General features: G+C 48.1%; 8 protein-coding genes and 2 pseudogenes across 19 annotated transcripts in view; 4 read left to right on the top strand and 6 right to left on the bottom strand.

Moving 5' to 3' along the window:
- The window catches only part of SDC4 (syndecan 4), a 19,762-nt gene extending 4,165 nt beyond the window's left edge, over positions 1 to 15,597 (bottom strand). The window contains exons 1-4 of the mRNA XM_084888755.1: positions 15,459 to 15,597; positions 3,511 to 3,649; positions 2,389 to 2,435; positions 1,344 to 1,545 (exon numbers count right to left, since the gene is read on the bottom strand). Coding sequence (XP_084744881.1) covers positions 1,344 to 1,545; positions 2,389 to 2,435; positions 3,511 to 3,649; positions 15,459 to 15,527 — 457 coding nt within the window. The 5' untranslated portion in view covers positions 15,528 to 15,597. The remainder of the gene's footprint in view (positions 1 to 1,343; positions 1,546 to 2,388; positions 2,436 to 3,510; positions 3,650 to 15,458) is intronic.
- A 3,975-nt stretch (positions 15,598 to 19,572) lies between these two features.
- Positions 19,573 to 25,664, bottom strand: LOC311625132 (protein FAM118B-like; annotated as a pseudogene). Its single transcript has 3 exons — positions 25,657 to 25,664; positions 20,298 to 20,541; positions 19,573 to 20,083 (listed from the first exon to the last, which is right to left on the bottom strand). The product of its transcript is annotated as a protein FAM118B-like (transcript).
- A 4,299-nt stretch (positions 25,665 to 29,963) lies between these two features.
- Positions 29,964 to 32,358, bottom strand: LOC311625131 (pterin-4-alpha-carbinolamine dehydratase 2-like; annotated as a pseudogene). The gene is made up of 2 exons: positions 32,199 to 32,358; positions 29,964 to 30,985 (listed from the first exon to the last, which is right to left on the bottom strand). The product of its transcript is annotated as a pterin-4-alpha-carbinolamine dehydratase 2-like (transcript).
- On the top strand, positions 31,563 to 58,285 carry SYS1 (SYS1 golgi trafficking protein). Of its 5 annotated transcripts, none has more exons than XM_084888766.1 (5): positions 31,563 to 31,815; positions 31,931 to 32,446; positions 32,657 to 32,896; positions 34,617 to 34,684; positions 35,871 to 37,994. In XM_084888766.1, exons 3-5 carry the CDS (start codon positions 32,735 to 32,737, stop codon positions 36,109 to 36,111), a joined length of 471 nt encoding a protein of 156 aa, XP_084744892.1. In that variant the 5' UTR covers positions 31,563 to 31,815; positions 31,931 to 32,446; positions 32,657 to 32,734; the 3' UTR covers positions 36,112 to 37,994. The 5 variants fall into 5 exon arrangements, with proteins under 5 accessions (XP_084744892.1, XP_084744893.1, XP_084744894.1 ...); XM_084888767.1 differs by lacking the exons at positions 31,563 to 31,815; positions 35,871 to 37,994 and adding exons at positions 49,231 to 49,293; positions 58,146 to 58,271 and having other exon boundaries at positions 31,903 to 32,446; XM_084888768.1 differs by lacking the exons at positions 31,563 to 31,815; positions 35,871 to 37,994 and adding an exon at positions 47,815 to 47,860 and having other exon boundaries at positions 31,909 to 32,446.
- Positions 42,467 to 55,603, bottom strand: TP53TG5 (TP53 target 5). Its single transcript, XM_084888754.1, has 4 exons — positions 53,665 to 55,603; positions 45,337 to 45,411; positions 45,045 to 45,175; positions 42,467 to 43,439 (listed from the first exon to the last, which is right to left on the bottom strand). The coding sequence occupies exons 2-4, from the start codon at positions 45,409 to 45,411 to the stop codon at positions 42,950 to 42,952; spliced, it is 696 nt and encodes a 231-aa protein (XP_084744880.1). The 5' UTR covers positions 53,665 to 55,603; the 3' UTR covers positions 42,467 to 42,949.
- DBNDD2 (dysbindin domain containing 2) lies at positions 56,215 to 60,208 on the top strand. The gene is made up of 4 exons (XM_084888752.1): positions 56,215 to 56,483; positions 58,146 to 58,292; positions 58,473 to 58,610; positions 59,549 to 60,208. Exons 1-4 carry the CDS (start codon positions 56,219 to 56,221, stop codon positions 59,749 to 59,751), a joined length of 753 nt encoding a protein of 250 aa, XP_084744878.1. The 5' UTR covers positions 56,215 to 56,218; the 3' UTR covers positions 59,752 to 60,208.
- A 7,388-nt stretch (positions 60,209 to 67,596) lies between these two features.
- PIGT (phosphatidylinositol glycan anchor biosynthesis class T) lies at positions 67,597 to 75,829 on the top strand. Its single transcript, XM_084888717.1, has 12 exons — positions 67,597 to 67,827; positions 68,353 to 68,530; positions 70,108 to 70,235; positions 70,522 to 70,622; positions 70,779 to 70,865; positions 71,397 to 71,484; positions 71,594 to 71,691; positions 71,781 to 71,946; positions 72,537 to 72,737; positions 74,128 to 74,293; positions 74,375 to 74,458; positions 75,170 to 75,829. Exons 1-12 carry the CDS (start codon positions 67,641 to 67,643, stop codon positions 75,420 to 75,422), a joined length of 1,737 nt encoding a protein of 578 aa, XP_084744843.1. The 5' UTR covers positions 67,597 to 67,640; the 3' UTR covers positions 75,423 to 75,829.
- A 17,912-nt stretch (positions 75,830 to 93,741) lies between these two features.
- WFDC2 (WAP four-disulfide core domain 2) lies at positions 93,742 to 99,715 on the top strand. 3 transcript variants are annotated; one of them, XM_084888760.1, is made up of 4 exons: positions 93,742 to 94,074; positions 94,483 to 94,690; positions 97,076 to 97,228; positions 99,559 to 99,715. In XM_084888760.1, the coding sequence occupies exons 1-4, from the start codon at positions 94,002 to 94,004 to the stop codon at positions 99,701 to 99,703; spliced, it is 579 nt and encodes a 192-aa protein (XP_084744886.1). In that variant the 5' UTR covers positions 93,742 to 94,001; the 3' UTR covers positions 99,704 to 99,715. The 3 variants fall into 3 exon arrangements, with proteins under 3 accessions (XP_084744886.1, XP_084744887.1, XP_084744888.1); XM_084888761.1 differs by having other exon boundaries at positions 93,745 to 94,074; positions 94,544 to 94,690; XM_084888762.1 differs by having other exon boundaries at positions 93,751 to 94,074; positions 94,550 to 94,690.
- A 6,045-nt stretch (positions 99,716 to 105,760) lies between these two features.
- LOC311624997 (eppin-like) lies at positions 105,761 to 124,732 on the bottom strand (the record flags this gene model as incomplete). Of its 4 annotated transcripts, none has more annotated exons than XM_084888756.1 (4): positions 105,761 to 106,208; positions 119,208 to 119,375; positions 123,122 to 123,253; positions 124,642 to 124,732. In XM_084888756.1, 4 exons carry the CDS (start codon positions 124,730 to 124,732, stop codon positions 106,006 to 106,008), a joined length of 594 nt encoding a protein of 197 aa, XP_084744882.1. In that variant the 3' UTR covers positions 105,761 to 106,005. The 4 variants fall into 4 exon arrangements, with proteins under 4 accessions (XP_084744882.1, XP_084744883.1, XP_084744884.1 ...); XM_084888757.1 differs by lacking the exon at positions 105,761 to 106,208 and adding an exon at positions 109,229 to 109,299; XM_084888758.1 differs by lacking the exon at positions 105,761 to 106,208 and adding an exon at positions 118,412 to 118,835.
- A 6,041-nt stretch (positions 124,733 to 130,773) lies between these two features.
- Positions 130,774 to 137,741, bottom strand: WFDC8 (WAP four-disulfide core domain 8; the record flags this gene model as incomplete). The annotated part of the gene is made up of 4 exons (XM_084889068.1): positions 130,774 to 130,913; positions 131,860 to 132,000; positions 137,106 to 137,215; positions 137,734 to 137,741. The coding sequence occupies 4 exons, from the start codon at positions 137,739 to 137,741 to the stop codon at positions 130,774 to 130,776; spliced, it is 399 nt and encodes a 132-aa protein (XP_084745194.1).
- Between the last annotated feature and the right edge of the window lie 1,111 nt (positions 137,742 to 138,852).

The raw sequence follows: 138,852 nt of genomic DNA, 5'->3' as shown, positions 1-138,852 counted from the left end.
GAGGGCCCACAGTCACCTGGGGTTACATTTCCAGGAGCCTCATCTGCCAGATGCAGGCAAGATCCTTTATTTGGCCCGGCCGGTGTGGCTCAGTGGTTGAGCGTCAACCTAGGAACCAGGAGGTCACAATTTGATTCCGGGTCAGGGCCTATGCCTGGGTTGTGGGCCTGGTCCCCAGTAGGAGGTGTGCAGGAGGCAGCTGATGGGTGATTCTCTCTCTCCCTCTCTCTTTCTCTCTCTGAAATCAATTTAAAAAAATTTTTTTTTTTTTTTTTTAAATGGAGGCAGAGCTGCTACACTAGAGAAATTGCCCTGCCCACATCTGCCTGACCCTGGCCGGCGGCCCCGGGCTGTGCTCTTCCTTGAGCCCAGCTGTCAGCGTCCTTGACTGTGGCATCAGACGCGATTCAGGGAGGCAGATAGAAACCTTTGGAATGTTAACAATGGACAAAATAATCTTTGGAAGGACGGGGCCTTAAAGCAGCATTGTATTCCATACAGCTGTTTGCAAAGATAAGAGGAAAACAGGTATCATGACTAAAACTGAAAGACCTTCTTTAGAATTAGCATCACTTTGCTAGTTTATCGGTTTCTTTAGTGTATATGACACCCATAGGAACGCCTAACTTCTATTCATGCCATTATTCCCTTTCCCTTTTTCATAAATACCCCTTGCCTTCACCGTCTACTCAGAACACTACTGGAGCCTGAATCGATGCTTCCCGCCCAGCTACTCTTTTGGATCTCAAATAAAGCCCTTGTTGCCTCTCACCTTAACCTTACATTTTAAGTTACTAACAAATCAGAGTAGCCCTTTACCGTTTGCCTAGTTATCTCAGATTCCGTTTTTCATGGAGTTGTTATACCAGCCTAAGGAGGTGTCTTTGTCCCCACTTAGAGAGGAGGACCCTGGGGCCCATCTCCCCTGAGGTTCAAAGGCTTCTCCGCCGAGGCCAGAAGCCTGTCAGGTGATAGAGTCCGGAGTCAGGGGAGGAGGTAGGTAGAGGCGGGGAGTTAGCCTAATCCTAAGGAGTGTCTGGTCTTTCAAGGGAGGTTTTCAAAGAATGTTGACTTTTAATAATTAAATCCCTAAGTACCAAACCCAGGAGGTGAAAATGCTTTGAAAATAAGAGAAGGATTTAAGGCAAGTGAGTGACTCAGCTCGTCTATTCTTCAGGAGACTTTGATGTGCAATTATTCTCCCCCTCCGTCAGCGGCACAGTCACAGCCCCCCTGAGCCCCACCTTCAAGGTGGGACGCCCAGAGTGGGGCTGTAAGGTGCCCCTGCCGGAGGCACCGCCCCCCACCGAGCCCTCCCGCTTCTGTGAGGAGGGAAGCCTTACCCGCCAGGACCTCTTTTCTCTCGAAGATGTTGCTGCTCTGGGCAGTGCTGGACATGGACACCTTGTTGGACAGGTCCTCGTTCCCTTCGAGTGGTGGTGAGAGGCCCTTGGGGATGACCTCATTCTCCTCCAGCTCCTTGGGTTTGGTGGGGACCCGGCTCCCAGGCCCTGCCCTCTCAGGAATGTGGTTGTCTATGGGCACCTGGATGGGGGAGAAGAGGAAGGCTCAGTACAGTTTGGGGAGAGACCCGGACAGACTACAAGGGAATCTGGGTCTGCCTTCTCACTGGCTGAACCATGTGGCCCTGGAGCAGGAGTCGGCCACAACCTCAGCAACTTTCCCAGTAAGTCTCTCCAAATGGGAATGAACGGGACCAAGGGCACAGGGAAGCAGGTGTCCCACGCATTGCCGCTCAGTGGGTATTTTAAGGGTAATCAGTCTAAGTGGGTATTTTAAGAGTAACCACTCTGAAGGGAAGGTTAGCCAAGCTGCAGAAATTGCTTGCCCACTGAGGCAACAATTTTGCCTCTGGGACCCTGCCTTAAGATGCTAATCAGATAGCTGTATCGAATGTTTGCTGTAGTGATATAATTTCAGAATATCAAAAAGTTATAAACAATATGTACACAGGTAATAATTTAATAAAAAAAAGTTATAAACAACTTTTTCCATCAATCTGGGGAGCTGGGGGAACTATAGTTATGCAGCCTCTAGCAAGAGGAAAAATATTTAATTGTGTGGGGAAATACTCATGACCACTTTAAGTGAAAAATGTATGACACAGAACTCTCTGTCTTTGATATTCATGTTGGGAATAGCTATAAAAGCACATGAAAGGGGCTGGAAACACACCTAAATGTTGATAGTGGTTATTCTTGTAGGAAAGATGGCCTACCCCTGACCCACGCTTGTGCCTGCCCCCAAGGATCCCAAGGTCACAAATATAAGTCTTCTTGCAGAGTGAGGCCGCCCCCTCACTGATTCTGCCCCTCTCAACAGCTGCCACAGAGGAGAGGGGTTGAAGCAAGGCGCGCGGTTACTTACCAAGGGTTGGATCACTTTGGGGAAGACCTTGGGGTCCTCTGAGTCATCTGTAAGTTCAGAAAGACTGTGTGAGTGTGAGGCCAGTTACCCCCGGATCATGACCCTCTTACAGCCATGGGTTCTGGGAGTGCACACTTTATCAGCAGCTCCCAAATGCCCTATGTCCAGCAAGGGACCAGTTTCCACTCCAGCCTCAGTCATCTCATCTGTAAAATGGGGGTCCTAACACCTGCCTCCCCGGCTCTTTCCTGGAATAGTGAGCTGGTAGCTGGACAGGTGCTTTGTCAACTCCAACCCCTTGCTCAGTAAAGGGTGGATCCAGGTACCAACAGCACGCCTGAGGGACCCACTGAACCAGAATCTGCATTTTAACAAGATCCCCGGGGGCCTTGTTTGAAAAGGCAGGACTCCAGATACAATATTAAACATTAGAATCACTGTATTAAAACATTTCCTTAGCACTTGGTATGTGCAGAGCTTCACGTGAGTGTCCAGTGCCCAGCACAGAGATGTGACGTCATTTCTCTTCCCGTTTTACAGACTTGAAAACCGAGGCTCAGAGGCCAAAGGCTGACAGTGTGAACTCAGGACGACTATGTGACTCCAAGGCTCGAGCTTGGAATCATTCCGCCACCCTGCACACAGTAGGGATGTTTCCTCGCAGCTCTGTCTAGTCCAGAGTCCAGGGCAAGGAGGTCACCAAAGACCACACAAGGCCCTCGCCCCAGGTCCAGCCCTAAGAAGCCAGGGCGCCTTCACCCACTCCCCCTCCCTCTGAAGCCAGGGCTTATTCTTGATTTCCCACCCACCCCTCGGCCCTGACAGACCCCCAGGTCCTTTTCCTTTTCAAAGGAAGGAAAACACTCAGTTCTCCCCACCCCACCCCACTCTCACTAATCCTAGGTGGACAGGTCCAGGCCGCTGCTCAGAAAACCTAGAGCCAAAACGCCCAGCCCAGGGAGGGTCTCGGGGGTGGGAATGGCTGGTCCAGGTACTTGGCTTCCTCCTATCTGAGCAGGGAGGAGCACGCTGGGAAATCCCCACCGAAGTCACCCTCCTGGGAGGAGAGTAAACATTCCCGCCAGCCCTGGGCCCCGGGCCTGCCCACCGCACTCTCCGTACCCAGGTCTCCGGAGCCAGACAGCTCCAGGTCATCGAGTTCCCGCCCAGGGCCCCCCGCGTCCTCATCATCTGGCAGGGGTCCGGAAAAGAACCGGCCTTCTCGGAGGTCTTGGGGGTCGATGACTTCGGTCTCTCGGATCTAGGGTGAAAAAAGGAGACAGATCAGCCAATAGCCCCCAATAGCCCCAAAAGGCAGTAAAATGGGCATTCGAGAAGGTAAACTGAGCCAAAACCGGTTTGGCTCAGTGGATAGAGCGTTGGCCTGCGGACTGAAGGGTCCCGGGTTCGATTCCGGTCAAGGGCATGTACATTGGTTGCAGGCACATCCCTGGTGGAGGGTGTGCAGGAGGCAGCTGGTCAATGTTTCTCTCTCATCGATGCTTCTAGCTCTCTATCCCTCTCCCTTCCTCTCTGTAAGAAATCATTAAAATATATATATTAAAAAAAAAAAGATGGTAAACTGAGGCGCTAGAAGGGGGGCAGACCAGAGCCTAGAGTCCTGGGTCTGGACTCCTCGTGGCCTCTAACGTGCTGTGGGGCCTTAGGCAAGTCTCCTTCCCATAAATAATAAAGGTGGCAATAATCATAATGTAAATACAGCACCAGGTACCATTTAGTAAGCACTTGCGATGTGTCAGGACCTGTTCTCAAACCTTAACCCTATTTTACAAGCAAGGGAAGTGGGCATTAAGGACATAAAACCATTTTGTTTCGGTGACAGAGTTGCAGATGGAGGAGTGAGGATCCCACGCCGGGCCGCCCGGCTTCAGAGTCAGAGTTCCCACCCACATAGGCCGGCCGGAGGGTACCCTCTGCCGGAGCGCTGTGAGGCCGCTGGGCTGATTCACCCACGGACGGCGGAGAGGGCTGCTGGCTCTGGGACCCCTTTCCCAGCTGAGTCAGACTTGGCTGGGGCAGGCAGGGCTGGGCAGGCAGGGCTGGCTCTCCCACACCCCGGGACAGCCTCAGGTCAGGGCGTCGCCCAGACCCAGTGACTCAGGAGTGCATAAACATACTCCTGTGTTCAGCCTTCCAAAGAGCCCCCACCGGCCTCCTCTGCCACCAGCTCTGTGCAGGACACGGGGGAGGCACCGTTCCTGCCTCAGGGACCACCTGCTCCAGCACCCGTCAGTGTCGCTCAGCCCCTACCCATGGGGACCCATCTGGTCACAGCAGAATCTTAGGTCCACCCCGACAGAGAGAAGCTTTTAAAGGGAAAGTAACAAAGGCCTAGCCAGGGAAGCAAAGAACCTTCTCAAGGTCCTACAGTACATCAGCTATGGGCTCCCGACCTTCCTCTTAGCTCCCGGGCTAAGGTTCTGTCTGCCCACGAACAGCAGTCCTGGGCCAAGTTCATGATTGCACTAATTAATTCAAATAGTAAAGTGCCTACTACTTGGCAGAAGGGTTAGGGTTTCGATTAAGTTCAATACACACACACACACCCACACACACACACACCCCTCCAACAGTTTCTCATCTTCTTTCCCAGAACCCCTAACTGCAGGAGGTCAGGGCTCTGCTCAGAACCACAGAATACCAGCTGGAGAGAGGCCAGGGACGTCCAGTTCTCTCATTTCACAGAATTTGAGAGAATACTAGCCCCAGACAGTCAGTGACTGGTCCAAGTTCACACAGTGAATTAGCTACATAGCTCAGAGAGGACGCCCGGGCCATCCTGCACCCACCAATCTGCCAGGGGAGCCCAAGAAGGAGTACTGGTTCCTAAGACAAGGTTACCATTGCAGGAAGGGCTGGGAGCCTCCTGCACTCCCTCGGCTGGCTTCCTTCCGGGGAGAGGCAGGTGGGTGGGCGGAACCTGCCAAGCCCTCTTCCCCTCCCACGAGGGCATAAGCTGGATTCCCGGAAGGGAGCGGGCCAGGCTGGGAGGAAGGCTTGGGGAGGCACCGCACCTCCCACAGGAGAGGAGAGTCTTTGCTGACCGCTGGGCACACAGCGGGGTGGGGAGCCAGGGGGTTAGGGATGACTTCATGACTGGGGAATCGGGAGCTGCTGAGCCGCTGGCGTTGGAATTCCAGCCCCCGCGCACACTGCCCTGTGCCTGCGGCTTTGGTTTGGCAGCTCAAGGCTTCGTGGTGATTGCACAGGTGCCAGGCCTCGGGTGGGGTCCCTGTCCTCTGGGGCCCAGGACCTCCGTGGCTTATCTAGCTGAGCACTTAGCATGAAATGGTTCAGTGAATAGATGTGCTTTTTTGTTTGTTTGTTTGTTTTCACAGAAGTGGGAAGAGGATGAGGAGAGGGTAAGGTAAACTCACTTGCCCAAATTCACACAGGCAGAGAATGGCCACACTGGACCAGACCCCAAGCATGGGTCTCCTGAGCCTTTACCCCCATACACACAGACCCACATGCATAAACACACGAATACACAGAGTGCCCGCCGACCCAGGGGGCCCTGCTCCGTGGAGGGAAAGATGGTGCTGTGGCCACTTGCTGGCCCGGCCTGGAGACCAGACTGGCTTGGGAGCCAGAGCTCCAGGCCCTCAAGACAGCGGCCAGGGTCTGGACAAGGACTATTTCGGGCTGAGATCCGCCCTCCCCTGGGCTTGTCCCCAGGAGCCATATAATGTTGCTTCTGAGCCTGCTTTCCAGTATGTGACAGTGTTTCAAAACAGCCAGGGTTAGCACACTGATTGGCTGATAGCAACTACCCCAGTCTTACGCTGGTAACATGAAGACTGAGGGGGTAAGCATGGCATTCCTGCAGCCAAATCTGCAAAAACGAGGCTGAACCAGATTTATTCCCAGTTCAGCCCTCTGGGATCACCTGGCCATCCCTAACCCTTCCCATGCGCACCAGGTTCCTGGGGAGGGAGAAGCACTTGTCTGAGATCACACGGGGGGCCAGGTGCAGGGTCAGGATTCGACCCCTTGGATACCTGTCCCAGCTCTAAAAGGACGGGGTCCCGAAGGGCTGCATTAGGTGGGCCTGAGCGCACTCCTGCAGCACGTCAGGTGACCTGGCAGGACTGTGAGGAGTGCTGAGAAGAGGAACCAGGAAACTACATTCGTCTTCAGCTCCAGAAGCACCCTCTCTGGCCCCCTCTCTGCCCAGGACCCTTTAAGACTAGGCCAGCATGACAGGACTGAGTTGCAGGGGCTTGTGGGTAATCATCCCTTTGAGGGCAGAGGTGGAGTGCCAACAGCCCACCCTCTTATCAGCAAGACTCATGCCGCCTGGGGTATCTTTGACGAACCAGGCCACCCAGCAGCCAAGCCCAGTCCTGATCGGAGAAGGACCCCACCCTGCTCCTGGCTGAGGATGTGGTCTGTTCACCTGAGCTCACCCCATCCCTGCCCAGGGAACATGTATCCACACGTGTGTTCAGGCCCAGGCATCCATCCTCTCTGGGCCCGCAGGTCTCCCCGCCTTTTGTCTTTCTCACAGACACACAGGAGACATCACCGGGGGAACAAGGCAGGGGCCTGGGTCTCCCGGACCTGCTGGCCCCGCAGCTGGGGTGCCCCTGGGGCTGGGGCCTGGAGGGTAACAGGGGCTGAGTGCCTCCCCACGCTGTCCACGGGAAGAGGAGAAGTAGGCGCTGCTTTGTTCTAAGGGACTTGCACCTGCCAACAGGAGGTATCTGAGGCCATTGAGCCCAAGCGTCTCGTGTTATAATCCAGCCGACAGATTAAAGGCCCAGGGGCTTTGCCAAGGTCACCCAAGCAGTTGGCGGCGGGGCTGGACTTGGAACGGAGGTCTCCTGGCGCTCGGGCTGCACTTGTCCTCCCTCCCCCTTCCCGGGTTTTGGCTGCCCCGAAGGGTCTCAACAGGTCCACAGGCAGTGGCTGTCACTGCAGATACACCCCTTTCCATGCCCAGGCATGAAGCTAGGAAAAAGTCCCCAACCCTATCCCAAATGCTACAGCTTTTGTCACAAGCCTGGCGGCCAGGGCGGCTAGCACAAGTGCCCTCTGCCTGCCGGGCCCCAGCCGGGTTCTTCTCTCTAGGAGTTTGTTTTGTTGGCACAAACTGGGAGGGCGTTCTACCCATTTGCAGGTTCGGTCGAGTCCATCCCAAGTCACAGAGCTAGAACGTGACCGAGCTGGGATTCAGTCCTAGATCTTTCTCAAGACGATGCCTTAGCCACAGCCAAGCTTCTCGCTGCCACCCACGCGTCACCTCTCCACCCTCTCCACCCCGATCCCACAGCCCACCCTGCCAGGCCAGGCCTCCAGGGCACCCCTTCCCCGGCCGGCGGGTAAACAGAGTTGAAAGTGATATTGCTTAAACAAAAGAGCAGAAAGTTGGCTGGGGCACCAGGGAGAAGTTCAGGGTCAGGGCTTGGTTAACTATGAACTGGTTCGAGGAGGGACGAGAGCCTTCCCCCACCTGCCTCTTCCCCATGGGAGGTAGGGTTGGGCTCAGGGACACACCTGACCCTTCTTTCAGGAGGTGAGAGCAGAAGAGCAATGGGTTTGGGGTGGGGGGCAGGTTAGTGAGCACCTGGGCAGAGTGATCCTGGCAGGAGATGTCCCGAAGGGGACCACTGACACAGTCACTCCTCCCCCACCTCCCTTCCGAAGGTCAGGCATCCCTCCCAGATTGAGCAAAACCTGAGGGCCACCATCAGGACTCTCTCCACCCTGGCTCCACCAGAGTAGTTACCCGAAAAGGCAGGTTTGTAAGCAAAACTATAGGAGCCTGGGGGCTTATACTTCACATCTTGAATCCTCGGTCTGCTCTTTTGGTGACTAGCGCTAGGAGCGCCTGGCAGAATGAGGGGGATTACGTGAAATGCATTGGTGTGTGCCAGGGACCCATCATGGGGCCTGGCACACAGCAGGTGCTCAATGATTAGCGGCTGTTATTAAGCCCCACCTGTCTTCCTTCCTCACCAGTCTTCCTTTTGGGTAAGGGGATTAACGGCCAAAGGTCAGAGGGACCTGGAAAAGGTTGTTGAAGCAATTCCATTGCTAGAAAGAAGGTGGTTGGAGATCATTTGCAAACTGGGGAGGGACATACGAATCCTGGGTCAGAGACTTTTCCACAACCAATCCCACCCCCTTCAGGCTGTGCCGGGGAGAGAGACCCCACGATGGGCAGGAGCACCTGTCCTAAGCAGATAGACGCAGAAGTAGGCCAGCTGTGTTTTTCCAAAAAGGATCAACGGAAATGAGGATGGATGACTGAAATTCGATGCCAGGGTATGTCCTGACCAACCTTGGGGATGAAAAAAATATATATATAAAAGGCAAAAACAGTCACACACAAATACACAATCTGGCCTGTGGTAGCTGAAGGGTTAAGCCAGGTCTGGGGGTGGGGTGGGGGTTCGAATGTCAGCTCTGCCCACTCTGAGGTCAGGTTACTGGAACACAATCACTCAGGAGAGTAGCCAGGCCTGGCACTACCAGCAGCCAGCTTTCCACCAAGCCCCTCCCCGCCTCCTACCCCCTCCCCGCCTGGGGCAGCCCATTCCCACAGCAAGGGCTCCAGGATCCTGGGGTGCCAGCTAAGAATGGGGGCAGGGGGAAGGAGCTTCTAGAGCCTCTGGATGCCCCCATGTCAGGAGCTGACGTCACAGTAGTCACTAACTCCCTTGGGAGACTGCCTCTCTGGGCCTTGGTTTCCCCACCCCTGAAAGACAGCTCTCAAAGAGACAAGCCTGCCTCTGTCTGAGGCCCGGTAACCAAGCTGGGCGCTGCTCCGATTACCGGTGGAGATAGCGGGAGGGGTTGGCTCCCGCAGGGCCCCGGAGACAGAGGTGCATTGAAGCTGGGGTTTGTAATCGAGGCAGCGGATCCTGGAGCCGAGGGCCCTGCTGGATGGCGGGGAAGATGGGAGCAAGCCTCCCCGTTCTCAAGAGCAGAGTCCACAGCCTTGTCTGGGCTGATGGGATCAGCTCTGGGCACTGGCTTCCTGCCCCTCCGAAGCCTGCCTCCCCTACCGCTTGGGAGAGCCACCGCTGCGGAACCAAGTCAGTCGGCCCCAAAGACACCTCAGCCCAGCTCTCCCTGAACTCCTGTGACTCGCCCAGCCACAGGTCACCCCTGCCCCCATGCCCCAGGCTGGAGTGGTACAGCCAGTCTCTGCAGGCCTGGCCATGTCCAGCAGGCTCCATCAAGTCACTGTTTCCACACATACCAGCCTCTCCCTGCCTCCCCTTTCCATTACCCCAGGTGTCACCTGACTAAGCAGCCGCTTCTGCTGTGCCAGGGAAAACTGGGGCAGCCCTGAAGGACTGGGGAGGGGACGTGCAGCGTGGGGGGTGGGGCTGAGCTGGAGGGCCTGGAGGGAGGGTGGGAGTGGGGAGTCACAGGGACACAGAGGTGGGTGGGAGCTTGGAGGGGTGGGTAGGGGGACTGCAGAGGGCCAAAGCCAGAAAGAACTGCTCAGGTCCGAGTGAGCTTTGGGGGGGGGAAAAGCAAGTTTTGAACCCCGAGCACTGTAGTCATCGGTTAACATTTTCAAACGCGGGTACAGGCCACCTTGCCAAAGCCAGCCTCTGGCCAGGCTGAGAACCCTTGTCTGGCTGGTAACAGTAAACTAAACGCAAGCCAGCACTTTACAAGTTTGCCAAACTCCGATTATGACCCTCGAGCGACACAGGTGTTCTGAGGAGGACACGGGCTCCCACCGGCAAAGTGACTTATTAACTAACGGCGTGTCCCTGGAGGGTGAGGAGCGGCGGGGATGGGACTCGGCTGCTCTGGCGGTGAGGCCAGGCACCCAGCCTCCAGCAGACGGGCCACAGGCCAGGCGGCACCCAAAGGTCAGCGGCGAGTTAATAACAAACCTGCCGGAGAGGCGGGTTTGCCGTGCGCCTTTCTAGGGTTAAATCACGCCCCAGCTGCTGACAAATGCCTCCTCTTCCATCCTCTCTGGGCTCCAGACAATGAAAACACAGGAAAACTGGCTTTTCAGAACACTACTCTTTCTGTCCACCGCCCCCCCCACACACACACTCACACACACAAGCACTCACACACACACACACACACACACACACACACACACAAGCACTCACACCAAAGCCCAGAGCCAGACCTTCCCTCGGCCTCTAACGTGGTCCTCCAAGTTGGGAGGGGCACCCTGAGTCCTGGGCAGTGTCCCAGTGGTCTGGCCCTTACGAACCCCCTGCCCCCTCTCCTTCCAGGCTGCAAACTGCTCAGCAAGGGGTTCCTACAGATCGGGCCAGGAGGGTGGGGCTGCCGGGAACTGGTTCTTGATTAAATATAAACCCATCTGATAATTAGCCAACAGCCCGCTTCTAAGATAAACACATCAGATTTGGGCTCCATCAGCCGCACCCTGGACTCCTCCCTCACCACCTTGTGGCTCTGGATCAGAAAGGCAGGAAGGGAAAAGCCTCCCAGAGACCAAGGAGGTGGGTTCCTCAAAGGCACCAGGTAGCGTCCAAGTGGCCTGGACAAAGAGGGCCCTGCCACTTAGCACACCTCCGCCCTCCCAGGCTGGCTGCCGGGGGGAGTGGGGGAAAGAGAGGGCTTTCTTTGCGGTCTTGTCACCTCCTACAAGCCTCACCGCAACCCAGATCTTCTTACAGACCCAGAGGCTGAGCCGGTGAGGGGCCCGGGCTGAGTCAGGTAGGACTTCACACCGTGGGAGTCCCGTCTGCCTAACGCCACACCAGTGTTCCAATGCCCTCTCGCCAGTCTCAGGGAGGGAGGAGGGGGCCGTCCAAAACACCAGAGAGTCCTGGGGCCAAATCCCATCTGGACTGGACCAGCTTTGCTCTATAAACTCAGAGCAGTTGCAGCCTTAGTTTTGCTGAGAGAGAGAGAGAGAGAGAGAGAGAGAGAGAGAGAGAGAGAGAGAGAACTACCTGCTCAGCAGAGAGGCCAACTAACCAATTTTGAGGCCAGGCTGAATTCTCTTCTTTCAAAGCCCACACACAGGGCCAGGCACTGCAAAGGACGTGCGTGTCCCCTCGAGGCCCTGGGCACTGAGATGCTGACTTTTTAACCGGCTCCCAAAGGACAAGGGGGCACTCTGGAGCCCACTGCAATGCCCACCACAGAGCCACCCTAATGCCAAGAGGCAGAAAGGAACGGGTGACTCAGGCACGCCAGGCCAGCTACCGCTTTCCTCCGGTGACTCACAGAGCCCCGTCCAGGCCCTTTCCCCAATTTTAAACGTCGTCGTTTGGAAATCACGCCCAGCAGTCCGGGAGGCCGAGGACAGCTAGGAGTCAATCCCTCCCCGAGGGAGCTGGGGCGGGCAGCCCAGCCTGGCTCTCCCGGCCCTGCATTCAGGCCGCTCAGCACTCCGAGTCCTCGGAAAAGCCCTCTGTTTCCAGGAGCTGGGGATGGCAGGAGCTGAATGTCCCTCCCCACCCCCAGCTTCTCTTGTTCAGGCTCTTTCCCAGGAAGGCCAAGAGCCCGCTCCTCCCCCTGGCAGCAGGCTCTCAGGACAGGAAGGACCCTGAAGGGTGCTGGTCCAACCTCTTTGTTTGAGAGGTGGGGACCCTGAGACCCAGAGAGAGGGCAGATTGCCCAAGGTCGCCCGGTGATTCCGAAGTAGGACCTAAGGTGTATCTACCTTCAACCCGGCCAGTTTCCTGATCTGGAATGTTGTCTGAGGACGGTCAAGGCAAACATCTAAATATCTAACGTTGTCAGACAGACCTTGTTCTGACCTTGGCAAAGCACTCCGTTCCTCTGAGCATCGGTTTCTCGTAAAAATGGAGATAAGCATGCCTACCTCACAGTATCCCAGGAGGCATTCATATCAGTGTTAAGTGATCTCAGAGCACCCTTTAGAATGAAGTTACATGCCTGCATATTTCGTGTTCATTCACACAGACATTTCCTGAGGACTCCCTGCGGACAGGTGGCTCACTGGAAGGCACAGAGCAGAGTTCCGGCCTCGGTGTGTGTGGGTGGAAGTGGTGCGTCCGTGTGTGTGGGCGGGAGGGTGGGGGGAACAACTCAGAATCTGGTGAAGCATAGCATTCCCTCACCAAACATAACTTCTTTAAGACGTCTTCAATCGCTCTATAGTTTCCAACACCCTTTCAGAGTGTGGGTACTTAACCATCCATAAAACACCCGAGCCGCAAAGCGCTCTGGAGGCCATTTGGTTCGAATCCTGTTTTACAGATGGGGGAAGTCAACCCGGAGAGGGAGGGGGACTCAGCCTCATGGAACTCCCCAGGCCCCATGCCGCGGCCCAAACAGTCTCCTGGGTGCTTGGTAGCTCTCACTGGTCACTCGAGGGTCTCAGACCCCTGGGCTCCCTCCCCAGCTCCACTTCTATGCAATCAAGGAGAGACTTCTCAAGGAAACCAGAAATATCTCTAAGCTAAAGTCCACTGGTAGGTGGGGGGACAATTCCCCAGAACCAACTGGGCCTGGACAGCCCCCCCTGGGGGGGGGGCTCAGACTCCCTACACAAGGCCGCCTTTAATGGGCCCGGGAGGGAGTGGCAGGAAGGCCGCTCAGGGGAATGCTCCCAGCTGGACAGGAAGAACAGGTTTAGGAGAGCAAGCCCCACCACATGGAGAAGAGGCAGGGTGCTCAGCCCGGTTCACTTCCCAAAACTTGTGGCACCTGGGGGGGGTGGGGGGAGGGAGAAACCACCCAGAGGAGAGGGCAGACCTTTGGCCTGAACCTAAAATTTGGAGAGTGATCCCAGTAGCACTATTGGAGGGGCTACTGGGCAGATTCTGATGGTCTAGAATCTAGACCCCAGATGCTCTCTGCTACCTTGAAGTGGTACCCATTTTACCCCGTTCAGTCCCCACGGGCTCTCTGTGGAGCGCTCTCCATACACCCAGCCTGGCAGCGGGAAAGCACCGAGCAGATCACCACTGCTCCTAGCGAACCCTTCTCCCCCGCCCGCTTCCTGCACCTTCCACACAAGGGCTGCCTGGTCACACCCCACTGGGGTGAGGTCTGGCTTTTCTGGCCACAACCCTGGCAGGAAAGGGGTGGTGGGGTCCACAGGGGAAGCCCTCTGACCCGGTGACAGGCGGAAGGTCTGTGGCATCAGCCAGGAAGCGGAGCCCTCGGGTCGGGACGAAGCAGAAGAACACCTCTGTCAGGAAGCAGCGGCTCAGGCCCGACTTCTCCCCGAGCTGACGGGTCATCCCTCGCAGAGCTGACAGCCCTCCCCAAACCACATCCTTCGGAGACACGGGTGTCTGCTCCTCACTCGAGGACTTGCAGGCTCAGCAGCCCCTGAGCTGAGACTGGCAGGTGATCGCCCAGGCACCGGCCTCACCACCTCCAGGATCTTTCCTCGCCTGTCGCCCAGGCCCACGGGACCCAACGTGGCATTGCTTCAGCTGCCGGACTCCAACACAGCCTTCAGGGCCCATAAGGACCTCTGCTCCAGGGAGCAGCAGGCTTGGGATGCATCCAGGCCCAGCCACTAACTCTCTGGCAAAAGGTTGCCCTGAGGTTGGGGGCGTTATCAGCTTCCACCTCAGCATTCCTTGAGGCTTGTCAACCTGAGATCTTGAGACTGTAAATTAGTCTCCAGTTACCCGAGGATGGGACACAGCAGCAGCCACTCAGAGTAGCGTCAGACTGCAAGTGAGGATGAGCGCTGGGAGGTTCTGCTCAGCCCCTAATTAGCTGTGTGACCCTGCACACGTTCGTTGGCCTCTCTAGCCTCGAGGCCAGCTAAGTGTGCAGGGTCACACAGCTAATTAAGAACAGCAAACAGGGTTGTCAGAACTAAGGTCGTTGCTGGAGCCATTAGAACAGCCATTAGACGGCGATTAGGATGCTGCAGGCACACCTGCAGCTCTAAACTGTGCTGGAGGGCCATTGCTCGGGGTCTTCTTCATTCCTCACCCGAAGCCTGCAGGGCAGGGACGCCTCTCCCCTAAAGACCGGGGAATGGGAAGTCCGTGCAGGAACTGGCAGCAGGGACAGGAAGGGGGCACAAAGCCCAGGCCCTTGGAAGGCAGTGGAAGGCTGATCACTTCTTCCAGCTACTCATTTGCCCTTAACTCCCCAGAGATCGCCCCCCTCCCCTCGCCCCCAGCTGGCTGCTGGGCTGGAGCTTCAGGTGGCCCTGGGCTCTGTAAACGAGGACAGGGACCAGTGGGCTTCTCCCTGCCCATGGAGGCCCCCTCTCACCAACTCCCTCACTCTCACTCAGGGTGGGTGCTTCAATTTCCCAGTCTGCATTGAGCAAAACTAAACACTCTTTTTGCATAAAGCCCAGGAGAGGCCGGGGACGTGGAGGGCTTGGGGGGGGGGGGGGCGCGGAGAAGTGCTGAGCCCCAACCATCCCTGCCGTCCCCTTTGAAAGATCAGTCTCAACTTTGTAAAGACCGACCCTGAAGACGCACTGTCACCTCCTGCCCGACTCCCCCAAGCCCTCGGTGCGGATGGGGACACTGAGACACAGCGGGGGCACGGCCTTGCCCCCAGTCACACGCCAGGGGCAGCTCCGCGGCCCGAAGTGAGGCCAGGGCTCCGTCCTCCACTCCCCGGGGAGTGTGTGCAACCGGGCGCCGCGGAACCCCAACTCCCCCCTCGCCCGGGGATCGCAGCCCCCTGACCCCAGGCGTCCCGGGTTCTGGAGCTGCCCGCTCCCGGCGCCCGGCGCCCGCCGAGGGGGCGAGGAGGAGGAGGGCTCGGCCTCCGGGCTTGTCCCGGGACCTCCAGGGAAGGCGCGGGGAGGAGGGTCCTGGAAGGAGGGCGGGGAGGGGGGGAAGGTGACACGGGCTTAGTCACGTCCGAGCTGAGAGCCTGCCTGCAGCGGGGCGGAGGCCTAGGGGAGGCGGGAAGAGCAACAGGGTTGGTGCGCACGGCGAGCGGAGGAGCCCCCCCTTTCCACCGGAGCCTCCCCGGGGCCTCGGTCGGAGCCAAGTTTCCAGCAAAGTTTCTCCGGCCCTCGACATCATCTCCTTGGGGATGGCGCAGCCTTCCCGATCCGCCCCGGATCCCGGGCTCCCGGGAACAAAGGGGACCCCGGCCCGCCCCCTCGGGGATCCCCGAGCTCCTACCGACTCGGCGGCGGCGGCGCGGGCGCCCGCGAGGAGCAGCAGCAGCGCGAGCAGGCGGGCGGGGGCCATGGCGTCGCGGGCGGAGAGGCGTGCGGCGAGTGGCCGCGGTGCGCAGCCGGCCCTCCTTATAGGCGGCGGCCGGCCCCGCCCCGCACCCCACACCCCGCCCCCGGCCCGCACCCCGGCCCGCCCCGCCCCCAGGAATTCCCCAGGAAAGCGGGGCCTCCGGGGCGCCGCGCTCCGCGGACATGGAAACCCCAAGGGACCCACCCTGTGCGCATCAGCCGGGTCCCCACCGACCCGAGCCACGGCCCTCCGGGAGCCCCAGCCCCGTGGATTGCCTCGATCCCCTGCCAGACAGGCCCCCGAAGGTCATTGCGTCTGACCTTCTCATTTTACAGGGGGGACACTGAGGCCCGCGGACAGGCAGGACTTGCCCAGGGGCGTCCGTTTGGACCGGCGCTCTTCAAACCGGGTACGCTCAGAAGGCATCCCAAACCATCCCAAACGGGGCGCGAACACCGGCAGTGAAAGGGTCGGGAAACTTCAGGGGAGAGCTAAGTCTTTGCCCGCCACAGGGCCTCTTGTCACCATCAGTTAAACTCCTGAGCTGAAGCTCAAAGAGCCAATAAATACCGCAAAGAATGAGTGTGGCCGTGTCCTACTGAAACAGTAGTTATGGACACTGAAATTAGAATTTTATAAAGCTTTTATCTGTCGATAAATAGCATTCTTCTTTTGATTCTGCCCCCAACACTCCCACACACCTACCCACACACACACACACACACACACACCAATCATTTAAAAATGCAAAAACCATTCTTATCAGTGAGCTGAACAAAAATAAGCCACCCCATAGGCAGACTTCTGGGTCTTAGGGTGGCTGAGCTCGGTTTTAAGGGATTTGTTTTTCCCAGATTTGGAACTTCCTAAGAAGTTGGATCTCTCCGAGAACTGGTCTGCAAGTTTATCTCCATTCTCAGATATAGTCAAAGTACCAATGGTGCCTAGACTCCTTAGCTCTTCTGTATTTTATATAGTATACAGATATAGCCGGGACCGGTTTGGCTCAATGCATAGAGCGTCGGCATATATACACACATATATAATATGTCTTTAAGAAAACATGTGTATCTATCTTTCTAAGGCTGGAGCCTGGATATTTTGGCCTCTGTTGGCATACTATGAATTCACACACTTTGTGAAGAGTTGGAAGTGACTTCCCCCTCTTCCGTCCCATCCCTTAATGATCAAAGGATTGGAATCTTTTGAGGCAGACAGCCTTGACAATAAGGCAAGCTTCAAATGCTGCTCAGGTGTTTTCCCCACGGATTTAAAGGTAAGCAATTTTTTTCAGCTTGGGTTTGGAAATAAACAGAAAATGAATGAATTTCCGGTCAGAATAAGAAATCCTTTTGCAAGTCAGATGGGTTTTGCAATCTTTGCTGCCCACAGAATTGAAGGTGGTTTTAATCTAGTTGTCAGTAGATATATCATTAAAAATAATTTTTGATGATGGATCACTATGCGATTTCCGTTATCTATCATCACATTGCTATAACAAAACCCCTTTCGTTCCCAACAGCTTCTATAAGTGAAAAGGGTTTCTCAGTACTTATAGCCAGGGGTGCACTGGTAAATATTTAACAAAAAGTGGGGTATGGGAGAGACAAAGGGGATAGTCAGGAAGTGCTAACTTGTACCACTTGCCAATTTCTGGGTGTAAATACTCCCACCATGGCTGATTTCAAGTTTCCAACGTGATGTCACTGAATTTGGAGTTGGTTAAGGATGAGCAGTATTTCTACCCCACAAATACAATAGGTGCAAATAATATCAAGAGCATAAATAACAGTAAAATGTAGACAAAAAATTAGGCAGTGATAAGTTTTGGGTACTTGTTTTCTTTGTTTCTTATATAGTTTGTTTAATTGTAAGTTTATATAATTTAAATTTTAGTAATGATTATGGTTAACTACCATCCAAAAAAATTCCCAAAACTTGAACCAGTACAAACTGGTTTCAGCATACCACTGCTCAACAGCTGTAAAAATTAGGAATGAAAGTATTGCTTAAATGATCTCATTCTAGCACAAACAGTATTCACCCAGGGATATGTGAACTAACTGGGGAGGAAAAACACCCAATTTTACCTTTTCAGTTTTATAATTACTTAGCAAAGTTTGGGGACTGGTTTCATAAGCATATACATATATCAAATTGTACACTTTAAATATGTGTAGTTTATTTTATGTCAGTTGTATCTCAACAAAGGTGTTAAAAGTTTTGGTGGGGCATTAAAAAATTGTAATGTATTTACATTATTTTGATCAATTGCATTCTTATCCTAATATATAAAAACCCAGGTCCTTAACGACCAAAGGCTGGACTGACCGGAAGTCAGTGCTGCAGTCAGTGCTGGGTTGCCGCTGTGGGTGCAGTGACCCATCACTGACTGCCAAGGGGGCTGCAGATCAGGCCCGGAGAGAGGCCTGGACAGAGAAACAGCCTTCATGGCAGCTGCTGATCAGCCCTTGCCTCTCTCTTTCTCTCTGGGCCTGGCCAGCAGGCCCTCTCTTTCTCTCCGGGCCTCCGGAGGCTGCTGATCAGCCCCACCTCTCTGATCAGACATGGAGAGAGGCCCAGAGACTCTGTCTAGCCTAGAAACTGACTAATCAGAACCTAATCTGGGTGAACTGTGAAGGCAGAACCTAAGGTAGGGGCTGAGGAGAGGTTTTAAGGGCAACAGCTATTTGGAGTAAGGTGTAAGAAAGCAGTTCAATTTTTTAATGACTGGTTTGGCAGTATAGTGCATATGGCTGGCTATCAGTCCAGATATAGGGATTATGTATTTTTGTCTGCCAAGAGCTTCTCCTCCTACTGAAAAAGGGTTTTCCCCCCATTTAAGAAGTCCTATCCTGTATATAATCTATCTATACTAATAAAAGGGTAATATGCTAATTAAACCAGGTCAACCGGCCATCTTCTGGACATCCAACTTCCCTGTGGACAAAGCCATGGTGGTGGGGGCCATAGCAGAGAGGGCAGTTGGGGGTGAAATCAGGTTAGCAGGGGAGGGCCATTGGGGGCAAGATCAGGCTGGCAGGGGAGAGCAGTTAGGGGCGATCAGGCAGGCAGGCAGGTGAGTGGTTAGGAGCCAGAGGTCCCGGATTGTGAGAGGGATGTCTGACGGCTGGTTTAGGTTTGATCACACAAGTATTGGGTCTAAACCGATAATCCCCCAAGGGGTCCCTGATTGGAGAGAGTGCAGGCTGAGCTGAAGGAAACAGCCCCTCCCACACCTGTGCATGAATTTTGTGCACCGGGCCACTAGTGATAATTATAATGATAGAAAAATTTAATATCTAGTCTTATGATCATAGGAAGTAAAATAATGACCCAATATTAACATATATTTTTAGACAGAGGAATATGACAGAGTTATCAATAAGCTATCCAAGCATAAAAATATATATGGTAAAATTTTGTGATGGAACATGGAGTGGACATTGGAGTTCGAGTAGAAAAGGGAATGATGTAGAGAAAAGCCTGTTTATGTACTTTTTTTTAAAAAATAAACAAGCTTTTAATACAGTGGGAAGTAAAATGCTGTACACTGTAAGAGATCCAGAAAACCAGAGCTTCACCTCTTTTTAAAAAAAAAAAAGTCATTAAGCTTCACTGAACCACAAAGTCTAGAGTACAAAACTACACTGAGGGCAAAGGTCAGGCCTTGGCATCTACCTCCCAAGCCCTTCATGCAGAGCAGCAGCCTACTCAGCAGATACCACACTGACCTGCTGAGTGGACACAAGTTGTGTGTCCATCCTAGAGGGGGGCTGGTGGGCTACATCTGGGTCCTGTTGTCCCTTGGGTATTCTCCAACTGGAACAGGACACATCAGACCAAGAACTGGGAAACAAACAAACCATACAAAATCAAAAAAGATCAAGAATCCACTGGCAAGAAGGATTAAGTTGGAACGTTCCCCGCCCCCACTCGATGTAGCCACAGCCTTCAACTTCTGGGTTTTGGTTCTTCGTGGGAGCTGTGCTGGGTTCTTGTAAGTTTACTGTTCAGCACTATCCCCGGTAGGGCCTTGCAGCTTGGTCTAATGGTGATGACTTCTGTAGGCCCCTCGTGTCCTGCGGTCTCTTATTTCGCTGTGTGCTGCAGATGAGCCATTTAGCTGACCTTCTCGTACCATCCCTGCTGACTTACCTACCCCTCCTGGTCGTCTCACAGGCCAGCTGCTTGAAATATCCTGGAAAACCAGTATGTTCATTTCCCTAAGGGATGTGTAAATCCCTGTTTCCCATGCCTTCTTAAAGCTTCTTGAACTTCTCTCTATCTCCTATCCAAACCAGTATGAAATGTATTACATCAGATTTATGCTTGACAGCCTGCAGGGAAAAGGGCTTGGAAAGTGGTGTCATCCACAATCTGGCCACACCCTGGGGAAGACATGACTTGTTTTCATCGAGTTTCTGAATCTCTCTCATAACTTCAGTGTTCCTGAGCACATGCTGAGAGCCAGCTGGATGAAAGACAGTGCTGCCAGCGTGGGTGTAGGCCCCAAGGACGTGTAACACGGCTCAGCTCCCGCTTCTCTTGGGCCCATTCTAGCACCTTCTGTTCATCAGTGAGGTCAAGGGGTTCACGTTGTTTTCCCTGATCTGCTGCGTACAGTCCCAGGAGATGGTTGAAATGTGTGGTCAGTACCAGGGCTCCACTTTTCATTGGGTGAGGCAGCTGTTTTCGAGTCTCCCATCTTTGAGTCCACGTCATTGAATACTGCATGTAAACAGTCCTTGAAACGTGTGGGTCAGTCATTACTAGCCCGAAGAGAGAGTTCCTGAATAAGCTCACGGGCAACATGAGTAAGATCCTTATCCACGTGGAGACATTTCTGAAATTTTTGCTCTCCTCATCGTCTACAAGGTCAAAATCAGTGACAGCATCCAGGAAGGCCTGAATTAACTCCTTCCAGGATTTCAGGGCTGGAACCTAAGGTGCAGCCACAGCACTCATGCCTGTTCCAATCACCAGCACAAGTTCCCAAGGCTTCTGACGTTTTAAGCTTGGAGACAGTGTCCTGGAATTTTTTTTTTTTTTTTTTTTTTTTTTTTTTTTTTTTAGGGGTGAGGGGAGTGGGATAGGGGAGAGCATCACTGAAGATTCACAAATGTTACCAGAGGCTTGGCTCCCTGTAAATGCCATGGAGTTTTGTATCTGCTCCAAAAGCTGCCACCGCTCTAACTCTGTTCATGTATTTTTTAAGTGGATGGTTGTAAGTATCAAATTGCTAGGATATTAATTAACTGGATAGATTTTAAAGAGTTATGTAACCATTTATTTTTAAGTGTATGACTTCACAATGTGTCAGAAATTACAACCTTTGTAACTATGTCAACTTTTTTTTTTTTAATTTTTATTTTTATTGATTTTAGAGAGGAAGGAAGAGGGAGAGAGAGATAGAAACATCCATGATGAGAGATCGGCTGTCTCCTGCAAGTCCCCCACTGGGGATGGAGCCCACAACCTGGGCATGTACCCTTGACCTGAATCGAACCTGGGACCCTTCAGTTCGCAGGCCAATGCTCTATCTGCTGAGCCAAGCCAACTAGGGCCTATTGTCAACTTTTGATGACAAAGGTTAGCTGTCAACTAAAAAGTGTGCCAGGAAGTACATCCGTTTTCAATAATCATTTAGAGAGCACACTAACAAAAAAGATCAAAGACTCCTAGTTGAGATAGTTACTGGAAGCTCTTCTATAAACTTTGCCAACCCCCTGAAATTAAAAGAATTAGCTTCCCCTTCTCCAAGTTCTGAGAATCCCTTTGAAGAAGTGCAGTATGTTTGAGTACAGCTAGTTGCAGCCTTGTGGGGTTTTAACCTGTGTTCCTTGGGTTTGGGGCAAAGGAAACATGGGTGGTCACTACTTTTGGAGGGTATGCCTCTATGTAAATTTTTTTTAGGGCAAGAATCTTCAAATCCACAACAAGATCATGACCTCCAAAGAGTTAAAAACAATTTGACGAGACCCTGAGGCCCTTTACAAAGTCCTAATGGGTTCTTTTTTGTCTGCCAGAAAACAAAATGCAGTAGTCAACATTTTGTAAAATTGAATTGAGGTCCCCAAGTCTCTGTCTGAGACTGAAGTAACAAACAAACAAAAAACACCAGAAAAACAAAAAGCCTTCCAACAAAACAAACACCCACCCAGGTTTTAGGGTAAGAAGTTCTTGATTAAAATCCTGGTTCCATCACCTACTTAAAGAAGAAGACGGAGACAAAGAAGGGAAAGAAAAGGAGGAGAAGAAAGAGGAGGAGGAGGAGGAGGAGGGGAAATAAATAAATTATAAGTAATAATAAGTGACGTTTAGAGGGAAGTTTGAGAGTAACTTTTCTCCTCACTAAAATGGAGTTAAATGTCCAGTTCTTGGGGGTAATTAGGAGGATGGAATAAAGTGATGGCCAGGTCGATAGTACATGCCCCCATGTTGGTTCCCCACCCCTTTCTTATTTTCTACCCCTGAGATGGAGTGAGTCTGGGGGATGTTCTTCACCCAGCTTCCTTTCAAGCAAAGAAGTAATTTAAGGAGTCAACAAGCACCCACCTCACACAGCTCAAAAAAGGAGATGAAGCCGAAACCGATTTGGCTCAGCGGTAGAGCGTCGGTCTGCGGACTGAAGGGTCCCAGGTTCGATTCCGGCTAAGGGCATGTATATTGGTTGCAGGCACAACCCCAGTAGGGGGTGTGCAAGAGGCAGCTGGTTGATGTTTCTCTCTCTTCGACGTTTCAAGCTCTCTATCTCTCTCTCTTCCTCCCTGTAAAAAATCAATAAAATAAAATAAATTAAAAAAAAAAAAAAAGGAGATGAAATCCAGCCATCAAGGGTGAAGCTGCCCCTCCCCCTTTCCCAGGCCCCTCAGGCAGAGCTAACTGAAGCTGGGTGTATAACTGGAGCATCCAGAGACACCAAAGCCAAGTGGCTACAGCTCAAATGCCTCCTCCTCTTGGAAGCCTTCTTAAATCCCTTTGTCCAGCTCTCATCTCTCTTTCCTCCTGAGACCTCTGGTGCTCCATCTGTCCCTGTCCTTGAGCAGACATTCCTTTCTCTCCAAGTCACAAAAGTTAAGGGTGTAGGCTTCAGGGTCAGAGAGACCTGGGCTGTAATCCTGGCTGCATAACCTGGGGCAGGACACCTGACCTCTCTGTGCCTCGGTTTCCTTATTTGTAACGTGGGAGTCATTGTAGTTGTTCTGTCGTGATTATGGAGAGTATGGTGTTTAGCACGTAAATGTTATCCGTTTTTATGATCACAGAGGTCTCCTCTGGGTCTGGAGTTATCTCCCCGCCCCCCCCCAACAACAACAACTCCCCACACAATGCAAATAACAGTGATCATGTCACTATTTTCAGAACAGCTGAGAGAGTGGGTGTGGGGCTCTCTCCCAGAAGGCACCAAACCTCCACAGCCTTCCTCGACATGCAAATCCTGCTCCAGCTCGGGACAATGAGCTTCCAGAGGCCATGGAATGTCCAGCCACTGCCTTGCATAACTACAGAAACTGGAAAGGACCCTCCCGACCTTTCAACATAGGAGACAGGCAAGCTGATTGTAAGATAGGCAAACCAAGGCCCACACCATGAGTCAGCATCCCTCTAAGGCATTTTAAAGAATTCTAAAAATAACCCTCACCCCCTCCAGTCACTTTATCCTTGCTTTTTCTTTTCTTTTCTTTATTTTTTGTTATAACACTTTCCTTACTTGACAGCACGTATTTATTCTTTTACTTATGTATCATCTGTTTCCCCACCAGATGTAACTCCATGAAAGCAGGGACACCATCTTGTTCACAGATGTATCCCTGGTACTTTGCTCAAGGACGCGTTGGCTCTATAGGTAACTAGATGAATGCCATTTGGGTGTTTGTCCTTAGAGGCAAGCATAGAAATGCATTCCTTTGGTCATTTATCCAATAAACTTTGGATGAGACCTTTTGAAAAATGTTGTTGAGTGAGACATCATCCTTGCTCTTAAGCAGTTTCCTCATTAGTGAACAGTTGGCCCCCATGGGCTGGCAACTTTATGCGTAACTTCTCTGTGTGAAAGCAGCTCTTGCAATTGTAAGGAGCCATGTCTCAGAACTCTTTAAGAAAAAAAAGGGGATCAGAAGGATATAGGAGGGCTAAAGACTAAAACAGAAAAGACATCGAGAACTAAGATGATTCCAAGGGCTGGCTGACTTCTCTCCATCTTTTGAAGCCTGTGTGGTCTTTATTGAAGAGTGCCTCTTTTTTCCTGGATGTGTGCCTCTGACTCTTTGGCTCTCTCTTCTCATCTGAATTTGGGGGACAGCCAGTCTGATTGTCCTTCATTGTCTCCTAGAGGGAGAGCTTTCAGGTCAGACCAGTTCTTGGATTACTAGTTGGCCCAGAGGGTGAACACCATCTAGCTTCTAACATACCCTGAGTAGAAGGTACATTCAGGTAAGAGGGAGTGTTGAACATCATCTTTCCTCTGAGCCTGTGAAGTGGGTAGTGTTTCTCTTTTACAGACGAGAAAACAGGCTCAGAGAGGAGAAATGACAGCAAACCTTGTAACAGAGCTGGCCTGCAAACCCATGATTGAGAAATACATGCTCTTGCTGTTTGCCACTGAGATTTGGGTGGGGAGTGGGGGGAGGGGGTTCTTTGTTATGCAGCAACAGCTGACTAATATAAGATTCAAATCCGGTTTCTTTCATTCTCCACACGTCCCACTCAGCTTAAGGGTCTGATTCCTGTTCTCCCCACAGAAACATTTTTGAAGTGTCCCATCCTCAAAGGAGAAGAGAGGAAGGTACTGGAAAAGAGGTTGAAAGATTTGTCCCCGAGAACCACCCACATATTAAGCTCTTGCTTTCCCCGCATCCCGCTCTGACAGCTAGAGAAAGGCATAGGTAATAACAATTCTAACCATTGACAGAGTTCTACAGAGTTCTTCAAAGAGGTTTCATCTAGGCTATTATTGCATTTGCACACCCAGATAATTCCAGAGGGTAGCCAGGGCTGGTTTTTACAACCAGTGTATAGGATAGTTGAGGAAACTAAAGCTCAGAGGGGCGAAGTGAGTTGTCCGGGTTACAAATCTTCATCTAAACTCAGATCCCTTGGTTTCCAGCCCAGGGCGCTTTCCACAAACTCCCTATTGCCTCTGAGTCTGGATAGAGACCGTCGTTCATTTGAGCACTTCTATGTGGTAGTATAGGGTCATGTGATTCAGATGCCACAGCGAGTACAGCTGGAGTGCAAAGCAGGACACTTTGAACCTCAGCTCATTATTGCATTTTTTAAAAACAATGTATATTTTATTGATTTTTTTATAGAGAGGAAGGGAGAAGGATAGAGAGTTAAAAACATCGATGAGAGAGAAACATTGATCAGCTGTCTCCCACACACACCACCACCAGGGATGTGCCCGCAACCAAGGTACATGCCCTTGACCGGAATCGAACCTGAGACCCTTCAGTCTATAGGCTGATGCTCTATCCACTGAGCAAAACCGGCTAGGGCTCATCATCACACTTTAACAATCACTCATTGAGCCTTCCCTTTCCTCCCAACTTTCTTTGCTCTTTAAAAAAAAAAAAAAAAAAAAAAAAAAAAATATATATATATATATATATATATATATATATATATATATATATTATTTCAGAGAGAAAGAAATATAGAAACATCGATGATGAGAGATAATTGTTGATCCGCTGCCTCCTGCATGCCCCACACTAGAGGATGAGCCAGAAACTTGGGAATGTACCCTGACTGGGAATTGAACCAGTTCATGGATCGATGCTAAACCACTGAGCCACACCAGCCCTGGCATTTCTTTGTTTTTTTGAGTCCTTTTCCCCAGCCTCCATCCCACGTCTGGTTAAGGTGGAGAGAGTGTATTTTCCAGATGCCACAAAACTCAGAATGTGCTCTTTGAAGACAGCAAGTGTTGTTGGTACAACAGAAAGGTAACAGGGTAGGGAAGTAAAGAACCTCGGTTGAAGCCTGGCTAGCCACTTGATTTATGACACATCTTGGCTTTATATTTTCTCCTCCTAAAAATGAGGATTACCATGTGATGACAAACGCTCTACTTCCTTTGCCTGCCACATCCTTTCCCTGGCTAACTTCACTTATCTTTCAGGTTTACCTCCTCATGGAGACCTTTCCCTGAGGTCCTGCTAAAATTCTTTTTTCTTTTTTTTTTTTTAAATCCTTACTTGGGGATACTTTTTTCCATTGATTTTTAGGGAGAGGAGAAGGGAGGGGGAGAGAGAGAGAAACATCGATGTGAGAGAGATACATTGATTGGTTGCCTCCACCAGAGCTAGGGATCAAGCCTGCAACCAAGGTACACGGCCTTGATTGAAATCAAACCCAGGACCCTTCAGTCCGCAGGCTAATGTTCTATCCACTGAGCCTGACCACCTAGGGCCCACGTTCTTTTATGTTGCTTCCTGCATAACACTCACTGCCATTTATATTTATACAGTTATTTGTTTTGTTGCTTTACTGTGTGTCTCCTCTGCTAGATCAGAAGCTGCTTGCAGGGAGGGGCTGTGTCTGTTTCTATGCTGAGACTAGCCTAGTGATGGCTACCTAGTGAGCACTCAAAACATATTTGTTGGGCCCTGGCTGGTGTGGTTCGGTTGGCTGAGCATCCTCCTGAGCACTGAGAGGTCACGGGTTCCATTACAGGTTAGACATGCCCAGGTTTCAGGCCCAATTCCCACTCCCCTTTCTCACCCCCAGGGGGTGTGGTAAGATGGTAATGAACTGTAAGCTAGAAATTCTTGGGCGAGGGTGGATGGCCGGAACCTCCATTCCTTCCTTTGTTCACCGAGTTCCTGTGACACGGGCCTCCTCGCTATCTCTCCAATATGCCAATCTCACTCCTGCCTCAGAGGATCTGCATTCCCTCTATCTGGAATGCTCTTCCCAGATAATCAGTTGGCTCCATTTTTCATTTCAATCAGATCTCTACTTAAAATGGGAAGTCTTTCCGGACTGCCATTTCTGAACTAATTCCTTATCATCTTTGTTCTCTATTCCTTCCTCCCCCATTTTCCGTCATAGCACTTTTCACTACTTGTTGTTGAATTTTATCATTTGGCTGACTTGTTTATTGTCTCCTCCCTGATAACATGAACTCTATGAAGTCAGAGTTTTTATCTTTCTTCACTTTATTTGTGTATATCTGTATCACCCAGACCAGTTCCTGGTAAATGCCAACGGATATAAAATGAATGATTGAATGAACGAATGATAGTGAAAACAAGGTGAAGAACACATCAGAGAAAGGAATAATTTCTAGTTAGGGCCAAGACCAATTACACCCCGCTGTGAACTAAGGGAGCCTCAATTTCCTCATCAATTAAGTGGAAATATTGTATCCACAATTCACAGGCTTGTTTTTGAAATTATATAAAGATTAAATGAGCAAATATAGATGTCTAGCACACAGTAGGTGCTCAGCAAATTCTCCTCAAACATGGAGCCGCCCACAGCCCTTAAAAAAAGTCTAGGTAACAAAAGCTTCTCAGTCTGGGGAGAAAACAGGCAGCCGATGAAGTCCCTCTCTCCAATTTCACTTCTAAGAGAGGAACTCGCTGGCCAGAGCCCAGGACGGTCACTGATGCAGAGGACAAGGAGCCAAACGCTGGCCTCCCACATAGTTTCCAAAAAGCGTGAGCGTGGGGTTGTATAACCTGTCCCTGCGGCACTCGGCACTCGTCTCCACAGACGTGCTTTCACCAAACATTCTTTGAAAGGGATCATGTGAGCTGGGCTGTAAGGTAGCCTAGGGGAGGGAAAAGGAAGAAAGGTAGGGAGCTGGAGAGCCTGGGGGGTGGGTGGGATTAACGAGAGGGTGCCACATTTACTGTGCTCCTACTGTGTGCCAGGCACTGGGCTTGTTCTGATAGCTACCTAGATTTTTGCCATAAATCTGAGAGATCAGGTATTGCCGCTCCCACATTCCAACAGAAGAAAAAGAATAATAATTCATATCGCTAACATTTACATAATGCTGACTGTTTATCAGGCACTGAGATAAGCTCACATTTGGCCCTCAGGGCAGCCCATGACTTGGGTACTATTCTGATCCTCATTTTATTTATTTATTTTTATTTTTTAAAAATATATTTTATTGATTTTTTACAGAGAGGAAGAGAGAGGGACAGAGAGTTAGAAACATTGATGAGAGAGAAACATCGATCAGCTGCCTCCTGCACACCCCCACTGGGGATGTGCCCGCAACCAAGGTACATGCCCTTGACAGAAATCGAACCTGGGACCTCTCAGTCCGCAGGCTGACGCTCTATCCACTGAGCCAAACTGGTTTCAGCCTGATCCTCATTTTATAGAGGAGGAAACTGAAACTCCGAGCAGTGAAGTAACTCCCTCAAGGTCACCCAGCAAGACAGAGTAGAGCCAGGATTCAAATACAAGCAGGGTATTAGACTTGTATGAGGACACTTCCCAGGGGGCTTGTGGGGGTGGATCTGGAATGTGACCCCAGCAGCAGTTGTCCTCACTTGCCCACAGGGGGGCCCAGTGTGAGAGTGACATACGTGACGTCACCAAGTGATCAGAGCCTCTCCCCGGGGACAGTTTGTCCCAGCTTGTGGCTGTTTGTCATTCTGCCTCCGACCTCAAGTTTAAAATTTCATTCATAAGTTTGGAATCACGAACTTGGCTGCTAGAGAAGGGCCCTTGGAGATCAGCTATTCTAGTCCAACCCCCTCATATTACAGATGGAAAAAAAACCAAAAAAAAAACAAACCCTGAGGTCCAAAGAGAGGCACACACATAGCAAGGTCATGGGGCAATTTTCTGTTAGAAGGAGGAGTTGGTTTGAAGTCAATTACAGATAATCTTGTTCTGTAATTAGCAAATATAGCTGAGCCTCTGAATCACTTGAGGAGCTCTTTATTTTTTTATTTTTAAAAATATATTTTATTGATTTTTTTTTACAGAGAGGGAGAGAGATAGAGAGTTAGAAACATCGACGAGAGAGAAACATTGATCAGCTGCCTCCTGCACAACCCCTACTGGGGATGTGCCTGCAACCAAGGTACATGCCCCCCCACCCACCCCCGACCCGAAATCGAACTGGGACCCTTCAGTCCACAGGCTTGTCGCTCCATCCACTGAGCCAAACCAGTTTCAGCTTGGTGAGCTCTTTAGATTTACAGATCTCTGCACTCTGCTTCTGAAGATTCAGACTTAGCTGGAATCTGCTATATGATCTGTTGAGTCCAAGGCCCCTCTTTTGTTGTGTAGTTTGGTATTCTAAGAACCAGCACAGGACTTGCCTACGGTCACATGGCAAGTCAATGTAGTCCTAGCTCAGGCTTTGTGGTCTGAACCCAAAGCTCGTTCTTCTTCTCCAGCTGCCTGGAGTCAAATTCTTAAAATGGACCACGGAGGCTGGCCAAGGGAGTTGCTGCGGTTTTCCCCAGCGCTTGTTTTCCGTGTTGCACCTTAATGAAAACACAGGACGGTGCCCATTGCGAGGGCTAGGAATGGTGAGCATTTCAGAGCTGGCATCCTTCACGGAAAAGGAAACTGCAGTGGGCTGTCCTGCTGGCCATTGGGGGTTTCCCAGAAACAAAATTCCAGGCTCTGAGGATACCAGCACCAGCTCTCCAGCCTGCCTCAACTCTGGGCATTTTCCATTTCAGAAGAGTGGGCGGGGAGAGCCTCCCTCTGTGGGAGGAGAGGGGGTGGACAGGGTCCAGCTGTGACGTCAGGCGACACACCTCAGGAAGAGCCGCACGTCCCAGCACCTGGCAGGAAGACGGAGCTGCTTTCAGGAACTAAGCTAAACCTCAAGACTTTTCCTGAGCCTCTCCTCCCATCACCCCCACTCCTTTACCCAGAGATACCGAGTGAGGGCCTCACTGGTCCTTTTCCACTCCTCACTACTCCACCACTCATTCAGTTAGCTAGCTTTCTTTCTCTCTCTCTCTCCCTCCCTCCCTCTTTCTTTCTTTCTCTCTCTCTCTCTCTCTCTCTCTCTCTCTCTCTCTCTCTCTCTCTTTCTCTCTCTCTCTTTCTCTTTCTCTCTCTCTTCCTCTCTTTCTTTCTTTCTTTCTCCCTCTCTCCCTCCCTTTCTTTTTCTTTCTTTCTTTCTTTCTTTCTTTCTTTCTTTCTTTCTTTCTTTCTTTCTTTCTTTCTTTCTTTCTTTCTTCCTCCCCCCCTCTCTCTTTCTTTCTCCCTCCCTTTCTCCCTCCCTTCCTTCTTTTCTCCCTCCCTCCCTCCCTCCCTCCCTCCCTCCCTCCCTCCCTTTCTTTCTTTCTTTCTTTCTTTCTTTCTTTCTTTCTTTCTTTCTTTCTTTCTTTCTTCCCTTTTCTTCTGGAAACATATCTTGGTGTTTGGAGTCAGATGTCATGGAGTTTGAACCCTAACTCAGCTTCCTAAGAGCTTCTAATCTAGGTAGAGTCACCCCCTTTCTGAGCCTCAGTTTTTACTTTTCTAAAGTAAGATAATATCTATCTTCTTGGATTGTGAGGATGAAACAAGATCATGTAGGTGCTTAAAAAGATGTTTTCTCAGAAACACTAGGTCCTGTAATTAGGGGCGAGAAGGATTTGACTATATGCAGGGTGTGCAAAAGTGGGTTTACAGTTGTGAGTACACTAAACACAGTTTATTCTTTGTGGTTTTATTTATTACTCTTATTAACCTAGTTTTGCCCCACCCCTTAATTTCTAGTGAAATAATTTTACTTGATGCATAAAAGTATATGTGTTTCTGTCACATAGGAGTGGGCGGCATTAGGATCCTGGTTTCTAAGATAAGATTCTTGGGAAATGAATTAGAAAGGGAGCAAGATATAGCCTGGAGAGCAGACCATTATGGTTGCTGGGAAGCTATAAAGGATGGGAGGATCTTATTCAAATGAGTGTACATTTAACAGAGGTCAAGGATGAAGAGCATGATGTAAGCAGTGACGCTGGCATCTCTTTCCACAGCGAAGACTCACCCCCAGATGGAGGCAGCCGGATGAATTTGGCAATTCTGACTGTAGCAACATACTGTGGCTCCTCTGTTCTCTCTCTCTGGATTTCCAGTTCAGTCACCCTTTTCCCTGAAGAGGAAAAGCAGGGTCTAGGTCATGGGCACTGCTCCATGTTCCATGAAGCTGGCCAGGTTTATGTCCCGTTCTGACAAGCCTGCACACTCACGGGTGTTCAGGGTGATGTGGACCTAGTTAAACCATTCCGGATGGTGGTCCAGTGTCTCGGCCTGCAGGGCCACTCCTGTTATGAAGCCAAAAGCCCTTCTGAAGGTTTTGAAATGGAACCGCTTGAAGATGACATTCGGCTTTCTGCCCTCAGGAGAGGGCAGCTGGCCCCTCTCCTCAGCCCGTGTGCTTTGCAAGCCAACAAGGTGAGCAGCAGGTGGCGATAGAGAGGGTGAGCGCAGCGACAGGTGCGCCCACCGCTGTATTTTTATTGAACTGAACTGAGGCACTTAAGAGGTTGATTGAGCTGGAAAGTCCCTCAGAAATCTCCGGGCCTTCATAACTTCCAAACTGGAGTCTAAGTGAACTGTTTACAGTAGTTCCAAACGATAAGGGAAATCACATACTTTCTCATGATAAAGTCTCAGGTTTCTTTACTTTTGTCTGGACTTGTATAACCCAAGGTGATAATATGGTTATCACATGCTGTTCAGAAGTTCTGATTGGTAGTTACATGAGTCTTTGGTACTTTTTTCTAAATGGGAAAATAATTAGCAGAGGGTAGATGTAGTGTTGGAAAACATTACTGTCTAACTCCCCATTCCATAAGCAGGGAAGCTAAGGTTAAAGAGGGAAGTGGCTTGCTAGTCCTGCAGCTCGCACCGCTGGTTGGAAAACCCAGGGTGCCTTCCTGGAACCAGTTACTGCCCTTCTTTTCACGGGGGAGGGGCTATTATCCATGAAGTTGAGGGGTTTTGTTCTGCTGGTGCAGGAATAAAGTGACTCATCAGCTTGCTGTTGCCCTTTCTCTGTTCTTGACTCATTCAGCAAATATTTACAGACTGTCCACAGTATTTGGGCTCAGAAGAGAAGCCTGAGAGAAAACAGTCATGGCGGCAAGCAGTCAGGATCGGCTCCCAGGACCTTCAGGATTTCTGAACATCTTGGTTTTTTTTTTTTGTTTTGTTTTCTTTTGTGTGTGTGTGTGTGTGTGTGTTTTCTCATTATAAATACGAATACGGATACAAGATAAAATTCCCACTATTCAGCCTTCTAATGAAGCTTTGTCTGAGGGCAGGGGCTCTCTTGCTGTATGAATCCAAACGTCACTGGAACTAAGTAGGTATCAAATCAACGCTGTGGTGCTGGCAACTCCTGAATTCGAATCCCCAGGGCCACTCGCTCACGTCCCTGACACAGACAGCAGCATGTTGTTCTCCTCACTGACCCTCAGGTCACTCATCTGTGGGATGCGAACCATGGCAAAATCGTCGGCGGGAGAGGTCGCAGATTCAGTACAAATATCCCAGACTTTAAGGGGAAGAAAATGCTGGAAATCGTTGCTAAAGAGAGTCAACATTTCCTCGCCCTTGACTACCCCTCTTTCTTCTCCCGCCTAGTTGCTCTCTTTTTCTTCAAAATCCCCCTCTAGAGGGCACGCAAGCTCCACGATTCTCTGGCCTCACTTCCGACCGCCCGCACGCTTCACTGCTTCGCTTTACGCATGCGCACGCCCTCGCTGCCCGCACCCACCGCGCCTGCGCAGCCGCAGCCCCGCCCCTCCGCCGCTGTCCCCGGAAACGCTTCCTTCCTACGCAGCCGCCGCCGCAGCCCGGGTCGCAGGAGTTTTGCCTCTCTAGGCTGGTGGGGCCTCTCCTCCATGGTCCTGTCTGTCAGGAGTGTTTCGGGGGCCGGCCGGTGAGGCACGCTGGGCCGCGCTCGGACCTTTGGATCCTCGAGTCGGTCACCGGTGAGTGAACCCCGAGGGGGCTGGAATACGGGAGGGGCCCGGGCAGCCGGACGGGCAGGGTCCCCCTCACTCTGGGAATGGGTCTGTCCGTGCCCCCCCCCCCCACTCCCGGAATGGGCTCGCCTCCTCCGTCCCAGCCCCTCCTCCCGGGCTGGGTGGCGTTGCCATGGTAACGGCCGGCTGGCTGAGGCTCGGCGTGTGTCCCGGCAGGTGCCGGGGCGTCCTGGAGCCCATGGCGAGGCCGCTCTGACTCGGACCCCCGGCGGAGGCCGGCCCCCGCGGGCAGGCATGGCAGGCCAGTTCCGCAGCTACGTGTGGGACCCGGTGCTGATCCTGTCGCAGATCGTCCTCATGCAGAACGTCTACTACGGCTCCCTGGGCCTGTGGCTGGCGCTGGTGGACTGGCTGTTGCGCGGCAGCCCCTCGCTGGACCAGATGTTCGACGCCGAGGTAGGGTCCGCAGACGAACGCGTGTGGGTGCCTCGGCCTCACGGAGTGAGCTTTGTGGTCCGACACCACCGGGCTGGAGACCTGCCTGGGCCACCTTCCAGCTTGGAGGCCCCTGGCAGGGTCTCTCCTTACTGAGCCTTTGCTGCCCCATCTGTAAAATGGAATGGCGAGTGGCTGACAGCAGAGGCTGACTTAGTACAAAGGAAAGGGACTGGGTGTTATAACAAACAGGCCAGCGTCCTAGGCAACCTGATGCACCTCCTTTCCGACACTCTTGACTTCATTTCTCTGAGCCCCAAAATTCTCAGATGCCAAACTGGGGAGTGGGGACGGGTAGCAGTATTCAAGGAGATGTAATGGAAACTGCCTGGACTTGGAAGTCAGGCCTCCGTTTAAGTTGTATTTACTAACTGTGTGACCTGGGGCAAGTATCATCGTATTTCTCAACCTCAGTTTTTCTGTTCGCAAAGTGATGAGACCAGTAGCAGAGAGGCCGTGAACTGCGGTACAAAGAGCCTGCATTTTTTATTCAAAAACTAGGTATTCAATCTCGGCCCAAACATACTAGCTCTGGGACTTTGGGGCAAGTTGTGTCACCTTTCTGAGCCTGTTTCCTTTTCTGGAAACCGGACAGAATAATTCTCAGCAAAATATTATGAGGCCCAAAGGGGCCTAGGATTGTGGAAGAACTTTATGAAGTGCAATGGGGCCCTAGGAGATATTTGCATGGGAAAGGCAGCTGTGGTGTGTCGTAATGAGCCCTGTTCTCGGAGCCCTGAGATCTGGGACAGATTTCCTACTCCTGTTGCTTATTCTCTATGTAGCCCTTGAGTAAGTTTTATTCAAAAAGAGGTAAGAATAACAACAACAAAAATAATGGCTTTGTGAGGTTGTTGTGTGGATAATATGAGATTATGGATTTCAAAGGCCTTTGTAGGCTGAAAGAGTTGTGCAGGTGTTTGGTCATCAGTAGTGTTTGACACTGTGGTGGAGGTTACACCCCTACAGGTGCCTAACTAGTCCCCTCTTAGGAGCCTCGGTCCTCCGGAGAAGGGCATGTGGGAATCGGAGGCTTTGTTGAAGACCTTCTCATGCACACACAACCTGAATTCTAGACCAGGGGTGGGCAAACCTTTTTTTAAAGGATGAACTAGTAAAGGTTTTAAGTCACTACCCAACTCTGCCATTGTCGCTCAAAAGCTGCCTTACTAACTGTGTGACCTGGGGCAAGTATCATCGTATTTCTCAACCTCAGTTTTTCTGTTCGCAAAGTGATGAGACCAGTAGCAGAGAGGCCGTGAACTACCCAAGTCTGTGAATAAGTGTGTAAGTGAATAAGTGAATAAGTGTGGCTGTGTTTCAGTAAAACTATTTACCAAAAGAGGTGCCTGGCCCTGGGGCCATAGTTCGCTGAACCCTGTTCTAGACCTTGCTCTTGCTGTTTACTTACTATATCACTTTAGGCAAGTTACTTAACTTCTCTGAGCTTTTATTTCTCCTTTGTAAGATGAGTTAATGACACCTTCCTGGCTGCTGTGAGGGTTCAAATGAGATGCCATGATGGATGCTTGTGAGAGCACCTTGTGGAAAGGCTGCCATACAGATTAAGGTGCATATTGTCTTCTGTGCTCTGGGAAGAGTTCCTTAGGATGAGGTACTGGAGCCTGGGGCTCTACCAAGTCACTTGCTTAGCCTGTTTCCATTTGTGATTCCCCCTCAGATCCTGGGCTTCTCCACCCCTTCAGGCCGGCTCTCCATGATGTCCTTCATCCTCAACGCCCTCACCTGGTGAGTATCACCAGTTTTGCTGTCCAGCTTTTGGGGTCTTAGCACTGGAACTAACTTCCTACACGTGGACATGAGACACGTTGGCATTTGTTCCTGGGGAGTGGGCTAGAGTGGGTGGCAGGGGCCAATTCTGGGACTGGCTCCATCACAGGGCTCCTTTCATCGCTGTTTGGACTTAGCTGGAAAGTTCTATGTCACTCTGTGCATGCTGCCTGTGGGACACCTTCTGTCTCAGATCACTTCCTTGATGTGGAATGAGGTGAGGAAAGGAGCAGATTGGGAGTCAGGAGAACTGGGTTCTATTCTTGGTCCCTGTGACACTGACCGTGTTGCTTCCCTCCTCTCTGGGCTTCGGGCTCCTCATTGTTCACGGAGGGGTTTCCCTGGTAAGGTCTAATGTCACCCTGACCACTGCCTTCCTCTTGAGAGGCAGGTTAACATAGCGATTAAGATCTCAGGCTCTGGAAGCAGACTCACCTGGCACTGAACCTCAGCTTTCCCACTAGTCTAGAGACTATAGACAAGTTAATCTGTCTAAGCCTCAGTTTTGTCTTTAGGAAAGTTAGGCTAATAATATTACTCATTTCATAGTTATAAGGATTAAATGAGCTAATTCATGGAAGTACTTAGAACAGTACCTTGCATATTACTGCTCTTGATCTGGAGATTGGAAACTGGTGGGTTGACTCCAATTTGGCTTCCAGATAGGTTGTTTGGCTTACACAGTTGTCAGTACATACATGGTGTTTAGAACATTTTCCCATTTAGTGAAAAGGATATATTAAAAAATCCAGATTTCTGGCTTCTCTTGAAAAATGAGAGGATTGATTCTAAGCCACACTTCTAGCGTGCTGATGTACCCATGCTCTAAGTAGCACTTGTTCCCACTTTAGATGGAGTATGTATGCTTCAGGGTATTGCAGTGCTCACCAATTCCTGGGACTCCCCTGAGTGACAGTTGCCATTTGTCATCAGCCTCGTCTTTTGCTGTTCTTCTACCCAGCCTGACTCACTCTCAGCATTACCTGCCAGGTCCCTCTAGCATTTAATCATGTAATCCTTGCTTCACACTTACCTCGCTTGCTTCTGATCTCTATGCTGTCATCCTAATTGTCCCCACTCCCCAAATAACCTAACGAAGGCCAGGACAACCCAGTGACAACTCACTGCTGTCCTCTCCCCACAGTGCCCTGGGCTTGCTGTACTTCATCCGGCGAGGGAAGCAGTGTCTGGATTTCACTGTCACTGTCCATTTCTTTCACCTCCTGGGCTGCTGGTTCTACAGCTCCCGTTTCCCCTCGGCGCTGACCTGGTGGCTGGTCCAAGCCGTGTGCATTGCGCTCATGGCTGTCATCGGGGAGTACCTGTGCATGCGGACGGAGCTCAAGGAGATCCCCCTCAACTCAGCCCCTAAATCCAATGTCTAGAAATGGGTTCTTTGGACACCCCGCTGGGCAGTTGGCCCCCCAACGCATTGGGCTGCTCAGACCCTCCAGATGAGGTCCAGCCCAGGTCTGAGAGGAACCCTGGAAATGTGAAGTCTTTTGGTGTGGGAGAGATAGCAAGGCCCTGTCGAGAAGGCAGGGAGCAGCCAGGATCAGAGCTGCAAGATTGGCCTCCGTCTGCTGAAGCCTTGGTATCTGGGAGGTCAGCAAAGGGATCTGACCTTGGGATCCGGGAGGTCAGCAAGGGGACCTCTTTCAGGGTAATAACAGAATTGGAACCATGTCACTCTTGAGCCATCATACCTGTCACCAGCCTGTTATTTAAAAAAAAAAAAAAAAAAAAAAAAATCAAGGATATCTGATTGGAGAATACCACTCTTCTAGTCATCTGTCTTGTCTCCTTGGGACAGTGTTATCTTGGTCATGTTGTTGCAGCTGTTCTGTTTGGAGAAACGCTTGATGTCTGGATTCATAACCCCAGAAAAAGATGTAGGTTCAAAATATTAGGCTGCTATCAGGGAGAGGACAGCAGATGGAGGCAATCAAACACAAGGAAAACGCACAACCTGTGTTCTGTTGTGCACATCTGTGTGCACCCATGAACTTATGACTAACTTTCAGTTTTCTCTGTTGGGTACCCCCCTGCTGCCAGCTTCCAACATAGCAGGCTCTAGGCCCCAGAGAAGAGTCCCGGCATCGCTCTCAACCTAACCCTGACTTATTTGGAATTCTCAGTGAGAGGGGCATGATGGGTGCCCAGAGATGGGAGGCCCAACCTTCCAGCTTGACCTGTGCTGACAGGGCTGAGGGAGATAGGAATTTGCTGTTAAGATTTTTCTTGGGAGTGGAGTGTCCTCTGTGAGGGGCTGCAGCTCTCCTTCCTATGTACGTAATACCTTTTTCCCCCACAGTTCTGCCTGTATTTGGTAATGCCATGGTTGGGACTGTGAGAGAGCAGCACAGCCAGGCAAGGGAGCTGTATGGAAAGAATTACCAGTTCACCTTCTCCTGGACCCAGATTGTTCCTCCATTTGGTTAAAATACTAAGTGCAGGGAACTCCTATGTCCTACCCCCTCCACTTCAGGCTCCTCTGCTACACCTTAGGTGAACTGCCAGGACTCCCAGGACTCCTTTCTCATTTGCTGGTGATTTCTGAACATGTCCAGGAACACTGGTCTAGACCCACTTCTGCATTGAAACCATTGGTGTTCCTCTTTAGATCCTCTCAAGTCTGCCCAAGAGAGCTGTCAGTTTTCAGATTTTAGTGTTAGGGCTACAAAGGTGAGTTTGCATCCCCCAGGAAGCCTTTCTAGCGTCCTGGCCCAGCCCTCCAGAGGAGGGCATTGAGGCAGACAAGATGAATGTTTAAGAGAGAATGTGCCTGGGCAGAGGCTGGGAGAGTGCAAGAGTGAGCACCTCCCTAACTTAGCCAGGGTGCTCTGGCTAAGCTGGGAGGAAGCAGTCTGGCAATAGGATTCTAATCCTGGCTGCCCGGTCCAGGAGGCACAGCCCGCTGAGATGGCTTCCCGAGTTGGTGGGTTCCCTTCCAGACACACAGACTCTAAAGGCAAGTGACGAACTTTCAGAAAGGTATCAGCACATTCATGTGGCTGGCATCTCCTTTGGTCAGCTGTGGTGGTCTCTCCCGCTGTGATGGCACACCCCTATGGGGTTCTCTTCGAGAGCTTGTGCCGTTCTGCATATTTCCTGTGATGGGAAATCTCTGCCCCTTGAGTGTTAATTTGATTTTTGGATAAGATATGTGACCTCAATGAGATTTATTTTTCCAGAGAGAATTGGGCAATGGCAGTGATGTCATTTTAGTAATAAAAAAGTCTATTGAGTGCTTAATAGATGTACAACAGTGGGCTAAGTGTTTTACATCTTCCTGCTCACTTAGTCTTCAAGGCGACTTCCTGAAATAGGAAATATCTTCTGTATTTTACAGATAGGAAACTGTAAGGAATTTGCCAAAGGTTACAGGTTAGGAGCTGGCAGAGCCAGGATTTGGGCTCCAGTAGTGACATGAATAAATTCATTCTGAAGACTTTAATAGTTAAAGGCTGTATAAATTCTTATTGGTTAAATAATCTATCACCTTATAATCATACCTCCATACCCTACTATACTGTTTTCTGTTTTGTTTTTAAATATATTTTTATTGATTTCAGAGAGGAAGGGAGGAGAGAGAGATAGAAATTGATAGGCTACCTCCTACACACCCCACACGGGATCGAGCCCAAAACCCAATCATGTGCCCTGACCTGGAATCAAACTATGACCTCCTGGTTCATAGGTTGACACTTAACCACTGAGCAACACCAGCCGGGACCTATTGTACTGTTTTATTTTTTTTATTTTTATTTTTATTTATTTTTTAAATATATTTTATTGATTTTTCACAGAGAGGAAGGGAGAGAGATAGAGAGCTAGAAACGTAGATAAGAGAGAAACATCGACCAGCCGCCTCTTGCACACCCCCCACTGGGGATGTGCCCGCAAGCAATGTACATGTCCTTGATCGGAATCGAACCCGGGACCCTTCAGTCCGCAGACCGACGCTCTACCACTGAGCCAAACCGGCTTCGGCTATTGTACTGTTTTAAATACTAAGAATGTATAGTGCTTTGTAAATCTTTCTAGCTTTCTAAGAAAAACTGATATACATTAAAAAAAAAGGAAAAAGAAAAACATATACATTAAATACGGCCACAGATTTCCAAGTAAACAGAGGAATGTAGGAAATGTTTTTCTTTCCAAGGATAAAGGAAAGTTGTATCCACCCCACCACTGAGTTGGTGTATCTCTTGACTTTCTAGGGTCTGAAGTCTGGACCTTCTTTTATCCTACCCACTACCTAAACTCGGGCTATTTGGAGAGAAGTGGAGACTAATGAGTGGCAGGTGCTCAGAATAGTTTATAACCCACGAGAAGGATGGGAAAGGAGGAAGAGATGGTGCCTCCGAGGCTGCCTGTAACTTCTAGTTCTAGGCACCTGTCCAGATCCGAGCCCAGTGGGCCAGGTGGCAGTCAGTAGGCAGCAGCGGTGGGTGGGAAGCTCCAGGTCCCCAGGAGTCCTCTGGAGTGTGTTGCTCCAATAGGCGCCCTGGAAGCAGTTTCTTAGACCTTAGACTTTCCTCAGTGACTCTCAGCTCAGGCAGCTTCCCCTGGCAGGCACAGAAGGCAGGCAGTGTGCAGTGAGGAACTCCTGCCCAGCCACCACAGAGCCTCCGGAGCTGGGGGGCAGATTCAAGGCACGAGAGCGGCTTCTCTGTGGAGAGGGACTTAAAAGCCACTGTGGTGCTTGAGGTTTTCTGTAGGAAATTAGGGAAGGGTGGTGCAAACAGCATTGAGATGAGGGGGTAGATGGAGATGAGGGTTTCAGTCCCTGCCCTGGGCAAGTCAAAATTCTAGGGGTCTAGTGGAAGACTTTAGAGAGCTTAATGCATTGCAGAGTTAAATTATTAGCTGTGAGACTGGATAAGCCACTTAACCTTTCCCTACCTTGGTTTCTTCATTTGTCAGCCAAGGATAATAATAGTACTTCCCTGGTGGTTGTGAGGATTCACCGAGTCTCGTGCAAAACACTCAGCACTGGGCCTGGAGCTTATAGGAAGTGGTCCATAAGTCCTTTATAGTTTTGCCCCTCCCTGTCTCTCCCCCCACCCCCCCGAGTTGTGCAGAGAACACACCTTTCTTCTGAGCCAGCGAGTATTGAGCTCCTATGTGCCGTGCACTGCAGTGACATGTACTCTCACTTAATGAAAGAGAGAGGCACCATATATTTTCCTGATTTTACAGACAAATTGAAGATAAGAAGGAAATTGAGAGTAACAGCTAGGCCTGTCTGCTTCTATAGCTTCATATTTTCATGTTCCAGTTAACATTTGAGTGGTACATGATTCAGCTAGGGGGCGGGAAGTCTCAGGAATCCAGATGCCACCTTAGGAAAAGGTTGTGAATGTGAACGTAGGATTTGCTTTTTAACAAGGTGCCGGTTCCTTTAGTGGGCAGTGCGGCAGCTGCTCATTAAATGAGAAACGGGGCCAGTACTGGCCTTGGGGCTTTCTTATGGTGCAAGGCCAGGGAGAAGGCATGGAAAAAAGGCCAAACATTTGTTCAATACCCCTCAAGCTGGCCTTGACTACATCAAGCCTGATTTGCTCAAAAGCCCTCTGGAATGGATATTAGTATTCCTATTTAATAGACAGGTGAAATAGCCTCAGAGAGGTCATGTGACTTGTTAAAAAGTCACCCAAAACTTTAATCCCCCTCCTTTTCTAGTAACTCTTAGGGAGCCATTTCTGGGGTGGCTTCTGATCCCAAATCAGGATCTGAGCCCAGAAGAGAAGCCTCAGATTGAAGTGGTTAAATAAGGGGATGGTGGGGTGGGGCAACCCCCCAATTATGGGATTGTGGCAGGGCAGGCTGCCTGAGGACCACGTGATACTGCAGGTGGAAAAGGTGCACCTGCTAGGAGTCACACAGAGGCCTGTATCCTTCATCACCTGGGTGCCCTGGGCACCTCAGAGCCCAGCCTGGGCTCACTGGCTCCTGTCTACTTCATGGCATTCCCTGTGGGCAGCTCTGGCTCCCTTGGGGCAAAGCCAAAGCTGCCAATCTTTTCAGGCCCCCAGTTGGGGTTCCCTGGTTAGGCTCCCACAAAGGATAGTTCAGGTCCCATCCTTGCCCTCCCCCTGTTTTTGGTTGGGAGCACACTGTCCTGACCAGTGGCCTGGTGAGAACACAAGACAGAAGTTTACAGACAGGAAAGTGTTCGGGAGGAAAGATGGAGTAGAAGGTTATTTTCGAAGATTGATGACGTCCAGCAAGGGAACCAAAATGGAGACTCAGGAATTAGGCTGGATTGCAAGCTGAGTGGGAAGACAACTCCAATTGAGGTTACTGGGGAGTGCTTGCACAGAATTTGTGGGGGCTGAGTAGGGAGTGGGGGATGCATGGTAGATAGGGGAGCGCTGTGGCAGGAAGACAGCCTGCCGCCTTCACCAGGCAGAGCCCTGCAGAGCAGAGCAGCCAGTGCAGGGTGCCCAGGCTGTCCCACTGTCCCCAGAGAAATGCGTTCCATTTCCCGCTGGTTGCTCAGTCATGGTGCTAAACACCAGTGGGGTGAAGGATTATGAGTGGGAAGGTTCAAGGGGAGCCCCCTCATTCTTTTGCCTCTCTCCCAATCTGGGGAGCCCTCTCCATAACTGTCCTGGCTCCTGAGGGTGGGGCGGGGAGTGGGTCAGGGATGGCTCTGCTGCTTTCCTTGAGGCATCTGTTCAGCGCATCCTGCCTCTAGGGGAAGGAATAGGGAGGATTGTAGTCTTAGAGAAAGCCTGGGCCTTCCTCTCCCCAACTGCATGTTTAGGGCCCTATAGCTTCTACTGACAGAGGTGACTCCCACTGGATGGATTGACCAGGGCTTGGATAATGTATGGTGCCAGGTCATATGGGAGCTGTAGGAACATGGTGCCAGGTTCCCGCCTGACTCAGTGCTTTTCGTGGTCTGTGACTCAGGTGGGGGCCAGCGACACCCATTTATTGACACCAGCACTGTGATAATCAGGGTGCAAGCAGGTGTGTGACGGCTGTTTCCTTTCTTCTGAAAAGGGAATGGGGAGCAGCTAGGAGACTGAGATCAGAAATCTTGCTCCACCTCTCCTAGCGGCGAGAGCCTGGGCAAGTACTTGCCTTCTCAGCACCGTGGTTTCCTTCTCTCCTGGGCTTGCAAGAGCCATTGTGAGGCATCCAGCACCCAGGGAACACCCGAAAGCACTCAAGAAATTTTCCCTTTCTATGACTTCATAGAGTACTGTCGCACAGTTCGGTGAGGTGGGGAGGGTGCAGTTCTCTGGCTTATTTGTTCCTGGCTCTAGACTGACCTTAGAGTCCTGGGAAGGGGGTGGAAGAAGCTTGAGAATGATACACACTCTCCCCTCACCTCTGCGGAGGGCCTCTTGCCTCCAGCCTTTCCAGCCCCAGGCAAATAGGCAGAGCTAGCAAAGTATTCTTCAGTGCCATATGGGAAATTTTATTTGTATACTCTTGTATTTTCCCATCCAACCCACCCATTCAAGATGATTGTACGATTTCCATCCTCTGCTCCCATCTGAGGTCTACACAACCTGCGAGCAAGATATCTGTGTTAGAGTTAAGAAGGCCTCTAGGAGGCACTGCTGTGCAGGGAGAGGGCTTAGAGACGGGACACTGCAACGTTTGACAGGTTGGAGATAAGGGTTTTGTGAAGGGAAAGCTTCCTTTTCCACTGGACTCCCAAGCCCACCACCCCCTTCCTTTCTTGGGACCTGATTCTCTCTTGGAGGGGCTGGAGTCTTTTCTTTTTCATGCTAAGGAACTTTTTCAGAGTACATCTTTTTTGAAACATGAATTAATAAAACAAATGGAGAGTTCATTTGGTCTGTGTGGCAGAGCCCTACTTGACCACATCACCTCCCCCCACATTTAGGAATTCCTAAAGTGCTTACTCACTTCTGTGAGACTTCTGTGAGACTCCGAGTCATAGCAGTTGTGGCCCCTCCCGAGGCCTCCAGGCAGTGGGAAGGCCTACCTCAGAACTCACCCTCCCAGGAGGTGCCTCTCCTTCCCTTGGGTCCTGAGAGGCTCCAGCCTAGGCTGGTGTGTGGTCTTGGTCAATGGTTTGCCCCTCCCTGAGCTTCCCTTTCTAGTCATAAAGGTGGGGCCTCCCAGCACTGCCCGCAACAGCCCCAAGACTGTATTCTAAGGCCTCTGTTTCTGGGGCCCAGCTCCGGGCCTGGCTTGAGGCCTGCATCTCACCCTGTCCTGGCAGTGACGTCATCATACCCTGTATGGATGGTGCATCGGCAGCTCAAGTGATGCAGAGCAGAATCGGGTACAGCAGCGCTTGACTAAGCGCATGGTGGATGGTCTGCACATCACCCGGGGTCCTGGGAGGTGGATTCGCCTGGGCAGCCCCTCAAACCAGTTCCACTGGTCAGCTACCTCCAGCTGCTCCTTGTCCCCTTGGTGGGGCTTCAGGAAGATGACTCCAGGGTCTCCAGTGGGTAGTTGCCTCCCCCAGGCTCCAGGGCAAGTGATCAAGCCATGACCCCCTGATGTCTTTGGGATCTCAGTCTCCATCTGTTCTTCTCCTCCCTCTGGTACTGCTGCACGTGACTGCTGGACCTTTTTCTTCTCCAGCACCCTCACCTTGGACTTCAACTCCTTAGGCTTCCCTAAGTTCTTGGGCTTCAGTTTCTTCTTGGAGCACTTAGCCTCTTGGAGTCCTTCATTATGCTGGCCCATTTTAGTGCGCACAGTGTTGTTCCTGGCAAGGAGAGGAACAGCAGTCAGCAGAGCAGGACTGAGGCCTGGTCCTCTTGCCTGCCCCCGAGGCAGCTGCTGTGCAGCCAGCTCAGGGGAGCCTGTGAAGAAAGCTAGGGCGGGCCTGGAAAGGAACTTCTCTACCACCTGGGGGCAGGGGATGTGGAACCTATTGGCAGCAGGGATGTGAGAGGTTGGGAAGGCAAAAGGCAAGGACTAACAGGGCGCCTGGGAATATTGACGGTCTGCCTCAGCCACTAGGTTAGGCTTCTGCTTGTCTGGATTTCACTTGATGGGGTGAACTAGTCCAATGTTTTGTTTTCAGATCATGTTCCAAGAAACCCGAGGGTTCTGAGGAATTCCTCCCGTAGCCCCCAGTGGCAGGGTGAAGGCAGGAGACCTTCCCTCACAACAACACAATTGGGGCTTGGGGACAGATTTTGAAGAGAGGTTCTGCTGCTTTAAAAGGGTTGGAAAGCAATAGGGCTAGATCAGGGGTCCTCAAACTTTTTAAAGTGGGGGCCAGATCACGGTCCCTCAGAGAGCTGGAGGGCCGGGCTATATAAACTACTAATTTCTACTGTAACACCTTGGCTGCGCTCACTGCCCAAAAAACCTGGCGGGCCGGATCAGACTCCTCTGCGGGCCGCATGTGGCCCGCGGGCCGTAGTTTGAAGACCCCTGGGCTAGATGATCCTGACCCCCCAGCTCAGTGTTTCCTGATTACCTGCATCTAGAAAGGCAACAGAGAGAGGAGCCCAGAGAGGTGGAGTTATCCAGAGGTATTAAATGCTGGCAGGGGTGTGTCTGTCATAGATTGGGTCCCCTGCAAAGTGGCAGCACAGTCCTGAGTGTGTGAGGAGGGGCGAGGCCTTGGGCTCAAGATAAAGACAATGCTGATGACGATAATGGCCAGTGTTGGTTGAGTGCCCACTATGTGTGAGGCACTCACAGTGGGGGGCAGTGAAGCAGCAGAGTGGCTTGGAGAGCACAGGCTTTTGGGGAACAAGCTGGGAGCAAATTCGCTTCTGCCTCTTACCATCTATGTGATTTGAGGCAAGAAATGTAACCTCTCAGAACCTTAGTTTCCTCACCTTCACAGTGGGATAATTTTGTCTACCTATAGAACTGTTGTGAAGAATAAACTAAATGGAAAAATGCTTGTAAAGTACTTAGCATAGTACCTGGCACTTACCAGAGGACTGAAAAATGTAAGATTTCTTAATATTCTGATGCATCTGATGAGGAAACAGCCCCAGCAGGATGTCTAGTCTCAGGTGAATGTCGGGGTTGTGTTGACCTGAGAGGGGTGCCCATCGTGCTGAGTACCCCAGATGGTAGTTAGTCCCATAATTGCATGGTTATGATCACAACACTGATAATAGACAAGAATGGCTTTAAATCCTATCTCTGCCACTTACCGGGTCAGATAACTGGGACAAGTCATTTCATCTGATCCTCAGCTTTTTATTAGTAAAATAGAGGTCATAAATACCTTCCTCCAGGAGCCTTTGTGAAAATTGCTTTTTCTAAATTCCTTAGCACAATGTCTGTTCCTAGCAGAGATAGCTGTTGGATCCATGTGGGGCCGTGGGTGGACTGAGCTCACCTGGAGGAGGTCAGGAGGATCTTCCGAACGTTGAGCAGTGAATTCCAACACCTTCTGGCCAGGCCATATAGTTCTTGGATCCGAGGGTTTGAATTCTTGAGTATCCTCAAGAGTGACAAGTTTTTTAACACCTGCCAGAGTTGAGAAACCAGACAAACAGATGTTTCACTCCCCATCCAGACTTTGGCTCAGCTCAGCCTGGCAACTCGTTCTGGTCACTTAACTATGACAACCAGAAGCAGAAATGCATGGGTGCCCAGGCTCTTTGCTGGGACCAAAATGGGCCTCTTACCATTCTAAGTCGGTTCTGCTCAGTTAATTTGCTGATAGGCTGCTGTATCTTGTCATGTGGTTTTTCATCTTGCATCTGAGAGAGAGAGAGAGAGAGAGAGGGAACACTAACACGGAAAAAACCCCATCCCTAAATGCCTCCATTATATTGTACCTCTCCATCTGGCTCAGCATGATTTGACTAACCCCAGACTCAGAGTTTTATCACCTCTGTTTGGGGGCAGAACTAGGGAGACCATTCCACTCCTGATTTCCTTCACCCCTCAGCGCTCCCTTTCCCTCCACCTGCCCTGGTGTGACTGGAGTCTTTGTAAGGACCCTTCTAGATCCAGTCCCTAGTCCAACCTTGAAAACCACACCATTCTGGGGCCTCTTCTTTGCTGATGGACTCATGCTGGGGCTGTGATGCCTCAAAGACAACAGATGGAGCAAAACAGGTACCAGGTACTGCCTGAGCCCTGCCCCTCTCAGTTCAGCCAGTACCCAGGCTGGGCATTAGGATGGTCGTGCTGCATCTCTCAGGGAGGGGAGCTGTGACATCACTGAAATGTGTGACAACAGGGCTGGGTCTCCAAGGAGTGTGTGTGGCAGGGGTGAGGGTGAGGAAGAAACTCTCACCTGCAGAGAAACCTGGTAGGTGACAGGCAGAGGTGTATATTGTTACCACCTTCCTGTGAGGTAAGAGAATTATCCCCTCTTTTTAAAGGAAAAAGCCAAGGTTCAAAGAGGTTAAATAATTTACTCAATGTCATTCAGTTGAATAAAGGTGGAGCTGGAAACCTAAGGTTTGACAGTCTACCCTTGAAATCCGGGCTTCCCAACTATGCTCATCTATTCATTCATGTCACATGTGTTAACTGTACCCTGGCTACATGTCAGGTGTTTTAGGTACTGGAATAAAAGAAAATTCCTACCCTTAAGAAACTGACATTTCAGTAGAGGGCAAACAAAACAGCGTGTATTCCTATAAATGTTCAATCATTGGCTCTCTAAAACAAAATGTGTGTGTGTGTGTGTGTGTGTGTGTGATAAATTTTACTGATAAGACATCTACAATAATGAAATTTGATAATACTTTTTATTGTAAATTCCATATAGTCAGTTGATTCTTACAGTATACTTTTCTTGACTTATGCTTAACTCTCCTGTCCATAATCAACCTGTGGTTCTAATCTATGGTTGCAACAAGTGTAGTTCCAACACGAATATTGATATTTTCATTTACACTAGGAGTATGAAAAATGAAAAAATGAAAAAACAATGATGTTGGAATTCTACCCAATCATTAATGACATGACCAACTTATTTGCTGTATTGGATTATAGTTTTCAAATACTGGAAGTATATTTTCTCATTTTGGGGAGTGTGTGTGTATCTATTTCCATGTAACAGCTATAGACAGGACACATGTTTATATTGAATCTGCATTTTCAACATTTCCATTACTTTCTTAAGACTAGACCAGGGGTCAGGAAATTTCTTCTATAAAGGCCATATAGTTGTAACTGCTCAGCTCTGCTATTGTAATGTGAAAGCAGCCATATATAATACATAAATGAGTGGGCATAGCTGTGTTGCAATAAATCTTTACTTACTACAAAAGTAGTTGATGAGCTGGATTTGACCCATCTTCCAAACTTCTGGTCTAGACATCAACAAAACAATCAAACCTGATTTATCATGTTACCTATGTTTGTGGTGTAAATACGCCTTCCACCGCTGATTTTAAGCTACCAATGTGATGTCACTGAAAGCAGAGTTGAACAGAAATGGAGAGTACTGTTATATATTACATATTTCTACAGATGTAAAGACTCTCAAGATCATAGATAATAGTAAAAGGCAGTAAAAAAAAAACTACAAAGTGACGAGTTTAAGCATTTTCACGTTTGCTTTTAATATCATTAATTAAGCTTGTATGATTTAATTTTTAATAATGGCTATGTTTAACAACCAGCCAGCAGAGTTCCTGAAAATGTAATAGGCTTTTGTGACCCCTAATGAGTCAGTTCCAGCACACCACTATTCTGTCAGATGGAAATAAGTGTGTGGAAGAAATTAAACAGGGCAGAGGGGATAGGAGAGCAGAGGTAGAAGGTTTGCTGTATTAAAAAGGTGGAATGGGAAAGATTCACCAATAAGATGAGGTTTGTGAAGAGACCTGAGGGAGGTAAGAGAAGCAGAAAGTAGCAGTGGCAGGAGATGAGGGCAGAGGGGAAGTTGGGGTGAAGGGTTGGGACAGATCATAGGAGACTTTAATTTAAACTCCACTGCTTTGAATAATCTGCCTGGCTGGCTGCATCAGAATAATCAGCTTCTCAGGTACCACCCATGGAGTTGGCCAAGTATGGGAATCACTTCACAGCTTCTAGGGCAGAGAAGTGTGCATGCATAGGGAGTGCTTAGCTCCATCTTTTAGGAACGGAACCAAGCCTAGATTGCACACAGCTTCTCACATGTGAATGTCCTTTATCATTAGGATGAAGAATGGGAGGGGGAGCAGTGTGTGAGTGGCTAAACATGCTGTGGCCCAGAGAAGAAACCCAGGAGGTGACTTGGAAGGGAAGACACAGAGGGTAGCCTCTCTTCTCCCTCCTGTCTACCCAGTACTCCTTGGCCCCTTTGCCTGCTCTGGCATCCCTTTCCTTACTGGTACAACTTCAACTCGCAGCAACTGGATTCTACTGGACTCTGTGGACTTCACTAGAATCATCTACACCTGCCATTCAGCCACTAGGTGTTAAGGGCTGGGGACCCATTGTGCATTAGGCACCAAGGACAGCAACATTAGAGGCAGAACATGCTTCTTCTGCCCTCAAGAAGCTCACAGGCCCAGGGTAGAGGCACCTCTAGAATAGAGGATCCTCAAGGGCAGGGCTCTTTTTCTGTTCAATTCATTGATAAACCCCCAATGTCTGGCAGATAATAGGTACCGTGTTTCCCCGAAAATAAGACATCCTCCAAAAATAAGACCTAGCGCATGGAAAGATAAGACATCCCCTGAAAATAAGACCTAGCGCAACTTTGGGAGAAAAAATTAATATAAGACACTGTCTTATTTTCGGGGAAACAGGGTACCAATGAGTATTATTTGGAAAAGTGAAAGAAATAGTATTATCTCTGATAAAGGTAATTCCGTGGGTTGTTGGAACACAGAGGATAAGCCTGAGGTGGTCGGGGAATTCTCTGTAGAGATGGTGCTAAGGAATGAAGGAGGCAGAGAAGTTGGCCAGGCAGAGGGGTGTAAGGTAGATAGGGCATTCTTGAAAGAGGGAATTTTAAAAGTACAGGTGTGATAAGGAATTATGAACAGTTATATGTTGTAGAGAGCAAGGGCCAAGAATGGCAGTGGCTGGAACTGGAGAAGTGTACTTGATCACCAGCTGCTGAGAGTTTGTCCTGAGGGTCCAGAGGGCCTTGGACGGGGCTTAGGCCACTGAGTCAAGGGGTTGGATTCGGCACTGAGAGCCAGTCCAGGTGCCTGTGCCATTCTGTTCTAGTCCCTCACATGCTTCTCTCTCTTCCGCTGTGCCTACTTAGGGAGTTCATCTCCATAGGGTCAGGGAGATCTCTACCACCAGACTTTGTACCCCAGACATGGCTCCCAAAGCCATTTTCCATATTCCATCATTTGGTCCTTCCATTGACTTGGGAAAAACCATTTTGCAGAGAGAGACTTACCCAGTGACACACAGCTGACAAGCCTGCGGACTAACTCCAAGGCTTTTGAGTGGAAAAGTACCACTGTTCCCCCCACCCCCCTTAGTTGTGGTTAAGCTGTGTTAAGTACATTCACATTGTTGTGCAACCATCACCACCATCCATCTTCAGAACTCTCTTCATCTTCAAAACTGACAATACCCATTAAACAACTCTCCATTTTCCTTTTCCCCAGCCACTGCAACCACCCTTCTACTTTCTATCTCTGTGAAGTTGACTGTTTTATGTATCTATGTAAGTATATTTGTACAATATTTGTTCTTTTGTGACTGGCTTGTTTCACTTAGCATAATGTCCTCAAGGTTCATCTATGTTATAGCATGGGCTAGAATTCCCTTTTTTAAAAATCAATTTGAGAGAGAGAAATATCAATCACTTGCCTTTTGTTTTGGAGATGGGGGGAGGAGAGGTGAAGGAAGGGGGGAGGGGAGGAGAAATATGGATGTGAGAGAAACATCAATTGGTTGCCTACGGTACCAGTCCTGATGGGATCAAACCCACAACCCAGGCATGTGCCCTGACCTGGAATCATACCTGTAACCTCTGGGTGCACGGGATGAAGCTCCAACCAACTGAGCTACTGTGGCCAGGCACACCTATAATTTCCTAAGAGGTCTTTTACCTGTCGAATAGTACCCTGAAGCATTGCCTTAAATCTTTTTGCAATGTAAACAAAAGGTTTTGTAGTCACATTCTCAGTTTCATTTTGGACCATGTTTTCTTGTTTGTTTTTTGCATTGTCGTGGATTTGAGCTTTAGAAGAAAACCATTTCTTAATTTTACCATCATTTGCCATTTGGAGAGGTTGAAAATTTTCTGCCATGAAGTCCTGGCTCCTTTATACTTAACTGTCTTTTATTTAGTTCAGGGTTTCTCAACCTCAGCACTGTTGACATTTGGGGCAGGATAATTCTTTGATGTGGGAAGAGGGTTTGTCTTGTGCATTGTAGAATATTTAAGTATCCCTGGCCTCCACTAAATAGAAGCCAGTAGCAACTTCCAGTTTTGACAAGCAAAAATGTCCTCAGACATCGCCCAATGTCCCCCAGGAGGCAACATTGCTCTCATTTGAGAACTGCTGTCATTTCTCTGTCTCCAGTTGCATTTACTCTAAGCAGCAAGAAGAGATCTGGTGGCATCTTCAGCACCTTACTTGGAAATGTCCTTAGCTAAGTCACTCCCCTCATTAAGTACATTCCTGCTTTCTACTTGACTGCTACAGGGCTGCTACACTTTATGCCACAACATAAGAATTCTTCCCCAGTTTCCAATAGTATTTATTTCACTTTCCTCTATGCCCTGACTGCAACCATATCAAAGGACTGAGGCCTCTGAACAGCTTTTTTCAATGCACTTTAGTTTTTTGTTTTGTTTTTTTAAAATATATTTTATTGATTTTTTACAGAGAGGAAGGGAGAGAGAGAGCTAGAAATGTCGATGAGAGAGAAACATTGACCAGCTGCCTCTTGCACAGCCCCTACCGGGGATGTGCCCACAACCAATGTACATGCCCTTAACCGGAATCGAACCTGGGACCTTTCAGTCCGCAGACCAATGCTCTACCACTGAGCCAAACCGGCTTCGGCGCACTTTAGGTTTTTATTACACTCTTCTCAATGTCTATTGCCCAATTCTAATGCCACTCCCATACTTTAGAGCAGTGGTTGCCAACCTTTCGGACCTCATGGACGGACCACCAGTTGGCAACTGCTGCTTTAGAGTGACAGCAGCCCTCTGCCCCAGGACCCAAGTCTCTATGTTATCTATTACTACATAGCAAATTATCCCCAAAGTTAGCAGTTTAAAACAATAAATATTTATGACCTCAAAGGTTTGGAGCATCAGGACCCCTGGAATGCTCTAGCTCAGTGATAGGCAAATTGCGGCTCACGAGCCACATGAGGCTCTTTGGGCCCTTGAGTGTGGCTCTTCCACAAAATACCACGTGTGGGCTCGCACATACAGTGCGATTGAAACTTCGTGGCCCATGTGCAGAAATCGATTGAGTCTATTTTGAAGAAGTGGCGTTAGAACACTCAAGGGGCCAAAGAGCCACATGTGGCTCGCCAGCCTTGGTTTGCTGACCACTGCTCTGGCTGAATGCTCAGCCTGTTTCTCACGAGGTTGCAGTCAAGCTGCTGGCCAGGGCTGCATCATCTCAAGGCTCTATGAGGCCGATGAACCTGTTCCCATGCTCACTCATGTGGTTGCTGGCAGGCCTCCGTTCTCCTCTGGTTGCTGGCTGGAATCTTCAGTTCCTTGCCAAGTTGGCCTCTTTGTGGGGCTGTTGACAACATAGTAGCTTGGTTCCCTGAGAGTGAACCAAGCATAGACAGCACACCCAAGATGGAAGCAGAAATCGGTCTTTTTTAAAAAAAAATTAATCTTAATTTTGGAAGAGATATAGACCGTCATTTCTGCCGTGTCTTATTGGTCACAAAGAGTAACCGTGATACAGTATAGAAGAGAGCTGTACAAAGGTCTGAATGAATAGAACGCAATGAACATTGGGAGCTCTTTAGGGCTAGCGACTGCATTTCAATTTTATTCAAGATATTATTCTAATTTCCTTTCAACTTCATCTTTGACTCAGGGAATATTTTGAAGTGTTATGTCTCATTACTAAGTGTTGTGCTATTTTCCAGGTAACTTTGTTATTAATTATATTTTGATTTTTTTATAGTCATAAAACATGTTTTGTATGATTTAAATTCTTTTAAATTTGTTACACTCTGTTGTTGTTTTGGCCCAGAATATGATGTGTCTTGAATGTTTTGTGGGCAGTTGAAAAGATCAGGTTTTCTATAGCATTCATTTTTTAACTGAATTCTAGATTTTTCTTTTTTATTTTACATCTATTGGTCAATGTATTTTTGAAGCTCTGTTTTTAGATGTATATACATTTATGACTGTCAAGTCATCTTAGTGAATTAACTCTTTTATCATTACATAATGTCCCTCTTCATCCTCAGTAATTGTCCTTCTTTTGAAGTCTACTTTTTGACACTCCCAATTTGCTTTGATTAGTGTTTTATGGTATATCTTATTTCATCTATTTACTTTTTTTTATTTTATATTTTATTGATTTTGTACAGAGAGGAAGGGAGAGAGATAGAGAGTTAGAAACATCGATGAGAGAGAGTCATCGATCAGCTGCCTCTTGCACACCCCCTACTGGGGATATGCCCGCAACCAAGGTACATGCCCCTGACCGGAATCAAACCCGGGACCCTTCAGTCCCCAAGCCGACGCTCTATCCATTGAGCCAAGCTGGTCTCGGCTCATCTATTTACTTTTAACTCATATATTTCTTTATTTAAATTGGATTTCTTGTAAACAGTATATTATTGCCTCTTGCTTTTATTCCCCCAATTTAGTAATCAGTCTCTTAATTGATTGTCACTACATTTGGATTAAAATATTCCATCTTACTGTTTTATATATATATATATATATATATTTAAATATATATTTTATTTATTTTTTACAGAGAGGAAGTGAGAGGGATACAGTCTATTACTTTTAAGGTGATTAAAAACAGAAAAATGTTTTATTCCATTCATTTCCAGAGATCTTCATTTCAATATGTAGATCCAGGTTTCTTTTTAGTATCATATTCTTTCTGCCTCCAGAACTTCATTCATTTACTGTTTCTTATAGTGCTGACCTACTGGTAGTGAATTTTATTTTTGTGCATCTGAAAAAAGTGTTTGTGTACCCAAGTTTGAAACATATTTTTGCTGGATATAGAACTCTGGGTTGACAGGTATTTCTTTCAGTATTTTAAAGATATCATTCTATTGTCTTATGGTCCTATAACTTCTAATCATATAACTTCTCTGATAAGAAGTGTGCTTTAATTCTTACCTTTGGTCCTCTGTAGGTAGTGTGTCTTTTTTCTCTAGATGCCTTCATGATTTTATTTTTGGTTTTCAATAGTTTGAATATGTAGATAGGTCATTGTGTGTGTGTGTGTGTGTGTTTATCTGTATCTCTTCTGGGATTCAAACTATACATTTATTAGCTCTTCGATTTTCTGTTCTGTTTTGTTTTGCGTTACTCTTTTTTTTTCTTTTTCTATTTCATTTGGGTGGTCTCTGTTGACCTATCTTCAAGTTCATGGTTTCGGCATATGACTCTTTTTTTTTTATAGTCTCCATCTCTGCTAAAATTCCCCTTCTGTTTATGCATGTTGTCCACATTTTCCAACAGTCTTTCACATATTGTTATAATTGTTTTAAATTCTCTTTTAGATAACTCCAGAGAGTTATCTGGGTCTTCAGTCTGGTTCTGTTGATTACTCTGTTTCTTGACAATAGGGCTTTTTGTTTTGTAAAGTTGCTTTTTGTATATGTGTTGTAATTTTTATTGATTTCTGGACATAATGTATAGAACAGTAGAGCCTGAGGACAAATTGTTTATACCTATAAATTGTCATCTCTTTTTAAGCCATTAGTGTTGAGGACTGAGTAAATTTTGTTAAGAGTTGAACTATGTTTGGGTTTTATTGTTTCCATGATTACTTTTAACATCTGCGGACTCCCCCTCTCATCCTAGCTACACTGGGCCTTTAGTAATTCAATAAAAACTGTAGCTGAACTCTCCTTACCTGCTTGTGTAGAGAACTTGTCTTCCTCCTGTCTCATAAGTATGCCAGTGCTTGCATCCCATTTCTTCTTGGGGCTCCTGTCCTTCTTTGGAATTCAGGTTAATTGGTTGCTCTGAAACCTCAGCTCTCTGATGGTTTCAATAAAAGTTATAATTTTATAGATTACCTAACAATTAAAAAAAAAAACTATTAGCGTGATAATGATGTTCTTCCCAGTTTTCTGCATCCTAAATGGAAGCCAGGAATCTAAGCCGTCTGCTTTTTCACTGCTCCTTTCAACTTCCTTTGCCATCCACTCCTAGGCCCACTGCCTGGGTCTTTCTCTTGGCTGGCACTTTTCCAGCATAGCCACCTGAATTATTTCTAGCTTGGATGTTTTCTTTCCCCTTAACCCTTTCATCTGGAAAATATCTGGCAAAAAGAAGGGACAGAAGTTCCTGATCTGCCACTATCGTGGGGACAGCTCCAAATAATCCATGGAGTCCTGTTCCTAGGGATGAGCCTGAAAAGAGGGGAGATGACTTGGTGAGCTGAGTTTTCATCCACTGTACTCCTGACTTGACCTTATTCCTCTGTGCTTGGAAATGGGACCAAGTATCTACTCCATCCATTAATGAGGAGTAAGAATCAACTGACCAAAATATTCCCTGGAAGATGAAAACTGAGACAGGGTTAAAGAGGAATAGGCTGGGAGCAGTGCTTATAAGCACAGCCTCTGGAGGCAGCCAACCTGGGTTCAAATTCCAGCTCCATCACTTGCTAGCTGTATGGCCTTAGACAAGTCCCTTCACTTCTCTACATCCTAATTTCTGTGTCTGTAAAATGGAAATAATAATAATAATACCTCAAAAGATTAAGAGGATTAAAAGAGTTAATATACACAAAGTACTTATAATAGTGAGGGGTGCATAACAAGCTCTGGAGAAGTATTAACTGTTAAGGCATACTTCTCTAATTCCAGAAATTTGTGGAAGAAAACAGTTTCTTCCCTCTCTTAGGACCCACTGCAATCAAAATAGCTAGTGTATTGAGCACCTCCAAAGAACCCAAGTCCTGTACAAAGTATTTTACATGAATTATCTCATAAGGTAGAGATTAATTATTCTTATCTAATAGGCAAGGAAATGCAGGATCAGAGAATTAACTGTTTACACAGCTGGCTTGACACAGAGCCAGGTTTACAACCCAAGGGGGTCTGACTACCATGCCTGTGCTCTGAACCACTGCACTTGTTTCTTCCCACAAACTAGTTTCCTTGCTTGCAAAATAGTGGGAAAGCTGCTTGCTGTCTTTCTCTCACAGACTTGTTTTGAGATTCTGATAACAATAGAAGAAGCAGTGCTTTAGGTATTTGTACAGAGTGTTGGTGCTCTGACTTGGAAACATGAATTTTCACTTCCATTCTTTCCCCCCTCACCTCTGCTTGTTGAACTAATTTATTCAAAACTCAGCTCGGATATCAGGCCTAGATATTATCCTGACCACAGAGGGACTTAAGCTGAGGGTAGCATGTCAGTCTTACCTGTTGAAATGATGACTGACTGCTGTGTGGGAAATGAGTGTAACAGGGTCAGAGGAAGTAAAGAAAAACCAGCCAGAAAGCTGGTGTAGCAGCCAAGGGAGAGATGATGGTGGAAACTGAGAGGAATGGTGGGTGGGAAAGATATTTGGGAAAGAGAATCGACAGGAAATGAACATGCATTTTAATGAGGGCAGAGAAGGACAGAGAGGCGACGAGGACGAGTCCCAGTTCTTGGCTTGCTCAAGGATGTTCGTTGAATGATCAAGTGTCCCGGCCTCAGAAGCATCCCCAACAGACGCCTGCCTGCCCCGCTTCCCCGGGGAGGAGGGGGCTTCTGGAGCAAGGAGCATCAGAGGATGGTGGAAGGGAGGAGGGAGAGAACGGGCACAGTCTCTCTGCCCGGCTACTGCAAGGACACCGAGGCGCTGCGTGGGAGCAAGCTTTTCTCCTCTCCGCCCGCAGTTTGCACCTCTCCCTCCCACCCCCGCCAGCCCCGGCCTGCAGCGCCCCCCTTAGCAACCCACAGGCGTTGGCTAGCCGCCGGCGTCTGGGGGTGCGGCGCGGAGGCCCATCCTCTAGTCCTGACCCGCCCCGTCCCGGCGCCCACCCCGCCCAGTGCGCTGGAAGGCTGGGCGTTGGTTCTGCCCAGTGCCGGACCCTGGAACCGGGCTGCCTGGTGAGTCCTAGGGTCAGGGGGTCCTACGCCCCGCTGCACCTGCCTGGGATGGGCGCACTGGGTCATCACCCTTCCCCTCCTGCCCGCGCCCCTTTGAGATGGATGTGCGCGCATCAGCGTGCGAGTTCGGCCGAGGGCGCCGGAGTGCGGGTTCGGGGTGCGGGTTCGCGCCGGTTGCTCGGGGCTTCGGGAGTCGGGGAGCAGCACGTGTGCGTGAGCCGGGGTCCCGGAGCCGCGCGTGCCCCGGTGCGTGCTCCCGCGGCGGCGGGCGCGGCTGGTGGAGCGGAGCGTGCGGAGCCCCGCGCGGCGGCGGCGGCCGGAGCGCGGAGGAGGCGGGCCGGGCGCGGGGAGGGAGGATGCGGGGCGGGAACTTTCCGCCCGGCCTGCGAGTCCGAGCCTTCGCGTCCGAAGGGGCTCCCCGCGACCGCCGGGCGGGAGGCGAGCGCCGGTGCCCGCCGCCCCTCCCCCACTTCCGCCGCCCGCCGCTTCCTCGTTCCCGGGGCCCGGGCGTCCCGGGGGAGCCGGGCGGCGCGGCCCCACCCCGGCCGGCGCTCCCGCTCCCACGCCCCCGCCGCCGGCCCGCCGGGGCCGACGGACTGAGTCAGCGGGCGCCGGCGGCAGGTAGGGGTGCGCGGCGGCGGCGCAGGTGCTGCGGGGCCGGCGTGTGTGGCGGGAGGACGCGAGCTCGGGCGGCCCGGCCCCGGGAGGGGGCCTCCGTCACCCCCCTCCCTTCCCCGCGGACCGGGCTCGTCCCTTTTTAGGGAATTCTTCTGCTCTCTGACCACAGTGCGGGTGGGGCCGGCGGGGCGCGCTCCTTTCCGCCGGTCTCCAGCCGAGCCCCTGGAGCCTCCTGCCCCCAAATCTCTTCACCCCTCTCCCAGCAGCTTTATGGGGTAAACACCTCCCTTCCCTCCGGCACTGGGCTCTGCGTCCCCCCCACCCCCCGGGTCTCCTGAGATCGATGGGGCTGGGGGAGGGAGAAAAGAGGGGGCGCTCGGAGCCCCCGGTCCCTGTCACTTCCTACCCTCTTCCTTGCCCTCCCCCAACCGCTGCGAAAGCTATCAGCCTCAGGGGCCCGGGTATTTTTAGCGTTGTGACCTGGGCCGCAGATCTGAGCCTTTCCCAGGAATCAGCGTCAGCGCCTTCCTCCTCCACGGCCAGCCCAGCCCGCGGCCACAAGGTCTCCGCACACTTCCTGGGCCCTGCCTGGCCCTCTGGGTTTGAGTCCCTCTCGGCCAGCCCAGCGCTTGTTGAGCTGACCAGGGTCTTGGATTTGCTTGAATACAGATGAGGCGGGAGGTTGTCTGCGGAGGCGGGTGATGTGGTCCTCAGGTTAGACACTACTCCTTTGCCTCTGGGCGGGCTCTGAGCCGAAGGCCTGGAAGGAGATTGAGCGAATGCCAGTGCATGTATAGGGCCTGGGCTGGCCCAGAGCTCTGGTGTTCCAGAAAGCTCTCCGCACTGGGGGCTTGGTCTGAATTGGACCCAGGACCTGCCCTTCCCATTGCTGCTCACGGACTAGTGGGAAGACAACAGTGAGATGTGTCGGTGGAGACATCAGTGCAAATAAGAGCTGTGGGGGTGCAGAGCGAGCTTTGCATGTCACAGAGCACTCACAGGCAGTGTCTTGTGTTTGAGGCTGGTAGGATGATTGTACGGTTTTCCAAGCGGGGGCTGAGGCTGGAAAGATGATGTCCTTAGGCAAAGAGCCAAGTCTGGAAGTCAGGCCTTTGACTTCAGAGCAGGATAGGGAGGGAATGGAGGTGCAAGTGAAGAGGTGTGTGAGTGTAGAGCGAGAGAGAGGAGGGGAGGGGGCACTTTAACTTTTGTCTGGGTTTTGAAGAATGGGCAGGAACCACACCACTGGAGGAAGAGGACCTTCCACCCTGAGGACCTGCCACTCTGTCCTATCCCCTTCCCTGGCTCGGAGGACAGGCGGGTGGAGGCAGGAGTGGATAAAATGCCCCCCGTATTTGGGGATGGCATGGCTCTGAGACTTGGCCATTGGCCCCCGTCCATCCCCTGAACACAGAGGAGCCTCTCTGGCCGTGCCTGGGACTGGCCTCCCCTTTGTGGAGCTGGGTCAGCCCCGCCTTTGTAGGAGGCTGGAAGTTTGTGGTAATGGACTCTGCTTTAGGGAAAGGGAAGCAGGAAGCCACATCCAGCCGTGCTGGGCTGGAACCAGAGGTCCCTCTGTTGGGATGCTGGCTGCAGTGGGACTCCCTAAGCTCAAGCCCCCACTGCATTATCACTCGATTTCATAGCTCCATCTTCTGCCTCCAGGAGCTGACATGGACCCAAACCCTCGGGCATCTCTGGAGCGCCAGCAGCTCCGTTTGCGGGAGCGGCAGAAATTCTTTGAGGACATTTTACAGCCAGAGACAGAGTTTGTCTTCCCTCTGTCCCACCTACATCTCGAGGCACAGAGACGTAAGTCCTGGGGAGAAGGACTGGAACAGGGAGCAAGTCTTATAGATCCAGAATCCTGGGGGCCCCTCCCCTCTTATTTTCTTGTTCCTCTCAACTTCTGTCTCTGGACCTGACATATCTCTGGCCATCCTCTTGGCTCCAGCCTGCGTCCTCCTGACTTGTCCCCTTCTTGATCTGCAGCCCCCATCGGTAGCATTTCCTCCATGGAAGTGAATGTGGACACACTGGAGCAAGTGGAACTCATTGACCTTGGGGACCAGGACGGAGCAGATGTGTTCTTGCCTTGTGAAGATCCTCCATCAACCCCCCAGACATCGGGTATGCTACTGTGCTGAGACGTGGGCACCAGTTAGCCGGAGCCGGATGTTGGGGCTCTGAAGCGTGGGGACAGGACTGGGGAAGTATGCCCGTAGGGCTGGAAGGGGCGTTTCCACCAGTGAAACAGCTGTCTGTTCTGATTTTAGGGAAGTTGACCGGAAGGGCAGCTGTGTTGCAGATCCCCAATCCAAAACTCTAGGAATGCCCAACCCCCACTTAGCCTTGTTAATTTTATATTTGTAAAATTAATATAATTAAAATTATGTAAAAATGGAATTTTTAGAGAACTTAAGCAGTTGTAGGTCATCCTAATAATATGGTATTTATCGAGCACTTTATTAAGTTTCTAATACTGTGTTAAAATGTTTCACATACATTATCTCAATCCTTACAAATGTCTTATTAGAGAAGGTAGTATATCTCCATTTTATAAAGAAGGATATTAGACTCAGAGAAGTTGTCACACAGTCAGAAAGCAGAAAAGCTGGGTCCAGACCATGGCTCTCTGACTCCAAAGCCCATTTACTTAACTTATTAATTGCTAGCCTATTACTATGTGCCAGACATTTTATAAGCATTATTATATTTCATACTTAAAACTCTACTGGAATGGAGGAATCGCCCTTTTTTTTTTTTTTTTTTTTTTTTACAGAGAAGGAGCAGAGTCTTTGAGAGGAAAAGTGACTTTCCCAAAACCACTAACTAAGCAAATAAGTGATATAGGTAGAACTTGAAATCCTAAATTGATTGACTTGACTCTAGAGCCCAGGTGTGATCCCAGAAGTGGAAGGGGGTGGGAGTCAGGAGACCTGGCTCTTCACTGGACTGACTAAGTGGCTTTGGACAAGTCCCTGTCCCGGCTTCAGTCTCTCTGACAGGCCATCCCTGAGAGTCCTCGAAGCCCTGTTTGTGGTCCTGACCAGCTCTTGTCTCGGCAGGGGTGGACGACCATCCAGAGGAGCTGCGCCTGCCGATGCACACGCCAGACAGGACCACATCCCGCACCTCCTCCTCCTCTTCTGACTCCTCCACCAACCTGCACAGCCCAAATCCCAGTGTGGGCGGAGCAGACACACCCTTGGCACAGTCTGACGCGGAGGATGGGGATGAGGGAGGGGCAGAGCCTGGAGCCTCCAGCTAGCAGTGGGGCCCGACCTATGGACTGACTGAGCTGGCTGTTCTCCACCTGAGACCCTGGGCCCAGCCAGGGCTCTTTGGGAAGACAGACTCTGCTTGTGGTAGGCACCAGAGGGAGGAAAGAGAGGTGGGGTGGTGTCTCTCCTTGGAGTTAACTCTCTGTTGTTTTACTGCTAACCTTTTCCTGCTGCAACGTTCCCACTAGTGCTTGGCTTACTCCTGAGGTAGAGCTTGCAAGCAACGAGATGGAGATGAGGTAGGACAAGATGCCATTGCTTTCCTTAGCACTCCTTCTCCCCCACCTGCCCTGGCAGTCTTCTAACAGAGTCTCCTGCACCGGTGTCTCCAAAGGGACATGAACTCTTTAGCACTCAAGTGAGGTGGTACTCCAGCCATCCCGCTTCCTTATGTCCTTTTTTTGGAATAGGGCATGGTATAAATAATAAACAGATGATAATATACCAACCATTCCACTTCATTTTTCACATTGCAAAGATGTCAGATCCACTGTATTTGTTTAGCTCTGTAACAAACACCATACCCCCCTCACTCATTTGTTCCATTTATTCTAGAAATATTTATTGCACACCTGTGCTGGGCATTTGGATTACAAGTTTGAATAGGACAGACAGGCAGTATCCCTGTCTCCATGGGGGTTCCTGTTTCTTGAGGAGGAGATAAAGTAAATACCAGAGTTCAAAGTGCAATGAATAGCATGACAAGGAAGTCCTCAGGTATCAGAAAACAGGCATCTTAACCCGGCTTGTATAGCTGTTGAAGAGCTGATTTTGAAGCCGATATCCAAAGGGTGAGTAGGAGTTAGATAGTTGGGGGCTGTATTCCAGGCAGAAAGAGCAGCTTGGGAAGACTTTAAATGGAGGGAAATAGCTGCTAGGAACTGAAAAAATTCAGCTTGGCTGAACTCTTGAACTTGAGGAGGAGGTGAAGGGAGAGGTAAGAGATGACAATGATCAAGTCATAAAACGCTTAGAAGCCTGTACCCAGTTTCAGTTTGACTGCTAGGAAAGTATCAGTAGCTTAAAGTACAGATTTATGTCCTCATTTTAAGTCCAAACTACAGGGCTATCTGGCCGCTCCTTAGTGGGCACCAGGGACCTGTTTGGCTCCTTTGCTCAGCCATCCCAGCCATGTGGCTCAAATTCTCATTGATATTTCATGTGTAAGATGACTGTTGAAGCCCCACCATCATATCCTTGAAACTGGCGGAAAGCAAGAGAAGAAATTGGAGAGGGGCAAAGCACACCAAGCAGTCCAGTCCCACGTCAAGAAGCATTTTTGGAAGTTTTATTCACTTTCATCTCATTGGCCAGCACTTGCTAACATGAGAAATGCTGTATGTATGGACATTTTATAGTCATAGGAACATGGTACTATCTAGAAGGAAGGAAATTCTGACCATTGGAGGGACAATTACCCTTTCAAGTCACTAAATTACCAATGCATCTGATTGCTTTTCTACCTCTCAGAAGCTCGTTGGCTACTGGGAAGGCTGGGGTAGTTCATTAGTAGGGCACACTGCTATCTTGGTAAAACCAGGGTTATATTACTAAGGAACAAGAGGACAGGGATAGGTAACTAGCAGTTTACATGTTAGAGGCCACGTTAATGAATTTGAACTCTATTGGGAGTAGTGAAATGTTACAAGTGGTAAAATTTGTTAAAAGGATAATTCTAGCTGCAGTGTAGAAAATATATTGGAGAGGACAGGGTCAAGAGAGACATAAAACAACACAATAATCCATCCATGATGTAACTTGCCCAGAAGATTGTGGTGATGATAAGCTTAACTGGGTGTAAACAAATGACACTTATTCAGTAATATTAGATGCCAGTGTGGAACATGTGCAAGACACTGAGCACGACCTTAGGAGTGTAGTGGCAAAAAGACACAGTCCGGCTGTTACAGAGGTTAAAGTTTCAAGGAGCCTAAATATAAAATTGTAACTCTGGTGCTGGAAAGGAGTTAATAGCCTATTCGGAGAGGCCACTAGGCGTTTCCCTTGAGGAAGTGCATTTGAGCTGAGATCTGAAAGGTGAGTGGGAGTAAACTAGGGGCAGAATGACTAGAGGGGCTCCTTAAGGAATACTGATTGGAGAGGACCAAAGTGGGTGTCTGGAAACTAGATGATTGTAGCCAAATAGATGAGGTAATGGACTAGCGTGAGGGTGGTGGGGGTAGAAAAGCAGAAGGAATGAAGAGAGATTTAAGAGGCAAATTCCAGAAGATTTGATAGGTGGGTGAGAGAGAGGAAGGGGCCCTGGGTGCCACCATTGTTGTACAACAGGGTGCTTCACCCAGATGGCGAGTTTAGGAAAGAACCAGGTGGGGGAAGAAGATAATAAATTTGGTTTTGAACATGATGAGTTTGAGGTACTTTTGAGACATCAAAGGGGCCATGTAAAGTAGACAGTTGGACCCATGAGTGTAGGGTTTGGATGAGAGCATTGGGCTGGGAAGATAAATACAGGAGTTACCAATGCATAGGTGATACGTGAACCCATGGGTGCCAACAATCTTGCCCAGAGAGAATGTGGCATTGAAAGAAGGGGTTATAGGATCCAGCCTTAAGGGACATGAAGTCTTTTCTCACTTTAGAAAAAGCAAATCATGCCACCCTTTCTTCAGACATCAAACACTTGCCATGGAACAGTGACCTTTAGCCTAAATCCCAAAGCTCTCTGTGTCACCGAGGCTGAGTGACAGGGCTTCAGTCTTCCCATAGTTCCATCCTGCTTTCACCCCTGCAGGAGACCATTGTAAGTGACAGTTCTTGTCTTTTCCTAGCGCTAGGGAGAAACTTGTGGGAGTTTTGTGTTTCTTTTGTCTAAAAGCCTCTGTGTCCAAATTGAGATCATCCAGTAAGTTGGGTTAGGGCCCAGTATCATGTTAAATTGTGCAGTTCTCTTTGGTTGCTTATAACTATGTTGTACACATGGTCTCTGTCTGTCCTCTTGTGCCTTCTCTCTTCCTTTGGAGCAGCAAGGCTCAACCTCCTGTCTGACTGTGGCTGTCATTCTCCTGGGCTGCAGCCCATAAGCTCTGCAGCTTTGCTATGCAGGGGTTCTTAGCTCCTGGGATCCCTGAACTCCCCTCCAAGATGAGTGATGAGGAGCTAGACTAGCTTGGTTGCTGTATGTCAACAAACCTCTTAGTACCCAGGCATGTGATGCGAGGATCTGTGGGGCTTAAATAGGGAGTCTGCCTGGGGAGAGAGGAGTCTGTATATAGCCCTCTGGTGAGGTAGACTTGTTTGTGAACCGATGGGGAGTCTTCATTCAGCTGTTCTGAATCTCAGCCCTGCCTGGAAAAGTCTAGGGTCAGCTGAGACCCCAGGACAACTTCCTGGTTGGACAATGACCTCTTCTGCCAAACCGCAGGGGCTTGGCTGGCCTTCTGAGCCAGCATCTCCAGCTGGCTTCAGGCCACACAGTGCCCTTGGAGATGGGAGGAGGATTTGGAGCCAACTCCAAAGCAAACAGCCCAGCCTTTAGACTCTCAGCCACAGTGTGGTTTCTTCTGTACAAACTAATCATAGGCTGGAAAGGAGGAAAGAAGACAAACTCATTCTATAGAGTCCTGTGTGTGGAGGAGAGACCACAATGCAGGGGAAGATTCCATGGAAGGCTCACTGTAGCAGTCCCCAGGAGGGCACGGAACTTGATACTGTGAACAGCATTGGAGGGTGAGGCAACATGGAACTGTGCTATGATGTTGTCTTGTGTGTTCGTTCAACATTACTGAGCACCTACTATATACCAGCTAGCCTCCTGGCTTAGGCAACAGAAATACCAAGGCAACCAACAGTTCTTCCAGGAGCAGACATGGCCAAGGATAATGGAAATGTAATGGGGGCCATAGCAGAAGTGCACAGAGGACTGGAGCACACTAGAGAGGGCGAAGGCAAGACTTCTCTGGGTCTTGAAAAAAGGAAAGAAAACATAGAAAACAAAATCATAATCATAGTGATGGCAGCCACTTTTTTATTTTATTTTTATTTTATTGATTTTTTACAGAGAGGAGGAGAGAGGAATAGAGAGCTAGAAACGTCGATGAGAGAAACATCGACCAGCTGCCTCTTGCACACCCCCTACTGGGGATGTGCCCACAACCAATGTACATGCCCTTGACCGGAATCGAACTTGGGACCTTTCAGTCCGCAGACCAACGCTCTACCACTGAGTCAAACCGGTTTTGGCCACTTTTTAAAAATTTTAATTTTGAGATTGATAGTGTAGCTTCTAGTCCTGGCTCCATCCCCCACTGTGACCTTAAAACAATTTTCTCATTTCTGAACTGGATATACTAGATATAGCATCTACCTCAAAGAGTTGTTTGAGTAAATGTTATTAAGCAATTACTACATTCCAGATCCTACATGTACACACCTTGAATCCTTACAACAACCCTGAAAGTAGATTTATCCATTTTATAGAGGAGGGAAAGTGACACTCAGGTTGCTCATGCTCATATGGACTAAAGGCTGGTGGGAGATTTGAACCCATATTTGTCTGACATCTAAACTCATGGCCTTCTAGTCCATGTCTAGTGGGACAGGAATACTGGATGGGAGCAGAGTGACATCATAATGAGATAATGACACTTTTTGACATGTCCTCTCTGGTTGGTTGGGGTATATCTTGGCAAACCTGCCTGACACTTCATTGAAGTAATGGTGGTGAATTTTACTAAGAGACCATGTGCAAAATTCTTTGTGAATGTGTTCCCCTAGGGCAGCTGGAAAACCTAAAGCAAGAACACTGGAACCTCTACAAATCCATAATAAAAAGGCAAACGAGCCAGTAAACATGAGGGGAGGGTGCAAAAACATTTTAATACACTTGTCACTAAAGGAAATACATGAATGGCCAATAAACACATGAGAAGATGCTCAATATCATTAGGTACCAGGGAAATGCAAATTGAAACCATAATGAAATACCACTACACACATTCCCACATGGCTAAAATGGAAAGAAAAAAAAAATTAAGAACAAATGTTGACCAGAAACATACATTGTTGGTACAAGTATAATATGATATATTTTGGAGAAAGGTCTGGCAGTTCCTTATCAAATTAAAGACTTGGATTATGAACACACAACACAGTGTACAGATGATTTGTAGAATTGTGCACCTGAAACCTGTATAATTTTGTTAACCAGCATCACCCTAATAAATTGAATAAAAAAGAAAAGAAATTGTGAAATTTAAAAAAAATACTAGTTGCTATATTTGAAGTTCCAACAAGAGCAAAGATATTTCTTCACAATTTTCTAGTACAAATTGCCATATTTTCAATAAACACCGTATAATATTTGTGACTTAGAATCAGATTCAAAACCTTATCTTTCGGTGCAACAAGCAGTCGAGCTTTTTCTGGTACTCAGGACAAGCAAAGGAAGTTGGTACCAAGCTTCCTGGGCCAGAGAACGTCCGCCCACCATGCTCCTCCTGGAAACATTGAAAACAAAATGACTCCCAGATCCTCCCATTTCCCTTGGTTACGGCAGTCGGAGCTTGTTGGCTTAACTCCTGTGTGCTATTGGAGATACACCCCCAAGCAGAAGAAAATAAACCCAGCGATCCTGATTTATTTGATTTTTAATAAAAAGGTTGCAAAGGAATTCTGAAATTTTTGCTACAAGATTCATTTCAGCTGAATGCACATTAGTCTTTCACTTGGGAGAGATTCTCTCTAAAGGGCAGGGACAGCAAGAGAGAGGAGTTGGAGACCTAACTTTACTTTGCCAAGATCAGCAGCCAGCGGAATGCTGACTGTGGTCATGCCATTTCACTGCCCTCTCTTTAATTGAGAGAAACAAAAGGGGGGCGGGAGGGAGAGAGAAACATCAATTTTGTTGATCCACTTATTTATGCATTCATTGGTTGCTTCTTGTATGTGACCTGACAGGAGATCAAACCCCAAATTTGGCACATGGAGTCAACACTCTAACCTGTATAATTTTGTTAACCAGCATCACCCTAATAAATTGAATAAAAAAGAAACCACCTGAGCTACTCGGCCAGTGCTCGCTCACTTTAAAAAAAAATAAAAATATTTTATTGATTTTTTTACAGAGAGGAAGGGAGAGAGATAGCTAGAAACGTTGATGAAAGAGAAACATCATCGACCAGCTGCCTCCTGCACACCCCCCACTGGGGATGGGCCCGCAACCAATGTACATGCCCTTGACCGGAATTGAACCTGGGACCTTTCAGTCCGCAGACCAACGCTCTACCACTGAGCCAAACCGGTTTTGGCAGTGCTCACTCACTCTTAATTTCCTTAGCTGGATAATCTGAGTGTTGATCATCTTTAATATCTTTTCTAGTTCTAAAATAATATGACTTGGTGTTTATAATTGTGTGATTTGGCAGAAAGTTTGAATAGGTCTGTTGCCCAAGAACAAACTGACAAGAAAAAAAATTATACATCTAGCCTACACTTTACTACTAAAATTTTACCCAACGTGAGTGATAAATGTGTCTACAAAGTAAATTGCATGGTGGTCTAGTTCATAATAACTAAAAACTTGAAAGAGCTCAGCTGTCCATCAACAGGAGAATGGATAAACTATGATATATTAATATAATGCAATACTATACAGCAATAAAAAGAAATTGCTGATACATACAAAAACACGATTTCAAAGGCACCCTTTATATATGTATATATTTCAGAGAGGAGAGGAGTGAGGAACATCAATGATCAGAGAGAATCATTGATCAGCTGCCTCCTGCACACAGCTACTGGGGATGGAGCCCGAAACCCGAGCATGTGCCCTTGACCTGAAATGAACTGGGGACCTTCAGTCCGCAAGCTGATGTTCTATCTACTGAGGCAAACCAGCTAGGCCTCAAAAATATTCTTGCCATTAAAGAAGCCTTATACAAAAAGTATACGGGCTACTTGATTATTTCATTTATAAGAAACTCTGCAACAGATTAACTTATTCTATGAAGAAAAATCAGAACAGAGGTTGTCTCAAAGCTGGGGAGGAGGAGGAATGATTGGCAAGGGCCATTAGCCAACATTCTCGGGCTTTAGGAATGTTTTGTATCTTAAGAGTTTGGGTACACAGGTGAATGTATTTGTTGGACTCAGTGAATTTTCCCTTCATCGTTGTTCATTTCATTGTATGTAGATTTTGCACTAAAAGAAAAATGTAAACAAATATCGAACTCTAGTTAAAGATATGAATGCTGAAATATTTGTTACTTATGTCTGCAATTTATGCATTCATCAGCTTAACAATGACCCACAACCATTGGACCAACTTGCAATTTATGCATTAAAACATACGATGAGCTGAGGAATTTACAGAGCGATATGTAATGAAGCAAGTATAGTAAAATGTTAATGGTGAAATCCAGGTGAGGAGAAAACAGGTGTTCATTCTTTCACCTTTGCCGTATGTTTGAAATTTTTCATAAGAGAAGGGCCAGTTATCTGGGGGTTTGCCGGAAAGCTGCCACCGGAGAACCTGGCTAGTTTTAGGACAGAGCAAATGGAGACACTAGAAGCTGGGGGAAGCAGGAGCACAGCCCTGTTACCTCGAAAAAGTAATCTTTTTCAGTCTGTTTTCTCAACTACCACAGGGGAATTCGGTATTATTAAGCACTTTCTCGTGGGTGGGGCTACATCAAAGTTGGGGGGGATCCTCAATCCAGCACCCAGCCACCCCACAGACCCACCAGCCTCCTCACTCTCCCAGCGCCCAGCCCTAAAGGGCCTAGCCTGTCCGTTGCTCCGGTAACCGCACTCCCGTTTCCGGGATGGTGCCGGAAGTCACTTCTCATACGCTCTTCCGATTGGAGACTGGCCTTCCTTGGGGGCGGGCGCTGTTGGGGGGGCGGAAGCGGCCGCAGGCATGGCGGCAGCCGTGCGGCTCGCCGCGCTGGTGCTGCTGCTCCGGGGGCCGGGCGGCTGGGGCCATGCCGAGCCCCCACGCGACAGCCTGCGGGAGGAGCTCGTCATCACCCCGCTGCCTTCCGGAGACGTGGCCGCCACGTTCCAGTTCCGCACGCGCTGGGATTCGGAGCTGCAGCGCGAGGAAGGTGAGAGGAGGAACGCTGGCGGAGAAAGAGAACCGTGACACCTGCCGGGAGCGGGTGGGGGCAAGCCTCGCGGGAGGGGCCGAGTCGCCGGTGGGGTTCTGGTCCGTGGGCGAGGAGGCGGACAGAGTGGGCCCGTGGGAGGAGGATGGGATCGTGACTGAAGAATCCCATTGTACCGCTGATGACACTCAGGTCCGGGGAGGGGCAGCGACTCCTAGCCCAGAGCTCGCCCCGAAGCTCCAAGCTGCCGCTCTGAACTTTAGTTGGAGCCCTCTGTCGACAACACTGTTGATGTTGTTGCTGGTTGCCATTTATACTGGGTGCTATGTTCTGGGAAAGATTACTAGGAAGAGATGAGAGGTGTGGAGAGGTAAAGGCACTTGCTTAAGATCACATCGCTGGTAGCAATCTGGTCTGGAATTCACATCTCTCTGATCCCAGAGCCTTGCTTGGGTGTACTGCTTCTTTGGGGTGGCCGGAAACCCTCCCTCCAGGATCACCTCTCACCTGCTCCCCCTTCTCTAGTTTCTCATTATAGGCTCTTCCCCAAAGTCCTGGGACAGTTGATCTCCAAGTATTCTCTCCGGGAGCTGCACCTGTCCCTCACTCAGGGCTTCTGGAGGACTCGGTACTGGGGGGCACCCTTCCTGCAGGCCCCATCAGGTGCAGAGCTCTGGGTCTGGTTCCAGGACACCGTCACTGAGTGAGTGCGCACCTTGAGGCCTGTTGCAGGCCGCCGAGGGACTGTGGCAGGGGAAAGGGTTGCCTTCTTGCCACTGCCATTGGGGACAGCAGTTCCCTGGGGATAAAACTGCCCTGGAAGTAAGAAATAATGTTACCACTGAGTGGCATGCTTTATTTTGCTGAATATACTTCTTTCCCCTACCTACTTCCAGAGGAGGTAACAAGGATCTCTGCAGAGACAGATCACAAATAATTGAAGCTTACTTGGATGTAAGGCCAAACAAAATACTCTTGGGCTAGAATTGGCTTACAAGATGCCAGATCTCCATAGTAGAGGAACTGCTTTTGTTTGGGAGGGGAAGGGGCTACGGATTGCTATTGTACCACAGTTTCCTCTTAATTCCACTAGGAAAAATCAATAGCACAAGTGTGATAAAATAAGTTTTAGGGCGATAATAGGGAGTGGTGGGGACTAGCAGGCTACAGAGCTTGAGAAGATGGCTACCACTCATCTCCTCTGGGTTATTGGTTTGGGAATAGAGGCCCACTGTTGTAAGATACTCTCTCTCTTTTTAAAAAGAGATACATGAAATCTAGACTTTATTGTGAAAATTGGCAAATTTAAATACAGTAAGGTATTAAAAATGTAAGACGTGTGGGTCGGTGTTGTGCACCCCAAATGAAGCTTTCAGGCTTCCAGTGTGCAATCTTCATATGAGGCTTGGAGCTTGGAGCAATTGAAAAGCCCTGAACGGAGGATTATCAGAAAAACCCAGGACAGCACTAAGGTGCTATCAGATGAGGAGCAAGCAGTGACCCCACAACTTGCCAATGGCTTCTCCCTGAACACTAGCCCCTGTCTTTCCCCCACCTGCTCTGCCGTCACTGTCTTCCCTCGGCTCCTAATTGCCTGTAATATGGAGCTGATGTTTAGATTTCTAGTTTTACGCTTTCTATGATTAATATAGAGAACAGATCTGTTTTTGGTATTTCTCTATGAGAAAAACAGCTGATTTGACTTGCTGTGTTTTTTGTGTTTTTTTTTTTTAATCCCAGATTAGTTGTTTTCTCTTGTTTCGTGAATCTTTATGGATGTAAGACTTCCCACCCTGAACGTAGAACCCAGGCTCTATGACCCTCCTGCCCAGGGTCACAGAGAAGTATGGATCAGTGAGTGCTGTCAGCCTGGGAGATGCGGGGCACTTCACATGGTGGTGAAACACATCCGACTTGCTCCCTGTCCTCAGTTGCTTACATCCTGGTTGAGGAGAAATGATGCTGAGGACAAGATGCTGCCACCACTTAGCCGTTTCCAAGGAGAGCTTAGGGAGGGGCTCAGATGGTCAGAACCACAGCAGCACAGGTAGAGGCTGTGGTTGAGGGAACTTCCTTGGAAGTGGGCAGACAGGAGTGAGTGGGGCATTCCCGGGCAGGAAGAGGAATCACCTGAGCAGAGAGCTGAGTGGCTGCAGGGAGCAAGGAGGAAGGGGCTGAGCAGGTGCAGTGATGCTGTTCCAGCTGCGTCAACTAGCCGGTCTAACGGTGTAGCAGCCAGCGCAGGCCCTGGGACAGTGGGGGGTTTGTGTCTCCATCCAGTGTGGATACATCCTGGAAGGAGCTCAGTAACGTCCTCTCGGGGATCTTCTGCGCCTCTCTCAACTTCATCGACTCCACCAACACGGTCACCCCCACTGCCTCCTTCAAACCCCTGGGGCTGGCCAATGGTGAGAACCCCTGTGGCCATTTCCTTCTCCCTGTTAACCTCTTGCCCAAACCTTTGCTTCCTCTTTCCTCAGTGGGACCAGATCATAAATCCCCTGGGTGTGTAGGCCCCAGAAGGCTTCCCAAGACTGTGCCATCTGTGCATTGCCTTCTCCCGGGGAGGAGAGGGTCCCGCTCCCAGCTGGGGCTGTTAGGGTGGTGGCGCCAGAGCGGTGTATGGGGAGCAGGAGAGTGGGTCCTGAGGAGTGGGGGCTCAGGGCCCACCCAGACAGCCCTCCGTCTCCGCAGACACGGATCACTATTTCCTCCGCTACGCCGTGCTGCCGCGGGAGGTTGTCTGCACCGAGAACCTCACCCCCTGGAAGAAGCTCTTGCCCTGTAGTTCCAAGGTGAGACCAGAGTGGTCCGAACGCGGTGGGAGCCCCAGAGAGTGGATGGAGTTAGCAAATCCCTTTCTGCCGTCAGCCAGGCGTGTTTGCAGATAGCCTCTGCCTCCCGCCCAGGTGCCCAGCGCACTGACTTTCCTCTCTTCCCGCCTCCTCCAGGCAGGCCTCTCCATGCTGCTGAAGGCTGAGCGCTTGTTCCACACTAGCTACCACTCCCAGGCAGTGCACATCCGCCCAATTTGCAGAGTAAGTCATGGCGAATGGGGGTGGGTGCCATCCAGAGGCTCTGAGAGAAAGTGCAGGCAAAGCAAATAGCCCAGGCCGAGCCAGTAGTAAATGGCAGATGCAGTGATGACTTCTGGGGGCATTGGCCACGCACCAAGGAAACCAAGTGGTTGCCTGGCAAGCATTCAAGAAATCTTGGTCACGGAGCTCAGTGGTTCAGAATAGCTGCACAGTGTACCTGCCAGCGCCGCCGCTCGCCGGCTGGCATGACCTTGAGTGAGTCATTTTGTTTCCTGAGCCTGGTTTCCCCATCTGTCAAGTGAGAGTAATGGAGTAGTGCTTCCCACGGTTGTTGGCGGTGGTTTCAGCTGATGCGTAAAGCTGCTGGCACAGGGTATGGCACAGGGTCAAGTGCTCAGGAGTGAGTGGTAGCCAATCGATGGGTAGGAAGATACATTGTAGACAAGGGACCAAGTCCATCCGGGTGGGAGTCCCTGAGGCTCTGGGGTTGGAGTGATATGTCCTCATTGCTGCTGTCTGGCCCTTGGGTAGAATGCTCGTTGCACCAGCATCTCCTGGGAGCTGAGGCAAACTCTTTCCGTTGTGTTTGATGCCTTCGTCACGGGGCAGGGGAAGAAAGGTAAGCTACCGTGGCAACTTACCTCTGCTCACCCATCGCCAGCCGCACCCTATCTGTGCACATCAGTCCTAGTCCCAGCCCCTGCTCAGCCCTGCTCTCTTCTCCCCAGACTGGTCCCTCTTCCGGATGTTCTCCCGAACTCTCACAGAGCCCTGCCCCCTGGCTTCAGAGAGCCTAGTGTACGTGGACATCACCAGCTACAGCCAGGTACCAAGGTCTCCAGCCATCTCCAACGCTCCACCCCCACCGCCAGTCTGCCCCTCCGCTCACTTCTCAGCCCTGCCCTGTGTCCCCAGGACAATGAGACTCTGGAGATGAACCCGCCTCCCCTCAGCACATACCAGGATGTCATACTAGGCACCCAGAGGACCTATGCTGTCTACGACTTGTTTGACACGGCCGTGATCAACAGCTCCCGCAACCTCAACCTCCAGCTCAAGTGGAGGAGACCCCCAGAGAATGGTGGGTGAGGGTGGGCCTCACACACTGAGATGTCAGCTCATCATCATGAGAGAACAGGCTAGTGGTCAGACTCAGATCTCTAGAGTCAGCATCTGGCTCTACATCCATGTCTTCAAACCTTCCTGCCTCCTCTGGAAAATGGGGACAGAAACACCTCGCAGACTAGATGAGACATGTAATGTAAAATATGGAGTTCGTTCATGCATGCATTTAATCAACAAACATTTTTTGAAGACAGAAGAGAGTGTCTGCATCTGAGAAACAATGTGTACTACTTGAGGTAGACATCAAACAATTGCAGCTGTGTTCATTGTTACCCAGGAAACGTGCAGAATACCGTGAGAACACCTGGTATGGTTGGCAGGGGCACAGCGCTCAGCACATCCGAGTATTTAGGAAATAATAGTGATTTTATATTGCTGTGGGCTGGGGAAGATGGGGATGATTCCAGAACACGGGCTTCCCTGTTCTGATAGCAAAGTCCTTCACCAAGTCCTCCTGGCTTTGAGACCCTGAGGGTGACCTGGGGAGTGCAGTGGGAGTGACCCTGTCCTATAGGCGCTATTAACTGCTGACTTTGGTCTACGCAGAGGCCCTGCCAGTGCCCTTCCTGCACGCCCAGCGGTATGTGAGTGGCTACGGGCTGCAGAGCGGGGAGCTGAGCACGCTGCTGTACAACACCCACCCGTACCGGGCCTTCCCCGTGCTGCTCCTGGACATCGTGCCCTGGTACCTGCGGCTGTACGTGCACACCCTCACCATCACCTCCAAGGGCAAGGAGAACAAGCCAAGTGAGAGCCGAGTCTCCCCACCCTGCCCACCTCGCTCTCTCCCTCCAGGTCCCCCAAACCCTCATTTCTCAGGGTCATTCGTGAAGTCCGTACCCCAGAAAAACAACGCAGGCAGAAAACTTTGGGAATAAGTTTGACAAATGGAAAGGGTAGCCTCACTAATGCCAGGTCTGAAGTAATTTATAAAGCAAAAAAAAAATCAACACTCAGACTGTGATTCTTAGTTTGACCTGAGGAGGGCAGTAGTTTCCTTTCTTTTTCCCTTTCTCCTTCCTGGGGCCCAGGCTCAGTCTTTTGTGATGGCTCACTGCCTCTTTCTGCTAGTGGATGGGCTAGCAAGAACAACAGAGTATTGGGAATAAAGAAGACTACAAGCCTGGAGATAACGGTCTTTGCTTCCTTGGGAGGGAAGAAGTGTCGTTTTTAAAATTTATTTTTATTTTCCATTATTTTTCTGAAGGGGAGTTAATATTTCCTGATTGCTTTTGTTAGGTGCCAGGATGGCACTAAATCATTGTTATTCTCTGGAGTGGGCAGAGACTGATTCTCAGGGAGAATCACCGCACACGCCGACGGCCAGGCTTCACGTCGTCTTGAAACCCCATATTTTCAAGCCTGTGCTTAATTAGTTTTACTTACTGTCAGCACCACCACTTGTACCACCTTCAAAATACCTGCTTTGAACAGCCTATCTGTGTATTTTGTAGGGTTTTTTTTTTTTAACCTTTTGCTCTGGAAAACTTCAAACACAGCTGGAATAGTGTAATCAGCTCCCCTGCACCCGCCAGTAGCTTCAGCAGTCTCCAGCTTCCTCTCATTTTTTGTCATCCCCTTCTTCCCCACCCCCCACTTTTTTAGCGTGGCATATTGGGATGAGGCTCTGACCAACCGAGCTACTCTGCCAGGACTTAAGTCTCTTTTAATCTGTAGTGGTTTCCTTGTTTTGTTTTATTGGGCAAGCTGGGTCATTTGTTGTACAGAATGTTCTACATTCTGGATTTGTTCTGTCAATGTTTACGTGTTCCCCCATCCCTGTATTTCTTGGGTATGGATGGTTAGTACTAGGGACTTGATTAGGTGCAGGGTCCCTGTTTTTGGCAGGAGAACGCCCAGGTGGTTCTGTGAACTTCTTGTTGCATCACTTCTGGCCCTTGGTGTCTGCTGCCCAGTTTTGGTGATGTGAAGATTGATCAGTTGCTTGCCTGGATGGCTGCCCTGGAAACATCTTTTTCCTTTTTTGAGACCCTGCTCCCTCCCCTGAGCCTGCCCGGCTTCTCAGATCCAGAGCCCGGATCCGGGCCTCAAGGCCTCTGTAGGTGGGGGGGGGAGGTGCAGGTAGTCTGACCCCAGGGAGGAGGCATGGTGATGCTTGAGCCTTGCCCGTCTCCAGGTTACATCCACTACCAGCCTGCCCAGGACCGGCTGCAGCCCCACCTCCTGGAGATGCTCATTCAGCTGCCGGCCAGCTCGGTCACCAAGGTCTCCATCCAGTTTGAGCGGGCGCTGCTCAAGTGGACCGAGTACACCCCGGACCCCAACCACGGCTTCTACGTCAGGTGGGCCACCACCCCCCTTGCTGCCCCCGCCCTCCTGACCCACCTTACCTGCCACCAACCCATCTGCCTGCTTCTCTGCAGCCCGTCTGTCCTCAGTGCCCTCGTGCCCAGCATGGTGGCAGCCAAACCCGTGGACTGGGAAGAGAGTCCCCTCTTCAGCAGCCTGTAAGTGTGACCTCCGGTTCCTGCAGGGGGGGGCTGGGCTCAGTGTTGCCTCTTTCCCAGCAACGTGGAGATTTCACTCCGTCCTAATGAGAGTCCCGTGGTCTGTAATGTTAATACGGACTTTATAAAATGATTCTAAAGCTTCCAGAAGGATAGATAGGTGAGAAAAGCAGTATGTAAAGCCTATATTTACTCAATGATGCTCTTAACAAGTATTCGGTTGAGCACTTACGGAATGCCAGGAACTCCAGAGAGCGCTGGCTGCCCAACAGTAAACAAAAGACTTGCCCCTGCCCTGCTACTGCTAACACATCCATGACCATGACCGTGAATCTTCCTCCGCCTTTTCTCGGGCCCTGAGAACCGCCAGGGGGAGGGTCTGCTCTGGAGAGCAGCGCGGTCCCAGGCGGTGCTGGGAGTGTCCTGGTGGGTATCCAGGAAGGCTCCTCTGAGGAGACGGCCTTTAGCTGAGAGCGGACGGCTGTGGGAGAGGCAGCCACGTGAGGGCAGGGCCCTTTCCCCCAGCGCAGGCAGCTCTCCGACAGCTTTGTGCATTGACCTTCATCTCAGGCGTCTTCTGTTGGAAAGGTTGGGAGGCCAAGAGAACTTTGAAAATCCCGACCGCCAAGCATTGGCCAGTGCAGCCCGAGGGGACGGGGTACGATAGGGAGGGGCAGGGGTCCTGCCTCACCACTCCTCCCTGTCCCCCAGGTTCCCAGTCTCCGACAGTTCTAGCTACTTCATGCGGCTCTACACGGAGCCGCTGCTGGTGAACCTGCCCACGCCGGACTTCAGCATGCCCTACAACGTCATCTGCCTCACGTGCACGGTGGTGGCCGTGTGCTACGGCTCCTTCTACAATCTCCTCACCCGGACCTTCCACATCGAGGAGCCCAGGACGGGCGGCTTGGCCAAGAGGCTGGCCAACCTTATCCGGCGGGCCCGCGGCGTCCCCCCTCTCTGAGACTCTGAGACCCTGAGACCCGGCCCTTCATAGCAGGGGCTGCTCTTTCTCTCTGGGGAGGGTGGCATGACCCCCAAGGACCGTTTCTGGTACTTGCTCTCCCACACTGCACCCGGACTAGGCCAGAGCTTACAGCTGCACTGTGCAGTGCAGTAGCAGTGAGCCAACGTGGTGTTTGAATTTAAATTAACTTAAATTAAAACTTCACTTCCCCCGCTGTGCTAGCCACATTTCAGGTGCTCAGTAACCAGAAGTGGTTAAGTGGCTGCTGTATCGGGCAAGCACTTCTTCCATCAGCGCAGGAAGTTCTCTCGGGCAGCACTGGCCTACGTCCCGGCCGTGCTGCCACTGTGGTGTGGTAGATGGGATTTACTGGTTGCGGAATAAAAATGGCTGCTTCCTTGGTTCTTTGCCTCCTGTCTCCTTAGGACTGGGAAGAACTGGGGACTAGGGCTTATTTGCTAAACTCCCCTATCTCCTCCCACTGCAGCCAGTCTGCTTATTCCTCCCCTACTGGCCTCCTCTGACAGTGGTTCCCAGACTCCCTGGGTTTGGCTGGGAGCGTTTATGTAAGCACATCCATGACCATGAAAATGAATCATCCTGCGCCTTTTCTAGGGCCCTGAGAACTGGTCCCCTATCAGCAAGGGCAGAGCTGCAGAGGCGGGAGCTGTGTGTGGTGGTTTTCTAATGATCGTTCACCACAACTATCTGTTTCCCACCAGTAAGTGAAAATGATGCGGCTTCCTGGGGTCCAGACCCTGTGGATTCAGTTGGGCTGGGTGTAGCCTGGCCTTCGGGTTTTTATCAGGCTCCTCATGAGCTTGTGTTGCAAGTGGTCCTTAGAGCGCCCATGGGCCTTGAAGCCAAGCCCATTGGGGTGAAGCCTTCTGGTTATATAATTCTGGGTTCCTGTAAAACAGGTCCTTAGGTGGATGCCCATCCCTGCCCTGTCTTCCTTTTCCTCTGGCACAATTGGCATCAACTGTATGAGTGACTTGTAGTCTGTCCCTCCCTCTAGTCATAGCGGCTTGGCTTAGAATGCCCTGTTCCACCAACCACACACCCTATTCACCTGCCCGAGCCAGATGAGTAGTTGCTTCCTCCAGGAAGTCTTCCCTGAAGACTGCTCTGGGTGCCCCTTCCTTCTGCTCCCACAGCTCCCTGAACTTGCCTTTACATATTCATTATCACCCTGAGTGTTATTTTCCTTTAATTTCCATTAGACTATGGGCTTCCTTAGAGGCTCAGGGGCTGAACCTGACATAGGTCAGGACATGTAAGCGCTCAGTTAGCAAATGATAAATGTATGAAAGGATATAGGCTATTCTGGCGTGGGACTTGGAGTCCAGGGGTAGGGATGGATAGGATGAGGGGTACCTGTGAACCCCACAAGTAAGAGTGCAACTGTCTTTAACACAATGGTGGTAGTGATGTTCGTGGAGCCAACACAAATGGGACTGTTTAGGTTGCCTCTGAGGGTTCCTAAGAGCCCTCAGAACACGTAAGTGATGTGCTCATCTATGTGTGAGTACGAAGGGAGCAACTTAATCAAGACGCTTTGACTTGCGTTTATTCCCAAAGCAGTAAATAAGCAGCGTGTAAATGTGAAGGCCCAGGCGGGTGGATGTCTGAAGCTAAATCGTCCTGGCAGTCTGCATGGAGCATGGAGTTGTGGCCTGGCTGTCTTTTATACCCCTGCCAAGGCCGCACCTGGAAATGACACCCTTACTATGTCATGTAATCTGTGCAGTGACAACACCCCGTATCTCTAGCCTAGACCGCCTCCCTGAATCCAGGCTGCCACGTGCACTGACTGGCTAGAGGCATCTCAGATATAATATCTCCAAAACTGAGCTTATGATGCTCGCTACCCTCACCCCAAACATGCTCACCTGTAGTCGGCTCATCTCTGTTAATGGCACCTCCTCTTTCCAGTTGCCCCAGCCAAAAACCTTGGGGTCATCCTTGATTCTTCTCTCTCACACCCCCTGTGGACCCCATCAACAAGTCTGCTTTACCTTCAGAATCCACCAGAATCCAACTCCTTGTTACTACATCTCTACTATCGAGTTATCAGCGAGATAGACACACACAAACCAAAAACATATGGAATCAGTGTTGTGATTCAGTGAGCCAGGGAAGGCTTGATTCAATTTTCTGGGAGAGAAGAAAAGGATGGTTAGTTCTGACTTGGCACATAGCAGGTGCTCAGTTCTCCCTTTCTTTAAAAAAAAATATATTTTATTGATTTTTTACAGAGAGGAAGAGAGAGGGATAGAGAGTTAGAAACATTGATCAGCTGCCTCTTGCACACCCCTACTGGGGATGTGCCCGCAACCAAGGTACATGCCCTTGACTGGAATCGAACCCAGGACCCTTCAGTTCGAAGACTGACTCTCTATCCACTGAGCCAAACCGGTTTCGGTGCACACACTCTCTCTCTCTCTCCATCCCTTCCTCCCTTCTTCTCTCCTTCCCTCCTTGCCTCCTTCTCTCTGATGCTCAATGTCATTATTTATTAATGAAATTCCACTGAATTGCTACTTTAAAATAGTTAATTACATATTTTACCTATTTTATCTGGATCTTGTCTTAATTAAAATGGGAAGAACAATGGGTGGATCTATACAATAGAAGTTCCATCTCTTGAATTGATGTGAGCTACTGATTATACACTATTGTATATATTGTTTTTACTTTAAAATACTTTTAAAAATGTATTTTTAAAATTTATTTCAGAGAGGAAGAGAGAGGGAGAGAGAGAGATAGAAGCATCAAAGATGAGAGAGAACCATTTGATCGGCTACCTCCTGCACACCCCACACTGGAGATTGAGCCTGCAACCTGGGCATGTGCCCTGACCAGGAATTAAACCGTGACCTCCTGGTTCATAGGTCAATGCTCAACCACTCTGCCACTCTATCTGGGCTAAAATAAATATTTTAATGTTCATATTTTAAAAACTTTGGGGGGATGAGGACAAATATGTGATACCTTAATCAATAAAGAAATTTTAAAAAGATAAAAAAATAGACTATATAAGCACCGGGAAATATAAGCTATTTTAAGTATAAGTCAAAAGCTATCCTCAGTCTTCATAGTTCAAATCTCTGAATAACAGTTAAGAACATGAAAGGGAGTGAGGAAATAAAAGGGAAAACTTCACCTTTCTATCTTCCTCTATATTCATTCTGGCCTTGAGCTCAGGGCAAGTTAGGCATCTCAGTTTCTAAGAATTAAGAATTCTAATTAATATGGAAGGAGAATATGTTTTTAGTAAACATGATCCAAGGTATGGAGATACATTTTGGGGTGGGGGCAATAAAATAATTTTGTCCTGACTCAGTTGTTTTTTTCTGAATAAGACAAGAGACGAAGTACAATGAACAGAGAAAATTGTAGAAAGTGTATGAAAAAGGAATCTAAGAAAGGAATTTTTTGTGTAACCAAGCTACTTAGATTATATAAATCTGTTATGAGTGATTTAAAAATTAAGATTTAATATAAATGATGTACATTGTAAAACTAAGACAATTTTTTAATCTGCAAAAAGAACAAAGTTTTTTGGACTGTTTGCGCCTGATAAGAGACTATAAAATGTAATCTGACAAGAGAGCAAAGATTCTGTTTTATTAAAACAATTTTCTCTTTTTTCTGATATCTTAATTGGGCCTTTTATTACTTAAGAAAATGCAATGTTGTCCATTGGAAGAGCTAACCTGTAGTTGCCTTTGACATTTTTTATTGTTACTTTGGTCAAATAGATAAGTATTGTTTTTTTTTAATTTAATAAATCTTTATTGTTCAGATTACAATTGTTCCTATTTTTTTCCCCATAGCTCCCCTCCACCTGCTTCCCACCCCACCCTCTGCCCTTACCCCCCCGCCCAAATGTCCTAATCCATAGGTGTATGATTTTTGTTCAGTCTCTTCCTGAACCCCCCACACCCTTTTCCCCACGAGAATTGTCAGTCCACTCCCTTTCTAAGACGCTGATTCTATTATATTCACCAGTTTATTCTGTTCTTCAGATTTTTTTCACTTGATTTTTAGATTCACTTGTTGATAGATATGTATTTGTTGTTCATAATTTTTATCTTTACTTTTTTCTTCTTCTTACTCTTCTTACAGAATACCTTTCAGCATTTCATTATAATACTGGTTTGGTGGTGATGAACTCCTTTGGCTTTTTCTTTTCTATGAAGCTGTTTATCTTACCTTCAATTCTAAATGATAGCTTTGCTGGATAGAGTAATCTTGGTTGTAGGTTCTTGTTATTCATCACTTTGAATACTTCTTGCCACTCTGGTCTGGCCTGCATAGTTTCTTTCTTCTTCTTTTTTTCTTTTTAATGTATTTTATTGTTTTTTTACAGAGAGGAAGGGAGAGGGATAGAGAGCTAGAAACATCGATGAGAGAGAAACATCGACCAGGTGCCTCCTGCACATCCCCCATAGGGGATGTGCCCACAACCAATGCAAATGTCCTTGACTGGAATCAAACCTGGGACTTTTCAGTCTGCAGACCGACGCTCTACCACTGAGCCAAACCGGTTTCAGCAGGCCTGCATAGTTTCTGTTAAGAAATCTGCTGACAGTCATATGGGTGCTTCCTTATAGGTAACTAACTGTTTTTCTCTTGCTGCTTTTAATATTCTCTCTTTGTCTTTTGCTCTTGGCATTTTAAAATATATTTTATTGATTTTTTACAGAGAGAGGAAGGGAGATAAAGAGTTAGAAACATCAATGAGAGAGAATCATTGATCAGCCGCCTCTTGCACACCCCCTACTGGGGATGTGCCTGCAACCAAGGTACATGCCCTCAACCGGAATCAAACCTGGGACCTTTCAGTCCACAGGCCGACGCTCTATCCACTGAGCCAAACCGGTTTTGGCTGCTCTTGGCATTTTAATTATGATGTGTCTTGGTGTGGTCCTCTTTGGATTCCTTTTGTTTGGGGTTCTCTGTGCTTCTTGGACTTGTAAGTCTATTTCTTTCACCAGGTGGGGAAGTCCTCGGTCATTATTTCTTCAAATAGGTTTTCAGTATCTTGCTCTCTCTTCTTCAGGCACTCCCTAATTCTGATGTTGGTATGTTTGAAGTTGTCCCAGAGGCTCCTTACACTATCTTCATATTTTTGGATTCTTTTTTCTTTTCTAGTTGAGTGTTTTTTTGCATCTTTGTATTTCAAATCTTTGACTTGATTCTTGTGATCCTCTAGTCTGCTGTTAGATGTCTGTATAATATTTTTTATTTTAGTCAGTGTATGCTTAATTTCTAGTTGGTCCTTTTTCATATCCTTGAGGACCTCGCTAAATTTATTTGCTTTTTATAGAAAATTCTTAAAAAACCTTATAATCATGGTTTTGAATTCTATATCCAGTCATTTGCTTTCCTCCATTTCTTTCATTTGTGATCTGTTTCTTTGTCTCCACATTTTGGCTGCTTTCCTGAGTTGGTAGAGGGGCTTTGTGTGCTAGGTGTCCTATAGGGCCCAGTGACTCAGCCTCCCCAGTTACCTGAGGTGGACACTCTTGGTGCACCCCTTTGTAGGTTGTGTGCACAGTCTTGTTGTAGTTAAGCCTTGATTATTGTTGGTATCACTGGGAGGAATTGACCTTCAGGCCAATAGGCTGTGAGGATCAGCACAGAACTTCTGTGCTGGAGACACCCTTATGGGAGAAGACTTGCTAAAGCCTCTGTGCTCAGCTTGGATGGGGCAGAGTCTCAGGGCGGAGCAAACAGCAATGGTTTCCTGCCAGCCCAGCCCTAAAATGCCCCTGGGTCTCCGTGTCCCATGGTAATCACTGCAAGCAGCTCTGAGAGACAGCCGCCCTCTAGTTTTGCCTGCTGCCAGACAGTCCAGTTTCTCCCCGTATGAGTCTGGGTCCCCAGAGTCTCACCTGGAACTGCAGTTCAGAGCAGTCGGGAACTTTTGTCTCCCTCCTGCTTGAGAAAGCCAGCCATGTACTCAGCTGCCAGCCCTCTCTGCACGCTCGCCCGGATACCTCTGCCTTCCATAGCTGCTGTGAGTCTCAGTGTGCTTTTCTCTTCTCTTCTAGTTGTAGAATTTCCACTCACTCAGCCATCCCGTGGTTCTGGATGATGTCCATTTTGTCTTTTAATTGTAATTTTGAATTTGTTGTGCATGGCAGCAGTTTAGGTGTTTACCTATGTTGCCATCTTGGTTTCTCCAATAGGTATTGTTTCTTAATCCATAATACTATTTAGTCAAGTATCCAAGCATTAAGTCTCTTTGTGCTGCATCTGTGTAGGTATTCAGTAGAAGTGTTCCAGAAACTGTGTAAAATTACTAGAAGTCTGATATCTCTTGGCAGAAAATGTTGTCTGTTGTCAAAATAACCACTAAGAGGACTGAGTCTGAGTTCAGGGAAATGCCTTAGCTGAATCTTGTGCAAAGGCAACCACGACAAAATCTAGAAAGATTGTGGTCCATGTAGATGACCTCCATTCTGCTTCTGCAAACATGACCCCTCAGTGTCAAATTCTGACATCCTCCTGCCTTGGTAACCAGAGAACCATCTGGTCCTCAATCAGAAACTCAAAGATGGGTCAACAAATAGATACAAATTAGGTCTATCACTCCAAAATCTGGGACTTAAGGGTTCAGAACACTCCCCAGGATGTGTTACTTTGGCATGTGAACTATTTTGTGCTGAAGGCAATCCTGATCCTGTAATTCAAGAGAAGCTTTTATCTCTCCCTTAGAAAATTTAAATGTGGGTTTTTTCCAAGTAAGGTAATAGGAGTTATTATCAAATATAACTACCACTTTTCTATCTGGGGCAGGGCCAACATCTAATTACTGAACATCTATCTGGTCTTTTTATCAATCTGCAAATGACCCTCCTCTCTTCAGAAGGCCCAAGGAGCTTACCTCATTCTTTGGCTCAGGATGCCATATATACCTCATTATACCTTTCTGTCTCTGACTCCCTCATGCATGTGGAGTTCCCATATGTATATATGTAATTATTATTTTGGATATATGTAATTAGATCTAGTTATTTTTCTCTTGTTAACCTGGCTCCTGTGAATGGAATTATTAGACTAGCCCCCAAACCCTAGAAATATATAGGAAATTTATTTCTCTCCCACAAGTGTGATGATGATCAAAATAGAAACCCTGAGTTACCGAGCACTTACTCCCCAGGGAGCTAGCTTTCTTTATCAATCTCAAATACCCTCACAACATGAACCCTAAGAAATAGGGTTGGTTTTATACACAAGCCTGTTCTATAGATGAGGACACTGAGGCCTAGAAACACTAAGTAATTTGCCAAATCTCTGACCCCTGATGGTGAACAAGCAGTCTTACCCTGCACTCCTACTTGAGTTTATCTCCAGCACGTCAAATGGATGTAATGTGGTCTGGCTCTGTGAACATTCTTATCTTAGTCCTTCAGGTGGTAAGCGGAGGACTGTCTGGAGGTTTTTTTGTTTTGTTTTTTTTAAAATATATTTTATTGATTTTTTACAGAGAGGAAGAGAGAGAGAGAGAGAGCTAGAAACGTCGATGAGAGAGAAACATCGACCAGCTGCCTCCTGCACACCCCCCACCAGGGATGTGCCTGCAACCAACGTACATGCCCCTGACCGGAATCGAACCTGGGACCTTTCAGTCCGCAGACCAACGCTCTACCACTGAGCCAAACCAGTTTCGGCTGTCTGGAGGTTTTGCTGTATATCCAGGTGCTGACACAGGACTGGAAAGTTCAAAAGTGAGAGTTTCTAGTCTAGTTAAAACCAAACAGAATTCCTTCCCTGTGTGTCATCCTACTTGATTGTTGTAATTTACCAGCTTGACTGTAGTAACTTCAATTGTGTGTCCTTCCCCAAGGGTACCTGCAACTTGTTGGGTCCTGGCAATTCAGTCACACCCAGGCTGGAGGGTCTCCCCGTAGTAGCTGGTGACACTGTAATGCGGAGTCTCACTAATTCCTGCCTGCTGGGTGGTGTGGTGCAAGCTTATGAAAATTGGCTCAATTCCTCAATCCTCTGAAGGAGATGGGTTGGAGGGGATTCATTCATTCTTGCAGAAGAAACCAAATGACTGGATACGTGGCAGATATTGTGATAGTTTCAAAGAAGTGAGGTGCAGGCAGAGGGCAAACTAGGGGAGCAAATTCTGGAGTTGTCTGGCTTCCCCTCTTTCCTGATGTGTCTCTTCTGCCACTTACCCAGCGTGGGTGGGAAGGGCAGCTTCCTCTTTGCCAGCATCCCTTCTCCCGCTGGGAGTTTCCTCCAGGCTTGCTACTCAAGAGCAGTTTTGTGGACCATTTTATAGGAGAGGAAGGGGGCTGGGGAAGCACCGTAACAGGGGATCTATTAGAAATGCAGCTTCTCAGGCCCGCCTCAGACCTGCAGAATCAGAATCTGCGTTTCCACCAAGTCTCCAGGGGAGTTGCAGGCATGTTAAAGTGTGAGAAGAGCTACTGCTAAGCATGTTGGCCCCAGCAGAGAGAAACAGGAAGCCCGGGAAGGTGGGGAGATTATAGAATGAAATGGACTGATCCCCGCTCCTCCCCTCTTTCCTCCTCACCACTCCCCAGCCCTCAGCTGGGATGTTAAAGCTCTGCCAGCACCTCTGTCAAGGCTGTGAGGATGAGCCAGCTGCCTCTCTGCAGCCGTTCTCATCCTCCTGAGCAGCCTGGTGGCTGGCACACAGGGGAGTGAGCCTGTATTCATTTCCAATGTAAGGCCCAGCTGACTTGGGTGTGGGTGGAGCCAGTCTTCTCTCTCCAGATTTCTCCCGGTAAGTTGGGGGTTTTAACTCAGGGGACATTTCCTGACTCTAAAAATAACTTGTGTTTTCAGCTTTAAAAAATTCTTCTGGTTTGGATACAGACAACAATGAAGGCCTGGGAATCGGGCGGGAGTAGGGCGGGAGGGTTGTGGGGGGGGGGAGGGGGGAGGAGGATATCTGTAAGACTTTCAACAATAAAAATAAGTTAATTGGTTAAATTAAAAAATATTTCTCCTGCTTAACAGGCATCAAACAGTTCTACTAGATCCCTACTCCAACTCTGAGACTCTCTGTTCCTGGTCCCTGCCTCCTCCCTCACCCTCACTGCAGTATAATGGAAAGGTAAATATTTGATCTGTCTAGGTTCCTGACTCAGGCCTCATTCAAGTCTTGGAATTTGCTGTCTTTTGTTTGGTAGTGAGATGACTCAGTGAGGGGCCTTAGATAGCTTCGGGATGAGGCATTAGAAAACTACCCAGTGATTAGAACTTTCAATCCCCCCACCTCTGGTATTGAGATTGAGGTCAATCGGCAACAGCCAATGATTTAGTCAATGAAACATCAACAAGACACCCACACACACACACTCCCGCCTGAACATCACAGGTGCGGAAAGCTTCCAGGTTGGGGAATACCCTGAGGTGCTATGGCAGGACATACCCAGAGGGGGAAAGGAAGCTTGAGCCCTCCCCTTCCACCCTCCCTTTTGCCCTGTTGAATCATCAATCTCATAAAATTATAGCATTTATATGATATATTTGTAACATGCTTTGTATAAGTGCCTGACAGAGTAAATCCTCAATGAATGGCAGCTCTGATAACAATAATAATAATAATAACACTATTAAAATTAATAATAAGTTATTTAATTACTATTGATCATTATTCATTAATAACTGCAATGGAAAAAAAACCTTGGTATGAATTAGAAGAGCTTGGCTTCAGTAACTCTTGATGTTGCTGTGTGATCTTGGGCAAGTCGCTTCATCTCTCTGAGCCAGTTTCCTTCTTTGTAAAATATGCTGATGGTTTCTGCCTTAAGAAATTCACGGGTTTGTGCATTTTTGAGGACTATGTTGATTACGGTGCTGAAGTGTTTTGAACACTATAGAACAAAGCAATTTACTGAAAGCACATACAAGTTGGTTTTTAATACCATTGATACCTGACTGCTTTGTAAATGTGCTGGCTGCTCCTTAAGAAAGGAACAAATAACATGTTCATGTGCAGTGTCAGCTCCTGGAAGTCGCCTGTGGGAAGTCCCTCCAGTGCCTAAGGAGTGCCACCATGTCTCTTCCAAATGGTCACAGTCTTCCTCAGGGGCAGCCTAAAGCCCACCTGCTCCAGCGATAGGCCTCACCCTGGTCACTGCTGCACCCGTCCCACCTTGTTCTCTATTCGACTCTCTGGTCTCTCAAAAGTGTGCACAGGAGGTGGAAGATATTGCTGGTTTTCTTTGGGATTAAAGACACCCCTTCTTTAGCCGTTAGGAACCACTCTTTATGGAAGCCCTGCCCGTCCCCTGGTGGCAGTAGAAAGAAGTGCTTCCTCCAGCTGAGCTCGCATCCCCTTCCCTTAGGACCAGGATGATACATACTCATTTACTTATTATTTATTTATTTATTTATTTATATTTTACAAATTTTAATTTTAATAAATACTCTTTTTTTTACTCATCATGGGCAGCAAACTATGCACATTTTACTGAAGCAATATTTAACAGACACCTTTTTTATTTTGTGCATCACAACTATAAAAATGTCTTGAACAGTTCCATTTAATGGTTTATAACAATGCAACTGCATGGACTTCTTCAGTGTATCCCAGCTGCCAATTTCTACCGCCTCTGAAAAGATCTGGATGTGTGAAAAAAGACTCCCCCGTGCAAACGTGACTATGTCAAGAGCTTTAGCCCTTTTTTCAACACTCAGTCCCTAGATGATTGTATGGACAGATCTTACACATCGTTTGGGTCTCAGCACAAATGTCAATTCTTCAGAGAGCACTTCCCCGGCCCCCTCCACTCCTAACTCACTGACATGACCTGGCTTTAATTTTTTTTTACAGTATTTATTGATAGTTTCTATTTAGTAATTTATTTGCTTATTTTCCTCACTAGAGCATATACTCCAAGGGCAGATGCCTTGTTCGCCTGGCTTACCTCTGTTATGGTGATCTATTGTGCATTATGAATCATGCCAAAACTGGTGGCTTAGAACACTTTGTTATTATCTTTTGTGGTCTTGTGGGTTGACTTGGATCAGCAGGGTTCTGAATGAGACTGGATCAGATGGTGGCTGAAACTACAGTCATCAGAAGGCTTGATTGAGCCCTCTCTGGTTTGGCTCAGTGGATAGAGTGTTGGCCTGTTCCGGATTCGATTCCAGTCAGGGCATATATTTCAGTTGCGGTCTCGGTCCCCAGTAGGGGGTATGCAGGAGCAGCCGATCAATGATTCTCTCTCATCACTGATGTTTCTATCTCTCTCTCCCTCTCCCTTCTTCTCTGAAATCAATAATTTTTTTTTTTTTTAAAGAATGCTTGATTGAGCTAGACGTCCATGCTCCCTCACAAGATTAGCATTTGGTGCTGCCTGTTGGCTGGAAGTTTAGTTGGGGTTGTCCACTCGAGCACTCACATGTGACTATCTGTGGAAAATGGATGGAATAGATGGAAGAAGGGCCAACATAATACTTGGATAAGGCAAGAATGATGGAAATGGTGGGAAGTGGATTCTGGAAGTAATTACATATTTAAAGCCAGAATCAATAGGGTTAGCTGATAGATTTCTGTGGGCTATGACAGAAAGGGAGGAGATGTGGATGGCTATAAGGCTTTTGGCTTGGGCACCTGGGAAAATCAAGTCGCCATTCATGAGATGGAAGAAGCATGGTAAGGAGGAATCAAGAATTTGATTTTGAGATGTTATGTTTGGGATGCAGGTTAGACATTCAAGTGAGGATATGCAATAGAATGGCGTTAGGAAGGATACAGGGGGTGCATGTGATCATTCAGCCTTGAGGTAACAAAAGCCTGTGCTGCAGATAAGCCAACAGATGGGTGTGAGGATATTCAGAAGCAAGATTGGACGTGGAGATGTTGGACAGGGAAGAAGAGGAAGTGTTGACAGTGATGCTGCAGTTATGAACCTCTTGCCCTAAATAATGAGGCAGGAGCTTTAGCTGGTCTTACTGATAAAGGTGTTGAGTTTAAGAAGATGGGACACCCAGGGAACTGCTCTACCCCAGGCAATGTGCAAAGCCAACAACCGAGGGTGGGGAAAAAAAAGAATGGAAAAAGATTGAGTGTTGTAGACTCAGAGGAGTGGAGTCGAAAGTGACATGTACTGAGCACCCACTGTGTGCAGGCACATTGCTGGTGCCTTACATTCATAATAGGCTTTCAAAGGTGCCCAATGGGATGGCATCATCATCCTATTTTATGTGCAGGAAACTGAGGCTCAGACAAGGTATGAGGATTGCTGGGTACCTCAGAGGACAAATGTGACAGAAAGTATCTTGCCGTGGTGGTACAAGTCTGTGAGTGCCTCTGAGAGAGGTAATCTCTGAGCGTGGTGTAATAGGACCGAACCATACCCAGCATCACTTGCTTAGCACATACTATGTGACAGGTGCACATGGATCTTCATCTTGAAACCTCACAACGACTCTGGGAGGTTTTATTCCCATTTTAAAGACCAAAAAATTGAAGCTCAGAGCTGTAATCTCTTCTCTGAGGTCACAAAACCAATAATGGCAGGAGTTAGGAATCAAATTCAAGATCCTTTGATGCCAAAGACTGTCCTCTAAAAGAGGTTTGAAAGCTGTGCCCGCAAAACCCAAGAGGTCACAAAGGGGATTCAGGTCCTTCAAATAGAGAAGCTCTGCTTTTAATGTTTTGTGTTGTTTTTTTTTTGTTGTTGGTTTTTTGGTTTTTGGTTTTTTTTGCACTGAAACTATGTGGGAAAATAATTTTTGTGTAAAGAATTTGGCTTGTGTCATGAAGGCCTTAACTGTGAATTGAGGTGTGGGGTGACGGCTGAGAAAAGGCCATTGGATTTGGAAATGAGAAACTTGGTGGTGACCTGGGTATAGACTGTTAGATCTCATTGATTGCTAGCAACAGAAACTAATTATGGTACTATCAGCAGAAAAGGAATTTGTGAGAATGGTGTGGGAATCTATTCTCCCTTCCTTAAGTTAGCCTCTTGCAGAAACTGGTTTGGCTCAGTGGATTGAGCGTCAGTCTGTGGACTGAAGGGTCCTGGGTTTGATTCTGGTGAAGGGCATGTACTTTGGTTGTGGGCACGTCCCCAGTGGGGGGTGTGCAGGAGGCAGCTGATCAATGACTCTCTCTCATTGATGTTTCTGGCTCTCTATCTCTCTCCCTTCCTCTCTGTAAAAAATCAATAAAATATGTGTGTGTGTGTGTGTGTGTGTGTGTGTGTGTGTGTGTGTGTTTAAAGTTAGCCTCTGTTGGATTCTTCATCTTGCAACTAGCAGAGTTGGAGGGCAAAACGGAGTCTTCCCAGGGCACCTCTGAATGAGTGGTGCATTACATTTGAGGTCTTTAGTCATTCATTGCTCAAGGTTAAAAATCCCGGGAGAGCATCTGTTTGGCCAGTCTTTGTCTGGTGATAGGGCAAGCACTTTGATCACCACGTCCTGCAGCCTCGCCTGTCCTGGGTAGAGGAAGAGTACTGCAATCAGAAAAAGGACAAACAGATGCTAAGAAACAAAACAACAAAAGAGCCAATATGCTCAGAGAGATAGTTTTCTGTGGAGAAAAGGAAGTTTGTGTGGATCCAATGGCCCAAGAGGACGAGGCCCCATTGTATAGTTAAAGACACTCTGTTCCTGGGAATTTTTAAATCCTCAAGGTGAACTTGTTTATAGTCATCTTAGAGTGGGTGTGCCTATATCTGACTAATATCACCTTCCATTGTAAACCTTTCTTGCCTTCTTATTTCCTTTCCTCCTTTTCTTCCCTGATAAATATTATTTTTTGGTCATGAAGTCATGTCCAAAATCTTTGATGCATCATCTATGCTAAGCTCAGATGTGTGTATGTAATATTGAAATCATTGTGACCACATGACTACAAGCATTTGGCATGCTTCCTTCTGGTTTACTGGCTGTGTTTCCTCCAGTAAGTCACTTTCATAACTGAATTCCAGTTTCTTCACTTGTAATCTATAATAACAAAAGCATAATATGCTAATTAGACTGGACGTGCATCAGGCCTCTAGTACAGTAATAACAATGTTAATACATAAGACTGTTAAGTAAATATTAGCTACCTTTAACTGAGTACTTACTATTCAACTACCCCACAGGTCACAATTTAAACATCCTCCGGACCAGGCAAGTAATGTGAATGGAAGTAGCTAGAGTGAGGGTGAGGGTACGTGAGACAATAAGGAATAGTGGAGAATACAGGGAAGTGGAAAGAAGTCCCTCTCATAAAGTGAACCAGCTGGACAGATCCAGCTGTCCAAGTAAAAAAGTAGTCTGAAGGCTTTGCTAGAAATAAATGATAAAGATTTATTCAAGAGTCTTGAGGTTTGCAAACTGGAAACATAACTAGGAAAAGACGCAGAAGCGTTCCGAAGAAGAAAGAAAAGTTAAGAGTTCTTATAGTAAAAAGTACATTCTGGGAATAATCAGTCCTCCAGTCCTAGACTGATTCACAATAGTCATTGGCTAGATGCCAGGCGGTGCCTGGTCATGCCCAGTGATCTGTTCAATGGATGCCAAGTGGTCTGCATACGTGAGTCCATCAGAGGGTAATAAGAGGGCTATCTGGAGGTTTGATATATAACCAGGCATTGATGCATGACTGGAAAGTTCAAAAGTTTACATTCCCAGGCTCATTAAAGCAAGAATGGAGTAGTTTTTTCGTATCTCAGCCTACTTGATTTTGGTAATATAGCAGCTTGACTCCATTTTATTTCTTTACCCTATTCTGCACATCCCAGACCTAAAATCAAAACTCTACGGGTGAAGATCTCCAAATCTGTGTTTTAACAAGCTTTCCAAGTGGTTCTGATAGTCGCTCAAATTTGAGACCCACTTCCTGAGACATAGGACTGTAAGACTATGTCGCCAGGTCTTTTACTTTTTCTAAGAGAAGCTAGACATTTATTTTTATGTGAAATCCCCTGCTTTCAAGTCTTGGCTATGAATTCAAATGTTAAAAATATACGGTGTGGGATAACAATAGACATGGTTTAGCCAGATTTGCAACCTCTGGTTTATGCTTTTTGCCTTTAATCCTTAAAATAAGATGTAGGAAGAAGATATAGATCCAAAAAGCAAAGTGTTGCTCTAAGTTAATAGCCAGGAAGTGGCCAGCCTCTGACTTGGCCCTAAATGTATTTGGTTCTACAGCCTCTGTCCTTTTTTACTTTTTATGTAGAAGAGAAATTATAGAAAATATATGGATGTCCCTAGCACAGAGACTAGCATCACAAAAGTGAAACATCTTTTGCATGCCACTGGCCATTGACTGATGAGAATTTCTCCTCCATCCTCTGCCCCACCCTGTCCCTTCAGCCTCAGGCTAATCCTCATTCCTGTAAAAGAGAGTCAATCTTGGGGAGGTGGGGGGAGCCCATGAGAGCTGGGGAGCGGTGAGGCCGGGCAGTTTCCTGGCTCAAGGAGCTGGGTAGGTGCCCGACAAAAGCTGTGGCAGCAGTGCCTAAGGCTGAAATGCCCAGTAGCCAGCTGGCCCCACAGGCTAAAACCGGCTGCTCACCAGAGTCCTCTGTGTGCCCTTAGACGGAGTTTCAGGAGCTCACCTAGCGGGTGCCCCCACCTGGCTCCTGCTTCATTGCTGTTGACTTCTCTGAACTCAGAGTAAATAGTCCTGGCCCCTCCCAATGAAGGCATGTTTCTAGTCCCAAGGCTGGCAGGGCAGTTGGGGGTTGGGGGAGGCATTCTCAGCCTTATCCATCTGAGGGGACAGTGGCTGGAAGTGAGCCCTACTCACCTGTCATCCCAGTGGCCACAGCCCCAGACCCCCTTTAGCCTTCAGCAGCAAAGCCTCCTGGGACTTACAGAATCTCAGATTGTTGGAGTAGGGATATTGGAAGGCACTTTTTTTTTTTAATATATATATTTTATTGATTTTTTACAGAGAGGAAGAGAGAGGGATAGAGAGTTAGAAACATCGATGAGAAATATTGATCAGCTGCCTCCCGCACACCTCCCACTGGGGACATGCCCGCAACCAAGGCACATGCCCTTGACCGGAATTGAACCTGGTCATTCTGCAGGCCGATGCTCTACCCTACTGAGCCAAACCGGTTTTGGCTGGAAGGTACTTGTCGAACTCCCAGGGTAACTCTGTCTTGGCATTTGCTTGGCATATTCTAAAGCTTGGTATATACTTACTGAAATATAGTGGCAACCATACTTTGGTAAAAAACTGCCGTTTGAATTTTAACCCTGCTAAGTCTGGCCCCTGCATCTGATTAAAACACTGGGTACTTACCTCAGCTTCCAGGCGGAGACCTGGAGGCTGAGGCAGTTTTCCCTTGCCTGGGACCAGGACCACAGGAGAATGATCCCCACTGACTCAGTAGCTTCAGGGGTAGAAACTGTAGATAACCTTTAGAGTCTAACCGCTGAGCTCTGCTTCTGTGTTATCGCTATCGCAAGATAGGGCCACATTCCAATGTCCAGCAGGATGTGACTGGGAACCAACCCTGCCGGCTGTCCCCAGTCTTTAGAATTTAGTCTTTAGGATTTAGGAACAAAAGGAAAATTCTTGCAGTTTAAACCTTTAAAAGGAATTGCCTACCCCTGAAACGGGGCAGTCGTGTGGAGACCACCTGTGTGTGGTGCTCTCGCGGCTGTCCTGGCCAGTTCAATAAATCCTTGCCTGCTTTTTTAAATTAATTAATCAGCCTCCGGTGGGCTTATTTTTGAACCCAGGGTTTGACCCCACAACACTTCACAGTAGATACCATTTACCCCAGTGATTCCCAAAGTGGTCTATATCGACCCCCAGGGGTCTATGACAACCTGCAAGGGGTCTATGTCAGCGAAAAAAAAATTTGGGGGTCCATGAAATGAAAATGGGGGTCCACGATAGTGGATCTCAACATACACTGATAGTACCTATTTACTTACATCATATTATCTTATAATATAAAAACATATAAATTATTTATAAAAGTACCTATGAAGTAAAAAATTTATTATATATGTTTATAAAATTGTGTAAGTTGTAGGATAAAAACCTGCACATAATGATATACCAGTATCATCTTGTTACAAGCATACGCTCAGTAAACATTCTTGCCAATTTTTGTCTCAAAGCTTCGCGAACTTGCACCGACTTGTTCAATTCGTCACTCTATAAATATGAATGTGAGAAAAATACGTTCGTTCGTTTCCTGAATCTTGAATAGGAAAGTGCTGAGAAAATATTTAAAAAAATATAAACTGGTAGTGTATCATACAAATTATAGTGAATCAGTGTTATTTTGTTTGAGAATGCCGGAGAAAAGTAGGTACGTTATTTTTTATTAAATTTTAACACTAAACTTCACTACAGTTAGAAATTTACAAAAAAATCAATATCAGGTAAGTAGGGGGTCTACCCAAAACCGAAAAACATGGCAAGGGGTCTACGGCACAAACAAGTTTGGGAACCTCTGATTTACCCATTGTGTGTCAGGGGTGGGTATCTATGCCCATCACGGGGACCTAGCCCTCAATGACTACACGGCGGCCCCATGTCGGGAACATCACACTCACGTTCTCGTTGCACTCTGATGTTACTGACATCTCCGCAGAAGACAAAATGGCAGCTCAGAACAAGGCAGCGCTTCACCCAAGGTCCCTCGGCTGAAAAATGGGGAATGTTGTCAGACATAGACCCGCTCGCCTCAAGGCCAATGCAGAACATTTCCCTTGATCCCTTTCTCTAGAACAAGTGTCTGGCCGCATGTGTCCCACCGTGGGCAGCTGGAGAGTGTTTATGACGGAATGGGGGAAAGAAGAGCTCGCACAGAAGGAGACCTGGACTCAAAACCTTGTTTCTACAGCACCACATGGGAGCTTTCGGGGAGGGCCTAACCCAGTTCTCCCGTCACATACAGCCGATGACAATCATAGCTCTCTAGTCACAGGTTTGCTGGGACCCCGCGAAGCAGTGAGCACAGAGCCTGGCCCAGTCAGCGGCTCCCTGGCTGGGGTGGGAAAGAGGAAGAAACAGCCCGAACTGCTGGAGACAGTTCACCTCTGAATAGGCGGGTCATCTCTGTGGGCCTCCAAATGGGTTCATTTATTCATAACAATTGCTTTTTCCTTAGCCCTTCCTGTGTGCTCTCTATCCTACACCAGAGCTCATCACTAATCCCTGACCCCAGATCCAACCACTTAATCCCCAGGCCACACAGTGTCTTTGTGGTCTTCCCCCCCTCTCCCCCCCCAACACACACACACATTCTGAGCTTTAAGGGGAGACCCAGGGTCTTGGAACGGGAACCCCAGGGACCCGAGAATCTCGGGCCGGGCCCTTTCCTCCCTCAGGCCCCGGAGGGAGGAGGGGGAGGGGAGTGGACAGGGTCCGGCTGCAGCTGGTCAGCCTGGCCTGCCTGGAAGCTGATTAGGTTCCTGGTTCCCACCGGGGCCAAGAACGACACCTGATCCCGGGGGATTGTGAAACCGCAGGAGGCGGCCGCCCGCCCGCGCTGCGGAGCGGCTCCCCCCGCCGGCGGCCCCGCCCTGCCCCCCGCCCCCCGCGCCCTTAAATCCCCCCAACCCGGGCCCGCGGCTCTACCCGCCGGGCGCAGCACCATGACCGCCCGCCGCTCCGCCCCGCTCGCCGCCCTCCTCCTGGGCCTGCTGCTCCGCTTCGCCGCGGTCACAGGTGAGGCCGGGGGCCGGCGCCGGAGGCTGGAGAAGCAGGGGTTCTGGGCGGAAGTGGGGAGGCCCATGAAGAGCAATGGGGGATCCCTGGTGCTTAAGGGGGCGACCCTTGTAGTTTGGGCTGTGGGGCCAGGGGAGAGGCTGGAGGGGACCCTCTGCCTAGACACCGGGGGCTCCTAGACTGTCAGCCGGGGGGTCCCCCCTGATGATGGGGGGTGTACCCCCTGAGGATGGAGGGGGGGTCCCCTGAGGATAGCGGGCTCTGGGGCCAAGGCTTCGGTAACCCCTGCACTCTCCCGTGCGGGGACCCCTGGCTTGGAAGTGGGATATGCTGAAGGCTGCAAGGGGAGTGCCTGGGGCCAGAGGCTGAGAATTCCTGGAAGCCTGAGACTTGGGGTCCCCGGAGCAGGAGGCGGGCGCTCTCCGGCCCGGCTCCGGGCTCCCCGTGACTGTCCTCACGTCCCTCCCAGGCGCAGAGGCGGAGGAGAAGGCGGGAGTGTGCCCCGAGCTGAAGGAGGAGCTCAACTGCACGCAGGAGTGCAGCTCGGATGCCGATTGCCCCGACATCAGCAAGTGCTGCCGCGCGGGCTGCGCCGCCGTCTGCCGGTTGCCGAACGGTAACGCCGGGCCCGGGGCGGGCGGGGCGGCCGGGTCCAGGGGGGCGCTCCGGGCCGGGGACCCCTGGCAGCGCCCAGGCGGATGGAACCAGATCGGCCGCGCTCGCTCCTCTTGACCCTGGGGAACAAAGGCGGCGTCGCTGAGGAGGACGGGGTGTCCCCTCCTCCCCCCTGCATGTACTCCAGTCTCTGGTGCGTGACGGCCTTCCGGGCACGCACAGCAGGGGCGTTGTTCGGAGCTGGCCGGCGAGCCGGTTCCCAGGCCTGGGGCGCTCCTCCCTGCAGGGCCCCCAGCCTGGAGCCTTCCCGGATGGCTCTCCAGGCCGGAGGCAGTCTCAGAGCCAGGAAGGACCAAGTTCTCGCCCGGCTCACACCGCCAGCCTTGCCTCAGCAGCAGGCATCGCCAGGGGGCTCACCTTTTGCTCCCCTGGTTTGAAGAGAGTTGGGACTCTCCCCTGAGCACGCCTCCCGCTTCCCCCTCTTCCAAACGCCCTCCCCCGCTGTAGGGATGGAGGGAGAGAATGTGAGAAAGGCCAGGAACTCCCGTCGGAGCAGGAGTGGCATCAGGCTGCATGGAACCCAAGCTTCTGGGTTTTCGCCGGGAAAAGCAGAGCTCTAGAAGCAGGGCCCTGGCCTGGGCACCCCTGCTGTGATCACCAGCCTGATCCACAATACCCGGTGACTTCTCCACAGGTGCCAGCAGGGGCCCGGACGTTCTGTAGTTAGAGACCTCAGACACTTACGACCAGGGAGGTGGGAGGCAGAGAAAGGACTGGCCCGTGGGGCAGCTTCTGGGTCTGGAGGCTTCAATCCAGGCCCCAGGGGGGAGGAGCAGAAGGAGAGCTGGAGACCAGGAGAGGAAGCGAGAGGCAGACCCATAGGTGAGAGAGGTGGATGCCACCCCTCCCCCCCTACAAGGAGTCTCTGTTGTTAGGCGGAGCCTGAGATGGACAGACTGAGGCAGGCAGAGGGCTCCGGGCTGGGGGGCCTCCTGAATTAGAATCCTGATTCCGCCCCTGCTAGCTGAGTGATCCTGAGCGAGTCACTTCCCCTCCAAGCCTGTGTTCTCATGTCAAGCTAAAATTTTAAAGGAGTGACATGAAGGTTCAATTAAGTAATATGTGTAAAATGCCTTATTAGAGAGTAGATACTCTGTACACAGGGCCTTGTTTTGTCAGTAAACTGCTGGGCAGCTGGGTACCCCGAGCCCCAGCCTTTTCCAAAGGAGTGGGTTTCTCCGGGCTAGGAAGTCGGCGCTGTCCTCTGCACCCAGGCCTGTGCCTGTGGGTGATGTTTGGCTGGGCTCGCTCCTGGGCTTCTGGAAGGGAGCCCAGCTCCCTTCTCCTTGACCCAGGAAACGGAGCGTAGGGTGTGTGTGTGTGTGTGTGTGTGTGTGTGTGTGAGAGAGAGAGAGAGAGAGAGAGAGAGAGAGAGAGAGAGAGAGAGAGGGAGAGGGAGAGGGAGAGGGAGAGGGAGAGGGGGAACAATGATATTGGAAGGCTGGGCTCAGGCCTTGGTTTTTCTTGTGACCAGCAGGCTGGTGATGAGTTGTGCCTTCACATCTCTGTGCCTCATTCTCTTCATCTGTGATAAGAACGTGGTTAGAAATGTCCCCTACAGAGGAGATATTTGACATGAGGATGAAGGAAGATAGTGCGTTTACTTTACACAAAGAACATTCTAAGTGGCTATCTGTGTGTGTGTGTGTGTGTGTGTGTGTGTGATGGAGAATGCTTGGCGTGTGTGGATGAGGAGTGTGCGTGGGGGAGTTAGGGAGTGTGTGCCAGGCATATGGGAGCGAGTAAAGAGATTGTGACCGCACTTACAGTTTACAGAGCAGCACTGTGCAGGGCACACAGACACTGGAGCCAGACTCCTGGCTTTCAAATCCTGCTTCTACCCTTAAGCCAATGACTTACCCTCTCGGTGCCTCGGTTTCTCACCTGTGACGTGAGGGAATAGTAACGCTGTGCTCCTCTCCTAGGGCTGTTGTGAGGATTAGTGAGTCACTGCACGAGTTACTGCCCATGCATGCTTAGAGTGACACCCGACACACAGAAGGAGCTAAGAAAATGTCAGCTGTTTTACAATTATTGCTGTTGCAAAGGAGTTTGCCTTTTCAGAGAGAATTAACCAGGTATATCTTGCCCCAGTTGCTTTCACAGCAACCTGTGATGTGGGCCGCACTGTGTGGGCCTCTGGGGAGTTTCTGGCCCGAAGCTACAAAGTTAGGGAAAGGCAGAGCTGGGACTCTGAGGTCCTGCGATTCTGAAACCCATGGTGGAGGGAGCCTGAGGGGGAGGGAGGAGGGGTCAGGCTGTGGGTAAGTGTTTATCTCCTGGCACATCCCTCTGCCCACTTCCCTTTACTCCTTTTTCTATGAAGAAAAGCCCGGCTCCTGCCCCAAGGTGGACTCACCCTTGACCCCACTCGGCCTCTGCCGGGACCAGTGCCAGGTGGACAGCGAGTGCCCGGACCAGATGAAATGCTGCCTCAATGGCTGCGGGAAGGTGTCCTGTGTCTCACCCGTCTTCTGAGGTATGTGGATGGGAGGGAGGATGTGCCCTTAAGTGATGGCACCTGCAGGGGGTGGAGAAGGAGGACCCGGGGAACCAGCTTTCACCACCCAACAGATGTTTCTACAGAGAGGAAGGGAGAGGGATAGAGAGTTAGAAACATCGACCAGCTGCCTCCTGCACACCCCCTACTGGGGATGTGCCCACAACCAAGGTACATGCCCTTGACCGGAATCGAACCCGGGACTTTTCAGTCCACAGGCCAAAGCTCTATTCATGGAGCCAAACCGGTTTCAGCTCAACAGATGTTCCTTAAGCATCTGTTATGTGCTCTGTTCTGCTGGTGGTGCTGAGGATTCTTTATGGATGACCAAACCAGACATAAATTCCTCTCTAGTGGGGTTTATAAGCTCGCAGACAATAATCAAAATAAGCAAACACATTCTGTAGAATGTCAGAGCGAGATGAGGGCCAGGGAGGAAAAGGAAAGCGAAAGGGGATGCAGAGGAGCACTGGGATGGGAGTGGGGTGAGCAGGGAGCAGGGTTATATTTTCTTACCCCCGACAGCCAGGGGTGGGGGTGCCATGAGGACCCCTGGGAGAGTGCTCCAGCAGCCGTGTGAAGGCAGGGGCCGTGCTGGAGAGCAGTGTGGGGAGAAGAGGGTCAGAGAGAGAACGGGTAAGTGAGCAGCTTGCTAGGGGCCTGACAAGCCATCATAAGCACTTTGGTCTCGACCCAGACATGCTGGGCCATTGGGAATGGGCGTGCTCGGACTGTGATTTGAACAGGCTTGCTCTGGCTGCAGCGTGGAGAGCACTCTAGGGGCAGCAGCGGGAGCAAGGGGGAGAGAGCCGCTAGGAGGCTCCTGCAAGATGCCAGGTGGGAGATGACAGACCAGGAGAGACCAATGGCTGGGTTTGGGGCATCTGTGAAGGTAGATGGGACAGTATCTGCTAATGAACTGGGCTGTGAGGGCAAGAGATTTTCTCCTTCATTTCCTTAACACAGCATGTAAGTCAACAGCTGGAGGAGCAGCCGGATCCCAGGAGCCCCTGGGGAGGTAGGAAGCTCTTGGCATGACCAGTGGGAAGCAGGGGAGTTGGTACTTTTGCCAGGAAGCTCAGGTTTTTTGGGTTTTTTTTAGGACGCACATGGAAGAGATCAGGGTACTTCCTCCAATGTGTGTCTGTGTGTGCTGGGCCCTCAGGAGCAGGTGGGGCCGTATCCGGCCGCCTCTCAAAGGAAAGGGCTGCGGAGCCTCTCTGTCCCCACGTAAAACTAAAAATAAAACATTAAGTCCTAAAGTAAATGCGAGGAAGTGACGCAAAACACAACGTGAAGCCGTGCTCAGCCAGCTGATTGGGCAAGCCGGCCCGTGCCACCAGCTCTGTGCCAGGTGCCGGGCAGAAGGTAACAGCTGCCCTTCCTCACGGAGCTTGCAGCTGCTTGGCTGGGGCGGACAGATGGACGGACACTCCCAGTGCTGCTGTGGGGCGAAGGGCGGGGTGCGGCGGGAACAGGAGGAAAACCTCACCCGGGTAGGACTGGGAAGAGGATTGAGCACAATTCCCAGAGGAGGTGACCCCGAGCCAGTCCTGACGGGCGAGGGGGAGGTGGGCAGCCTGGTGCAGGGCAGGGAGGAGGCTGCTGCGGGCAGAGGACACAGAATGAGCAAGAACCAGGAAGGAAATCTCATTGTGGATCTGCTGCTGCTTCGGACAGGCTCTCAGCCAAGGGCCTGGGGGTCACAGTGGAACCCAGAGAAGGGGATGGACAAGCCCAAGGTCCCCTGGCTGCTACTTCGAGGTGTGACCTTCAGTGTGGGAGAGGGAACCATGGTCTTCCCAGAGCCCAGAGCACTCACTGACTCCAGCCCTCTATTCCCTCCCGGAGTGTCAATAGCATGGCCAGGCTTTGAGTGAGGAAGACACAGGCTCAACTTTCAGCTCCAACACTTAACTAGCCTCTCAGGTCCCTGAGCTGCCAGTATTTTACTTATAAAGTGGGATGAATATTAGTCTGATGAACCCAAAGAAGGGAGGCAAGGTGGAGCCTCCTGGTGGCAGAGGGACTCGGGGAGACAAATGACCGTGGCTCCTCAGGAAGGTCATGTGTGTCTGAGGATGGTCTGCAGCAGAAGAGGTGAGTGTAGGACCCACAGAGAAGTACAGGCAGAGCCCCAGGTGAAGTGTGTGTGTGTGGGGTGCGGGGGAGGGGGAGGAGGTGAGAGGGAGGGACGGGTAATGGCGGCGAGAGGAGAGCTTTGGTCCAGAACTGAAGCTGCAGTACCTCACCTGGCATTGTGGATGTTGTTGTTGATGGTTGGTTTTATTGTGATTCTCTCCCTCCAGTTTCAGCCACCACAGCCTGAGGAATGAGGGAGTGGGAGTTTCTACCGGGCTCCGTCTGGCTCCAGCCCAGCTGCCCTCCCTTCTTTCTGGCCTCTGCTCTCCCTCCCGTGCTGACCACAGCTTCTCTTTCCAACCAATAAAGTGACCACTTCCAGCACCGGTGGGACCATGGCCTCCGTTCTTATCATTCTGTCCCTGCCCCCCCCATTCTGGGTTAAGGTGGGATGGGGGGCAACCAGATCATCCAGGCACCAAGTCCAGAGAGGGATCAACTCTGAACCATGAGCAGTTACAGGGCTCGTCCGGTCTGGGTTGGTGGTTATTCTCGAGGAGGATGGGAGGGAACCTGAGGCTCAGGGATGATGGGGTGCTTCTGAATTGGTGCTGGGCGTTCCCATAGCAACAGCAGCACGGACTGTGCTCCAGATGCAGGGCCGGGAGGTTCCCTGGTGAGAGCTCCTGGCTCCATAGTCAACCCCGAGAGGTGACGACAGCCCCGACTTCCAGACCAGCTCCGCCAAGCTGCTAGCTTGTGGCCACAGAAAAAGAAGACGGCAAAGGCAGGGTCCTTTGTTTTAAGTCAAATCATGTTTGGTATAAACAATAGGTTGGGTCAAGATTTAAAAGGTAAAATGAAAAGCATCTTTCACCCTTGACTTCCTCCCCCCAACCCCAGCCAACCAGTTGTTTTCTGAGGATGAGACCAAGATCAGTTTCCTGTGTGTTTTAGATAGAGCTCCATCTCTCCTCTTCCTCTCTCTATTCTCCTTTTTCCTCTTTCCTATTCCCCTCTCTATTCCCTTACTCTATCCCTCTCTCTTTCCCCCTCTTCTCTCTACTCACTCTCTTTCCCATTTCCCCTTCTTTTTATCCTTCTCTCCCTCCATTTCTCTCCCCACCCATCCCCTACTCTCCCTCCGTCTGGCTCCCCCTTTCTCTTCTCTGTTTCCCCCTTTATCCCCCACTCTCCTCTTTCTTCCTCTCTATGCCCCCATCCTCTGTCCTCCTCTGTCACCTCTTTCCTGTCCCCCTGTCCCATGGCCTTCTCTCAGTACTCACAGGCACAGATATCATCTCCGCTACACCCAGTGGTGTCGGCATGGTCCTCACTGTGCAGGTGGGGAGACTTTGGAGGCCCTGAGAGGCACAAAGGCTTTTCTAGGACACAAGACTGTAAGGAAAAAGGAGGGCTGAACTCTGCGCTCTCCTAAAGGCTGGGAAATGGTACATCCCCAGGGAGCTATGCTGGATATTGGTGTTGGGTGTGGAGATGACCTGGGCAAAGAGGGTGAGCAGTCAGCAGCCCACAGGGTGCTGTGGGTGGCTCTGATTGGAAGAAGGAGCCCAGGTAATGGACCTTGAGGGATGCCCCCACTTCCTTGGTGATAGACCCCAACAGAAGTGTCTGAGGCTTTGTAAATATCCTATTCTCAAGATTGTACTCACTGGTTTTAGCATTCACTGACGATTCTTAACTAAATCAACGATTATTTAAAGGTTGTTAAACAATAGTTTTCCAATTCTATCCTCTTCAGCGCTGTGTGTGTGTGTGTGTGTGTGTGTGAGTGTGTGTGTGTGGTGGTGGTGGTGGTGGGCTTCCATCCCCTCTAGCATCAGTGTGAGGGATGCTACTGTGTTCCCTTACACTTCTGAGCTCGGGGGTAAGCTATGTAGTAGGTTTTGAGATCTCGCCTCTGGATTTTGATTAAATGTCCCATGCCAGGGTTTACTCCAATCAGTAGTAGTATATCCTACTCTGGAGAGGGGGTTACCCTTAGGTCTTATGTTAACCCACCCATTCTGAGCAGAGCTTGGGACCCCTCATCCCTTCCATCCCCCGTTCCTTTCTATCTTCTTTCTTTTCTCTCTTCCATAATTCAGAGATGATGAGACTCATAGCATTCATGCATAGTTTAAAACCTTAACTCTGAAAAATAAATCCCAGGTTCCTCCTTTCCTCCATTATATAATCTCCTTGAAACGAATCAACAGGTGCTTGCCACCTCACTCAAGCCATCAACGTTAACATCACCTGTAACCAAACAAACCAGCATCATATACTCTGTGCATGTCCCCTTTCTTGGCTCAGTGTAGGGGGGACGTGTGTAAGGCGGATCCATGATTTCAGGAACCTCCAAAGCCCTGGCTGGTGTTGCTCAGTGGGTTGGGCATCGTCCTGTGCACAAAAAGGTTGCTGGATTGGGAAGCAGGATGGTCTCTGCAGCTGATGTGTGTGGGCCCCTTCTCACAAACCCAGGAGGCTCCGGGGCCCTCTGTGCATCTGTGACTGTGGCGATGTGGCTGTATTACCAGAGGTCCCTTCAGGGCACACCTGGGGCGTGGTGGCCAGGACTTGTCCGCAGCCTCTAGGACTGGAGCCCTCTGCTCTCTCCTCTACACGCTGCAGGAACATCCTGCCGGGCGCTCCACTCAGAAATAAGAGGGCACCTTGCCTCCAAATGGGCAGCAGACTCAGGCCTGCGGGTGGGGACACTGCCTCTGAGCCGGCTCCCAATGGGCTGAGGCAGAAGGTGCTGGAACCCAGGCTGGAGTGGAGGCAGCAGGAAGGGAGTGGGCTATGCTCCGTGCCCAGGCCTGTGCCAGGAGCTCAAGGTCCTGATCCTCTGCAATCCTAGGACAGGTGTCTCTTTGCTCCCACTCCCCCCTCTTCTCTCTCCCTCCCTCCATCCCTCCGTCTCTCCTTCAGGCTTTACTGAGCACCTGTCTGTGCCAGGCCCTGGGTACAAAGGCAAAGTCCCGTGAGAGCATCATCAAGAAAATGGCTGTGACTTCATCAGGATGCAGGGGGAGCCCCCAGGGACTCAGGGAAGGTTCTCTAGTGGAGTTGAAGCAGCCGGCTGGGCCATGAAGGCTGAGGAAGGGCCTTCCAGGTGGAGGGAACTGCATGTGCAAAGGCAGGGAGGCAGGAAAGAGCCCGCCCGGTCTGGGAACTGTGGGAGGGCAATGGAGCCAGCTCCAGGAAATGTGCTGGGTGAGGTTGGGGTCCCATAACCCACGCCCTGGACCCTCTGCCTTCTTGACCTCCTTTGCTCCAGGCTAGGAAGAGGCCCTGGCCCAGCTGCACAAATGGATGCTTTGATATTGGAGAGAGGGAGTGAGGAAGGGGCCAACTGCTATATGTTTTGGGATTCCTCCTCCTCCTCCTCCAGGGGAGCAAAGAAATACCTCTCCTCCTCCTCCTCCTCCTCCTCCTTCTCTTCCTTCTCTTCCTCCTCCTCCTCCTTCTCCTCCTCCTTCTCTTCCTCCTCCTCCTCCTTCTCTTCCTTCTCCTCCTCTTCCTCCTCTTCCTCCTCCTCCTCCTCCTCCTCCTCCTCCTCCTTCTCTTCCTCCTCCTCCTCCTCTTCCTCCTTCTCTTCCTCCTCCTCCTCCTCCTCCTCCTCCTCCTCCTCCTCCTCCTCCTCCTCCTCCAACCCCATGGCAACCAGGAGGCAGCTGGGGATGCCATCTATGAGTTGGGCTGAGTTGAGCGGGAGATGGGCTGGGGGTAGGGACCTCTGCTCCCCCTCTCTGAGCATCCCCAGACTTGGCATCTAGAATATGGGCAGGGCAATCCAGTGGTGGGCCCCTGTCCACCCAGGTGCTCCAGGAAGCCCAGGCCCAGGAGGTAAGGGCGGGGCGGCGGGGGGGGGGGTGCCCTGCCTCATCCTGCAGCTGGGGGCTGGGCAAGGTGTAGGGTTAGGGTTAGGGTTAGGGTTAGGGTTAGGGTTAGGGTTAGGTGGGCAGTGCCTGAGCCACCTGGCCTGTGCTTCCCGCCGAGTCAGCGGCTTCCCACCCAGCAGCCTGCCCGGTGTGCCCACTGCACTGTCCCTGTGGAGGCGCCCCAGGGAGCAGGAGACAGGGCCGAGGCAGACACAGGAATGGACCTCCCTGTGAGCCCTGCAGTGAGCGGTCTGAGGGGTTGGGGGGTCTCTCTTGCCAGGGTGCACAGGGCTCAGCTGTTCCAAGGACCCGGTCAGAGCCCCCAAGGCGGGTCTATTTCCTGAGGCTGCTGCTCCGATGACATCAGACCGGCCTGAACAAACAGGAACAAGTGCCGCCCAGTCTGAGTGCCAGAATCTGAAATGAAGGCTTCTGGGGCTGTGCTCCCGGGAGGGCTCCAGGGCAGGGTCCTTCCTGCTTGGTCGGCTCCTGGGGGCTCCTGGTGCTCCTTTGGTCCTGGCCCCATCCCTTCCATCTCCCCTAGTCTTCACGTGGCCTCTCCTCCCTCCCCACGTGACTACTCCTGCATGATCAGGTGCCCCCTCCTCCGTGTTCATAACCCCGCTCCCTGTTCACGTGCGCACTTCTGGGTGATCAAGTGGCCCCACCTCCTATTCCTATGGGCACACCCAGCTGTCCACGTGGCCATGCCCCTGATCACATGCACACTCCCAGCTGCCACGTGGCTCTGCCCCTGATCACGTGCGCACCAGGCTGTCCACGTGGCCAAACCCCTTAAGCACACACACACACACACACACACACACACACACACACACACACACCCTCCACCTGGCCCTGCCCCCTGGTCACGTGCCCAGGGTATAGGTGTTGCTGCTGCAGCACTTGGAGGGCGAGTGACTGGACTTCATCCTTCCAGGGTACACAGCGGTAAAGGGACAGAGCTGAAAATGGAACCCTCCGCTGCCCAGAGCCTCCGTCTCCTTGACCTGTGACCTCTGGGTGAGCTGCCCTTCACCCTGTGGCCATTGACTCTGATGGGTTTCACCCTTCCCTTCATTCCCCTCCTCCACCCCCAGCAGACAGGGGTCCGCAAACCAGCAGACTTCCTGCATTTCGCTCTGTGAGACGTGGCTCTGCCCCGCGCCTCTTGGTCTGAGTCCCCCATGCCACCCCACCTCCGTGGCAGCATCTCTCATCCCCTGTGCCCCCATTCAGCACAGGCACCCTCAGCGCTCCCCTGCAGCTCCAGGGACCCGCTGAGCCCGGGCCCCAGCAGGCCATCGTTCCCCAGGTCCTGCCTCAGGGTCCTCAAACCAGACTGGCAGGGGCGGGGGGTGGGAGTGGGGTTGACCCCTAAGGCAGAGGGGTGCAGACACAACGTGGGCACTCTACCCCCTCTCCCACCCCACCCCTTTAACACCCCCACTCCCTTTAACACCCCCCCTTCTAGGATGTGTGACAACACCCAGTCTGTGCTGACACATCCAGCTCCTGGAGGGCTCAGCCTGAGCCCTGCGGCCTCCAGAGGGGACCGGTCTGCAGGGTGTTAGGCAGAACAGGCCTCCCAGGGCAGCTGGATGCCCACCTGGCCCCACAGCCATCCTTCAGCCTCCCCCTTACCCCTCCTGAAGGGGAACCAGGTGTGTTTCCGCCCAGCCCAGCTGCCTGCCTTGGGAGGCGGCATAGGCTGTCGCCCTCTGCTGGCCAGTCCTCATTACTGCAGGAAAGTAAGAGGCACCCTGCCACCACCCAGCCCCTGCCCACTGGGAGCCAGCCCAGCACATCATTCCCATTTCTCAGGTCATATCCAGGCCTGGGCGCTTCCCTCAGCTGGGAAGGAACAGAGCTGGATTGGGAAGCAGGACGGTCTCTACAGCTGATGTGTGTGGGCCCCTTTTCACGAACCCAGGAGGCTCCGGGGCCCTCTGTGCATCTGTAACTGTGGCGATGTGGCTGTATTATCAGAGGTCCCTTCAGGGCACACCTGGGGCGTGGTGGCCAGGACTTGTCCGCAGCCTCTAGGACTGGAGCCCTAGGCTGAACTCATTAGAGGAAAGGCTTGTGACATCAGGCTTTGGAGCACCCTGCATCATCCTACCACCTGGGGCTTGGCAAGCAGGGCTCCCTGAGCCAAGTTCACTGCACTTCCCACCAAGCAGCCTGCCCTGGTGTGCCCACTGCACTGTCGCTGCAAGGAGCCCTGGGGGCTGGGTGGGTGGGAGGCAGGGTGCTCCTGGCCACATAGCTTCAGTGTTCATTTGGGCCCTCCTCCATCCTCTGGTGACATCTCTGGCATCATCACCTGCCTCTGCCCCCTTGTTCACCTGCCCACTTCTGGCTGACCATAAGCCCCCCCTTCCCCTTCCCGTTCTTGTGCCCACTTCTGTCTGATAATATGCTTATTTATAGAGGTTCGGGCACAGAAGTGAGCAGTTTTAAGAACACAACAAGGATAAAAGGTGGTGTGGAGAAATGCATCTCGTGTTCACAGAAACACCTGACATTGCCATAGAGCACATGTGTCAAACACAAGGCCCGCGGGCCAAATCCAGCCCGCCAGGCCTTGCAATGTGGCCCGCACCGCGCTGTCATCACTGCACTCCGCTGTCAGTTTATGACATTGTCAGTTTATGACTGTTCAGTAAACCATTCGGCCCGCGATTTAGGCTGGATTTTAGATTTTGGCCCCTTCTCTGATTGAGTTCGACACACCTACCATAGAGCAACCCTGACTCCAGGGAGCACCGGGCTCTTATGCGGAAATTAGACGTTCTTGCAGACTTTATCACATGCATCTTTCCTCAGAAAGTTGTTCCTGTTGCCTTCGCAGCCTCCAAAGTAAAACAGCGTACATCCGGGTATCGATGAGTTGTAATACCACCGTGGGAGTTTGGCTCGGCAACGGCCCCTTTCCATTGGAAGTTTGCAATCTTCTCGGGAGGCACTAGGTTGGGGACTTGATTGGCCTAAAGAGAGAAAGTGGTTGAGAGAGGCAAAATGTATCAGCTTTCCCTTGTTGGCCCATATGCCCATATGCCAGGGGCTAGGATGGCCACGGGCATAACTGTGAGGCTCTACCCAGCAACCGAGCTCTGTACCTCTTCCCATCCTGCTCATCTGGCCCGCACAGCAATGGCCCTGTCCGTCCGTACAGACACTGAGGCTTTCCATTTCTGGAAGTAGACTGCTGTGCTAAAAGCCCCAGACTTGAGAATCCTGTTCTAGTGGATTCAAATCCACTTACTACTGTGGGATAACTGTATCATTTAACTTCTCCAAATCTTCACCTCTTCATTTGTAAAATTAGGGAGTTGAACTCCATCATCTCTGAGCATCCTTTCAGGTCTGATTTTCTAGGATTTGATGAGAAGCTCTCTCAGGCTTCCACCTCCTGTCTCATCATCATTCTAGAAGCGATATCTATAGGAAAGGACTGACTTGGGATCTGAGAGTGGGGTGCAAAGTTTATTCAAATTTCTAGCTGTGCGATCTTAGACAAATGACCTATACCTTTGGCACTCAGTTTCCTTCATGTAAAATGGGGTATACTGTTCACACTTTAGACTTACCGAAGGCTTAGAGATAACCTATGGAAAGCATTGATCAATAGAAAAGCCCCAATAAGTAGCAGCTGCTCTCAATCATTCTTTCCTTTCCTTGACCGAGAAAACTGTGGAGAGCAGGGATCTCATCCTCTAATCAGCTCTAGTTTTTCTCTTTTCTACAGCACGTTTACCATCTATTATGTGTATTATGTATTGTTTGTCTCTCTTCCATTGGAATATGAATTCCACAAAAGCAGGATGTCTGCTTCACTCATGATGTTAGCCTGACCACCTGGCACAGTAGCTGGCACACCGCATGCACCCAGCATGTATATTTGATGAAGTGAATTGAAGTGACTGCAGCATGAGATAAAGAACAGACTTTGTACTGCCACTCTCCCTTCTCTATTTCCAGTCTATTCTTGGAGCTCCCACTTCCATACCAACCTGTTCCTGCTTCCGACCGAAACTCTTGGCTGAAGGTGAGAAACAGAAGAAATGGAAGAGAGATCCGGAGCCTCATGGTGCCACCCAGCCAGTGGCCCAGCCTGGGGCTGGCATTTTAGGGAGAAAGTGGACCAATGGGGAGAATTCTGGCTGCATATTCAGCTCATTCACCCCTAACTCTTGTTAATCATGAGTTTGGGCTACCTCTGGAACAGAGTGTCCAGCCAAAGCACATGTCTGACTCTGTTCTTTGACCTTATCTGATCTGTGGCTTTTATCCAAGGCCACTTTATTACACTTCAGGGTGGAAGAAGCTGTAACAATAATAAAACAATAGGTACCATTTGATGAGCACATTTACCTTCCCAAGCACCATATAAACTACTATTCACATATCACCTCCCTTGAACCCACACAGGATTCCTACAAGACTTAACCACCACCACCACCCACACATTTTGCACATGAAGAGACATTGAAGTGCATTAGCCATTGTCACATGTATAATGACATTCAAAGCCAGGATTGGGGTCCTCGTCTGTCTAGCTCCAGTTCCCTTGTATTATCCATTCATTCATCAAACACTTATTGAGTTCCCACTGTATGCTTCCTCCCTCCCATCTGAAGTCTCCCAGGGAATTATGAGAGCAACATTGTTGTGTAGAAGGGACCAACTTTGTCTGGTTCAGAGAATCATTTGTCTACAGACACACCTCAATTGCCAAGAACCAGCACATTCCCACCCACTTCCTTTCCCAGATCCTCTACAGATCTGATTTTTTTTAAAAAAAAGGCAAAGCTGGCATGGTGGGATATAGTGAGTCTGGGATATTAAGATATAGTGAGTCTAAGGTGCTCTTGACCTTGGGAAAGTCATGTGATCTCTCTGAGCCTCAGTTTATCATCTATGCATTGAGATCAATGATGCTGATTTAGCATACTTCCCAGAACTGCACAAGTGTTCAATGAATATACAAATGCTTCATACATTATAAATGCACACACAGACACATGCCATTTGCTGATGTGTATGATGAACTTTTTGGAAATGGGAGTGCAAGCTAGATTAGAACCATACTTGTTATCTATAGAAACGTGTTGCCCATCTTTGCACATTAGTAGTAACTCTTCCTTCTTTCTCTTTAAATCCCCTGCAGCCATGATGGTACTCATTCCTTGGACATTGCTTCTCCAAACTATAGTTCATACAATAATTGGTCAATCCTCTCATGGCCTGCTCACCTTCACTGCTTTCTCTGCCTTTATTTTCTTAAAGACTCCTCTAAAGTCTGCATTTCAACATCTTGGTAATACATCTTTTTTTGCACTTTAGTGGGTCTACTAGGATTATTCCTGACTCTTTCTTTAGCTCTCTTGGATCATCAAATCTGTTAGTCAGAAACCAAAATAATGGCAGCAGGAGGTCCCCAGGGAGTGAACAGACTGGCATTTGCCATTCGAATAGAGTGAGGGCAGGCCTGCGCGTAGGTGCTCATGGATGAGAGCTCCCACAGTGCTCCTCTTCTAGAGCAGTTGACCAGGAAGAGAAAACTGACCTTTTAAAACACAATTCAGGAGAGCCATTTTCATCTGGGGAGGAGGCAGTTCTACCCCCAGGGACACGTGGCCATGTCTAGAGGCATTTTTGGTTGTCACAACTTGCGGAATGGGGTGCCTACTGGCAGAGGCCAGTGATGCTGCTAACTAACCATTCTACAATGCACAGGATCGCCCCACCACAAAGACTGATCTGCCCCCAAACGTCAATGGTGCCAAGGTTAGAAAACCTTGCAGAGGAGTTATGGGACTGAATATTTTTTAATTATAAAAACATTTCCAATATGAGCAGCGTGATAAGGACTCCATGCAGTGAGGGCAGTGCTTGATGAGATGTGCCTGTACTTATTTGATGTATTTGTTGTACTTACTTGGCTGGACAGGCCTTGTGGGTGGTGTGGGAGGTACTGACCTTTGAAAACCACTCTGTACCTGGGTGGCCCTGGGGGATCTTTGGCTTCAACTCAGTGACTTGGCTCTTCCTCAGGTGACTTGGGTGGTAAGGTTCCTAACGTTCCAGAATATGGAGGACAGGTGTAAAGTTTATTAAAAGCACATTTGAGAAAATAGCAGGAAGCTCTTGTTAGTTGTCTTGCAGTTGTACTCATCATACGAGTCTTACCCTATATCAACCATCTATGTGTGAAAAGAATGAAATTACTTTTGATTGAGATCCATTGATTTGGGTGGTGTAGATCCATTGATGTAGGTGGTGTAGAGATGGGGGAGTAAATGTGGGTGGGATTAGGAAAGAACAAAGTTTCTTCAGTCAGATTCTAAACTCCACAAAACCTTTATCTTTTCTAGAAGGAAACGGACATCACTTCAACACCAACAATCTGTCAGAGGAGTTTCTGCCTTGTCTCATTACACTCGTCTAAAAAAGTCCTTGGAATAGATGTTATTATCATCTTCATCTCACAGGATAGGGGAACAGGGATTTAGAGAGAAGACTTGCTTAAACATGTAACAAGTATATGTATTATAAGCGTACACATGCTAAGAAAGTTTATTTCTCTATTCTTACCTTATTTATATTCAAAAATAAACGTGTAGGGGACAAAATAAGGTTGATTGCTTTAAGAGTAGAGTTAATTTATATCTTCAGAAATCCAAGTAGAATTTTTAGCCGAAGGTAATTATTAGCACTCTAACCCAAATAGCTTGGATATAAATAGAGGAGGGAGAAAGGGTTTATGAGCTCAGGAGCCTGGAGCTTTATTCATAGGACATAAAAACTGTTCACTGTAGGAAGCTCCAGTTTGACCCCAGAAAAGGGGTTAAACTGGAGTTTCCCTCAGTGAACAGTTTATTTTAAAACTATGTATGTTCTAATAATAATAATCTTTATTGTTTATGGAACATTAACATCCAAGACATTATGGTATGCATGCTTTACATAACTCATCTTGTGTGCTTATCAAAAACCCTGACACTGGTTTTATAGTTTTGCATATTTCACAGAGAGCTGCTAAATATTAAAAAAAGAGAGAGCTGCTGAACATGAAAACAACAAAGTGACAAGTAGCCATTTTATCCACCCTGATTTCCAACGAGGCTGAGGGATCTGGCAGCACCTGTTACACTCAAACCTGGATTTTAGCTCCAGTTTTGCTATTGATTTGCTGTGTGATCTTGGATGTCTATTTCCTACTAGAAGCTTCCATTTGTATATGTTTAAAAAAAATGAGGATTAACCTATGAAACTAGAAACACGAATCACAAAGGATGTATGCACCCATATGTTCATAGCAGCACAATTTACCTTAGCTAAGATTTGGAAACAGCCTAAGTGCCCATCAGCAGATGAGTGAATTAAAAAACTGGTACATCTTTACAATGGAATACTATGCTGCTGTTAAAAAAAGGAGTTCTTACCATTTGCAACAGCATGGATGGAACTGGAGAGAATTATGCTAAGTGAAATAAGCCAGTCAGAGAAAGACAAATACCACATGATCTCACTCATTTGTGGAACATAATAAACAACATAAACTGATGGACAGGGACAGATCCAGAGGCAGAGAAGCATCGATCAGACCGCCAGACCTCAGAGGGAAGTTAGGGAAGGGTGGGTGAAAGGAGGAGAGATCATCCAAAGGACTTGTATGCATGAATATAAGCCTAACCAATGGACATGAACACCAGGGGGGTGAGGGCATGAGTGGTTGGGGGTTAATGGAGGGATGAGGATACATATGTAATAATTTAATCAAAGAAATTTAACAAACATAAGGAGGGTTATTTGGGCTGGTGGAGCTCTCTAATATCCTCAGCTTGGACATTTCCTGAATTCTCAAACCATCCACAGCTTCCTGTGGGCATTTCTGGCTCTGCAGGAAGCTTTGAGATGAGAATAAAAAGGAGAGGAAGATGAAGGGGATCTCGGGTCTGCATGGCACCATGAACAACACTAAAAGATTCCACTCGAGCTGTTCCCTAGGTTCCAATGGGCAGAGAAGTGAACGAACAGTTAACAACAGAGAGAGGCAGCATCTCACTGAGGTTTCTTTAAGGCACGGAGCTCCGTTTGCTCATCACAAAGGCTCTGGGCTCATTCTGAGCAAATGAGCAGATGCCCTCAGCCCCAGGGCACACTCTGGCTATTCCCAAGGACCTCTCTGGTTCACGAGTCCCTAGGACGGATGATTCTGTTGCAGCCACTCATGTACTTCAACCCCAAGCAAGCATTGAGAAGCACCAATGGGTTGGAAAAGCCCCAGGTGCTTATCAGATTGGGCAGGGCCTTATCTTCTCAAGTTTAGAAGTACTCTTTGACACTAGGCCACCACCTTCAACTCATGGTTGGAAAACAGGTCCTGAGGGGAGCATTCCCGCACCCTTCCCGGTCCCAACTAGGTTTTCTTTTTTTAAATATATTTTATTGATTTTTTTTTACAGAGAGGAAGAGAGAGATGGAGAGTTAGAAACATCAGTGAGAGAGAATCATCCATCAGCTGCTTCTCGCACCCCCCACTGGTGATGTGCCTGCAACCAAGGAACATGCCCTTGACTGGAATCGAACCTGGGACCTTTCAGTTCGCAGGCCAACGCTCTATCCACTGAGCCAAACTGGATTTGGCCCAACTAGGTTTTCTTGATAGAATCATGTAAAAGAGAATTTATTTAAATTTCTGTGTTTTGAGCACACAAATATCAAGTATGGCTGTGCATTCATGCTTCTATTGTATGCATCCCAACCACAACCAAAATGAAAATATAATAATTTTTGTTCAACCATGTTCAAGAAAAGACTGAATTATCTTTCCACAGAAATTGAGTTTTGTAGAATTGCTGCCATATATGTAAACACTTAATAATTAATCTATATGAATCTTTTGCAACATGTGGTATTAGTTAGCTTTTAAATTTTGCAACTGGTTGATATTTTCTTTCTCATTTGAAGAATATTCACTTTTTAATTTAACTTATATTGTTTATGAAATATAAGTTAACTTTATAAGCTTTAGACCATACAAAACATGGATTGTCTCTGGTTCCATTCTTAAGCATCTTATGACAATTTTACTAGGTAACGGTGTCACCAGAGTTCTCGATTTGCAGGATTCTCCCACTCCTCTCTCCCTCTTTTGATGTCACTAGGACCGAAGACTTCTTTTCCAAAAACTGCACTCAGGGAGCATATGTAAATTATTCAGCCTCAGAGATATCAGACCTCACAAAGCACTTTATTAAGGTAAACTGGAGGCTTCCAAGGGATAAATGGGGACCCAAGAGTTGAAGATACAGGGTCAAAGGGCGATGAGCATTATATTTGAAGAGAAGCTGAGCCAGAGAAATAAACAAATCCTGGGGATTGGTGTTTGGAACAGCCAAGGTCTTAGCAGTGGAGATTTTGCCAGCGAAAACCAATATGGGACATCAGTCAAGCACACATGGAGAGAGCCTATATTATGAGCCAAATCCTGGAGGTTGTTTCAGCTTTGGTTATCCTACCCAAGACCACGACCCTGTGAGGTAGCAGAAAAGAAAGGGGTGAGATACTTGGACTTTAATTCCTATAGGAACTAAGCCTTGCAGTTAATGGAAAAGGGAGATAGTGTGTGTGTGTGTGTGTGTGTGTGTGTGTGTGTGTGTGTGTGTGTGTGATTTTTAGAGTATGTTTATTAATTCTGGGGACAATGAAACAAAGGAAGGGCTTAGGGTAGAAGAAGCAACAGGAGAGAGGCTAAGTGGTGTCCTGCGTTGGCTCTATAGTAACATTATAGGAAAGAAGTGAGCCATGCAGGGCAGTGTGGACTCACCGAGAAGTAAAAGTCAGTGACAGAAGTGAGCCAAGGTGCAGCAGCTGTTAGCTCACTATAAAGTCAGAGAAAAGGGAGCCTTGAAGACAGGTTCAGAGGGTTAACCTGGGATGAGCTGCCACTGCCACCTGCTCCCCTGGTTGTAAGTCTCGCCAGGATCCTTAGCATTTATGAGAAATAGAGATAAGACATACACCTGAGAAAGAGAGAAGAAAGGTGTGGGAGTGTTTGCGATAAAGATCATTTTGCATCTTTTCACAGGAAGAGAACACAGAAGTAGAGTGACTTCAGGGGCTCAGAGAGTGATCACATGTTCTAGTTTTCCATTAAAGTCCCAGTTTATGTCTGTTTTCCCAGTAACATAATGGTATTTCCTTTTGCTCTCAAAAGTATCTTCATGTCATCAATGTAGCATGTGGTTGTCCTAGCTATAATCACCTTAAGAAGGAAAGGGAGGAGAATTGCTGATGAGGTTTGGTGGAAATCAATGGCCTGGAGTGACTGTCTGATTCCTGGTGCCAAGCACTGGGCTTATGTTCTGGGCCTTCTTCTGACTTGGTCTCAGACACTTCACCACTTCAGCTTTCTATGTACCCTCTATTCATCTCATTCTTGCCAACTTTGACTACTGCTTCCCTTCCCTCCCTCTTTTTCTGCTACTTACCCCTTCAAAGGTGCATTCTTACTTTCTGATTGAATTGATTATATCAGCCCCAAACCTGCCAAGTTCCTAGAACAGACCAGCCAGCACCCGACCTCCCAGGGTAGCTCAGGTGATTGTGGGAAATGGGACCCGTGGAACTTACTTTCGTTTTTTTTGCAGATGGTCTTGCAGATAGATTCAGATTGGAAGTTGTTATTGTTCCCTAGGCAACCACCATAGATGAATTTGGAGCATGCCTGAGCTTCCTTATCATGCCACCAGAGTGGAAAGAGGCCAGGCAGGGGCCAACTACCTTTGGCAAACTACATATGTCTGCAAGGAGACTGCAGAGTAGAGCAGTTTGGGTGCCTGCCTCCCTAGAGAACATTTCAGACATGTGCAAAGTCGTGGAGGAGTGGCCGCTCACACCCCTCCATGCCTTCGCACCTGCCTGGAATGCCCACCTCTCTCTTGCTCACTAGATACAACCCTTTTCATTGTTCAAACACTCCACAGATATCAAACACTTCTATGCTGCCTTTCCTGGCTCCATGCTTCACTCCTTGCTTTTCTATATTGCTTTTCAATCTCACACACACATTTATTGCTTCTATATGATTATTTGTTTGTATTTTCTGACTCCTCCATGAGAATGTGAGATTTGTGCCTTACGTCATCTTGGTACACCAGTTCCTTGCAGATAATTTGGCACTGAGTAGATGCATCAGGAATATTCATAGTAAAACACTCCCTCTCTCTCTCTCTTTCTCTCTCTCTCTCTCTCTCTCTCTCAATAAAATAAATAAATAAATAAATAAATAAATAAATAAATAAATAAATAAATAAACAAACAAATAAATAAAATCGCTGATGTGGTTGGGCATTGTCCTGTGCACTGAAAGGTTACTGGTTCAATTCCTGGTCAGGACACATTCTGGGATGCAAGCTAATTCCTAGTAGGGGCATACAGGTCACAGCCAATCCATGTTTCACTCTCATATCAATTTTTTTTTCTCTCTCTCTCTCCCTTCCTCTTTCTAAAAAATAAAAAATATTTTAAAAAATTGAATGTATCCTGAATCTCAAAAAGCATTTTTAGAGCAAATATCTTGTACGTACTACTAAGATGAATAAAGAAGAGGTTTTGTTGTTGTTGTTGTTTTGTTTTTCAGAATCATATAGCTTAAGATTTTGCAGGTCTTAAATTGTGGATCTTTTTACCCTGAAAAACTTTACTGAGTTCCCTGGCTACACTGAGCAAACAGAGCCTATCACTGATGTCAGAGAAACCAGTAAGTATTTGTAAAATGAATGAATGGATAAATACTCCTCAATGGTCTTCTTTAGAGCTCAATTATATGAGCAGAGAGGAAAGAGTGAAGGAGGACAAAAGTGGTTAGGGAAAACATTTTAAATTTATATTGACAAAGAGGCCTAGAAAAAGCACAACCAGGAAATAGAAATTGTATATCTGTGCCTTATAGCTATTCTACCCCCTGGCTCTCTGTTGGCATTTGATGGGACTTCACTGGCTCCTTGGCGTCTCAGAGGATCCCAGAAAAGCAGCGAAGAGACAATGTGATCTAATGCCCACTCCCCCGCGCCCATCTTTCTTACAGGTGGGAAACTAAGACCCATAAAGGAAAGAAATCCGTTACCCACATCACACCCCTAACTATGAACAGAAAAGAAATAAAACCCATGACTCCCAACACCCCCTCCTTCCAAGTCCAGGATTTGTATTAATTAAAAGATGCACCCGGACTGTTGATTAGACGCCAGCCATCAGTGAACCCCGGAAGTGGTCATTAATGTCAGTGTAGGTGACAATGTCAGTGGTCTAGTAATGTCGGGGCAGAAAGTGGGGCATTGGATAGTTCAGGGGATTTCTGAGTTACCTTGTTGGAGGTTTAAACATTTCCTTGCACAGTTAAAGTCGAAACACTTCATCTTCTCTGAGCACTGCCTGTTCTTTAGACATTTGTTTGTTTCTTTCTTATCACAATGTACTTTGATTTTGGGACACGTGTCTAAGGGGAGGGAAGAAAGGACTTTGAAGGGGCCAGAACACCATCCCCAGGTCTAGGGCACCACTGCAGACTTAGGGAAGTTTGTTTTCACTTCATTGTCCACAGAAAGCAGTGATCTTCAGAGGGCTTGTGATCATAACAATTGCCACAGACAGTTTCCTGCATTCCCGGAGGCATCTTATCTGAAAAGAAGAATCCAAAAATCTCCCCTCTTTCCCACCCAGGATCCCAGGCTGAGGTGGGGGTGGGGGGTGGGGGAAGCATTTCTCAGGGTTAGAATCATTTGTTCTTTCCTCCCATCTGAGTTCCTTTCTCTACTGAGAGGACTGAGTCCCCAATACTTACATAAGAACCCCTCAAACAGCCCATGTTCCTGGACACCACCCAGGAGGATGAACAGTACCAGTATTGACAGAAGTCCTGAGAGCCCCATTTTAGGAGGGGCTGGTCTGGCTGGTGGCACCCAGACTAAGAACGAGTGCTAAGCAGCAGCTTCAGAGCTTTTGGCTGCCCTGGCACAGCTTACCACTCCGAGAGGCATAAGTCACTGGAGACCAGCCTGTTACTCTCCCTCCTCCAAGGAACACCAAGTCCCCGAGGCCATTGGTGCTGCTAGCTGACACCCACAGCACCAACCCTGAGGGAAGGGGCTCTTGATAGGCAGCACTTAGTCCTCAAGTGAGCTGAGGCTCTCTGGCTGTCTGGTCAACCAGAGAGAGAGAAGGGACAATGTTTATCTGGGGCTTCTAAACTCCTTTAGCAGAGGGAATGTTCGATTCCAAGGTCTTTGATTTTTCAGGGAGTTTGGAGGTCAAGAGTATCCTAGGTCTTCTCTTTTTTTTCAACCTACTCTTCTACTGGCATGTTTGGTTTTCTGTCTGCTTGTTTTTCCTCACACTGTTTATTTTCTTCTCTCTGTGCCTCCTTTTACTCTGTCCCTGCCTTTTTCTCTTTTTTTTTTCTGTGAGTCTCTCACAGTCTGGGTCTCTTTCTCCCTGCCCTTCTATTTCCCCCGGGTCCTTTTCCTCTTTCTTCTCTTTGGGCCACCCCTTTTCTTTAGCCACCGTCAGACAGTAAAGCTATTGCCATGAATAGCATGGAAGGGAGGAGACGGTTGATTTCAGATTGAACCAAATCTTCAGAGCGCCTATCAAGATCATGGTGCTTTGAAAGCCGGAGAGAATGTTAGGTCTAATGGAGAGCTTCTATCATCGGGTTCAGTTTGGAATAGGTGATGCAGGAGGGAAATACAATAGTAAATAAATGGCAGTTATGACCCCAGAACCAGCTGAATCAATGGGTGGGGCCAGAAAATTATTCCATTGAACTTTCCAATTTAAGGCTTGAAGCATCAGTAAGACATACTCCCAGCTCACCTGCAGCTGCAATTCTAATGTCCTTTTTTATTTCTAATCCATTTTTTATAATTGAGATGGAATTCACATTTTTATATTTAATATTTTTATTAAATATTATATATTTAATATATTTTAAATATATATTTTATTGATTTTTTTTTACAGAGAGGAAGAGAGAGGGATAGAGAGTTAGAAACATCGATGAGAGAGAAACATCCATCAGCTGCCTCTTGCACACCCCCTACTGGAGATGTGCCGGCAACCAAGGTACATGCCCTTGACCAGAATCAAACCTGGGACCTTTCAGTCCATAGGCCAACTCTCTATCCATTGAGCCAAACCGGTTTCGGCAATTAATCATTTTAAGTGAACAGTTAAGTGGCTTTTTAGAACCTTCATGATGTTGTGTAACCATCACCTTTATTAGTTCCAAAACATTTTCATCACAAGAGAAAACTCCACATGCATTAGTAGTCACTCTCTATTTCCCCCCAGCCTTACTCCACTAATCTATTTTCTACCTCTATGAGGTAGATTATGGCAATCACTAATCTATTTTCTACCTCTATGAGCTTGCTTATTCTGGATATTTTATATGAATGGAATCATAGAGGGTATGGCCTTTTGTGACTGGCTTCTTTCACTTAGCGTAATATTTTTGAGGTTCACCCACAATGTAGCATCTATTCATGCTTCCTTCCTTCTTGTGGCTGAATACTATCAAATGCATATTGATAGCTTTCCATTTCAAGCGTCAGAGTCTCTACTTCCCTGCTGAGAGTTTTCCCTGGCTCTTGGGAGCTTGCTCAGATTCCATACAGAACAGCCTGGAAGAATGAGGGATTTCATGCCCCCCAGACATTGGGAGAACATGGAACTCAGTGGACACACACCTCAGCTTCCCCAGAACTGAAGACGGAGACATGTTTTACATGGTCTTGTGGAAAGTCTCCAGTAGAATTAAGCTACAGTTTGCACAGAGGTAGCCAGCTCATTATTTAACTCCTTGCTTTCCTATATCACTTATCCACTCCTCAAATTTATCTCCCAAATAAACTACTTTTACCCATGCCCTTGTCCTAGGATCAGTTACTGGAGTATCCAAGCTAAGGAGCCCGTGTTATAAAAGGGTATTGCAATTTTTTTTTTTTTAAAGAAACAGAGGATAATAACAATATCCCTGGGGTATCAGTTTTCAAGGTTCTGATTTTCTTCACTCCCTTTAATGGTGTCTTCAGAAGCCTCAGTAAGCTTTTACTCTCCACAAACCATAATGTGCCAACAGATGTGAGTCATTCAGTCTTAGAGGCACAGGATCAAATAGAGTACTTTATTGGGGAAAACTGGGAGCTACATAGGTATAAAGAGGGGTTGCTAGAAGTTGGACAGTAGAAATGGGATCAAAACATGATATTTTATATGAAAAGAGGTTAAAATGGAAGAGGGGGAAGCAGATTCAGGGGTTCCATCTTGGGAAGGGCTAAGGCCTTGGAATGCGGGGAGTGGAACAGAGGAAGCCAACTTGGAGTGCCGATCAGGCACACAGACAGAGCCTTGAATCATGAGCCCAATCCTGGTGGTGTTCCGGTTAATTCATATGCATTCAGGATTAGAAGCCTGTTGAGAATGTAGACCAAGACCAGCTGAGCATCTTGGGCTTGCCTTCAGAACTAGTCTTGAAGTTGTGTTTGAACATTTCCACAGGACATTAAACAGAAGTGAATTTACTTTGGGATGCTACACATCTCCTTAAAGGAAAAATGGATGTAGATGGGAGTGGAATACTAGCAAGGCATTGTGGTTGGCCAACATGCCCAGTGCTAGGCTGGGTGTCATATGACCTCTGTGAAGTTGGGTCTCTGAAATTTCACCACATCTGCACCCTCCCTCCACTCCTCACGCTTGCCAGCTTTCATTCATGACCACGTTTTTCCCCCAGTCTCGGTTCCCGGGAAGCCCCTGTCCAGCCCTCGTGAGATTGATTCTTACCTCCTGATTGGAGCTTATTGTGTCAGCACCTAGTCTGCCAAGGTTGCAGCCCTCCTAGAATGGACTAGCCAACACCCAGACCTCCCACGTGGCCCTGGTGAGGATGGGATATCGAGGCCCCTGGAACTCACGTTTTTTGGAGCAAAAATTCTGACACAGGTCTTTGGTTTGGAAGTTGTTTCTGTTTCCTTGGCAGCCACCATAGATGAAGATGGAACAGGTATCATTTTCCTTATTATACCACCAGCGACGAAAAGAGGCCAGGCAGAAACCAGGATCTTGCGGCAGACTGCATATATCTGCAGGGAGATCCCAGAGTTGAGAACTTAGAGTGCCCACCCTGAAAAAATACCACTTGTTATTGTCCCTTTGACAACCCCCATAGGATAAACCTGAGCAGGTTCTTTTCACCTTATCACACTGTGGGGCCCAGCTCCATGGATGTATTGTGCACATTTGCGGGGAGACCCTAAAGTGGAGCTGTTTGGGCATCTGCCTCTCTGGAAAACATTGGTATCTCCTCCCCTTCTGGTCACCGGCCTCATTGTCTCCCCTGAGAGTGAGGAGACTCTGGTTTCAAGATTCTTTTCCTAATTCAGTGTCTGCGCATCCATCTCCCACATTACCTATCTTGTTCTCGACTTCCAATTCTGTAAAACGGAAATGCACAGTCTCACCCTGCTTGTTGCACAGGGCTCTCCTGAGGGCAAGTGAGACCACCCTCACGGCCCTCTAAGTTGCGAGCCCTTTGACTGTATCTGAATGTGCAGCTTTGAGCACAGTGCTTGGCAGAGAGTAGCTGATCAATAAACATGCCCTGGCCGAAGCCGGTTTGGCTCAATGGATAGAACGCCGGCTTGGGGACTGAAGGGACCCGGGTTTGATTCCGGTCAAGGGCATGTGCCTTGGTTGCGGGCATGTCCCCAGTGGGGGGTGTGCAGGAGGCAGCTGATCGATGACTCTCTCTCATTGATGTTTCTAACTCTCTATCTCCCTTCCTCTCTGAACAAAATCAATAAAATATATATTAAAAAAATAAAAAAATAAACATGCCCTGAATAAATAAATGATATGGGAATTAGAAATTATAAGCCATTCACTCTGCCTTCCAAAGCATGCCAAGAAGAGACTATGTGATCGTGAGTCAAGTGCGAGTCCCTTGCAAGGAAGGTGAGAGCAGTTTTTCAGATGGTCAAGGCCCCTTTCTCCCTGTGGTTAGTTTCACTCCTGATATGGAATGAATTGCATGCTCCCCCTTCCTTACCCCCCACTCATTTATATGCTGAAGTCCTAATCCTCAGTACCTCAGAATGTGACCCTATTTGGAAACGGAGTTGAGTTATACTGGAATAGGGTGCATCTCTGATCCAGTATGACCAATGTCCTTAAAAAAAAAAAGAAGTTTGTTCACAGACACACAAGGGGAGAACACCATGTGAAGTTGAAGACAGAAGTCTACAAGCCAAGGAATGCCAACCATTCCCAGCATACCCCTGGAATTAGGCGAGAGGCACGCAGCAGATTCTCACACATAACGGAGAAAGAACCCACCCTGCCGGCACTTGACCTTGGACTTCCAGCCTGCAGAACAGTGAGACAATAGATTGCTGTTGCTAACGCCGCCCATTCTGTGGTACTTTGTTTCCGCAGCCCTAGCAAACCAAAACAGGTCCGAACTAAACTACTAGTTCAGCTGAACAGTTAAGGCCTGTTGATTTTCACTTCCTCGCAGCTGACCTCTCTGCCACCCTTTTTCTTAAATTTTCATTTATTTATTTTTCAATTACAGTTGATATTCAATATTATATTAGTTTCAGCATAGTGGTTAGATATGTTTATAACTTATGAAGTGATTTCCATAAGTCTAGTATCCATGGGACACCTTACAGAGTTAATATGATATTTAAAATTTTTTTTTCAATTATAGTTGACATTCAATATTATTTTGTCTTAGTTTCAGGTGTACAGCATAGGAGTTAGATAATCATGCTTTACCAAGTGTTTCCCCTAATATTTCCAGTATCCAACTAGCACTATACATAGTTATTACAATATTATTGGCTATATACATCCCTGGGATTCTTTTGTAACTGCCAATGTGTACTTCTTAGTGCCTTTATCTTTTTCACTCAATCCTGGATCCTCCTCCCATCTGGCAACCATTAATTTGTTCTCTGTTTCTGTTTTGTTTTTTGTTTCCACATATAAGTATTGGTCTTTTTTGTCTGACTTATTTCATGAGGCTGTAGCATAATACCCTCTAGGTTGATCCACATTGTCGCAAATGGGAAGATTTCATTCTTATGGCCGAATAATATTCCATGCATGTATGCACCACGTCTAACACTCTCTTTAAGTCTCAGTGTCTCAAGCCTGGGCTGTTGAAATGACCTCAAATTGATCTTCCTGCCTCCATTCCTGACCCCTCCAATCTACCCCTAATGATGCTCACCAGAGAGAAGGTCCTGGTGGATCTGAAACACATCCTGATCATATAATTACACACTAAGACCTTGACTTGACTTTGTGACAAAGTCTCCTCATGACCCACAGGCCCTTCACGAACTGCCTCCTGTTTTTGACTCTGGCCCTTCCCCTACCACAGTACCCTTCTGAGCTACACACTCCTGCAACCTTCAACACACCATGCTATCCCACACTTTCACACCTCTCACTCCATATTTTCTCTTCCCACCCCACTGTTGTTCATTAGTGACACTCCTATTCCCCCTTCAAAATCTTTCTCACATATCAACTCCTTTATGGTGTCTTTGACTCCATCCTGCATTTCACACTCCCAAGATGCTAAATTGGACCTGCATTTTTCTGTGGTACTTCTGAGTTGTATGTGCATGTTTGTCATTTGTTTATGTCTTTGGTCTCACCTGTGAGGTTGTAAATTTCAAATGAGCAGGCTTGTGTTTGATTTCATCTTGGAACCCCATTCTTAGCAGGAAGTCTGAATTGGCAGAATGTTGAGGGTAAAACAATGAATAAGTAAAGAATCCTTGCCCTAGCTGGTTGGCTCAGTAGATAGAGGGTCAACCAATGAACTAACGGGACCAAGGTCCAATTCTGGTCAAGGGCATGGAACTCACCCCAGTCAGTGTGCAGGAGGCAACCAATTGATGTGTCTTTCTCACATCGATGTTTCTCTCTCTACCTCTTACCCTCCCTTCCATTATCTCTAAAAAATCAATGGGAAAAATACCCTTGAGTGGAGATTAACAATAAATAAATAAATAAATAAATAAATAAATAAATAATCTTTGACCTGGACTGAATAAGTTATTCATTGAGCACATACCATGTGCTAGATACTTTAAGAGACAAAGAAAAGGCATGGCCTCTGTTATTTATGAGCGTTCTCTCTCTCTCTCTCTCTCTCTTTCTCTCTCTCTCTCTCTCTCTCTCTCTCTTTCTCCCTCGCTCTCGGTCTCTCTTCTCCTCCACCTTCCCTCTGTTACACTCTCTCAGAAAAGCAATGGAAAAATTATCCTCAGGTGAGGATTAATAAAATCACAGAGAAAACAAACAAACAAACAATCTTTGTTAGTATTTCAGGAAACCATGGAAATGGGGATGGAGTGAAGACTGTAGCAGCAAAGGAAACACTCTCTGGTCTGAAGTGGTCAGGGGAGATTTCCTGGTGCTGTTAGACTTACCAGGTTAAGCAGAGAAGTGGGCACTCTGGAGCAAGAAGCTAGATGATACCGTTCGCAGCAACAAAGTTGGTATATGGTGGGCCAACAGTGGCCTCTGGGGACTCAAAGAGTAAGCATGGAAGCTAGCCAAGAGACTATCTGATTCAATCACGCCCTTGCACCCCTTTGCCAGGGAAAGCAAAGCCCAGACAAAATGAAGACATTGCCTAATGTCAGACATCATATTAGGGGCGGGGACGAATGTAGATCCCAGGTTTCCCAAGTCCAGCATTGTTGCTCAGACACCTACCCTTAGCACACCAGGGACAAAGCCAGCTCAAGTGGGCAGAAGGTGAGGGTTTGGGTAGAAGGATTGGTTATTCAGGGGCTCTGAATAATACCTTGTTGGAGGTCTAAACATTTTTTCCCACAGCTGAAGACACAGCACTTCTTCTTGTCCGGACAGGTTTTGTTCTTCGAGCACTCATCCCTTTCTTTGAATTGGCATCCCTCTCGGATTCTGGGGCATCTCCCTGGGGAAGAGACAGTTTCACAACCATGAGTCATGGAGGGCACAGAACCCATCTTCTCCAGACCCGAGGCAGCTGTGGGCAGTCAGGGAAGTTTGCTTTTACTCTGCTCTTCCCAGGAGTCCTTTTCCTCAGGGTGTTTTTTTCCCAGCACTTCCTGCACTACCCTCCTTCCTGTCCATCCCTCATTCTCTACCTTCTTATCCCATCCCTAGTCCCACCACCAGCCCAGCCCGTCTAAGGGAGGATTTTTCATCCTTGATACTAGTGACATTCAGTCGGATAATTATTTGTTGGGAGAGAAGATCTGTCCTGCTCATCGTAGGATGTTTAGCAGCATCCCTCCTCTACCCACTAGATGCCAATAGCACACTCAGTTGTAACCAAAAATGTCTCCAGACTTTGCAAATGTCCCCTGGAAGGCAAAATCACCCTATTAAAAGCCACTGGTCTAAGCAAATCTGTTCATTTGGCCTGGTCAGGGAGTCAGTGTTCGGGAATTCCTTCTTGAGGGGGAGGACTGAATTGCACAGTGATTAATACCACTCGCCCTGGCGTCAGACAGGTTTTTAAATTCTTAACTCTTGGTTTACCACTTATTTTCTCTGAGCCTTGGTTTCTTCATTTGTAAGATCGTTTTAGCCTCACAGAGTTATGAGGAAGAAATGAGACAACACGTATAAAGCTATAATTACAGTAACTGATGCACAGTTATGTTAACTCTCATTTAATCACCATAATAATTCTATTAATATCCCCATTTGGCAGATAAGGAAACTGAAGAAGGTGGAGTTTTAGTAACTTGCCTAAGACTACATGGCTACTAAGTGGTGGAACCAGAATTTGGACCCACCAAATCTGACTCCAGATCCCTCCCTTTAAATCCCTACTTTCTGAGTGTTCTGTAAATGGTAGCAATTAACATTATTACTATATAGTTATGGAATATTACTGTCTTAAGTTCAGAGGAACTTCTGGATACTGTCCTTTTTCGAAAAGTCAATGAACCTTTGGAGGTGCAGAGCTACTTTATAGGGCTGTATTTGAAATAATCAGGAATCAATAGGGATGATGTCCCAAGAAAGGGAGCTATTTTTGTGTGGAGTAAGAAGAAGGTCCCTTAAGCCCCGAGGGTTCCTATAGACCATCCCACAAATGTTATATCCTATGACTCTTCCCAGGCCCTCCCCACCTCCCCCCAAGAAAGACCTCTACTTCAAAGGGGCAGTAAGGGTTGCCTTGGGTCTGGATTCTTGCATTCATAAAAGGGAATCTTCCACAGAGAGGGAAATAAGGAAGAAATATTCCAAATATCTCTCTCCTTTCCCAACCCAGGACCAAGGCTAAGAGAGTGAAAAGTAACTCTAGTTACTTGAGACCCCATTACTTACTTGGAGAGAGCAAGTCAGCCAGACTAAACCCTTGGACATTTTCTAGAAGGATGGATATCACCAGGATCCTCAAAAGTCCAGAAGACACCATTCTGTCCGTCTGGTGGTTCGAGAACATAAAAATGTCTGGCTGCCTTTGTCCAGCCTATTTTTTTAGTAGTCAGTATCTTGGATATGAAATCTGGAGTCAAGCCAGCCACCCTCTTTTTTCCCCCTGGGAACACCATGTTTCTGAGATTATCAGTGTGGCTAGCTGGCAGCTGTAACCCACAGCCTGGGGAATGGTCTCTTATTGGATGGTTCCTGGTTCTGGTTCTTAGCCCCCTATGCTGGGCTGAGTCCTCTGGTCAACCATGGGGTGGTGGTGAGAGGGGTGGGCAAAGCTTGTCTCACTTTCCAGGCTACCTTAGAAATGAATGGGGTCTTCTTGATAACTCTGAGAGTTGTGGATGTCCTCGTTCTCTACTAATTTTCCATTTTATCTGCACACTAACTGGCATGCCCCTTTTGTTTCTGACAATGTGTCCTTTTGATCTCTTAGTATCTCTTTGCTTCTCTGTGTCTCTGTAGGTCTTTGTCTGTCTTTTTCTTTTTCCCATAATCTCTGTGTCTCTTTCTCCCTTCCCCACACTCTCCTCCCATCTCTCTCCCTTTTCTCTTTAGGTCACTTATCTTGTTTTACAAAGGCCAATGAATAAAGTTGTTTCCCCAGAGCACAGTGTGGGGAAGGAGGCAGCTGATAGCAGCGTTTGCAAAGTTTGTCAAGGTTGTGTTGCTATGAGAACAGGAGAGAATGTCAGAGCTTATAGAGAGCTTCTAGCCTCTGGTGCAAACTCCCTGTTGTCTAAGAAAGAACTATCAAATGAAGAAATCTGTCTGAGAGACCACAATACAATAAAGATCAATAAAGCAGCAGAGTTGTTGGATTCTAACTGGAATAGTTGGAGGGGCCAATGGAAAGATAGTGCTCGACTACTTGGAAGCTTTCTTTTTTTCCCATTTTTTCTTAAATTAAGGTATTATATGTGTACTTATCTTACCATTGCCCCCACCCCCACCCCAATTCCATACATGCCCTCACCCCCCAGTGTTTTGTGTCCATTGGTTATGCTTATATGCATGCATACAAGTCCTTCGGTTGATCTCTTATCTCCCCCAACCTTTCCACTGTAATTTGACAGTCTGTTTGATGCTTTACTGCCTCTCTATCTATATTTTTGTTCATCAGTTTATAATGTTCTTTATTATCCACAAATGAATGAGACCATGTGGTTTTTTTTTTTTTTTCATCGACTGGCTTATTTCACTTAGCATAATGTTCTCCAGTTCCATCCAGGTTGCTGCAAATGGTAAGAATTCCCTTTAAAAAAATTTTTTTTATGGCAGCATAGTTCCCATGTGTAGATGTACCATAGTTTTCTAATCCAGTTATTTACTGATGGGCACCTAGGCTGTTTCCTAATGTTAGCTATTGTAAATTGTGCTGCTATGAACATAGGGGTGCATATATCCTTTCTGATTGGTGTTTCTAGTTTCTTGGTATATATTCCTAGGAGTGGGATTATTGGGTCAAATGGGAGTTCCATTTTTAGTTTTTTGAGGAAACTCCATACTATTCTCCACAGTGGCTGCACCAGTTTGCATTCCCACCAGCAGTGCATGAGGGTTTCTTTTTCTCCACATCTTCACCAGCACTTGCCATTTATTGATTTGTTGATGATAGCCATTCTGACAGGTGTGAGGTGGTACCGCATTGTTGTTTTTATTTGCATCTCCTGGATAATTAGTGACTTTGAGGATGTTTTCATGTGTCTCTTGGTCTTCCTTCTGTCTTCTTTTGAAAAGATCCTATTTATTGGATCATTTATCTTCCTTTTATTAAGTTGTATAAGTTGCCTATAGAGGTTGGAGAGATTAAACCTTTATCAGTGATAACATTTGTAAATATGTACTCCCATACAGTGGGCTTTCTTGTTGTGGAAGCTTTTTTATAGCCACAGAATCCAAAACATGAGTCAGTCAACCAGTCTTCATAGAGGAAGACACTCTTCAGAGAGTCAATGACATCTCTAAGGTTCCTATTCCCTTTCCTAACTAGGTATTGCACCTTTGGGCCAAGCTTTGTTCTCTCATTGTCCTACCTAATGGACAGAAGCCTTGTCATCAGTGAGTGACTATCCGGTCACAAAATTTAGACCATAGACAGAGCCCCTCAGCCTATGGGTAGTTATGTCCTTGCCTAGGAATGCCTGAGGCGCTCACGCAGCTACATTCACTTATGTAGTGAGCCCCACAGACGTTCCCCCTGCCACCGCCAGGACCAATGTGGTGCTTGGACCAGCCCTGTGGTTCTTATTATGATTGCAGGACTCACCACTACAAAACCATCAGGGAACTTAGAAGAACAACACTTATTACTCGCAGGTCCTAAAGGGTACATGGCAGGCTGGAGGACCACACAGCAAAGTTGAGGGCAGAAAGCATGAACCTGGGCTCTGTCTTTATTAACACCCAAGTCTGGGGTTCCATAGTTCACTCTCTTAGATAATTTAAAGCATAAAAGTGGAAATTAGAACATGGGAAGGTAGAAGCAGGACCACTCACATGTCAGTTATCTAGGTTACTCAGGGCTTTCTAAAAGGCAGCCTGGTTCTTGACCTAGTTATTTTGCTCATGGCTATGTCTTACAGCTGGCAATATGTTTCCTAGAGGTGGGTGTCTTTGATGTGAATATAATATTTTACTATGGAGTTAAAGGTAGAGAGGAATAGTGGGTTCAAAGAGAATGAAGGTTATGTCCTTAGAGAGGGCAGGGTCTAAAGACCCACGGAGTCTAAGTGTCCAACTACTTCCCAGGGCCCCCAATCATGGTGAAATTGTCTCTAAATTTTCTTGAAAGTAAATGAAAATTCAGAATTTCTTTTTTTCTTAGAAGGAAAAAAAAATTTTATTTCTATCAAATTATAAAGTTTGAATAATCCTCAAGCAAGATAATCAAAGTAATCAGTAATGCCATGAGAACAGGTAGAAGAGCATTTACAGATTAGGTTTAGACACTTTGAATTAAGCACATACACCCAAGTCAAGAGGGCGATGGTTTTCACACTGACTGGGCACAAGCACGTGATTCCTAGGAAAGTGGAATGCCATTTCCCAGGACAGCAAACCGGGAACAAGTTGTCAGGGGGTTAGAGAACTGAGTTGAGCTTGAGCGGGATCATGGTGAAATGCCATTGGGACTCGACAGTTTCCCCCATAGATCTGTTCATCTCCAAACCAAAAGTCTATAAAAATAAGCAGTACAAATTCTCCTGAAACTAGAAAAGCCCTCAAGCCCTGGCACCTTGGAGCTTACATAACGACTGAGTTTGTGGGTTTTTTTTCCCTTTACTCTTCTCCAAGTTAAATACAAACCAGTTCATTCCTATTTAGTACATTTCTGTCTTTACAGCCAAAGTTTAAAACAAAGAAAAGAAAGATTTAATGAAATGGAGTTAGACACATACTAATGCCAGGGAGAATCTCCTGGGTGCACTGCTCCTTTGAAAAGTTTTACACAGAGAACCTTTTATTTCAAGAATGATGCCTCCTGGGACAGCCTAATTATCACTAAGGAAGAAAGGACTATCTATGCCACACAAAAACTTTCTCCCTTTTGGAAATGCTTTATTATCTCTACCTCTTTCTCACTCTTTTTCACACACACACACACACACACACACACACACACACTAACTAAGTTGGGGAATTTGCAGAAGCATACAGATAACAGCGCTTGTTTTGGCCAGAATTGTGCGATTTGTTAAGGAAAGATACGGGATGGCATTTATAAATCATCATCATTATAACACATCGCAGCAGATGCAGGAAGCAGGTTTTTCTTTGTAGTTGAAATAGGGCTTCCTGGTTTCCCAACACCTGGGTCTTGCACTCTTTCCCTCTGCAAACCCAACTGGCTGGGTTATATACAGAAAGGGAGGAGAACTTATGACCAGACCACGTTTCTGTTCCAATAGAAGTCTCCGTCCCTGGGTTCTTCTTTTGAGAACCAAATAGATAAGGAAGTTACTAAAAATGGAGCAGAAGAGAAAGAAAGCAATTCATACTGTGAAAATGACTCATTTGCTGGCAAAATTAACTGCAGCAAGAAAAGATGCTGTCTCTTAAATGAAAGGTAAAACATGAAATTCATCAGGTAGATGCAGATGCCTCCTCAGATCCTGTAATGCGCAGGGTTGAGACACGTGCCCTCTGCATATACAGGGTGCAACTAACACCAGGAAACCCATTTCCTGTCTCAGCACCAGAGCGTCAAAAGAAAAAATCCCAGGAGCCAGCAAATAACTGTTTCATCTATTAATAAGAATGGAGAGCCCTAACTGGTTTGGCTCTGTGGGTAGAGTGTCAGCCTGCAGACTGAAGGGTCCCAGGCTCGATTCCGTCAAGGTCATGTACCTTGGTTGCGGGCACATCTCCAGTAGGGGGTGCACAGGAAGCAGCTGATGATGCTTCTCTCTCATCAATGTTTGTAACTCTCTCTCCCTCTCCCTTCCTCTCTGTAAAAAAAAAAAAAAAATATATATATATATATATATATATATATATATATATATATATATATATATTTTAAAAAGAATGGAGAGCTCAAATTAAAGAAAGTTACCAAACAGTCCCTTTTGAATTTCTTGATTAATCCCTGTAGGTACTTGAAAACACAAATTCACATAAACAAGATTATTTCAGCTCTGGCCAGTTTTGCTCAGTGGTTTGAGTGTCGGCCTGTAGATCGAAGGATCTAGGGTTTGATTCCCAATTAAGGCTGTGTGCCTCAGCTATGGGCTCAATCCAAGTCAGGTGCATTGGGAGGCAACCAATCAATGTGTCTCTCTCACATCAATGTTTCTCTCCCTCTCCTCCTTCCCCACACTCTCTCTTAAAAAAAAAGAGAGAGAGAGAGACCACCACCATCATGGCCACTATGGCAACAGCATGACTGTCAGATCCGCTAGGTTTGGGTTACACACGTTTGAAATGCAGCTGGTATTTACTTCCTTGTGAATAGCTTGACACATGTGCAGAGATATCTTCAACATGTGTAGGTGACCCTTCTTTTAAAAGGCAGTTAAGAGCCTCTTCATTAACTCTTCTTACTCACTAGTTTTCATATCAGTTTACCATTTATACTAGAAGACACTGCAAGCCAGATCAGCTAGTTTCTAACTGGGACACGACACCAAAACTACACATACAATGGAAAGAACAACCACATCTTTCTAGTTCTTCCTTTGGGCAGGCTCAATATGCTTCTTTGGACTGTATAGGTGTGATCTTGTTCAAGAAAAGCATGTAAACATAGGGCCAGCTTTTGTTGGTCTCCATTCCAGAAAATTGGTAGAACACGCCTGGGATCTTGTATAGTTTAATGACTGGCTTTGCCACATCCTTATACTTTCTTAGCCTGGCAGCAACTGCTTCAGGTGTATCATCCTCCTGCTAGATCAATGGTTCACCAGTGATGTCCTCAATCCCATGTACAGTACCAGTTCCTAGAGCATGAAATGATTGAACATTGTGCTCTAACGCTCAGCTCTTAGAAGGGAATTCCAGAGGGAGAAGAGCAATAGTATCTGTATTAATAGCCTACGAAGGGGGAAAACAGATGTAAAAAAAATTATAATAAAAAATTTATAATGGGAGTAGTTAGGCAGTGATCAAGCTGGCAGCAGAAGTGGTTAGGGGCAATCAGGAAGGCAGGCAGGCGAGTAGTTGGGAGCCAGCAGTCCTGGATTGTGGGAGGGATGTCTGACTGCCCTTTTAACATCCCTCGAGGTGTCCCAGATTGGAGAGGGTGCTGGCTGAGCTGAGGGACACCCCCCCCCCCATGCACGAATTTCGTGCACCGGGCCTCTAGTTTATAATAAAAATAGTAGCAGCCAAATTCTTTCATTCCAGGATGTCTGAAAAGAAGAAATTCTACAAAGCATGGGGTCAGGGCACATATAAGAATCATGTACAACTTAGTGAATCAACAAACTGATATTTTGTTTTCTCTCCCTCTCTCTCTCTCTCTCTCTCTCTCTCTCAAAATCAATAAATAAATTTGTATAAAGGAAAATATTTTTTACTTACTACCTAGAAGGAAGGTTCCAGGCACTTCAGTCCACAACGTGAGCAGCACTTCTCTCCTAACTGGCAATCCTCATCTTTCTGGCACTTGGGTTTATCAATCTTCACACATGATGAGAGTTTTCGTGGGCAGAAGCCTGTTTTGACTTTACGGGATACAATAAGATACTTAACTTTTAAATACTTCATGATAAAAAAAAAAAATGAAAATACCACAGCTTTTTAAAAAATGTAAATGGAAAATTTAAAAAATATTTTTAATTTTTATTTTTTTATTGATTAAGGTATTACATATGTGTCCTTTTCCCCCCCTTGCCCACCCCACCCCACTCCCTCACCCCCCTGGTGTCTCTGTTCATTGGTTAGGCTTATATGCATGCATACAAGTCCTTTGGTTGATCTCTCCCTCTTACTCCCACCCTCTTCTATCTTCCCTCTGAGGTTTGAGCATCTGATCAATGCTTCTCTGTTTCTGGGTTTGTTTTTGTTCATCAGTTTATTATATTGTTCATTATAATCCACAAATGAGGGAGATCATGTGAAAAATATCACAGCTTTTATCTTTTATTATAATATCAGCATGTAACTATAATACTTCACATTATCCTGAATTAACCATAATTATTGTGCTAATAATTATAAAATTGAAAAATCATTAAAAAATAAATACTTGATCATAGTTTGAGACAAATTTGGGGTATCTTGGGTACCCTAAACAGGATTTTCTTCTGATTAAGCCTCTTATCTTCCCCCCTAGCATAAGAATAGAAGAAAGGATAAATGAGTTTTCATGGGGAAAATAGGGAGTGATACATACATGATTGACTTTGAAGAATAGCATAATACCCTGTTTCCCCGAAAATAAGACAGTGTCTTATATTAATTTTTTCTCCCAAAGTTGCGCTAGGTTTTATTTTCAGGGGATGTCTTATTTTTGGGGAAACACGGTAGTCTCCTGATATCAGAGGGCAACATGAGAGCATGGTTTGGGCATTACAGGGGGAAAGATTCTCAAGAGAACTATAAGGTTAATCTAAGACCCAGCATGGCACCCTCAGCCCCTATACTTTGGGAGACATACCCAGTGCTCACCTTTCCAGGCGATGGAACAAACAAAGCCACACATAGATTCGCAACATTTTTCATTTTCAGAGCAATCATGGTCACTCTTACACGAAGCTGAGCATTGCATACGGTCCTTGGAAGGAAAGTGTGGGCACTGTCCTGTCTTGACTAAAAAAGAGCAAATATGAGCTCCTTAAAACCCCACCCCATTGCCCCACCCTCAAGCAGCTTTTTCCTTCTCTTCAAAACTAGTATCTCTGTGACTTGGCTCATTCTGCCTACGTCTAATGGGCTGTGGAGGAAATGCCTCACACTTTATGGGATGCAGTAAAAAAAGAGTTAGGATTGGTTTAAAGCCCCAAGGTAAAGCCCCAGTCCTGCCACTTAATGAGTGACTTCAGTTTCTCCTATACCAGTAAAATAGAAGTAGTTATGTGAGATCTACACAAATCAATGTAAGCCATTATCGGGGACTTGGTTTTACTTTGAATGAGGAGTGACAGGATCTGATTCCCATTTTGAAAGGATCATTGTGGCTATTGTATTGATAATAGATTGTAAAGGGGGAGGGATAGAAGCATGGAGACTGGGAGTAGGCTGAAGCCATATCCAGGTGAGAAAAGGACACCTCCTACCAGGGTAACAGCTGTGGAGGAAGAAAGAAGCAGTCAGATCCTGGATCTATTTTCCCAACTCAAGGGATGTTGATTGAGAAAGTAAGAAGATATCATGGGTGATTTAGGTGTTTGGTGGTGGTGTTTTGTTTTGTTTTACAACTAAGATGGGGAGATCTATGGATATAGCAGGTTTGAGATGGGAGAATTAAAGTATTCAATTTTAGACAAGTTAAATGTGAGGCATTTGTGAGCTCCAGGTAACCTCAAAGTCTGAGCCTATAGCAGCGTGGGTTTTTTGTTTCTAGTTAGAGTAGGCCCTCAGATTGCCAAGGATATGAGTCTTACCAGTTAATGAGCAAGCCGTCACGCAGTCTTGCTTGCTGAGGAAGTTGTTGCTATTCCCATCACAGCCTCCATACTTAAAAGGTTTGCAGAAAAAATGTTTAATATCATAATACCAGCGCTTATTGAAATTCTTACAGTTTCCTGAATCTAATGATAGCATGCAGGGTTCTGAGGGCAAGAAGCAAATAGGGAAGAACATAAAAGATAGCAAAAGCAGGAAGGGGTTAAGCCTTCAGCATTTTTATAGTTCATGGTGTTACCATTCAAGTCATAGAAAGAGCCATGGTCAACCAAAGTTCTAGTCTTCGTTCTATACAAATGCTCTGTAGTGAATAGCATCTCTGAGCATCATTTCTACCTTGCAAAGAGTATCATGAAGAGTACATGGGAATGCTTTGGAGCTGATCTTTCTATTTCTCTGAGCTTTGGGAGGGCAAGATTCATTCAACAACTATATCCAAAGTACCCAAGACAGTGCCTGACACATAGGGGCATTAAAATACTGAGAAAGGAAAAAAAGCACCCCCTCATGACTGAAAACTTACCTGCTGCTCACAGCTAAGTCATGTTGTTTCTCTGTCGGACATAAAGAATCTCACAGAATATCCACATCAATCAAGGCCCCTCTGAGACCAGTGTAAATTGAACCAAAAAATAAAAATCACTGTGAAACCCACAAAATAATAAGCACCTTTGAGTGATTTATGTTTTTCCACTGATTATACTCTATCCTCATTCTAGCCTGTCCTCTCTGTAGATAAGATTCACCGAGAATTGCCACACTTTCCGATAGCATCCAATCTAGAGCCAACCCCCACTGCCTTAGACTATCCCTGAAATCACCCTATCAAAACCTCAATCCTACAGTAGATTCTTTCTAACAGCTTCTTAGTGAGATGCCTCAGGCGGTGTATGGTGAACATTCTCCCTGACTACACTGAGTAATAAACCCAACTTGTTCAATTATAGGTGTGTCCTGGTGGACTTTGGCCAAAAGACATGGACAATAGATATTTGTTGAGTGGATTTACATAAAATGCAGAGTTCCCTATTATTAGATGCTCAATAGCTTGAGTTACCAGAAAGCTTCCTTGGGGGCCAAAGAGTCCAACAACAACACCAGCGTCTAAGCTGACCAAGGCTAATATTTGGGACTGTGCAAACAATAGTCTCTAGACACACAGTGAGCATGCACTTGGAAGTTGGGAGTCTAATTCGAGAAGACGCAAAACCCTGGCCTCTTTATTCTGCCATCCTAGGGAATGTTCAGCCAGTTCTGGACCATTCAGAAGTAAAGCACCTCCAATGGCACCTCTGCCTTCAGTGTGGAAGCCACTACCTTCGTATGGATCCATGCACCTCTTCTCACAGGCAAATTGGCAGCACTTCAAGTGTTGTTCACAGCCATAATCCCCTTCACACACTTTTCGAGGTTCAGTGCTACAGTTGAGTCTCTCTCTGGGGCACTTGCCTGGTTTCTCTGCAAGAAAGGTAGGTCTGAGTTCACAAACAACCCGTGAGAGTTTCAGCTCTTCTGCCATGGCAAAGGGAAGAGTGAAACTCTTTCAGTCCTGTCCTCTGCCTTTCATCTTCAGCCCTTGCTGGGTGTATTTAGGGACGGAGTCTGCCTCTCACCACTCCAGCCCATGTAGATAGATTTGAGATAGAAATGTGTGCTCATACAGGACTAAAGAGGAATTCTTGGATTCCAGGGCAGAGCGTTTAATGGGAAGCAAGATCTTTGCCCTACATTCAGGAGCTCTCTCCTCTCAAACCTTAATATTTTAACGCCCAATTCCTGTCTCTAGTATCTTAGTTGACACGGGGAATTATTTCATGGGGAGTAGTAGAAATATGGAAATAGGAGTCAGGAGGTCTGATTTTAGCCCCTAATTCTCTGTAAGTTCAAGACCAACCTGAGTTCCACTATACGATTCACAGTTTCCTGTAAGAGGGAAGGAAATGTTGGGAGTGGAAGAAGTACTATAATTAAGACAGATCTGGCTTGGGAGTTTGACTCAACACAACCAGCTAAATAATCTTGGAGAAAATGTCTTCCTTTGTCTGTGTTACAATGTCCCCATCTGTAAAATGAGAATTACAATATTTGCCTTGTAGGCTGCTTAAAAAAATGAAGTGGGATGGTGTCTATAATATACTTATCACAGCGCCTGGCACAGAGTAAGCACTTGGCACATATGACTTTACTTCCTTACTATTTAGGGCAAGCTATGGCTTCCTTATCTCAGCTCTTGTATGAGGCGGAATTCCAAAGTTACACTCACAGGATTCGGATCCTCTAGTTATTGGATCCGATACTCATTTAGACACTGCTGTGAAGGGAATTAAAGTCTCAAGTCAGTTGACCTTAAGATACATCGATTATTTAAGTGGGCCTGATTCAATTTCTGGAGTCCTTAAAAAGAAGACCCCCCACCCCCCATAATTTGTAGAGAAAAAGAGGCCAGAACGATCTAAACTATAACACAAATCCATTATGCTATTCATAGCTTTGAAGCTGGAGGAGGCTAAAAGCCAAGGGATGAGGGCGGACTCTAGAAGATGACAGCCAGTACGAAAACCTCAGTTCTGCAATTGCAAGAAAACAATTCTGCTAACACCCAGTGAGCTTGGGAGAGTTCCAGAAGACAACAGCAGCCTTGGCTGACACCTTGATGTCAGCCTGGTCAGAACCTGAGCAGAGGGCCCTCGTTCTTCCTACAGGTAATTGGTTACGCAGCAACAATGCTTAATTTTGCTTCATGCTCGGCGCTTCTCCAGTGGAACCTGACCGGAGAGGCATGATCCTTTTGTAAACAATTCTGGGTCTTGGAACTATAGACGTTGAGAAGTACAAGCACTGTAATAACCATTAGCATCAACTTCCTAATTTCATAGGCTTAAAAACAGTAAGGGGAGAATACCGGTATATAACAGTGAATTAGAGGAGGGGCTGGGACTTCTAATCCATGGCTCACTGCAGAGGTTCCCACATCTCCCATGAGGACTGGCCACGGAGACTTATAATATTTTCCAACAATATTTCTTACCCCTCATTCCACCCTTAATATCCCTCCAAGGATAGCCTGAAGCTAAGAAAAGCATATTGTTCCCAACCTGCAGTGCACATCAAACTCATCTGTGCATCACTTAGCAAATATAGACCATGAACTGAATCACAATGTCTAGAAAGTGAGGCCCAGGGACTCAGATTTTTTCAAGTTCCCAGGTGATCCCGAAGCAGCCAGCTGGGCACCATGATGTAGGCTACTGATTGGGAACCATGGCTCTAGGTTTGGGCACAGAACTAAGCAAATCGCACAGAACACCTCCAAAGCGGTAAAGATGCATAAAAACCTCAGGATTATGAAAACAAACTCCCCCTCTCACTAGTGCTGACTCCAGCCAGTTCTTCCTGCTCCCTGTTTTGGGGGCCATTTAAACCTTTGTTGGGGTTTCAGTCATGGTAGCCCTTTACCCCACTTTCAGCTTGAACTCTCACTTACAATCCTCCTTCCTCCCTGTCAGCCTTTCTCAGCCACTTACCTGTGTGTACGGTTTCCTTTGTGATACACCCCCCAGAGGAGCCATTATTGGGAATGGTCCCCAAAGTTCTGGTCTCAAACCCCTCCTGTCATTACTTGACACGTACTTTCCAGGTGACCACATCCATTCCTGTGACAATCCCAACTGCGATTCCCTTCTCTCCCCCATCCTCTCCTCTCTTCCAGGCTAAGACACTTATATCCAACTGCCTGGGGACAATGACCTTTGAGCATCTCATAAGGACCTCTGGTGCAAGATGTTTAAAAACAGCCGGTGTCTCCCGGTGCCAAACAGTGCCTCTGCCTGTTCCCATTTTGACATTTGGCAGCAATGGTCCCCATGAAATAAGCTCCTCCCTTTCCATCAGCCTTGCATCCTGTCAATCATGGACTTGGGCAGATTCAATCTCCTGACTCTTCAACACTTTCCCTTCTCCCTCTTTACTACAACTTCTTCTGATCTTTCCTAACTATTCCAGCAGCCTCCTCACTGGTCCTCTGGCCTCAGGCTCCAGTGTAGTGACTGATTAATTTTTTAAAATTAAACTTGGGGGGGAAAAAACACATATCAGGAAAAGCTAGGGAAATAATTTTCAGGGAGCAGGTGAGGGAAGGACCTGAAGGGCCCAGAGTGGGGAAGGAGGGCTTGTTCTCTGAAACCACAGGGGAAGTGGCTTCATCCAACACAAGTCCTGGCCTCGCATCTAACCCTCAGACCCTCAGAATGTCCCCTAAGGATGAGCGGCGACCACTTTTCTGAACTCACCTCTGACTCTATGGTACAGGGACGCAAATGTCAACTCCAGCGAGAGGGAGAGGAGCAGCAGGAGAGCTCTGCTCCTCCCGGAGACGGTGGCGGTGTGTCGAGGAAGGGGCCTGTGTGGATGAGAAGAGGGACAGGGGTTAGGCTCGAGCCAGAGAGAGACACACAAAGCACATGCGGATGAACCTTAGAAATAGTCCACCAATTCCCTTCGTTTACAGGCCACATGGCATGTAGGACAGGACCTTCAGTCCCAGGGCCCTCCCCACAGTCGCACACTGTCCCATGTTCTGTATGTGATCTACTCAGTCACCCATTGTCTCACTCTGGGCGAGAGGCCACATGAGAATGATCCCAGCGGTCATCTGGAGCAGCTGCAAGGCTGGTTTGCCCACAGTCACTCCCGGGGCGATCCCAGGCACGAGGGAGCACTTTTCTTTGTCCCACTCATGACAAGAAATGGAGATTTTCAGGAGAGCCTGGGCGTATGGCACTCAGTCTGAGGAGGACAATGATCCAGGTGACCTGGGAGTAACAAAAGGATCGCTTTTGTTCCTTCTGGTGTTATCCCAGCCTGGGAACTTGTGATCCAGACAAGCACATAAACAGATGATCTTCCCCACTCACTCACATCTCCATTTTCTAGGTCTCTTCCTGGCCATTAGTATTTTTAAATTGTTATGGTGGGAAGAACTGCTAATGCCTTACTGTATTAGCTCTCTTAGAGTAAATGTATTTCAAAAACAGCAAGAGAGAGACAAAGGGAGGGAGGAAGGAGGAAGGGAAGGGGGGAGAGAGAGAGAAAAAAAGAGAGAGAGAGAGAGAGAGAGAGGAGAATGAATATGTCTTTATGCCATATATGCATCTGTATTATTGGTAGAACTTCAGACACTAAGAGAGGGATAGATCCTTTGCCAGATATCCTAAGTGGCTTCCTAAGAATCAAGACCTGTGACAATGTTTTTGTGGTTATTATTTTTCAGAATTAGAATCTAGTATCCTTCCCAAAATTTTACAACAGTGCCTGGACTGCTCAGTAATGGGAATATGGCCCAAGACACAGTTGGTCCTGGCTTGGTCATTTAGAGCTGTAGCTGTATCTTGGGTCCTCAGTTTCCTCATCTAGAAAATGGCAGTAATACCACCTGCCTAGCAGCTCTGTTGTCGATGAGAGGAGTAGGAGAGATAATGTGAAGAGTATTCATGAAGGGGTATGGAATGACAAAACTTAGTGTTTGGATTGGACCTGAGTTCACATCCTGAATCCCCCTCTTACCAGCTATGTGGTCTCAGCTCAGTCACTTATCCTCGCTGAGCCTCATTTTTCACAAAGGGAATAGTAATAGTATTCACGTCATAGACATAGACATGTAAAGCATGGTGTGGCTCAGTGGTCTCAGTTCGATTCCTGGTGAGGGCACACGCCCAGGTTTTAGTGGGCAGTCAATTCGTGATTCTCTTTCATTACTGATGTCTCTCTCTCTCTCCCTCTCCCTGAAATCAATAAAAATATTTTAAAAAAAGAAAATCACTTGTGATTTGTGACCAGTATTCTATTAGGAAAAAATTCTTTTTTAAGTATAAAGTTTTCCATTGTATGCCTTTAATGTAAAGAGACATTAATCAAATTGATTAATATTTAAATTAGATATTTAAAATATTTTTATTATAGAACATTATGAGATTTTTTGTAACTTACTAGAAGTTAAAAAAAAACAAGTGACATACCAATAATGAAATTTTACTCCCA

The sequence above is a fragment of the Pipistrellus hanaki genome, assembly GCF_964339955.1.
Source record: "Pipistrellus hanaki genome assembly, chromosome: 6".
NCBI lineage: Eukaryota > Metazoa > Chordata > Mammalia > Chiroptera > Vespertilionidae > Pipistrellus > Pipistrellus hanaki.
Note: the sequence above shows the minus strand (reverse complement) of the source record. Positions and strands in the feature narration are given on the sequence as shown.

Excerpts from the sequence above, each read along its gene's own strand:
- TP53TG5 (XM_084888754.1), bottom strand. The coding sequence starts at position 45,411 with ATGCAAGATGAAAAACCACATGACAAGATACAGCAGCCTATCAGCAAA. Across the intron at positions 45,176-45,336 it reads AGCAGAACCGACTTAGAATG|GTGTTAAAAAACTTGTCACT; the intron begins GTAAGAGGCCCA and ends CAACTCTGGCAG. Across the intron at positions 43,440-45,044 it reads ATCCTCCTGACCTCCTCCAG|GAACAACACTGTGCGCACTA; the intron begins GTGAGCTCAGTC and ends TCTCCTTGCCAG.
- WFDC2 (XM_084888760.1), top strand. The coding sequence starts at position 94,002 with ATGACCGCCCGCCGCTCCGCCCCGCTCGCCGCCCTCCTCCTGGGCCTG. Across the intron at positions 94,075-94,482 it reads CCGCTTCGCCGCGGTCACAG|GAGGCGGGCGCTCTCCGGCC; the intron begins GTGAGGCCGGGG and ends TCCCCGGAGCAG. Across the intron at positions 97,229-99,558 it reads TGTCTCACCCGTCTTCTGAG|TTTCAGCCACCACAGCCTGA; the intron begins GTATGTGGATGG and ends CTCTCCCTCCAG.
- SYS1 (XM_084888766.1), top strand. The coding sequence starts at position 32,735 with ATGGCAGGCCAGTTCCGCAGCTACGTGTGGGACCCGGTGCTGATCCTG. Across the intron at positions 32,897-34,616 it reads ACCAGATGTTCGACGCCGAG|ATCCTGGGCTTCTCCACCCC; the intron begins GTAGGGTCCGCA and ends ATTCCCCCTCAG. Across the intron at positions 34,685-35,870 it reads ATCCTCAACGCCCTCACCTG|TGCCCTGGGCTTGCTGTACT; the intron begins GTGAGTATCACC and ends CTCTCCCCACAG.
- DBNDD2 (XM_084888752.1), top strand. The coding sequence starts at position 56,219 with ATGCGGGGCGGGAACTTTCCGCCCGGCCTGCGAGTCCGAGCCTTCGCG. Across the intron at positions 56,484-58,145 it reads TCAGCGGGCGCCGGCGGCAG|GAGCTGACATGGACCCAAAC; the intron begins GTAGGGGTGCGC and ends TTCTGCCTCCAG. Across the intron at positions 58,611-59,548 it reads ATCAACCCCCCAGACATCGG|GGGTGGACGACCATCCAGAG; the intron begins GTATGCTACTGT and ends TTGTCTCGGCAG.
- PIGT (XM_084888717.1), top strand. The coding sequence starts at position 67,641 with ATGGCGGCAGCCGTGCGGCTCGCCGCGCTGGTGCTGCTGCTCCGGGGG. Across the intron at positions 70,236-70,521 it reads ACCCCTGGGGCTGGCCAATG|ACACGGATCACTATTTCCTC; the intron begins GTGAGAACCCCT and ends CCGTCTCCGCAG. Across the intron at positions 74,459-75,169 it reads AGTCCCCTCTTCAGCAGCCT|GTTCCCAGTCTCCGACAGTT; the intron begins GTAAGTGTGACC and ends CCTGTCCCCCAG.